The 144179-nt window shown below is 39.8% G+C and overlaps 8 protein-coding genes and 1 pseudogene across 9 annotated transcripts; 4 read left to right on the plus strand and 5 right to left on the minus strand.

The window, feature by feature from the left end:
• Window positions 1–857, plus strand: part of LOC121957668 — an 8190-nt pseudogene extending 7333 nt beyond the window's left edge.
• Window positions 858–3782: 2925 nt separating this feature from the next.
• Window positions 3783–12784, plus strand: LOC121957797 (sodium-dependent neutral amino acid transporter B(0)AT1-like). Its single transcript, XM_042506576.1, has 12 exons — window positions 3783–4523; window positions 5098–5238; window positions 6723–6860; window positions 6986–7167; window positions 7287–7397; window positions 8502–8614; window positions 8698–8826; window positions 9252–9408; window positions 9503–9707; window positions 9811–9970; window positions 12009–12171; window positions 12289–12784. The coding sequence occupies exons 1-12, from the start codon at window positions 4325–4327 to the stop codon at window positions 12493–12495; spliced, it is 1905 nt and encodes a 634-aa protein (XP_042362510.1). The 5' UTR covers window positions 3783–4324; the 3' UTR covers window positions 12496–12784.
• A 1810-nt stretch (window positions 12785–14594) lies between these two features.
• LOC121957624 (sodium-dependent neutral amino acid transporter B(0)AT1-like) lies at window positions 14595–22044 on the plus strand. Its single transcript, XM_042506309.1, has 12 exons — window positions 14595–14799; window positions 16383–16523; window positions 16629–16766; window positions 16854–17035; window positions 17762–17872; window positions 17953–18065; window positions 18212–18340; window positions 19779–19935; window positions 20024–20228; window positions 20360–20519; window positions 20922–21084; window positions 21327–22044. The coding sequence occupies exons 1-12, from the start codon at window positions 14601–14603 to the stop codon at window positions 21483–21485; spliced, it is 1857 nt and encodes a 618-aa protein (XP_042362243.1). The 5' UTR covers window positions 14595–14600; the 3' UTR covers window positions 21486–22044.
• On the minus strand, window positions 16467–30186 carry LOC121957622 (tissue alpha-L-fucosidase-like). Of its 2 annotated transcripts, XM_042506308.1 has the most exons (10): window positions 29928–30186; window positions 29704–29852; window positions 28167–28301; window positions 27128–27265; window positions 26857–26962; window positions 25890–26090; window positions 25424–25614; window positions 24218–24317; window positions 23488–23618; window positions 16467–16555 (listed from the first exon to the last, which is right to left on the minus strand). In XM_042506308.1, exons 1-10 carry the CDS (start codon window positions 30042–30044, stop codon window positions 16507–16509), a joined length of 1317 nt encoding a protein of 438 aa, XP_042362242.1. In that variant the 5' UTR covers window positions 30045–30186; the 3' UTR covers window positions 16467–16506. The 2 variants fall into 2 exon arrangements, with proteins under 2 accessions (XP_042362242.1, XP_042362241.1); XM_042506307.1 differs by having other exon boundaries at window positions 29704–30186.
• Window positions 30187–33265: 3079 nt separating this feature from the next.
• On the minus strand, window positions 33266–37729 carry LOC121958077 (tissue alpha-L-fucosidase-like). The gene is made up of 7 exons (XM_042506939.1): window positions 37312–37729; window positions 36897–37031; window positions 35339–35582; window positions 35008–35208; window positions 34723–34913; window positions 34515–34614; window positions 33266–33904 (listed from the first exon to the last, which is right to left on the minus strand). Exons 1-7 carry the CDS (start codon window positions 37668–37670, stop codon window positions 33767–33769), a joined length of 1368 nt encoding a protein of 455 aa, XP_042362873.1. The 5' UTR covers window positions 37671–37729; the 3' UTR covers window positions 33266–33766.
• A 1104-nt stretch (window positions 37730–38833) lies between these two features.
• Window positions 38834–44306, minus strand: zbtb8b (zinc finger and BTB domain containing 8B). Its single transcript, XM_042506512.1, has 5 exons — window positions 44222–44306; window positions 43276–43468; window positions 40949–41855; window positions 40459–40637; window positions 38834–40281 (listed from the first exon to the last, which is right to left on the minus strand). Exons 2-5 carry the CDS (start codon window positions 43447–43449, stop codon window positions 39967–39969), a joined length of 1575 nt encoding a protein of 524 aa, XP_042362446.1. The 5' UTR covers window positions 43450–43468; window positions 44222–44306; the 3' UTR covers window positions 38834–39966.
• A 12714-nt stretch (window positions 44307–57020) lies between these two features.
• Window positions 57021–61915, plus strand: heyl (hes related family bHLH transcription factor with YRPW motif like). The gene is made up of 5 exons (XM_042506721.1): window positions 57021–57519; window positions 59650–59716; window positions 59806–59889; window positions 59981–60062; window positions 60821–61915. The coding sequence occupies exons 1-5, from the start codon at window positions 57440–57442 to the stop codon at window positions 61504–61506; spliced, it is 999 nt and encodes a 332-aa protein (XP_042362655.1). The 5' UTR covers window positions 57021–57439; the 3' UTR covers window positions 61507–61915.
• A 6216-nt stretch (window positions 61916–68131) lies between these two features.
• On the minus strand, window positions 68132–75335 carry LOC121957681 (sodium-dependent neutral amino acid transporter B(0)AT1-like). The gene is made up of 12 exons (XM_042506416.1): window positions 75137–75335; window positions 71985–72125; window positions 71749–71886; window positions 71479–71660; window positions 70598–70708; window positions 70402–70514; window positions 70178–70306; window positions 69368–69524; window positions 69065–69269; window positions 68800–68959; window positions 68436–68598; window positions 68132–68272 (listed from the first exon to the last, which is right to left on the minus strand). The coding sequence occupies exons 1-12, from the start codon at window positions 75333–75335 to the stop codon at window positions 68132–68134; spliced, it is 1839 nt and encodes a 612-aa protein (XP_042362350.1).
• Window positions 75336–88863: 13528 nt separating this feature from the next.
• Window positions 88864–106421, minus strand: dlgap3 (discs, large (Drosophila) homolog-associated protein 3). The gene is made up of 11 exons (XM_042506686.1): window positions 105345–106421; window positions 98895–99109; window positions 97260–97362; window positions 96936–97152; window positions 93227–93765; window positions 92948–93042; window positions 91766–91985; window positions 90490–90784; window positions 90307–90398; window positions 89948–90094; window positions 88864–89312 (listed from the first exon to the last, which is right to left on the minus strand). The coding sequence occupies exons 1-11, from the start codon at window positions 106398–106400 to the stop codon at window positions 89007–89009; spliced, it is 3285 nt and encodes a 1094-aa protein (XP_042362620.1). The 5' UTR covers window positions 106401–106421; the 3' UTR covers window positions 88864–89006.
• Window positions 106422–144179: the final 37758 nt, after the last annotated feature.

A 144179-nucleotide genomic window follows, 5' to 3' on the forward strand; every position in this document is an offset into this window, starting at 1 on the left:
TATTTTTAAAACTTTTTGGGGCAAATTTTGAGGTAATTTCTTCTTAAGTTGCTCATTGCAGGGTTGCATATCTTGCAACCCTGCAATTTTGATTATTCCTCTGAGTACTAAGTCCAATTTGCTTTTTTTGACAGGTTTAACAAAGATATTGAGTTCATGATTGGACACAAACCCAACATCTTCTGGCAGGCCGCATGGAGAGTGGTCAGCCCTTTGATTGTGTTTGTCATCTTTGTATTTTACTTTGTCACCAAAGTCAGTGCCAAGCTCACATACATCACCTGGAATCCAAATTCGGTATGTTTCCTAACTGTTGTTGTGTTACTTCAACCCACTTTCACTACAAACTCATCAAATACACATGCTTGGTCAGTGGCCCTCTGCATCAGATATTGATGCACTTAGGCACCCTTTAGTAGCAGTATGAGATGCAGTAGATGGTGACATTATTTGAAAGACCAGAAAGTTTAGACCTGATCTTGAGTACTAGCGCACTAGTACAGACAGCATCATGGTTTGACGTGTAAGGCCATTGACCAAGTGTTGGTGTTTGACGAGTTGGAAGTGAGAGTATGTTGCATACTTAAAAAAGAAAAGGAAAAAAAAAGATTTAGATCTGTATCATTTCTGAAATCTTTTCCTTGTCATGTTAACAGGAAAACTTCCCGGTTTTGGAGACATTACCCTACCCCAGCTGGGTCTACGTCATAATCGTCATTCTGGCTGGAGTTCCCAGTCTTTTTATCCCAGGATTTGCTTTGTACAAATTATTTCAAAAATGCTGCTGCAAGAAAACCATCAACAAACAAAATTTCAACTCCACATCAGCCGTAATCAGCATGAATGACACTCACTAGATTGCAGAGTACATTACATTGTAGCTTGATAGATGTGAACACATGTTAAAGTAGACAAAAGCTAGATGGCTTTAGGGTATGAGGGATAGACGCTTCCAGATATGGTGTGTACTTCATTCAAAACAAGAGGCCAGTGCAATAAGGATTATTTATTTCATGGTTGAGTTTGTTGTACTTTGTTAAATTTAGTCTGTTGAACTAATTTCATTTTGCTGAGATATTGTATTGTGTTGAAGTGTTTGCAAAAGTATAGATATTTATAATTATATCTTTTGGGGGAACTGCAATGAATGGTTTCAGATATCTTGATCTCACTTTATTTCATTTTCCGCTGACTTAAAATTGGGATTGGCACAGGAACGTTGATAGCATCCTTTGCATAACAAAGAAATCTCTGGATTTTGTCCCAATGACATTGTTTAGCAATTATTTTTAACAACAAAAGGTTTTACTTTTCCATTGTTTTGAAGAGTTTAAGCTGAGTCACATACTGTATTTATATGTTGCATAATGATGTTTTTAAACTCTAACTATAATACTCATATTTAAATAAATAATTTGTGTGACAATTACATTTATGTGTATTTTATGCAAAAATGTCAATTCTTGGTTTTGTTTGTAGTCTGTTTCCTGTTCTGTGTCTTGCTTTATGTGCTACTTTTGTGTGTTTTCCCTCCTGTTTTCTACCACACCTGTTTTACATGATATAATCAGTTCCACCTGTGTCGAAGCTTTGTATTTCCCCCCTTCAGTTTGTGCGTGTTCTTTGTGAATATCTTTTGTGCTGGGAGTTTTTCCCTAGTGTTTTTGACTTCCTCATTTGGATACTAAGCCATTTCTTTAATAATGTACTATAATTTTGCATTTAGGTACAGTTCCTCTTTAAAGCATCACCAAATGTGACACAAAAGCATGCATTACAATGAAATGACATGGTGTGGTGGAAATCACTTGATACGGAAATAATAAATAGCACTGGTGGTCACACACACTTTCTCATCCCAACTCATCACATGTTGTCCCTTTGCAGTGAACGTCCGTGTCTACATATTACGATATAGGTATCCTTCGGAGTCTGCTGTTCACATTTCGGGATGCTGCTACTTGAGGTCAACAAATGCACATGGTGGCATGATGCGGCATGTGGTTATGTTTAGGCGACAACAGCCAACACATTCTCACTCCCAACTTGTCAAAGGCCAGCACTTGGTCAGTGGACCTAAATAGGTTTAGGTACGTCATAAACATCGGTTTCCAGGGCCCAAGGATGACATGTCAATATATACTCATTACATGCATTGTGTCTTTTCAAAATTTTAGTTTTCACAGGAAAATTACTGTTTCTGGTTGCAAAATACATGCAGACTCTTTTAAAAACAACCTTCAACTGTTTGTAAAACACGTTGTTTTTAGGTTTACCACCATAGTTTAGGCAACAAAAGCACATGGTTAGGTTTAAAAGAGAACATCATGGTTTCGCTTAAAAAAATCTACCTTTATTTTAACGTGATGTAACATCCCGTGACATACTTTACATGCTTTATGTGACATACAAAACTAGCATACTACACATACTAGAACATTCTTTTGTTGTTAAAATAACTTAATTAACTTTTAGTTTCAAATAAACAGCGACCTCACAGGTGAAAGTCTCGAGTTTATTTCATACAAGTCCTGTGCCTGTGTGGATTTTCTCCAGGTGCCTAAAGATTGCAGTTTAGGCAAATTACCACCTCTTAACCGCCCATAGTGTGAGTGTGAGTGCAAACATCAATGTGTCAACCTATGGTTGATTCGTGACCTATCTAAGGTGTACCCTGCTTTTCACCCAGTGTCAGCTGGGATGGACTCCAGTGCCCTGCAACCCTCTTGGATAAGCATTTATTTCTAATCCAATGGGACAATTACATTAAGAAAAGGAGAATAGGCAAATTCAACAATACTGTGTAATATGGGTGGAGGCAAAGGTAGATGTAATTTGGAGTGACGCACATAGTGCACATACAATTATATCTTTTTCGACAACCTTAAAATAACCCTTGATATGGCTGGTTTAGATGACCAGTCTAAAAACCACTCTGTAAATGCCGACACTGTTCTTTCTTTGGTTAATAATTGCATTAGGAAAGAACACTGATAAGATGTATATGAACTCAGAATTGCTTAACAGTTAGCAATACTGCAGAAAACAATATATAAACAAATGCCGTCTTCTAGTCTGTAACATTCAATAACTAATTGACATAAGCATGGTTAAGAGTATGACTTTAAAATCAGAGAGAAACTGTGCCTGTATGGACTAATAAGCTAATGCAATAAAACAATCGGATTTCTCAAGGACTGGAAAAGGCGTGGCCTTATAGCTAAGATAAGCTATAATGGATGTGTTGCGTTATAATGGATAATGCTGCCTCTTACTGTAAAGCATGGTGTGCTTTTTTCATGCTACTTTATACTCATACTACATTCAAGAGGGCAATATAGTACTTTTTACTTCACTACATTTATCTGACAGCATCAGTTATTATTTACTACACACATCTTAGCAAATTTTAGCATAAAAAATATTAAAAGTCTATAAAATATAATGTTTCATGAGAAATTAATTAAAACCCAGACACTTATAAAAGTACAGCTGAGGCAGTTAGTGAATTTATCAATAGACAGAAAATTAATTGGCAACTATTTTGATAAAAGATTAAGTCTTTTTATTTTTCTTTAAACAGTTTTGACTTTTTTTTAATTTTGTGTATTGTGTACTTTTACTTTCTGTACATTTCCTTACTTAATTACTTACCTTTACCTTAGTAACATTTTCAATGCAGGACTTCTACTTTTATCAGAGTATTTTCACAATATGGTAACTGTGCTTTTACTTAAGTAAAGGAACTGAATACCTCCTTCACCACTGCTGAAAAGGGTTTCTTTATTTCTGTCATAAAAAGTGACATTAAAAAATGTAGTTCATGCAACACACTGTTGGATATGCTTGTTGGCCATCAATAAAATCTTGTGGTCTTGAGAGTAATGATAAAATTAACGTTCTATTTTCCACACAAACTCATGAATACTAAACTCATCATTCTGGCAAAAGTGTTAGCGGCGGCACCACATGTGATGTATTAACCATTTTCAAGAAGGTTGCACTGTTTTCCCTTTAACCTTGCTGACATTACATAATACAACACAGACTTTAATGAGCCACTGTTGACTGAAGTGCAGGTGCCATAGGTCACAGTGAATACCTCAGTGCCCCTGCCCTGGACATACAGTAGGGGAAAAGGACTCAGAGAGAGACGGTCCACAGATAATCAGTAACAGTTTCCACAGAGGAGACAGTACGAGGAAGGACGCAGCCCCTCAAAGGCTCACAGGAAAGTAGCAAAACCAAAAACTGCTTGCCAAAGAAGACTTACAAGCTACATTTTTACATTTTCTGATTCTGGTGACGTTTACAAAAAGCCAGTATGAAGCTGAAGATTCCAAACCCCGGACTGGAAGACAGGATCCCGTCTCACGGGGACCTGGAGAAGATGGAGAAGGAGGAGGCTGGGGACAGGCCCAAATGGGACAACAAAGCCCAGTATCTGCTCACCTGTGTGGGCTTCTGTGTGGGACTTGGCAATGTCTGGAGGTTCCCGTACCTGTGTCAAAGCCATGGAGGAGGTAGGCTGTGATGAGACAGGGTGTGTGAATTGCATGAAAATTAGGTGTTTTCATGAATTCTAAAAAACAATTTAATGCATCTTTACATATGTGTAACTAATTTAAATTTTCTTTAAAGGTGCTGTAAGATGTTCACAGACTGCAGAGATAAAGAGTTTTACACACAGTCAGACTACCTGAATTTTGCTTCCTAACAAGCTAAAAAATAAAAATGCTCATTTTCTTTTATACTGACATCTTAAAATTAAAAATCACATAAGGAATTAAATGGCATTAAATGGTATAAGAACTTAAATTTGTTTGTTAATACCGACTGAAATTTTGGTTCATTTGGTTCAAACTACAGGAGTTACTTACTTTTTCTTGACTTTCTCACTGTGTGTGAATTAGTCTTAGTGGTTAATGGGTAATAAAATGTGTAAAATGCTTTTAACATTTCATGGGTGTCTTTATTGTAACAGTCATGTAAATGAAGCCAACAGCTTAAAAACTCAACTTCATTTAAGTGCAAGTTAAAGTAAATCACTCAACATATTGTTAATTCATTATAACATTGTGATTGCTATAATTTTAGGAGCCTTTATGATCCCATTCCTTATCCTGCTGGTTTTGGAGGGAATCCCACTGCTGCACCTGGAGTTCGCCATCGGCCAGCGCCTGAGGAAGGGCAGCGTGGGAGTGTGGAGATCAATCAATCCATACCTGACTGGAATTGGTGGGTAACAAAAAAAAAAAAAAGACAACTTAAATACTAGTGCTGGGCCGTTAACGGCGTTAACGTGCTGCGTTAACGCGGGATTCTTATCGCGCGATAAGGAAATTATCGCGCGATAAACTATTCACTAAGTTGGGTCTATACAGTGAGCAAGGCACCAATTTCACTTTGTTGTTTAAGCGCGGATGTATACCTACCTTCCGCCTTGTTCACGCGGAGGGGGCGTGAACAAGGCGGAAGCTGGTCTGCCTGAGTGACTGGTGGAAAAAGGAGAAGCAGAGACTGGAGTGATTGGCTCAAGCCGTGTCACAAAGCTGCTGACGGTTAATGGTCTTCTTCATGACCTCTAATGTAGGCCCACAGTTCAGTTAGGGTCATGTTATCAGAGGCTGCGCCCTCTGCTGTTCATTCCAGTTAGCAGGAAAAAGCTTTTTCCACATGGAGACAGAACCTGTTCCTAAATGTCTGTGTTTAACAAAATAAAAAAAAGTTAAACACCAAAGTAAATCTTATGGAACATTATTTTTCTTTACCAAATATTATAGTAGAACAGCTTTCTCAAGCATTTTGTGATGCATTTTCATCATTTAGATAGATAGATATTATTTTGAATGTCTTTGGCAAAATTCAAATCTATAATTTTAATCTAGATTAATCTAGATTAACTACAGGATTGCAGTGAGATTAATCTAGATTAAAAAAATTAATCTATGCCCAGCACTATTAAATACACACATTAGGTTATCAATTTTCTTTTTCTTGCCCATGCCAGTCACATGACTCCAAGAATGAAATATCTAAACAAATATTTACATCTAATTAAATACTTTAATATCCATTTGATGTCTAGGTGCATTAATCCAACTTTGAGAAATTTGATTTAGTACGATTTCAGTCAGACTGACATGTCTACATGCATTTTAAAAGTCCAGCTTTAGTCAGAATAACACAATAATTCATACTTTACTTACATAATTTCAACATACCGTTTGTCTCAGTCCACACTGATCCATAATCCTTTACACTTAAGGTCCATTTTTATTGTGTTTAGCATATTTTGAACAGTCAGCTGTTTAAATCACAGATATATCACTCTGTATATGTGTTTTTAACAAATTACCTGTATCTACATTGACTGATTACGTCTCCCAATCTGTCTGTGAGCTTGCCTGTTTCAATACCTGGTAATTACCCTCACTCACAAAGAAAATAAATACAATGAATCATTACATTAAAAAACTGTTGAGTTCTTCCAGTGGAACCGACATTTAAAACTACTTTGGTTCAGTAAATTTTATGCTGTTAGCGCTGTCTGCTCAGCTCCCCCAGAGCTGCTGCTGCTGACAGATGGCTGAGACATTTAAAGATGACAGTGCGACTGTGAATTAAATAGCACACCGCTCACTCGCTTCCATTGGAGATTCCCCGTAAATCTTGTTTTAAAAAATCCTCACCCCAAGGCTAATTGTTTTATTTTGTTACAGGTATTGCATCCTTCCTTACATCATTTTTGGTGGGCATGTACTACAACACCATCATGGCCTGGATCATGTGGTATCTCTTCAACTCCTTTCAAGATCCTCTGCCTTGGAGCCAATGTCCCCTCAATGCTAACAGGACAGGTAGTCCATCATACATAAAGACGACAGACAGAAAGAATTGAACAGACTCACATCTGCTGTTCAGTCTATGATCACATTTCTTTCTAAGGCTGCCAAAGTTGACCATTAGTGTCTGTCCTTTGCAGGTCTGGTGGAGGAATGTGCTCGGAGCAGCACTGTCGATTACTTCTGGTACAGAGAGACTCTAAACATTTCAACAGCTATTGATGAGTCTGGAGGTCTACAGTGGTGGATGGTTTTGGCCCTGGTGGCCGCCTGGACTCTGCTCTATGTCTGCTGCATCCGGGGCATCGAGACCACCGGAAAGGTCTGAAAGTCACATTACATCTGAATAATCTGTGAGAATGATGCCTGCTTCGTATATTTATGTTCGTTCAAAAAACAGGTGTATCTTTGGGTCATGCTGTCATTTTTTTCTTTTCTCAGGCTGTGTACATCACCTCTACTCTGCCATACTTGGTCCTCACCATCTTTCTCATCAGAGGACTGACTCTGAAAGGATCAGTAGAAGGGATCAAGTTCCTCTTCACACCAGATGTAAGCACCAACATTTCTCAGTATAATTAATATCATGCATTTTTAAACAATAGTCAAACATTTTGAAAAATCCACTAATTCCGTGTGTTACATACCACTCTCATAATCAGCAACAACAGACATTTTTCATACGAGTAGCTGGATGGGTGATAAATCTTTGGGTGGCACACCAAAACCAAATTCCAGACTTTCAAGTAGGAGTCTGTTGTTTGCTTCCCATCTGAATGTAATGTTTTTGTTTTTACACCTTACCATGTGCCTCCTTCCCCTTAATCCTGACCATCTGTGCCAGCATGTGCGTTTGTTAACATCGTGGCACTGGTTGCCATGTTTTGTTTGTTGTCTAAACATAACCATGTGCCACGTCATCCCACAATGTGCTTGTGTTGACGTCACGGTAGTGGCATCCTGGAATGTAAAGAGCAGATGCGGAAGGATAACTAAAACATAACATGGAGAGGCGGATATCCGCCAAATTTCACCTTATTTTGGAGCAGTATTTAGCCTTTTTCGGACTAACTAGTCTGACACGGTTAGCACCAATGGATGCCATAGGTTGTCTAGGTTGTCAATTTATCACTTCACTTCATTAGTTTAAAAAATAAGCATGGTATGGCATCCTAAAGACAAACTTAGCTAAACTATTTGATGAATATGGACTGTGTTCATTACTTACAACTTATTGTTTAATGTCCTGTGGGAAAAAGAAGCATTTGATGTGATTTTGGCCACTGCGCTATTGTAATTTTCATATAAGCATTGATGGGCTGGAAAGTCTTACTTTTTGACTCGTGTTGTGTCTTGGACTTGGTTCAAATTCAATTGATCAATCAAACACTTACTTACTTTTTATGATCTAACAAAACATTTAACTTTGGATTTCCTCATCTGATGGTTTTATTGCATGTCCTGGGAGACAAGACTTAAGATAAAACAAACTGGATCTTGGTGTACATTATCACATATTAATTATTAACACTGTCAAGGACAGGGGGAGTGTTTACCATCAGTTCAGAGGGGTAGATATCACAACAGGAAATAATTATCATAGGAATCTTAGCTCCGCTGTGCTGTTTTAAAGAGGTACTTTCTATTCTCCTTAAGGTAAATGAGTTAATGAATCCATCCACCTGGTTGGATGCTGGTGCTCAAGTTTTCTATTCCTTCTCTTTGGCTTTCGGAGGTCTCATCTCTTTCTCCAGTTACAACTCTATTCAGTGAGTAACTGCCTAAACTGCACAGTCATATAATGTAGCTTCTTTTGAACTCTTCTCCTCACTTGATCATAACTGTCTTTTAGCAACAACTGTGAGCAGGACGCTGTTCTCATCTCCATCATCAATGGCTGCACCTCAGTGTACTCTGCAACTGTCATTTACTCCATCATCGGCTTCAGGGCCATGCAAAACTTTGACGACTGCACATCAGAGTGAGTTCGGGATTTCGCAAAAGAACCTTTAATACCTGGATTGACATCAGTTTTCTTGTGCCACACAGAGACACCTTTCACAAGCATTGAAAACTCTGAAATTGAAGAAAATTGGCTCAATTTCTTTTAAAAACATGAAAAAACAAAATGAGCAATTTGACAAAAATATACCACAAACTACTATTTTTTTAGCACTTCACTGAGGTCCTTTTTTTGTTTTTCATTGTTTACCTTGTCTTTCTCTCCATTCTTTTTTGTGCTTATTTTTAGGTTATTTTCTTGTAACTTTTACTAATTTCTTGCTCATTTTCAGGCCATCTTTTCAAGTTGCTTGTCGCCCTCTTCCAATGTTTCTGAAAGGGTTCGAAGAGCTTAATGAGGATTCACTAATGTAGACTGAACTTGATGTCTTTTTTCTTATTTAGCAACATCTGGAAGCTGATGAATGCCTTCAACTATCCTGAAAGCAGCATCACAGAAAGCAACTATAAAGATGTTCTGACCCACCTCAACCAGACAAATCCAGCTATAATTGAAGGATTAGACTTAAAGATCTGTGACATGCAGGTGTTCCTCAGTCAGGTCAGTAGATATCATTATGAGGTATCAGTTTTGAATTTCACTGAAATGACTCAGTGAAAGGTCAATAGTTAAAATATTTGGCGCACTCCTTCAGGGCGTTGAGGGAACAGGTCTGGCATTCATCGTATTCACAGAGGCCATCACCAAAATGCCTTTCTCTCCCTTGTGGGCTGTCCTCTTCTTCGTCATGCTCTTCTGCCTCGGCCTGTCGACTATGTTCGGGAACATCGAGGGAGTGGTGGTTCCTTTGCAGGACCTAAACTTGCTGCCCCGAACTTGGCCCAAAGAAGTTTTTTGTGGTAATTTTCTAAATTACATGTAAAATACTTTTTAATGTTGGGACAAGCACATTTGATCCAAAGATATGAGCTTAACTTCTTCATTGTGTCTTTTTTTTTTCAGGTCTGACCTGCTTAGTCTCTTTTGCCATTGGGATTATCTTTGCTCAGCGCTCTGGAAACTATTGGCTAGCACTTTTTGACAACTTTGCTGGTTCTATCCCCCTGCTGGTTATCGGACTGTGTGAAATGATTGCCGTTATTTACATCTATGGCATAGACAGGTGAGTCCAACATGTTCTCAACCCAAATCATCACATATTGCTGCTTTGAAGTGGACTTCTGCATCTATATTATGCTTTAGGAATTCTGCTTCCTCTCTTTACATTCTGGGATGCCGCTACAATAATGTCAACACAAGCACATGGTGGGATGACATGTCATGTGGTTATGTTTAGTTAACAACAGCAACCAATGCTGGGACGTCAACAAACACACCTGCTGGCACAGGTGGTTAGGATTAGGGGAACCAACCTGACGCTGTCCTGCCGAGTTACATACGGACACAGCAGGTTACTTTTAAGAATTTTTTAAGAATTTTGACTGATTAACACTATCCGTGAAACTGTTGAAAAATTGTGAGACAGAGGAGTCTGCTGCTGCTCAGGCTGTCATCAGGGTAATGCCATGATATTGCTCCTGGGAGATGACTAACATTACAGTGCCCCTCAAAAAACGAATGACCCAGAGGCAGAGGTGGACTCCTCAGTTCCTCTTTTAACGCTGGTGCTGACTAATTTTGAGCGATGTTCAAGTGCTGCAGAATTTGTGTCAGAGTGTTATTGCATCTACCTGCAAAACGGATAAAAATTAGCGTGTCCACCTGGGTGTCACGTTTCCATTGCTGCTAATAAGGAGTCAGTTGGAGCTGGAGCCCATAGATACCTGTGACTACTAAGTAATTTGTCCTGGGGATGAATGGCATTGTAACCTTTTCCACCAAAGACAAAAATGGGAAGGGGGCTCGATTGGGATCTTCTCAGTGATGAGGTCTTTATGCAGTTGAAACAAAGAAGGAAAAAAAGGGCATTGTATTCTGACCTTGGGAGAGAGATAATGTGTCAGTCTCTGTAGGAGAGATAAAGAAGTACAGTCTGTCTTATGATATTACAAGACTGGTGAGGAATGTGGAAAATATGTTTTCTTCTCCGAGTTTCAATGATACTGTTGACGAAAGCAGCTATATAAGTTATAAAATGTTTCAACATCGATAACACAAGGTTACGAAAGTAACAGAGTGGAGTTTTATTTCACTGTGCAGCTTTAACGCTTTGAACACACACAGAGCCTTTATGTACTGGAGAGGACACCAGGAGCAAGTTTTCGTTTTGATGTCATCACTCAAAAACCTCTTGAACTATTTGGATACAATTTTTATATAGATAACTTTTAGCTGTATTCTACTTGTTGACAGTCATTAAATGTTTTTACAGACGATGTTAGAGTCATAAGAGGTCAAATGTTACATTTGCCTTCATGTGCTGGGGTGACTGTAACAACACCCTCAATACCTTCATATAAATACTAAAGACACACTTAACTTCCAAAAATATAGATATAGTTATATTTGTTCTATCAGTTTTCATATCTGTTAACTCTTTGAAATCTGAGCAATTCAGCTTGGTTTAATTCAAAAACATGGCAACAGCGTAGTGAGCAACTTGAGAAAAAATTACCTGAAAATTAGCAACAAAAAAGACCTAGAAATTAGCAAAAAAGGAAAAAATGGACTGCAAAAGGAAAAAGGAAATTATTTGGAAAAAAGCACTTGCAAAAGTAGTAATTCTGTAACATAATCTTCATGTATAATTATGGTAATTAGAAATATAGTGTTCTAGAGATTTTTTTTTTTTTTTACAGTTCTCTAAATCTATTAACTTCTTGCAAATTGTTGGGAATTCCTTTGTTAATTTGCTTATTGCCTTTCCCCCCCTATGTTTTTATAAAGAAATCAAACAATTTTGCTCAGGGTTCTAAGGGTTAACAATTAGTACCTTTTTTATCATATAATTAAACAACTATAAACACAAAACTTCGACAAGTGTGAGACATGTTAATGATACCTGTCTGTTCATTGGCAGGCAGAGAAGGATCACCATAAAAGCACGCGCAGGCTTTTCTGATTCTGTTTCCTCTCTGATAGGTGCAGTTTAAGATGTCATAATCCTCCCGTTTCCCCTAATAAACATGCAAGGTTGTCTTTTATGGATGCTTTCATACTGTTCAGCTGACACTATGTCTTCCTGTTATTGCTTTAAACAGGTTTAACAAGGACATTGAGTTTATGATCGGCCACAAGCCCAATTTCTTCTGGCAGTCGACCTGGAGGGTGATCAGTCCACTCATTATGGTCGTCATCTTGGTTTTCTATTTTGTCACCCAAGTTACCAAAAGTCTCACCTATCTGGTGTGGGACGAGGAGGCGGTAAGTGTGCCCATCACAGTAATTCAAACCTGAAGACCTTTTCAGATGTGCCTTTTTTAGACATCTTGTATGTCATATGTTGCTGTAAATTTAACATTTCCTCCACTCTGGCTCTAGGAGGGCTTCCCCACCCTTGAACCACGTCCGTATCCTACCTGGATCTACGTCATCATCTTCATCCTCGCTGGAATTCCCAGTTTATCCATCCCAGTGTTCGCCCTCTTCAAATTCATTCAGAGCAAATGCTGCAAGCAGACGGACAGAGAAGACACAGTTGATACTATCTCTGCCAAAATACAAATGAGTGACAAAATGACAATTTAGAGAGCTCTTACTTACATTTTGTAACAAAATATTTAAGAACAAAATGAATATGGACTTATTTTTTTGTCGTTTGTATATTATGCTTATGTCTTTTTTTCCCCCAAAGCCCCATACAATGACTGGAGAGCACACTGGTGCCTACTGACTTTATTTGTCAAAAGTGAAAGGAAATTTAAATTGTATGTTTTTGTAAAACAATGTACTTTTTGAGAAGAGTAATTGTTGTGTCATGTCTCACATGTAAGTGCATTTAGGTAAATTTGGAAAATTCTGCTATTTGCATTCTTGCCAAGAGTTAGATGAGAAGATTTATGACAGAGAATGATAATAAATATATGCTATGTTTTCATAAATGTATAACTTCTTTTAGTGTGGTACATTTACTAGCCTATTATTAGCCTATTGTAAATGGCTTTTATGAAGTTGATGTTTTTTTATGTTTTTGTATGTCACAGCATAGCACTTACACAGCTATAAACTCTTGTGTAAGAATCTAAACTTCTCACCAGCTGAGACATAAGAGCAGAATTAAATGGTTACTATTTGATGAAATACATGCTGTAAAAATAAAACATTTGCAACATAATGAGGGTCGGGATTTTACCTAGCAACTGTTGCAAAGAGGCACACATATGAATTTGTTTATAGCAAATACATTTTTTAAGCTGGTTAGCTTTGTCTTGTTTCCTTGACAAAAAGTCAGCAGTAGTTTTTATTCGGAATTAAGGTTATTGCAGAAAACAAGCTCTTTGGCGAAAAATAAAATAATGATACTTGCATGTTTTGTTCAACATTATAATCTCCACAAATAAATGCCACTTATGTTTTTTTGAAGTATACATGCAATCATTCGATCATTATCTGTGATCATGCATCCTGTTAAGGTTCTTGGACATAATTAAGCCTATGCCTGCTGACACTGGGGAGGAGGTGGGGTACACCCTGGACAGGTCGCCAGACTATCACTGGGCTCACACATCATACTATTCATGCTCACATTCACACCTATGGTCAATTTGGGGTCAAACATAAGAGCTGCCGTGCTCACACAAAAATCCTTTAGAGTATCCTGGGTGCTTACTCAGAAATCACAATTGTAAAAAGAAGTCATCAGCACTCACCGATAAGCATTTAATACTGTTTATTGATACAAAATGGACGTGTCTGCCTCTCTTCAGCTCCAAAGAAAGCTTAGGGCTGAAACAATTATCGGTGAGTGCTGACAACTTCTTTTCACAATTTGGAGTCGCCAATTAACCCAACATGCATGTCAAAAATCATACACTGACACAGAGAAAACATGCAAACTCCACACAAAGGGGCCCCAGTCGGCTGTCAGGTTCAGACCTGGAACCCCTTTGAGGCAATAGTGCTAACCAGTGCACCACCATGCCCATGTAAATGCAACTGCCTGAAGAAAAGAGCTAATATTAGGCTATTATCCAACAGCCACAACTTCACTGTCACAACCACAGTGTTTGTGTTAAGTATTATGTTGTTTAACGTCATAGACAACCTCTGTAGTCTCATTTAGCCACTTATAAGAAACAAATTTTTTTAAGACAGGTTACATCTTCAAAATTCAAAAGAGGGATATTAACTGGTGTATTTAATGTTGTACAACAAAACCTTAGAATTTAATAAGTATGTGTTAATCAAAGGCATCTAACCAAAAACCCATTAAAAAAACAATAGACGAGTCAATCAGAAATGCTAACTCATATCTGCGGTTTAGAGCTCACTCCTGCAGCACTTAATGATTTTAGGGTATGATCTCATCTCACTTGTGAAATAAAGGACGCCCAGTGGCCAAGCTTAATTATCTTTTTTTTTTTTTTTTTTCCAAGAGGGCCTTTTAAATCTTTCATAGCCAAAATGTTTGACATTGTCATGTTAAATTGAATGTCTGAATAACTATAAAAAGGACAAAAGTACAGAGTGCGCAGTCACTGGCTAATCTGTGGCCAGCAACAGATAAAGTAAAAGATCATAAACCTCTCTCAGCATTGCTGAGTGCTCCTGTTTGGATCACACGTCTACTCACTTTCACTAATGGTTCAACCATATAGTGGACACTTTTCATTTTGAGTGCACATGTGGTCACCATGAAACTGGTCCTCCCGAACCCAGGACTGGATCTCCGGATTCCTAACTATGAGGATCTGGACAGGATGGAGAAAGAGGAGGCCGATGACAGGCCCAAGTGGGACAACAAAGCTCAGTACATCCTAACCTGTGTGGGCTTCTGCATTGGACTTGGTAACGTGTGGCGCTTCCCTTACTTGTGTCAAAGTCATGGAGGAGGTAAGAAATATAGTAGTTAAATATGCGTTTGACAAATAAGAGTGTAAAGTAACCACACGTAATTTTACTATAATCTTAGTGTGAACTGATGGCATTTTACGGTGTATGTATATTTGCTCTCATACGTCTTAACTGTGAGCTCTGTCGTTTTCAGTAAAATCACCACTCCTGACTAAGGTTAGCGGGCTCACGCTATTTTAAATATATCACTCATTCATGGCTAGAAGAGAGTGTGATAACATCACCAGCAGGTTATGCAAACAATTCTCAAGCGCAAGATGACTTCTGGTGTGATGGCTAATCTTTAGGACGGCATATGAGCTGCAGACAGAGCTTTTTGACTTACAAAGAATGCTAGGAATATATCTTTTAACTGTGTGTGCGTATGTGGTTGTTGGTGTTCGGTTATTCTTTAAGAGTGAAACAAATTAATCCACAGGACAGGTTTCAAAGGCATGCATAGTCTAAAAGTAGAATCCGTAATTTTTCTGTGACTTGTTAACTAGAGGGCCCATCCCACACCGTCAAAACCTCTGTCCATAGTCCCTGTCAGGACTTACAGTAGTGTGACAACATCAGTGTTGCATTTTAGTCTGCTGTGTTTTGAAATTGCATTTTATTTTTTATAGATATAAACCTCACTAGATTTTAATATTTGTACTTAATTAAAGCCAAAACCTATCACAGCATTGTATAACAAATCTGTAACCTTTACTTTAGTTAACACCTAACTGATATCAAACACGTTATATACATGCCACATTTCAACCCTGTCCAAATGCCAATAGGCCATTTCATGTTGTCATCTGCAAACTTGATCATAGTCCAAAGTCTACTTACACCAGTATAAAACCTTGAAATGCAGAGAGCTGGACAATGATAAGGGTCACAACCCTATTTAAATGACTAAATAACCCTTCAAGAGAACTCAAACTCAATTTGGCCTAACGTTTATGCTGGTGTCTCCCTTGTATAATGTTTAAAAAATGTCCTGATGGACCAAAAGCCCATTTGTCCAACAGCCTTATACTGAAATAAACAATGGTAGCAAAAATGCACTTCACAATCTCCCAAACAGACTTACATTGCTAATTATTACACAGAATGATCTACATCATCTACATTGGGGACAGTATGACCTGCAGTACTCTACCTCTGAATTGCTTACCTTGATATTCTTACCCCAGCCTTAACCAGTCCACCAACAATGGCAATAATTCTTGCCAATCAGAGGCTTAGTAGGGCTGTTCATGCCTTCATGTGTCTGTGCAAATTGTTAAAAAAACAGTAATTCCAAAAATCTTTAATATAAAAAGGTGCAAGGTTACGGTCACGATCAGCAAAACAAATGGAAACACTGTCACTTCCAGCTGAAGAGCCTTCATTGGTTTGTCATGCTGATGGCGGCTCTTCAGCCGAAACACATTCGTGTCAGCTCATGATTGCCCACTACACACTACACAACCAAGAACTTGCAGTTTTCAGAGATATTTATGTTTCAGAGAAAAAGGAGTGTGCCACTTGAATACTAAAGATTTGGAAAATTCCCAACCTTCAGAACCACTTATCACTTCCATTTCCAGGTGCTTTTTTGATTCCCTACCTCATCCTGCTGATGCTGGAGGGAATGCCTCTTCTGCTGCTGGAGTTGGCCATCGGCCAGCGTCTCAGAAAAGGCAGCGTGGGGGTGTGGAGGGCCATCAGTCCTTATCTGACTGGTGTCGGTGAGTGAAAGGCAAAAGAAGACCCCTTGGCACTGCAACAACACAAGTTATCAATAAGTATCCGGCTTACTCTGATAACACAATTAATGATGCTGTCCCACTCAGGTGTAGCTTCCATGCTGGTGTCCTTATTGGTTGGACTATACTACAACACCTTAATAGCCTGGATCATGTGGTATCTCTTCAATTCCTTTCAAGACCCGCTGCCTTGGACCCAGTGTCCTCTCAATGAGAATGGCACAGGTATTTGAAAACACATTTTCAGCCCACAATTATGCACCTAAGCAACCACATTACATTATTGCTTATGTATATTTGTTGCTCCTCCAGAATTTGTACCAGAGTGTCAACAGAGCTCCACTGTGGATTACTTTTTTTACCAAGTGACTCTGAATACCACGGCCTCTATATCTGACTCTGGGGGAATCCACTGGCCCATGGTCCTCTGCCTGTTATGCGCCTGGACAATCATTGCTATCTGCTGCATTAGAGGCATCGGCACTTCAGGCAAGGTTTGTGGAACCTTCAGTTGATTAAATGTAAGCCCAGCCTCCCATAGTTACCATGGATGCATGAAAAAAACTGGATACAGAGTTCGAATTGGGGACCTGCTTATTTTTTATAAAACTTGCCCAGTAGATTCAAGATTCAAAGATTCAAAGTGTTTATTGTCATATGCACAGTATGGAAACATGTTTCCCTGTGCAATGAAATCCTTACTTTGCTGTCCACAGAATGCCTAACGTTTAGCAAATATAAAAGAAATATGAAATAGAAATTTAAAAATTTACAATAGAAGAAATTTAGAAATTTACAATAGAAGTAGAAAGAACAGTGCAAATAAAACAGTACCGTGCACATTCGAACAGTGCAATTGTGCATGTGCAAACGGAATAGTAAACTGTCTGGTACAGTTATGAGGTCGTGTATGTGAGGTAGTTGCTGTGTGAACTCCTGTCAGCAGTTTAGGAGTCTGATTGCAGTAGCACATGGAACCAAAATAGTGTAACTGCTGCTTATAATATTACTTGGATGATCAGCTTCCACTGTGGCCCGTGGAGCAGGCGCACTGGAGACTTTGAAGATCTTTGATTGAAACGTTGCAAAATTAAAATTTAGTGGGAGCTTTTGGTGCAGCATGCAAATCTTTTTTTTTGACTCTTGCCTTGGGGGAGGGGTATAGCAAATGGTCAGCTGTGAAACATTACTGATTTCATTTTTTCTTGTTGTGACCTTAGGCAGTCTACGTCACAGCCATTCTGCCTTACATCGTGCTGGCCATCTTCTTGATCCGGGGACTGACGCTTAAAGGTGCCCTGAGTGGACTAAAGTTTCTCTTCACACCAGATGTACGTTTCAAATCTTGATAAAGAAAAAGTAATGTCTTATAACTCAAAGCCACATCACAATCTGTGCCTCACTCTTGCAGGTGAACGAGTTGATTAAACCAACAACTTGGCTGGATGCAGGTGCCCAGGTTTTTTATGCTTTTGGTTTGGGATGGGGAGGCCTCATCTCCTTCTCAAGCTACAACCCTGTTCAGTAAGTGACATTTAGAAGACCGGTGGTTTATTCCAATTTACAGCTAGAGTTTCATTTTGCTCAGTTCAATTGAAAAAAAAGGTAGTAGCCTTTCTCAGACCCAAAGTCCATGTGTCTTTGTTCTTGTGCTTTACTTTTTCTCCAAGCAACAACTGCATGAGAGATGCTGTGATCCTGACGGTTGTAACTGGTCTCACCTCCATCTATGCTGCCTCAGTCACCTACACCATCATTGGCTTCAGGGCCACAGAGAAATATGACAGCTGTATCAGTGAGTGAGTAGTCACAGAATGTGGGTTTTCAATATTTTTGCAACAAAGTAGTCCTAAAAGTTGTACTTCATGTACAGTTAATTTCAAGGTTTTAAAAGGTTAGTACCTATGAATGAGAGACACAAAAATATTGTTTTTTTATTTGTATGTATACCTCACACTTCAATTTTATATCCTATGTTTTTACAGCCTGTCTTAGATTGTTTTTCCATGTCTATCCCAAATACAATACCCACATGCTCTTTTAGGCATAAAAGCAGAGCGCTCTAGCGCCTCTTAGGAAAGCTTTTTTGCCAAACGTCAACTTCCACGGCAGAAAAATAAAGCCAACACGGAAGTGCAAAAAAGCTGCAGTTCCTCTAATGGCCACTTGAGGCTGGCTCCAAAAGCGAGTAAATCCTTATTGAGTCGGAGCGCATTTAGGTCCCGCCTCCACTAAGGGGGAAAACAATCCATCACTCTCCACTGACTTTGTATTGCCTGAAGGTGCCTCCTTTTTTTCTGCCTTCAAACGACAGAAAAATGTCTAAAAGCTGCTGTGTGATGGGATGCACTTACCAACAGAGTATGGAACCCATAACTAAGTTTTTATAAGCAGCTGCACTGAAAAACAGAGCTGTTAAGGACAAAAGTGGATAGAGAAGTGAGGGATCAGTGGGGATTATGGGAGGAAACTGTGGGATCCTGAGCAGCAAGTATTTTGTTAATTTGACCAGACAAACTGAAGAGCTTCTCGTTAACCATTATTTTTACTCTCGGGGAGACATAAACTGCTAAAATAATCCTTTGACACACTGATATCTCATGTTTTTAGCTAGCTACAGGCATTTTGTTAGCGTTTCAGCCCTTGTTTGCATATTGTGGTGTGAATAGTTTTTAGATATGGTTTTAAGAGTATGACAAATTATGTTCTGTCTCTATAGATCCCCATGTTGAGAGGGCCTATTTAACAGCAGAAGTAAACATGTTAACAGCCGAGTACAAAAAAAGGGTTTTGGTCTGTATTGCTAATCTTTCCATTCATGACAACTGTACAGAGGGTGACTTTTTATATAAGTCATCTGTTTGCATTTCATTAAGGCCTAAAGACTTTCAACCTCTTGTAAAAATTTAGTCACTTCTGGTTTCAACAAACCAAGATGGTGGCGGCCAAAATGCAGAACTTGAGGCCACAAACCAATAGGTGATGTGACATCACACATGGCTATGTCCATTATTTTTGCACAGTCTATGGTTGTGCATGAAATAAGGTATGCGGATGCTGTTCCATATTTTACATTAAAATTCCACCAGGGGTTACTTTACATCAAGTATGTACTCTTCAATGTAGACATGGTCATGTGAGTATTGTTTTAAGATATACTTGAAAGATCTGAATTTATCGTTTCACGTATTTTCCAGTAATGCAGAGTTACTGTTTTGTGCCATATTTTCTCCCCAGTAACATCATCACATTATTAAATGCATTTGAACTACCTGAAGACAGCATCACTGCGAGCAACTATGAGGACGCCTTGATTCATTTCAACAGGTCCTCTCAAGACATTGTTCTTGGATTGGGCATCAAAACTTGTGATATGCATAAACTTCTCAGTGAGGTGATTTTTTTGATAACTATCTGTCAGATTTCCTAGTTATTTTTTTTTCCTCTTCTCTACATTGTGACTAATGTTTGTGTTTGTGCAGGGAGTGGAGGGAACAGGTCTGGCCTTTATTGTGTTCACAGAAGCCATCACCAAGATGCCTGGTTCTCCAGTCTGGTCTGTCCTCTTTTTCATCATGCTACTCTGCTTGGGACTCTCAACCCTGTTTGGCAACATTGAGGGGGTGGTGGTCCCACTGAAAGACCTGCATGTATTCCCTAAGAAATGGCCCCATGAAGCACTGACAGGTAACATGGTTTTAAAAATCCACTCACTCAGTTCCTCATCTTTTATATTCTACTGAAACATCCTCAGAGTTTGTTTTTGGTTGACGTTCATTTCACAAGTTGCCTTCGCTTTGCAAACATATATGTTTCAGGATTAACCTGTGCTATCGCCTTCATCATCACGCTCCTGTTTGCGCAGAAATCAGGGTTTTATTGGGTAACTCTCTTTGACAACTTTGCTGGATCTGTCCCACTTCTCACCATTGGATTGTTTGAGATGATAGCTGTTGTTTACATCTACGGCATAGACAGGTTAGTGCTTATTCAAACTATCTACACAGTTTGTACATATACATGCACAAAATATTGCGTTTTTTGCCCATATTCCAAAAAGGACAATACTCGACAATACTACCTACATGTCTAATGAAAATGAATATCCACTAGTATTCCTGTTTACATGCAGCGTGCATAACCCGATTAAGATGCCTTAACATGTCGTTTATTACTCAAAATATAAAGAAGAAGAAGAGCTGGAGCCACTTTTCATTTGCATCAAAATAGTACTTTTCAGTTTCCTACCAGTGACAGACTTGTCGGACTCTCTCTTTCCATATCATGTCTCCAACATATTGAAGTCTTGTCTAATAGGAATGACTTCATGACATATTTCAAAACTTTCTCAGGACTAATTAAAACCCTCTTGTGAGGCAGGTTCAATGAGGACTTGGAGTTCATGGTTGGACATAAGCCAGGCATCCTCTGGCAGATTTCCTGGAGGTTCATCAGTCCTCTCATCGTTCTGGTTATCTTAGTTTTCTACCTGGTTACACAAGTCCAAGAGGAGCTCACCTACTTAGTCTGGGATCCAAACTCTGTAAGTCAACACACTCTGTCATCAGCTAATATATCATCCTAAATATCCCGTCTTTATGTTTCCTTTTTCTCTAATGTTCTGTCATTGCAAACTACACAAATTATATGACATAGTCGGGTAGATGTTGATCCTGTGTATTTGTGGATATAATCAGCAACTTATCAGTACGCAAACATATTTCAGGAAAGTTTGGACAGTCATTGCATTTCAAATGCACTAATCATAGTGTTTTGCGGTTACAGGAGGGCTTCCCTGCTCTGGCATCAGTCCTGTACCCTGCATGGATCTACGTGATTATCTTTCTATTGGCGGGAGTCCCCAGTCTGGCAGTACCTGTGTATGCGTTATTTAGGCTGCTCTTTGTTTGCTGCAAGAAAAAAAGAGTATCCAGGGAAAAATGAGCAAGTTTTCTTAAAAAGTGAAATTTTGGAATTCTGTGTTACAGCTAGCTGAAGTTATGTCTAAATATGAATCTGATATGTTTGAGAAATGCTGGTCAAGTGGGGCAAGGAAAAAAGTCATTTGAGGTCTTGACTGAATATTTTGTTTTATATAGGATTTATGTAGTGTCACAGTCTGCTGTGTCTTTATGCATTCAGACTTTTGGAAAAAATGGACTAAGTGTCAGTATAAAACTTATCTAAATTGTCTTCATTTGTTGCTCTCAACCTTGTTCTCACGTAGTTGGTTTATTATTATAGTTTACTGTGTTCTTCTCCTCCTGTGTTCCTGTGCTGCCTTTTTGTCATTTGCCCAGCTACATACCTGTCCTCACCAGCTTTGTCAGTCCTTCCCTGCAACTCACTTTTTCTCAGTCATTCAACTCTCTGGTTGTTCTTCTGCCTTATCCCCTCATTCCCCTCACCTGAGCTTCTCTACCCTTTTTCTCCACCTGCACTTCATTCCCTCGTCATTCCAGTTTCTATTTAAGTCGTGGTTTTCAGTTCAGTCTTTCTTGTATCCTTGATTTGGTCATGTGATGTTCAGGTGCAGTTTCCTTGGAATAAAGCATTATCTTTTTGAGTTCCTGTTGCCTGCTGCTCCTGCTTTTGGGTTCACCTGCTCTGCATCACATGACAAGTGCTGCTTCCTGAAAAAATGTCCTTTTAAAAAACTATAAACCTAGTTATTTATTTTACTATACGGACTTTCATTGAAATCTATTCATATATATTAATTTAAACATCTACATGTATTTATATGTTTATTTCATCCTTTATCAGGATGAAAATGACATATAATAGCTTGTTGAGACGAGCCATAGTATACAAAGTGGAAATAAAGACTAAAAAAGGCCAAAAAACATCATTTTTAACATGGCCCAAAAATGGCCAAAAAACGCTGTAGTATAGTATGTCGAAAAATGTCCAATTCTGGGAGGAGATCAATTTGTAAAACTGCAACTTTATTCTCGTAATATTGAGTTTATTCTCATAACATTACTATTTTTTTCTCAAAATATTATAGCTTTCTTCTCATAAAGTTAAGACTTAATTCTTACTTTGACTTTATTCTCATAATATCACTTTATTCATGGAATCTAATTTAGTTTTTTCTTGAACATGGCACTAATCCTCCATCATAACTTTTATTTATTTATATTACGAATTTATTCTCGTAATATAATGACTTTATTCTCCCCCTAATATTACTATTTTTTGTCAACAAATACCAGCTTTTTTCTGAAATGTTACTATTTTTTTCTCAAAGTCTCATTTTTTTTTCTTCAGTGTGGCTGAAACTTTTTTTTAAAAAAAACTTTAAATTAAATTTTTTTTTTCTGGTGGGTACATTAATTACATTTGTCACATTTTATACTATGACTTTGGCTTTTTGTGACATTTTTCCACATACTATACTATGTGATTTTATGTTTTTTGTGACACACTACGTGAGTTTTTGTGACACTCATATTAATACGACACAACAGAACAATTCATCAAAAAAAATCAAATCTTTTATTCAGCCATGTCAAAAGCATTAGAGTATTTTTTTTAAAAAGTGCTTTGCATGTTAACAGCTCATTCTCCAATAATCCACTTAAAAGTGAGTCATTTCTAAAACAGCAATAAGACAGCTGTGACTCTGCCAGGAAAGCTTAACAAGCTGAATAAAAGACTAATATTCATTCATAATCATTCCATCAGCTATAAAAAAAAGAGAGCATAAGAGACAGTGACACATTATATCTGTAGTCCTCAGAGCTACAAAATAATCTTTGAAGAGGAGTGTTCAGTCTTTCATTTTGGCAAAAAAAATCTCATTTGTTACATAAGCACCATCTATTCAACCATAGTGCACAATATTCCCCTTAATCCTACCAATAAAATGCCAACCTGAGATAAAGTCATTCTCAACATTCTGTCTTAAAAAGATAGAGCTCTTCAGGGATTTATGGCTTACTGGATACTGTCCAGTTTGAGCGTCCAGGCCCGACTGGGGGAATAAGGCAGTTCAGGCAGAAGGACAGTGAGGCCAGCACTGGGGTGGACTGGGGCCCAGGGGAGTGGGTTTGGATTTCCCAACAAAGTCACCTGGATGAGGGACAAAAATCAATCATTTGTATTCTTACATTTCATGGATGAGAAATCATACCTACATCCCTTCTATAAATCAGTCGTCACTATACTGGCTGAGCTAAGCTGGATTTGAACTTTCATGGACATAGAGATACTTTAAATACATTTCCCACAACCAAATGTCTCCCCTTCTGTTCCTGAGATATGATGCTGAGAAGGAGCCAGAAAAGTATTTTTGCAGAACATTATAATGTCACAGTGAAGCTGACCTTTGACATTTTGGGCATGAAACGTCATCACTTCGTCACGATATCCTTTTAGACATTTGTGTGAAATGTTGTCATAATTAGCATTTGAATTCGTGAGTTATGACCAAAAACATCTTTTGTAAGGTGACAGTGACCTTGACATATTGCGTTAATGCGAATGTGACAGATGAACTGACAACCCAAAAACATAATGCCTCCGGCCACAGCTATTACTGAGGCATTAAAACCTAAGTGGATTTAAATATTGAGCAAGTTTACATTTTTATGTTTACATTTAAGGCTTATCTTTGGGGTTTTTTATGATCAGTAAAAACAACACAGACAACTATGTCTCAGTTTCCTTACCTTGGTGGTTGCTGATGTTTTGGGTCCCAGTAGTTGCAATGTGAGCTTGGGGGGTTTTGTTGTCATGATGGCATAAACAGTGGTTCCTTTAGATGTATACCTATAAAAATAGAAATAATCATTTCATCAATGATGTCAATTTTGGGGCATCCAGTAGCCTAGTGATTAGGAAACACATCACACGATTGCAACATCCTCTCTCTCCTGGCATTTTCATGCCCTTATCTCACCTATCAAAAGGAAAAAAATCCCACAGCTTTCAAATAATAAATCAGTGACTCATAGATGATTAGAGCAAATGTTATTCTGGTATTAAAATGTTCCATATTACAGTCATTTTTATACATGTATTTTGGCTTTCTACAACACCATATTTACATGCTTTAATGTTGAAAAAACACATTATTTTTCTCAATCAATCAAAGCTTTACATACCAACAGAAAAATAAAACAAAAAAGAATATATGACCCCAACCCCCACACCACCCCACAACCCCACACCACAAATTCCTAGGGAAACACTGGATGTAAGGTTAAAATGTTAAAATAAAATAAAATAATAAAAGACAACCCAGTAAAATATGCTAAAATAAGATAATAAAACACAAAAAAACAGCAAAATATGATAAAATTAGATAGTAACATGCTAAATGATAATTATAAAACTGATATAGAATAAGATAATATATAAATCAATAAAACACACAAGGAAAATAAAGTAAAATTCAGTTAAAAGCCTGGCTATAAAGGTAGGTCTTGAGTTTGCTTATTTGCTTCTATCGCCTGTCTCTTTAAGCTTCCCCGACTGAAACAGCCTAGTCTGGTCTGAATGGTCGGTGTTACAGGTATTTGACATCTGCGCTTCTGGTGTCTCTGCGCTGTCACTGCAGCCAGCGAAATGACTGTAATGGCACCGTAACATCACAACTTCACCAAAGTCCTGATGGCTTATTTAGAGGTAAAGCTTTGGAATACAGACTCAAGCATTGGCTATCGCCAGCACGGAGGTATAAAAAAGCATTTAAATTTGAGTTTTTTTCAAAATGCCATCTTTAAGTGGGATTTGGCTGAGCAAACCAAACTTAATGCTGACTACATTGATGCTATTTTCAGTGCACCTAAATCCTCTATACAACATGTGAATGCATCAACCTCAATTATAAGACAGACTGCTTCTGGTGATAAAGCTCTCATTCTGCTTCTTACCAGACTGGCACAGTGGTGTTCTCGGTCTGGACCCTCCAGGGTTTGGAAGCATAGATGGCCTCTCCGTTAACCTCCAGCCAGGCTCCAACACCCCTGAGTCTCTCCTCAAACATTGCGGGGATCATCCCATCAGGTGTAGGACCCACATTGAGGAGGTAATTACCTCCAAAAGCCACTGTGCGAACCAGATCCTGCATTAGAAGCATAGGGAGGAGGACGACCAGTCAGAGGAAACAGACTCCTCACCTCTCACAGTATCATTTTTATAAACATTTTTGAGCAGTGAAAAATTAGACTGATAAATCATGCGTCTCAGTTACAAAGATGTGTCCGTGGCAGCTGCACACAAGAGCAGAACTGACCTGTATTCTACATGCATAAAAGGCTCACACAGAAGTGGAACCAGCCGGCCTATCATTACAGATTTGGTGAACTTTTAAAACATGATACTATCACATATCCTAACCTCTATGATAGTGGGTAAGTCCATTAGTTCGCTCATCTTCATATTCCGACGGTAACCCCAGGAAAACGTGTCCACAGATGTGCACTTCTCCCATTTGTGCTTGGGTAGCTGGCCTGGAGTGTATTTGTCTTCACAATTATAGTAGCCACCATGTTTACAGGCACAGCCTGCTCCCCATCTGTCGTTAGTCACAATGGTATCCTAAAACAAGGAAGCTCTGGTGAGTACATGCAGCCATATTAAAACAATTCAAAGTTGAATAAACATAAATAAATAACACACTTAGGGATGGGCATGGGCATTTATTTAGATGGGAGAATTCATTCAATATATAGAGTAACCACTGTTTTTTTGCTTTGTAAAAAAATTCACATTCATTCAAACGCACACACGTATATGTGTGTTTTCTGCTTACTGCTATCTATTAGGAGAGGACAGAATGGCCACATCTGTTTAGCAAAAATGATAGATCTGCACATCTGCACATAACATTAAACATTTTCAGTCAGACACTCAAACCAGGGCTCCCACACATTTCATGGACAAAATTTCAAAACGTTTCCATGACTTTTCAAGGACCAAATATCTATCTATCTATCTATCTATCTATCTATCTATCTATCTATCTATCTATCTATATTTTTTTTATTTTTTGAGAAGACAATTAAATTAAAAAAATGTAAATATTAATGAGACTTGTTTTTCACATTTATCTTTGGTTAAATGAATTCTTGTATTAATCAAGTATGAAAAATAATCTCTAGATTAATCGATGAATCAGTTGTTAGATTAGTCGACTAATTGAAAAAATTGAGAAAAAAAGATGCAGCCCCCTACTCAAGTACTCTATAGTAATAAAATGTGAGTACTCAAATATGGAAATTATATCAAATGCAATTCCCTATTCTATATACAGCTTATTTACACAGTTAACACAGTTATACTTCCTTGTTATAAAATCACTTACTTTGACAGGGCTGTCGTTGTAAAGCCAGGCCAGGAATTGTGTGGAGTTCCAGTAGGTGTCAGGTGCTTCCCAGTCCCCATCAGACCAGATCACCTCAGGCCTGTACCTGCAGAACAACAGGAAGGCAAAGGTTGAAACATACTGCCGGGAGCTTTTATTAACTTTATTGCATCTCATACACATCATATCTGACTTTATTATTATTATCATCAGGTGCAATAAACATCTTTGTATTGCAATCAGCTGACGAGGTAACTGAAGTGCTGCATACCTTACAACCATGTTATAAAGCTCTGGTAGCAGTTTATGCATCACAAACTCCTGTGTTTTGAATCCATTCTTCTTGTCAGTCAGGTAGAGAGGGTGGAACCATTCATACAACGAGTTGTAGAGCCCATAGTGCAATGACCTGAACAAGGAAATAATAAACCCCAAAAATCTGTCTTTGTCGACAATCAGAATCAATGAGACTGTTAACCAAAATTCAGGCATTAAAGCTAAGGACAGCGAGTCATTTGAATTATATAAATGCAAAAAGTGCACATTCAGTAAAAAAAATATTTACATTGTTTCATCATATCTCTCAAGTGCTGTATATTTCACTGATATCTGGAGACACTGATACAACTTTTCCTCTTCACAGTACTTCAACCCACTCTTAACACCTGACAGCAAACCAACTGCATCATGTCTTCAGCAAATGTTAGGTTGGTTATAACACCACACTTTTTATTTTTATTACTTTTATTTAAACCATAGATCTTTAAATATAATATTTAAACCATTAATTATGATTAAAACATATTTTTTTTTACCATTTGCTGCAGATTATAGCTTAAATCTAGTTTGCATCTGTCGTCCCTCTTCAGGTCAGATTAAAAACAGCACAATAACATAATATAAAGTTGCACAAAAAAAGGACAGAGAAAATAAAAACACACAAGACAAATACACACAATAACACATAATATAATGTGATACAAAGAAGAAGACACGAGACAGACAATGCAACATAAAACTACACAAAAAAGCACATCACACACGAAAAAAAGATTAACAAAACAGTGCACCACAAATTAATGCTTGTCAAATTAAAAACAAGTCATAAAGTCCAGATTTCCAGGTCAGAGCAGCTTTTAACCAACAGACCATCTTCATTCATCAGTGTCTTAACTGCACAGAAGTTAAAATGTCACATGGCCAGAACAGGTTTTTAACAACCGTTAATTGCATTTTTGTAACGTTCACGTCAGCACTTAAGAACCAGCTATAAATGTTTTCCATGAACTTTATGACACTTGATGACCTACCTGTTGCGCACTGCCTCTCCCAGGTCTCCCACTAGGTCCCTGTGAGGACCAGTATCAACTGAATTCCAGTTCCAGGAGTTAGGAGAGCCCCAGTTTGTAAATCCTTCGTGGTGTTTGGCAGTGAGGACGACATATCTGCGGTAAAGATAATGTGGAAGTGTATAACATGCAGTATGGCCGGTGTTGTGTGTAAATGTGTTCCCCCATTGAATAGTGTTTACCAGCTGTTAATGCAAACGCATCTCTGTGGTTAGGGACTGTTCGCTGCTTACGAAGGAGGAGAGCGTGGTCCAAAAAAGGTAAGGCATTGAAAAAAATAAAAATAAAAAAAGCACTGCGGAGGGACTTGTGTTTCTTATTTTGTCTCAGGTAGGACTTTATTAATCCCACACTGGGGAAATTCACATTACATTAGCTCAGAAAAAAAATTAATAAAATAAACATTAGAAACATACCCATGTTTCAATGCAAGAAGGGAAAAAAATGGAGAAAAGTTCAAGCAGCGCATGGCCCATATTACATCCCATATTACGTCCTGTATCATGTCTGAGGAAGGGCTACGGCCCGAAACGTCACACGTGTGGAGGTAATCTAATAAAATATTCATGGGAAAACAAAGGTTTGAGCTGCCGTTACTGGCTGCCAGTCATGCGGTGCAGGAGGTAGTTAATGCATACAAGTTTAATGCAACTTAATGCAATTCCAAAAAAGAAAGAGTTAATCGTAAAGGGATGGTGACTGATTAGGAAAAACATTTATAGCTTCAGCGAGGGTCAAGATTTTTTTTTTTTTTTTTTTTTTTTTAAGTCATTTGCATTTTGCTTAAGAAATTAGATGTTAGTCTTGGAGATAACTATCGACCACATTATTTGCTTGTTGTATTGGCTCCATTTATGGCAAAAGGACTGTGACTGATTAGGATAAGCATTCAGCGAGGGTCAAGCTAAAATAAAAAAAAGTAAAGATTAAAAATATTTGTAAATTAGATGTTTGTCTTGGAGAAAACTAACACCTGAGTATACTACCTACATTTGGTGTGATTACAGAAAAAAATGTGATTGGTGGAGGGACAGTGATTGATTGGGAAAACATGTATAGCTTCCGCAAGGGTCAAGATAATAATAAAAATGTAAAATTCAGAATAATTTTTTAAAAACTAATTTGCATTTTGCTTAAGAAATTATATGTTTGTTATTGAGAAAACTAACGCCGGCTTTGTTGTTTGTTAGTTGCATTGGCTCCAATACTACCTACATTCGGTGTGATTACTACAAAAGTTTTTAATGGTGGAGGGACAGTGATTGATTAGTGAAAAAAACATTTGTACCTTCAGCAAGGGTCAGGATGTAAAAAAAAAACAAAAAAAAAAAAAAAACGTCACACTCCCCTCGCCTGATAAATTTGGTACAGTCCCTTGGAGGCTTTGGGTCAGGTTAAGGTCGAGGAAACACATTGATGGGGAAACAGTATTCACCACAACACCTGTAAACCAGTGAAACAGACGGTTACCAGTCCTTCTGTAAAGAAATACACTCACTTTGCACCAGAAGCCTTAAATATGTCCGCCCAGTCCTCCGGGTTGAAGAACTGCGCGTGAAACTGGGGCGCAAACTCCGGGTAGCTGAACCCGGGCGGGTAGTTCTTTGACATGTAGCTCACACACTTCGGGTCCGGGGGCTGCTGGCCCTGCCAGTGCCACCAAAACCACTCACTACCAAACCCGGGGACAGAAAACACACCCCAGTGAATAAAAATGCCCACCTTAGCCTCGTCATACCATGAGGGAAGCGGTCTGGCGTCCAAACTGGTCCAGTCCGGAGTGTACCGAGCCGCCGTTTGAGAAACCAAAGCAACGACGGTAACAACAAGGACCAGCATCACTGCACAGCTTAATGCTACCGTAACGAGGACGCTACGTCCTTCTGTAAATGTATTTAGAGACTAATAAACCAGCCTTTGCTCATGTAAAACTGTTTCACTGCAGACAGCCGCGAATTTCACTTTTTGTTGTGACCGGACACGGTTTCCTATCATATGACACGCGACACGGTTTCCTTTTTTCCTATCATATGAACAAAATAACGCAATTTACATTTAACAGACATTGCCGTACAACAGCTTAGTGCAAATCATCTCAAAATATAACGAATACATTCGGTGCTTCAATGTAAAAATATGAGGTAGAATTAAACCTAAACATATCTTAAAATTAAAATGTAAAGTAACACCATTGATATCACAGGGGGGGGTTCATGTTATTTTCAGCTGATCATTTCAGTGGGGAAATCTTTTAAGATATCATATAATTTCTGTGCTTTTTATCGCTTTAAGAAGGTTTAAGGACTTCCTTTTTTTCCATTGATAGGAAGATACTTAGATTGACAGATACATACATGTAATATGATAATATATTATATATAAATAGATACACACACGCACATATATATGTAGATTTATATAGATACATATAACTATATTATAGCTATATAGGCTTTTGGGCTGGGGAAAAGGGAGCTTACAACAAAAACAATAGTAAATGGGTGCAATGCAAGCTTCTACCAGCAGATACCACTGTAGAGCGAACAGGCTTTGAAACGTTTCAAAACAATGGTTTAAAAGTATTGCAGCGTTTCAAAGTGTCAAATTTGCCATCTCTTTTCCACTGCTCCCATGCATGTATTATAAGGAAGTCTGGATACAGCCGTGGGTGCAGGGCGTCATTCATTTCTATCAGTGACTGCTCCAGAGATAACTTTCTTCTTCTTCTTTTAGATTACCGGCAGGCTTGATGCCTCGCGGCAATTGCTGCCACTCATAGGTCAGTCTTGGTATCACTCTAAATCTCTTCACAGCAATCCTGTGGAAGAGAAAGATAACTTTCTTTCCTTTTTACATTATTACAACTTCATCTAACCCTTTGAAACCTGAGGAAAAAGGCAAAGTGTAGTTTGTTGTACAAAATAGCATAAAAAGGCCATAGCATAGTATGTCATCAATAATAGAATTTTTTTGAGAATATTTAGTAATAATAATTACAATAATAATAATAATCCCACCAAGCTACTAGACTATTCACGCCATTCCTTAGTCACCTTTTACTCTTTGTTTTTGCAGTTTGTGGCATTTCTTGCCAAGTTGCTCATTATGCTTTTTCCTGTGTTTTTGAAAGAAAAAATAATTCTTCATTTTTAGAGGTTTAAATGCTAATTGAAGGGGTCTGAATGCAGCACACTGTGAACTTTCTGATGCCCTACAAGCTATATGAGGAATTCCAGTATGTTATTTCCATGGCCTAGGAGAGTTCAAACAATATTTACTGGTGAACATGAGCTACTCTCGCTCAAAGCCAGAAACCAAAAACGTGTGATACTTGTGACATCATAGGGCAGGGGTCAGCAACATTTTTGATATGGAGTTACATTTTTAAATGTTCCTATTAATCAGCGTGCAATCCCAATATAATGTCAATTGACAAGCTGGGAACCACTGATTTAAACGGTTCATGTGTTGCTACACCTGTTGGCACAACTGCATTATTTTTAAGTATCTAAGTAATTTAAATAAATGAATAAATAAGGGTGCCCAACAGCTCAGTTGGTGGAGGGGGTGCCCCATGTGTAGAGACTGTGTCCCTGCTGCAGGAGCTGCATGTTTGAGCCCAGCCTTGGCCCTTTGCTGCATGCCATCCTCTCTATGCCTTTTTCTGATTATATTTGTCCTGTCAAATAAAGGCAAGAAGCCCATAAAATAATCTTAAAATAAATAAAAATTGGCATTGGTCAAGGCAGAGAAATATAGCCTATATCCCAGAATTTGATGCTTTGTCCCTGCATGTACTAGGTGACAGGAAGGTGACAAACTAATTTGTTAAATATATATATATTTCTTTGTCTCATTTGTTTACAAATTTTACATAAAGTTCTGTTCATGAAGAAATGCACCAAGTGAGCAATTTTGGATGGCTTATCCAGTTCTTTATGTCATGCCGGGTCATTCTCCTTGCTGCTCACAAAGTCCGACTTAGTAGAAATACTTGAGTCCGGGTCATTCTTATTGCTGCACTCTGTCAAATCCTTGGAGGTCTTAATCTGCTCTGTGCAAGATGTGTAATCCGCTACAGCATCCATCCCGGCCAGGACGAGTGTTTCCCGTCGCTGAGCCCTGCAGCTGTACCCCAGCCGCTTCAGGGTCCGCCGGGTCGTCCTGAGGGAGATGGGCTTCCCCTGCACGCTGCTGTTGTACAGCACCCGGATCTGCTCGATCGTGGCGTGGTTGTTCGCCTCCACCACTCTCTCCATCGTCCTCTCGTCGCTGTCATCGACGAGGCGTTTCCTCCCGCAGGACCCCCGCTGGCTGGAGGTTTTCTGCTTCTCACACCACTCACGGTAAACCCGGGACACTGCGGTCTTTGAGAAACCCAGCCGGTTCACCGTCTCTGAGATGCTGCAGCCCGCGCGCCGCGCTCCCACTATCATACCACGCTCAAACTCACTGAGGTCTCGCGACTTCCCCATGAGTCAACGTGATATCCCACGGAGACTTCAGAAGAGCCCAAAATATGCTCTCTGCAAAAAATAAATCATGCAGGCCCTGGATTGGGACACAGCTAACGTCGTAATTTAACTGTTCTTCTTTTCTGTTTTTTGGGCACAGTACACTGAACCAAGGCGTATTGGCGCCCTCCTCAGTTGACCAAACAGCCTAGCTGCAGATATTTTATTTGATATATTTTACATTTTATCTGTATCTAGCACGACCTCTTCCTCTCCTCTTTCATCTTTCTCTTTCTCCATCATCCACATACAGTGCAGCCATAGTCTAGCACTGATCTAATTAAAGCAGCATTTTTTTTTATAACAAGTCTATCAGCTTCACAGTCAAGCGTCTCCATAGATTCAGAACTTTCTTGTATTTATGTTCAACTTTGTCAATATGACTTTTCCATGTGACCAATACATAAAATCATAATCTAGAAATTTGAAATGTTCACTTTTCCTACAGTGTCACGCAAACATTGTCACTGATCTTTATCCTTGAAAAAAAAAAAAGAAAAAAGTTTGAATTTTTTCAACAGATAACTTAAAATCCCATCTCGGACTTATTTTCAACTTTATTTAAGCCTTAAATAGATTTTTAATTTGAACAAGAAATAAACTTACTATTACACATACACACACACACAAAGTGCGCTTTACACACAATTTAGCTTTGTTTAGGAAACTCTGTATAGGCTTGTAACTACATTTACACAAACTGCCCTTAGGCTTCAATACACTGTAAAAGGTAAGATACCCATTCACCAACAAATAGGCCGACATATGTTTTTCTCATTTTTAAGGACACATGAAGATTATATACAGTGTGTGTGTTTATATATCCTTACAATAAATGCCTGAGGGACTTAAATGGCTCACAGTGACTGACCATAAAATGTTGCTATGAGATTTGAAAGCCTTTAATTATTACCGTGGGCACGGTGAATCATATGTGATCCTGACTCTTTAATCCAATTTGTCTCTTAATGTTTATTATTAAGTGTAAGAGTTATGCCCCCTGGTCCAAAGACTATTTGGACTTGATTTTGGCACGACTCTCTAAAGTTAAACAACTCCCTCAAGTTTCAGACACCAGGCTTTTCCAGGAGATACTGGCATAGCAGGCATGAGAATCATCAGTCCAGCTGTTGGTGTCACTGGCACCCACTTCAGTGGTACGTCAGGATAGTCCATAAGTGTAACCTGGGGATGTGAAAGAGTAGTATGCAGAGTTTATGGCTATGATACACAATGGTGACTGGGATTCAACTTTATTAGGCATAATGGTGTAAGGCAATGATACTCAATTTACGTCCCATAGGCCAAATCTGGCCCCTGATTCCAGGTTTCCCCCCAGCCATTTTCTAATCCCAACTAGAAATAAAGTAATTTACACTAGGAATTGTTTTTGTACTTTTAGTGTACACAAAGTGCCAGAATGCATAAAACAGCATAAAAATAGAGCTTGTTTATAAAAAAAAATGTGCCAGTGGAGGATTCCCGGCATCCCTGACAGACGTCATGACATGCCCTCTGTCAGGGACACATGTCTGTAAATCCTGGAAATGCACAAAAACCTAGAAGTGTCCTGAAATCCTTAAAACAATCTGAAGTCCTAGAAATGTCCTAAATTTTCAGAAATGTCCTGGAATCCTAGAAACATCCTAAAATCACAGAAACATCCTAAAATCCTAGAAATGACCTGAAATCCTAGTAACATATGGAGCTGCTGAGACTGCCCCTGGCCTCCTGTCATTTTACAAAAGTGGCCCTCAGGCAAAGCAAGTTGAGTATCTCTGCTTGTAAGGCTTACTTTTGTGGCTCCAGTGGTCCTTGGGACTGTGAGCTGAAGCTGTTGTCTGGATGGCCAGCCAAGCATTATGGCATAAACAGTACTGTTTTTGGCAGTGTACCTAAAATAGGAGCAAAAAGTGTCTTAATTTACACCACAAAATCACAAGATGTTGCTAGGAAGACGACTGTCTGGGCCTTCACTAAATGTCACAAAAACGCAGTCTCACCAGACAGTGACAGTGCTGTTCTCTGTCTGGACCCTCCATGGTTTGGAAGCATAGATAGCCTCCCCATTTATCCCCAACCAGGCACCCAGTCCCCTCAGCCTCTCCTCAAACACCGGGGCAATCATGCCATCTGCCATCGGCCCAATGTTCAGCAGGTAGTTTCCACCCATTGCCACCACATACACCAAGTCCTGAGGAAAGAGAGTGTGAGATTAATGCTAATATCCTTAAATAATTGATCACAAAATACCTGGACATGCATCAGTTGCAGGTGATATCCTTTACCTTTATAATAGATGACAGGTTCATGAGTTCGCTTAGCTTCATGTCTCTTCGGTAGCCCCAGGAACGAGTGTCAATGGACTGACATTTCTCCCATTTGTGATCTGGAAGTTTACCAGGTGTGTACCTGTCTGCACAGTTGTAGTAGCCACCATGTTTGCAGTAGCAGCCCTTACCCCACCTGTCATTGGTAACCACCACATCCTGAAGAAACGTGCAAGTTATTATTTGCAATAAAAAAGACTGCTGCTATTTGCTAATCTGTTTTTTTCCCACACATAGTGCTGACAGAACATGGCTTTGATGAACCCTGTTGCTGTAAATGCTGTTTCACCTTGACTGGGCTGTCATTGTAGAGCCAGGCCAGGAACTGGGTGGAGTTCCAGTAGGTATCTGGTGCGTCCCAGTCCCCATCAGACCAGATCAGATCAGGTTTGTACGCCATCACAAGGTTTACTAGTTCTGGAAGAGTCTTACGGGCAACATAATCCTGAGTCTTGAATCCGAAGGCTTTGTCCAACAAGTAAAGGGGATTGTACCATTCATATAGAGAGTGGTAGAGACCCAAGCGCAGGGACCTGTTGGCAGAGAAGAATTAGTGAATAAACAAAGCAGGTTAGCGCTGTCATCAGGGGCACAGCAAAGGGGTGGCCTCTGGGGCTCTAGCCCTAAATATTTTCTCCCAATTCTATATCATTCCTTACAGAAATGACTTCTGTTGGAATAATAATCAGTGCTGAAGACCACATTTAGGGACTGTTTGTAAATTTTGAGGGGGGAGAGGGTGGTGCCAAACTCACTGGGGAGGGACTTGTGTTTTTTATTTTGGCTTAGGAGGGATGTAAATTTTAATGGTTGTATTTTGTATTTTTTTATACCGATTTTTTAAGAATACTTGCCTTCTTTCAAAACTGCCAAAATTACACAATGTATTATAGCGAGAAACTGTAAGAACAGAAATTGTCATTGGATTTCCAAATTTTTGATAGTCCTTGGACACATCATGTGAAATGAATACTTCCATCAGAAAGAGTATAACCATATTTAAACTTAAAATTGTTGTATTTCACTGTTTGTAATGATTAACCAGCATACACGACAAGAGTGAAGAACCCAGGCTTTTTTCAACTCCAGGATACGTCCTTAACTTTTAACTTTCAAAAATCAAAAGGTCATCTTTTTTTAATCTAATAAATAAATTGTGGTGGAGGGAGGGTCATGCACTTTCCTCCAGTCCCTCACGGAGGCTCAAGGAAAAACATTTTAAGCTTTGAGGATGGTTTAAAAAAAAAATCACACCCCAGATACTCCCTAGTTTGACAAGTAAAGAACAGTCCCTTATTTGGCACTGTTTGGGAACCACAATTTGCACTTACAGCAACCTACATTATTATGGCATAAAATTAAGTGCAGCAGATTTTTCAGCTCAACATTCAATCTGTGAACTTTACTCAGCATAGTATAACAAAAACAGTTTTTAGGATTAGTAATGCTAACATAGGATGAAGACTCTGCATGATGATTTTTCTTCTTGGCAACTATTGTGTTTTTCATAAATGATTTACATATTTATGGGCTATTGTTTATTATTTAGGCCTATTGTCAAAAATGGCTTAACAAATAAAATGTACCTGCCATAAATGGGTCAGAAAATCTTCCTGAGGGCCCCAGATCCCCCTAGGTTTGGGCTGAGCTCCAGATGTTTACAACATCTGGCTCCACCCCTGCCTGTCATTTTTAAATGAACTATTTTCAACCTGATTCATTCAGGATTAAAAAAAACTAATGCCAATATTAGATGTTTTCTGTTACATCCCACTATTGGGTGCTACCCTGCAGATGTGAATCAACTGAATCATTTCTCACATCATATCTCTTCCACATCTCCTCACCTTTTCCTGATAGCTGCAGCCAGGTCTCCCACCAGGTCCCGGTGAGGACCCACATCCACTGAGTTCCAGTTCCAAGAGCTTATTGAGGGCCAGTTTGTGAATCCCTCATGATGTTTGGACGTGAACACCACATACCTGTAAAAGCACGTGTTATTGGTTTCAAAATCAGTGACACAATATCATTATTTCAAATGTGATGATCAGTGTCTTTCAAAGGGCAGATCAGTATAGTTTCCACTGAAAACCCTCTCACTTCCTTTTTTTCAGACATGTGTAGGACATACATGACGCAGGTGTGGCTGTGGCTGAGCAAACACTGGAAACAAAGGATTTGCTGCAGTCACCAAAACTCAGTACAAATATGGCAGGTTTGTGCGCATTTGTGTGTCACCAGGAAGAGAGTTGATCTTAATACCTGGCTCCAGAGGCTTTAAATATCTCGGCCCAGCGATCCGGATCGAAGAATTCTGCGCGAAACTCAGATGCAAAATCTACGTACTTAAATCCCGGCGGGTAGTTTTTCTGCATGAATTCAACTTGTTCTGCGCGCTTTTCTGTCCGCCACCAGTACCAGAACCACTCACTGTATTGCCCAAACCCAGGGACAGAGAAGACCCCCCAGTGGACGAAAATCCCGATCTTCGCCTCGTCGAACCACTGGGGCAGAGGTCTGGCATCCAAACTGGTCCAGTTTGCTGCGTAACGCGCTGCGCATCCAGGTACCCACGTGAGAAGAGGTACAAAAAACAAAGATATTACACATTTGGGCTCCATTTGAGGTAATATTATCCCTCGTGGGAGGGTTTGTACTGTAGTCCTATGCAGATTGAAAAGGGCTTGTTACTTGTAGCCTATCAGCCGTGCCAGGTGACCTGTCTGCAACATTTGCATTAACTACACCTGAATGCTGTCGTGGGACGGGCAAACGGTGCACACTGTAAAATCAGACAAGTTGATTTGACTGGAAACAAGGATAGGAACCTAATTGCCTCGGAAAATGTAAATAAATATAGCTATCAGTTAATTTATGTTAACTCTATATTCAATTGTCAAGTTTACTTAAAACGCATCTGTATTTGTTTGATTTTGTGAAGTTGTTGCAACTTAAAAATGACAAGTTTGATTTAATCAATCTTTCTAAATTATAGCAACTTTAGTAAACCCAGTTAACTGAGCTATGCATCTGTATTCTTCTGGATGCAAACTACTCAGTCAGAACTGTATGTTCTGTTAATGCATGTTAATAAAACAGAACTTGCAGATCTCCTAACTTCACTTGCAAAACCCTCTTTGCCAAGTTAAGTCAGATTAAACTGGTTTACTGAAGCTGCTAAAACCTTTGACCTTTGCAACAACTTCACAAAATTAGTTAGTAACATTTTGAGTAAACTTGACAATTATATATCAAGTAAAGATATCTTAGAATAAATAGTTACATTTGCTCTCCTTTTTCGAGACAATCAATTTCAAGATTACTTTAAGATCAACTTGTGTGATTTTACAGTGTAACTGTGCTCAGGTCAACCCATTTAATTCCTGGGATGGTTGGGACAGCAGGTGAGGTCGATCTGGACACCTTGTTTTGAGCAATCAATCAATCAATACTTTACATTGAAAAAAAAAATCGGTCCAAATTTTAAAATCCTACATTTAAGATGCCACACGTTTATTTGGGGAGAAAAAAAAACATCTGCCAAAAAACCAAACCATAAACATATGCGATATTATTATTTGTTCATAATCTACTGTGATATGTAATTTGGCTGTCTTCCCAGTCTTCATTTCAGTGGCAGCAGTTCAGCTGGGAGCTATCAGCTGTGGGAACCATGAGCTTAACATAGCCTGTTACGTTTGTTTCATTTAAAACAAAAACAAAAAAACTTATATATAACTATATAACTAGTTAAATAGTTGAACATTTAAAATATGCCCAGGGGTTGAAATGTTGGCCTTTATTAGGTTCATGCAGTAAACATTCACTCAGTGATGTCACATTGGGTCTTATTCAAGTAGGAAAAGCCTTTGTCTTGTTTTTGTCCACTTTTTGTTAATTTGTAGGAATTATAAACAATACTGTCACAGTGAGAGAAGACACCCTTTTGACTCCTCTGCTGGCTACCAACAAAAATTCAGACAATCTAAAACTAGCACAAGTTGAAACTGACTGATGCTGCAGATTTCAAAACTGAATAAAATGTAAGGAATAGTCAAAAGGTCTCCACTTTGAGGTTGAAAGTGAAGAGTGTGTTGCTGTGTATGAACATAGTGAATGGCATGGGTATTGTTGCTTTCTAAATTGTTAAAAAGGCACTGTCCCAATTGTACATGTTGCATCCAACCCCGCTCTCCCCTATTGCGATGAAAAACAAACAGAATAAAAGCATTTAAAATTAGCTTTTTATACTTTATAACGAAGTCAGTTGCTTCCTCAATGCAAAAGCTTGTGACCTCAGTGACGACCGGATGCAATTGTAATTACTGACTTGTTGGTGTTAAACCACTAGAGTGTCAAATGGCACTTTTTGTATCAATACTGCAGGCTGATGCAAATCAATGACAAGCAGCAGATTAATGTACACAACATCAGAAAGTGTCTATATGTACAAAAGCACATAAACTTACAAATTGCGATAAATGTATGTCCACAATTACACAACACATTTATTGTAACAGTACTTATGGCCCCAGCATAACCAAGCTAATTTGATCTGCAAACGACAATCTTTTAGAATAAAACATAATATGTAAGGAGCTACTCTGTATATCTTATGTAAAGTTTAAAAGCCACGTCTTTATGTGCAGCACATACAGACAAAACTGGATTTGAATAATTGTGCAAATAAAGGAAGGAATATTAAAAACACATTTATGATGACAAATGAAGAGAAAAAACACTGAGTATTTGCTTCCACGCAAAACAGTTGGGACACATTTCCTGGTTAAAAATGAGTCAATAAATAAGGCCATTTTACAGTAATAATTTAACATCAATTAAAGTATGGCCACAATTAAATGGACAGTACAATGTTCAAGGAATGGTTTTCTTCTCTAAGTGCAGTGAGCCTCAGACTCACAGTGTGTGACCTACATCGGTGCAGACAGCCAGCTGCCTTTCAAGCATCTGTTTCTCTACCAAGTCCTCCACTCTACCCACCTCCACCTCATCTACGTCGTCCATAAAACTGGACCAATCTGTACCCCCGTCTGCACGTTCCATGGGCTCTGGTTGGCTGGCGGTGTGAACAGAGGCGGAATCATCATGGGTGGTGGTCACGCAGTTGCAGCTGTCGCAGATGCCAAAGCGTCTGAGTCCTGGTGAAACGCTGGATCCAGTGAAGGTTCGCCTGCAGCTTTTACATGACACTGGCCAGTAATGCCTATGGACCTATCAATAGTCACCACAGTTACAGTGTCAGCATCCTGTGAATCATTTTACACAGGCATAATTAACTTTTAGATTATAACAGGTGACGAATAACAATACAGGCTGAATATCAAAAAGCAGGTTAGTTAGCATGACATAATGTAAAACTAGGCTGATTATCATACAGTCAGTTCTTACACTGAGGGCATGGCTGCGAAGGTGCTCCTGTCTTGTAAACCTCTTGCCGCACATGGGACAGGGGAAGGGCCGTTCTCCTGTATGGCAGCGGATGTGTCTCTTCATAATTCCCTTCTGCTTGGCAGTGTATGGGCAGAATGGGCACTTGTGGAGTTTCACTGGTACTACCAAACCATCACCTGCAGGGGGAAAGAGGGAGAGACCTATAGTTTAGATTTACCTCAATAGGACAGCACTGCAGCTTATGTTTTCTTATGCTGGGTTCACACTGGATGCAAAACCCCTTTATGTCAACTGAAGCGCAGCCGCCCGTCAGCGTTCGCCTGGACACTCACACCAGGAGCACATTTTTCCACACGGGTCAGCAGCATTTGCGCCCAGTATGAACCCAGCATCATTACTCTCCTGCATGAAAATCAATCAAATATACAGGGAAACGTGTATCCCCCCTAAGTTATGTTCATAAGCTTAAATGAATCTTGCCAAATACCTGTGTCCTCTCCAAGCCAATCAGACTGGATCTCCATGATAGATGATCCCACAAACCCTAAACCTTCGTCCATTCGACCTCCTGTGCTGCCACCCAGTCCTTGGCTGAAACGCTGCCCCACTCTTTCCCCCAGAGGACTGGGACCTTCACCTCTGGCCAGCATCTCCATCAGCTGCCTGGCATTATAGGAAGGGCTGTATCCCAAGGGAGAGCGCTCATTGGAGGGGGAGGGAGGAAGAAGTCTGCTATGATGAGGGTTATGGAGAGAGGGCCCAGGATATGAGGCCAGGTCTTTGGTGTCAGGGGACTCCATGAGCTCCTCATCGGGGTCGTACTCTATCTTGGGGTGCACTAACTCTGGGGTCAAAGCAGATGATGAAGAGGATGAGAGGTTAGTCTGATCCATGTGTCCTTTCTGTCCTTCATTCCCCGATGCAAACTCCTCCCTGGAATGGTAGTCGCTGTCCATGTCCCGGCTGGCGCCCGGAGTTGTGGTGACAGGGATAGACAAGGGGGTTCTAGCCGAGGTCACAGACTCTGGGCCTAAACCAGACCCTCTTTCTGCCTCTGCAGCCTGAGAGTGAGGCTCTGCAGCCCCCGCAGCACTGGAGATTGTTGCAGCAGGAGTGCCGCTGTCTGCAGGACCCATGGCTCCATCCTGTGCCTGGTTCTCCTTCTCAGTGTTCCTCTCCTTCTCCTTGTTGCATATTTCCAAAGATGAGCGGATGTACCCCTTACAGAAGTTTACCAGATCAGTCATCTGCAGGTAGCTTCCTGCTGACATCACCTCAATGACATTGCTTCTGTTTAGTGCCAAGCGGCCAGAGTAAAGGAAGTCCAGGATAATGGAGAAGGCATCAGCTGTCACAATGTCCAACGATGCTGTGCTATAGCGCTGTCCATTATCCTGAAAAGACATATAGTACAAATCAAAGAAGGTTCACTGGATTATCTAGACATGGATGGATTATTTAAACATGTTAAAGCATTATAGTAATACTTGATAATACCATAATAAATACATTATCTTGGGCATATCACTACATTTGTTCCTCAAAAGCCACGCCCAGCATTTTCTTACCGCTCCAAGAAAAAAAACAACAACATTATGATCTGCATTTCAAATCACTTACTTTTGCTTTATGCTATCAGTATGTACTGCAGCTGCCATCACAAAGTATGATCTGTTTATGGAGTGTACACATACTTTACATACTACTTCACTGGTTCCCAACCTAGGGGTCCCAACCTCCACTAGGGGTCGCCAAAGCTTCATAAGTTTGGGAAGTCGTCTTAACTTTAAGGGGTGTAAGAACTACAGAGCAGCCTATATCTCAGCATGTCATTCATTTCTGGGAAAAAGAGAACTTATTTCCCAATAGAACTAAAGAGAACTAAGAAAAATAAAAAACTGTTTTTTTTTAAATTGATGATTGGTGATTATTCAAGATATAAAGTTCTCACAGGATATGGGCGTGATGAAGGCCACAACACAAGCTATTTTACCAGAGCCTTCACTCTGCTAAAAGGTCTTGTCCTATATTAACAATTGCACTGATACAACCAAACAGCTAAAAGATCAATGGCAAAGTGTCAGGGGAAGAAAACACAAAGTCTGTCAAAAAATAAATTTTTGAAGTTAGTATGGCTGTCTAAAAAAAAAATTAGTACAGGCAGAGAAACACATAAAAAAATCCTCAAAAATACCAGGAAACTCACCACAGGTGCAATATATTCACAAAAATATTCTGCTCAAAATTCATCCAAATCACTGGTTTTACACAAACTTCCTGCAGTTAAAACATTCACTATTTGCATTAATTGTACAGTTAATCAGTTATTATATACTGTTATTGTTATGCATTTGATATAATATGAAATATCCATAAAATATATCACTTGGTCAAGGCAGGGGTCATCTCAAAGTATGAGATTTACTTTTTCCATAGTTATCTTCTTTTGTTTATGATAATTTTGTTAATCTGAACTATTCTTATTCCTATTATTAAAATCTAATTGACTGGTCACTTGAATGTGCTGTCATGTCATTGCAGCTTCTGATAGCTGTCTGTGAGCTGTCAAGCTGTCAAGCTATCATCTGTTTGCAGAACAGTCGCTGTGACGTATCTTCAGCTGCACAGAGGATTGTGTGGGTCAGATTGACCAAAAAAACATGCTGACTTGCATTCAGCAAAGCATCACTTGATGCAGCAGGACATTGTGGGGTGTTTTTGGCACACTGCATTTGACATACTAAGCTTTCCAGCATCCTGAATAGTATGGTGGTATGGATGTTGGAACACAGCATTGATATGAGCTATTCTCACCTGCAGATAGTGAACCAGAAGAGCCCGGAAATAGCCGCTCCCAGCAAACAACACATTACGATGAGCCTTGAAGACACGGCCTTCGACGAGGATGCTGCAGTCACAGAAGAAGTCCCGCTTACGCTGCTCATTGAGCTCAAACAGTAGTTTGGGCATGTAGCAAGGCACTTCCATGTCTACACTTCAGTGAGCCCTGCCAGAGAGAGGGAAGAGAAAGACAATAAGTTCAGTGTGTGTCGATTTAAGAGAGGAAAAGTAAATAGATAATGATGGACTTTTTGTTTCTGTGGTGTCAAACACCTGATTTAAAATTTACTACACATTTAATGATCTTGTGTGTCTTGTAATGTCTTGTTTAGGCAAGGCAAGGCAGCTTTATTTATATAGCACATTTCATACACAGGGTAATTTAAAGTACTTTACAGAGTAGTAGAAAAAAAAAAATAAAATATAAGAGACAAGAGATGTGATATACAAGGTAAAATCAATTACTAAATGATTTTTTTTTTTTAAAAAAAGATACAGTTCTCCACTTCCTTACAGTGAACAAATGTAACTACTACAGTATTAAGTAAAAATGGGTAAAGGGAAAAGAGGAAAACCTTCACTACTGAGTTCACTTGATGAGCTAACAGACATTAGGTTTGTTTACATGTTAATTTACTGACATTAGAGAACGTATAATATCCCCAAAGACATCAAAGCTTAAACACACAAACGTTACGCTAGATACACTTTTGACTGAGTAAACAAAACGAGAAGGCGAGAGTCAGATAGCTCCAACGACACTTTGTATGTGCTCACAAGCTAACTTATGCTGCTAGCGCCGAGTAGCCAGTTTCTGATACTTTGTCAAACAAAACGGCAGCGTAACAACACCGACTACTCTATACGAAGCATTTTCACACACACACGTGAGATAAAATGAATTATAATACCGTCTCACCTAATTGCGCGACTGAAAGCGGGAAAATCTTTGTCATAACACAAAGACAGATTAGCACGGTTTATTATTCCGTGTCCACATAGCAACTTCCGCTTTCAGGCTTCAGTGACGTTTTTCAGTTGACCAATCAGTGAACGTCGGAGGCGTCACAGCTCCTGCGTGTGACGTGAGGATAGAGGGTAGAAATTAAATACTTCATAAACCCCGCAGAGAAAGAATTGGAAAAAAAAAAAAAAAGGGGTAACGGGAAATTACCTTAAAGTTAGCGTGGGGGAGATAATAAAATATTATTTAAAAAAAGGGTGGGGGCATACAACTATGTTTGTAATTCTTATATTTTTATTTATAAATATGTTAAAAATATTATTTACAGCACTCTAATGTCATACTTTTTTGTTTTGTTTTGTGCTTATCTTCAGGTCATTTTCTTGAAACTTTTTACTTAACTCTTGACAATGTTTTCAGCAATTTCTCCTTTAATTGCCAATTGCCTTTTCCCCATGTCTTTGAAAGAAATCATACCAGTTTGCTTAGGTTTAAAAGGTTTAACTAGAGGTAAGATCACAAAATATGGTTAAGTACTTGGTTTGACCCAAGTAAAAAAAAAATCCTGTCACAGTGCTCTTAAAAAAGAAAAAGAAAATGACACAAATATATATATTTTCCAGACGACAAAAAGGCTAGATGATAGATAGGACAAGAGATAAAACAACAGAAGAAAAAACAAAGTCCGAACACTAGATGATGCTTCCTTGAATATTTGATATAATTATCACTGAGATAACATTTCAAGCTACAGCTTGGTTTGATGAGGAGCATGTAGCTCAAAATGTCACCTCAGTGGTAATTATATTAAATATTCATGGGAGCAAAGTGTATGGATTGTTCTTCCAATTATTTGTTTTTGACAATAACAATATTGTCTTGTATTTAAACTTCTTTGAAGTTTGGGTTATGTCCGCCTTTATCCATCATCGATAATGATGATGATGATGATGATGATGATGACAATGATGATGATGATGACAGCGATGATGACAATGATGATGATGATGGTGATGATGTTGTGTGGAAGAACATCAAAGTGTCACCCTCCTTCTCATACCAGGCCCAGCATGCCGCTGCACAGCCGCAGGCAGCTCGCGCCTGCCCACATTGTCTGCCCAAGAATACTTGTTTATTTGCTTTCCATTTCGGAGAGAAAATAATTCCTTTTTTTTTTTATTTTCGGACACGGCGAGAGTAAACAAGTAGTTCCTTCAGCAGTGCGCCACACCCTCTCAGCACAATCCACAGCTCTTAGAAGTGTTTTTTTTACACTGATGGGTGCCGACCGAGCGACTTATTTGTTTCAGTTATTTTCCCATGGCAAACAGGACGAATACAAAGGCTTCGTGGTGGCCTGGAGAAACCACAGGGTAGGCGTACATGAGCCTCCATACTCACCCTCTTTTGAAAATGAAATTTATGGCACCTCATAAAAGTTCTATTCACGCTCATACGCACTAAATATAAACTAGTATAAAGCAGCAGGGTTTGACTCAGTCCTCGTAAACTTGACCTGATGGAGCGTTGTGTCCGGCTTAAGGCAGGCCAACCGTCATTTGACCCGGCCGCCCGGCCCTAACACGAGTCAATCCCAATACTGAATTGGGCTGAGCTCTGAGGTAGCACTGATGGCTGACCTTCTTCCAGTTCTGACTCAGGGAAACACAAGGCCTTTGTTTTGGTCCTTTGTTGACATATGGGCAGGAAACTCCCTCTGCACAGACCTTTCACAGCCAAGCAGTCACACTGGACTTTCTACAATACTGCGCTATCTGTGTGGCAGTTTAATGCTGGTTCACACCCATCAACCCCTTAGGAACAAATAATACTCATGATTTATGACTAGGTTTTGCCTGTGATTATGATGCCGCATGATTTACAGATCTAAGCTCAGTCTATAAAGTAAATAGATGTAGTTGTTATGTAAGGCTGCATCCAGATTTGGGACCTCACTCATTGTGTGTGTTAGCCACTGTGAGACCCATGGCTGGCACCGAGGGCTCCAGCAGCACCCCTCTGGGTCCCTGTGGTCTGCGCCTCAGCACATAACAGCCACTTAGGCCGGCATTTTCCCAGGCTGAGACAACACACCACGGTGGCAGCGCGAGCCACAGAGAGGGCCTGATTAAAGAGTAGGGACAATGGAGGGAGAGAGACCGTGGTGGCATTTTCCATCTCCGCCGCTGTCTCCTGGGGGGACCAAGTATGTGCCGTGAAACGTTTGAATTATCCCAGAATCTCTGGAATTCAGACAGAGGCACCGCGGAGAGGACCCTCGACCGGGGATCAAAGAGCTTTGAGAGGAGTGCGGTGGACTGGTGGTGAAGTCGAATACATAGGGGAGTGTGTGTATGTGTGTGCGCAGGCTTTGGAATACTGACTGAAAAGATAAAGACAATGTTTGAATTTGAATCATATTTTCTTTTATGGCTACATGTCTGAAGATGTTAAAAAAAAAGAACATGTTTGACTTCTGAGGAGGCAGTGATCATTGAGCAATGAAATACAGGCATGTGGTGTGTGTGTGTGTGTGTGTGTGTGTGTTGCTGTCCTTTTATCCCTCATGGGATCAGATAATGCAATCACAGCCAATCATTGGGAGTCTAATACAGCGGGCGCCCCTCTTTAGTTTGGAGACGCCACTCTCCTCTGTGGTGGCAGAGGAAGAGGAAGAGAAAAGCGAGAGGGGGAAACCTCGTCCCTCTCTTTCTGTCTATCTCTCTCTGTAATTATCACTTAATGTTTTTCGGTGATCTGGAGACATCTGTCTCTTGCTCAGTCCTTTCTTCCCTCGCTGGAGAGGAAAAGTATCGCAGTCTGAAATAAATCTGCCAGCCTTTTTATTATTGTAAATTTAGCACCAGAGCAGAGTAGTAAATGGAGCCGTCCCAGACCACGAGCTTCCGGCAGTGCAGAGCCTCAGTGCTGGCTGGCTGTCTCTGCCACAGCCAAGTCCAAACTTCAAAGCCTCCAGTACTATATACAGTTAGCTAGTCGTCCTCAAGCGTTGACCTCAAGCAAGTCTTCTTGTCTGAGAAAGACGGCGTGTGTTTGTGCATGAGCCACATGCAGAGCGTATAGAATTAGTTCACTACGCAAGTATGCCTTTCAGCAAGGCAGTTCTGCATGAACATCTGTTGTGTGTACTTATCTGAACGTGCGGAAGAGCTCTGACTGCATCCATCTATCTCCATGCTATAACTGCTTTGTCATGGCATTGTTTTGTATTTTTTTGATGTCAAAAATGACAACATTTGTGTTTATGCAAAAACAAAATGTACAAAGTGGTGGCCTGGGAAGTTGTTGGGAAGTTGGCAGTCAGCGAACACAGTTAACATCACATTTGATCTGATCTATCTGTGATTCCAAACCACAAGGGCATAGGGTTCATTTCAATACTCGGGGGTACACACTGGGGGTTTGGGGGTCCTCTGCCAAAAAATTTTGAATGTCAATTACTCATTTACTTAATTTCCTCCATTCTAGTGTTTATAATGTACCAATGTGTGCCTTTTCTTCATCAATATATAATAAAAATCAAGTATTGAAACCTTTGAACGCTGAGCAAACTTATTAGATTTCTTTCAAAAACATGGATGAAAAGGGCATTGAGCAACTTGGTAGAAAAGTCCTGCAAATTGCAATAAATAAGTAGAGCGCTATATTTCCAATTATCATATTGATGAATTTAAAGTTATATTATTACAGAATTATTTCATTTTTTTTTTTAGTTTTGTTTAGTTTTTTAGTTTTTTAGTTTTTCTCAGGTCCTTTTCCTTTTTGTTGTTCTTCTTTATTATTATTTTTCCGTTTGTTTTTTTTTGTCCATCCATCCATGGTTTTTTGTTTGTTTGCTAATTTTCAGGTAATTGTGTTGCACTTTTTATTGCTTATAAGAGGAAGAAGGAGAATTCTTTATTGTATTTATTATTGTTATTATTGTTTTTTTATTTAAAAAAACAATAAAAAACAACATGACATGTTTGTGCAAAGGTTAGAAATAGAAATCCACTTTACAAAGTGGTGTGATGCTGATCTTTATTAAATTTACAATAACCAATCAAAGTCAGTGGAACCACACTAACACCACATGTGCAGTTGAGTGTTGAAATGTGGTTAGCAAGCAACAGAGACGTTGAAATAGCTATCCAAAGTAATAAATAAACAATAGAAAGCTAAATGTGATGAAGAAACTAGAAAAATGGTTAGTGAAAGAGAGGTGCCAGTTTGCCTCCTGGGCACTGACGAGTTGTCCTTGAGCAGGGAACCCAACCAACAACGGCTCGTGGCCCCTGTACACAGGCAACCCCCCTGCTCTGACAGCTCTCCATTTAAAGTGTGTGTATAGGTCCTTTTTGTGCATGTGTGTATATTTTAGATATGTAACATGAAACAACAGAGTGAAAAAATCTAATTCAACTCAGGGATGAATAAAGTGTCTTCTTCAAGATGATACAAATATTAATCTTCACTAAAACATTATACCATGTGAATTTTACTTAGCCACTTTTGCCAAGTCTTGCTTGCCCCTTTTTGTTTATTTGTTTGTTTTGTTTTCACATTTTCTTGTACTTTTACTAATTTCTTGCTAAGTTTTGGGTCATTTCTTCTTTCATTGTTCATTGCCGTCTTCCCATGTTTTTGTAAGAAATCAAGCCAACTTGCTCTAATGTCAAAGGGTTAAAAAATTTGAGAAAACATGTAACAACAACTAGTTTTATATTATTCACATATTTGAATAACATACCGTTTATAATCCATTCAAAAGAATATATTTGGAACAATGGCAGGATAGGCTATTTGAAGCAGTGGGGATTGGCAGAAATAAAGTAGAACCACTGGGATCTTATCAAAATGTCAGTGGACTTTTTACTTTTTCCCCCAATACACTAAAACAGAATGCAAGTTTATAGATGAGCATTTGATCCAATCCATTAGTTTTACTGATTAACACAGACTTTGATCAATAAAAAAATAAAAGAATGAATGTTCAGTGCATCATTTTTTCATAGTTCTGGTCATTTTAATTATGAAAGCTTCGATGAAGACCAATAAAAGTGGTACCAGCCAGTAATGTTGTTAATCATTACCCTCGTCCTTCCTCCAGTCTTCCTCTCTTTCCCTGCAGACACACCATAAATCCTTTCTGAGAACGCTAAAAATTACCCGGCAGTGCAGTGGCGGCAAGTTTTTATGCTGGTTTTTAGGGGCTTATGCCTGCTCTTCCGAGCTGCTGTCGGGATGAGGTGTTGGCTGGATGCCTCCATGATAAGGCCGTAATCTGAGGTGTAAAGTTATAGGAGGGATTTGGGGAAGTGATAGGCTGTCAGAGAGCAGCGGCCAAGGATGGAGCACCATCTCCTGAGTTTACAGCTCTGTGAGCGCTCTTCTGAACCAACCTGGTTTAAATAGCATGAATACTGGTAAAGTGGGACAATGGGTAAAATAGGACGGTTAAGCTGTATCATTTATATAGATATATATATATATATACCTCCAATACTAAAAATTAACCCTTAGTTCATCATTAGCAAGTATTTGATTAAAATACATGAGTTCTTCACTTTGCTGTGAAATGTGGTGAAAAGTAAAATGACATGGTGAAACTGCTGTACCTGCACCCCTCCATAAAAAAAAGTTATGCATATTGTTGTTGTTTATTTTATTATTGTGTATTTAATTCATTAAGACCAGAATTAAATAACAACAAAATGTGTTTGAAGTGTCTGAGTTTGCCAATAAAATTGTCCCACTATAAGAATAGTGCCGGGTAAAATGTGGTTTTGCGTTAATGTGTGTATCAGGAAGAGTCATCTATCCGTTCTTCCATGTTTCTTTCTTTTTTCTTCTGTATAGCATAAAGGAGTTCATAAAAATGACGCAGAAGATAACTGTCAGAAAGTGTCCCACTTTATCAGCATTCACATTGCCTCTACACTGATAATCTTGATACAAAAATAGGAAGCTGATAAAGGAATTAAGCATCGCTAGACACATGCAATAAAAATTAGTCCCCCCTTCATAAACATGAATGATAGTCAGCTTCCAAGTCAAAACGCCTGAGCGAAAAGTAGTTTTACAGTGGCTAATATTAGCTGAGTCTTAAAACCCCCAGTCACCAAATGAAGCACAGTTGCATGCATGGCTGAGGGGACATGGTGGATTAGCCTTGAACGCTTTCATTTTTCACTTTCTCCTTTTTTTCTCCTCCTCTCTCTCTGCGGCTCATAAAAGATTGCATCCTGTGTGTGATGTGGCGGAGGAGTGCAGTCAGAATGAACTGATTACGGACGAGGGCCGGCGTGCCTTTGAGTCATGGCAGAGAACGACATTCTTCAACCACTTAAAAATAGTAACAGTTGGCTGTTTTTTTTTTTTGTTTTTTTTTTAAGGTTTGTTTTTTTCATTGGAGGACTTTGGGGCATCCTCTGCTGGCTTTTTTGGAGACTGGAATCATAACCAGATTCTTTGTAGACCCCCCCCCCCCCTTCCCCATGTCTTTCATTTTGTTATTGGGAGTTTGTTTAATCTTGTGAAGAAAATTGGCTTAGCGTGGGAAAGGCAGAATTCTTTTGGGGATAGGTTTTGTTGTTTTAGAGTTGTGCGCATTGTTGTTTTTTTGTTTCGTTTTTTTTTTCAGCGTAGGAAGAAAAAGTGCCAGTTTGTGCCAAAACCTCATGAAGTATAGATAAAAAGGAGCTGAGTGAGAGGGAGGCCGCAACACCACGACAAAGATATGGGCTGTCTAAGCAAGAGCTTTACAAATGACGATCTCCAGGGGGAAAAGGGGGGAAGAAAACATAAGGGAATAAGGGAGTGGAAGAGGAGGAGGGAGGAGAAGAGGAGAAACAAATGTGGATGGATTGGTGGGAGGGGGAGGAGGAAGATGGGTATTGGGGGTAAATAACGCAGAGCAGTGAGGAGGAGGAGGAGGGGACATTCCCCCTAGCCCACATTAAAGACATAAAAAAGAAAACAAACAGAAAAACATGTCTGACATAAAGAGGCTGGTTTCCGCGGCGACAGCACAATGGCTGCCTGTGGCTCTCGGGGCCCTCGCCATCCCGTCTGGGGCCCGGCACCAGCGAAAGTCACCGCAGTCACAGGGCCCATCAGTGTTTGAGTGAGGGTGTGCGTGTGTGTGTGTGTGTGTGTGTTTGTGAAACATGGTGAATGTCATCACAGGCCTAGTGCTGTGGGAACCGCCATGAAAGGGACCCCACTCGGAAGCCACAAAAGTTCCTTTCTGCTTCTTCTCTTCGGCTTTTAGCCTCTTTATTTATCTGTGTGTAGGGGAGCCGGATGAGGAGGGAGGACTCTCTCTCTCTCTCTGTTCTCTCTCTGTGTCTCTCGCTCTCTGACAGGCAGCATGACCCATCACCGCAGCCCTCCTGCCCTCTTGACACCTCAAATCACAGCAGCCACTATCTCAAACATATATACTGACTGTGTCTAACCCTGTTTATTGGGAGGTTTATTCACACCTCATATCAGCTCAATCAGATCATAAAAAACACAATGCGGCTCTTTGGAGACACCCCTTAGGAACAAATATGGCGTTCCCAGGAATGCCTCGTACATCCAGGTTATTCTGAGTGAATGGTGGAGACGGCCAGACAGGCCGTGCCACAGGTCCCAGGCATTCCTTATGTGTCTGAAGGGCAGATAATTCCCTCATGGGTCCAGCCTAGACAGTGCCAAGCTGCTCCGGTGCCAGTTCCCATGCCAATCCAATCTCAGCCCCAGTGACTGAACACACAGCCACAGGCGGACTACTCGGGAGGCCTCATACCAATAAGAAATCTACCGATTTTTTTTGTGAGTGTGTGTGTGTGTGGGGTATGTCAACAGCACTTGCATACAGCAAGGCACCATGCAGGGCTCCTTTGACCACAATTGGCCTTTCATATATACTCGGTCAGGGTTCTAGACAGTAAACAAACATTTCCTTTTGACTAATACTATTTGATCTGAGGAGTTATTTTGGGGTACCATGTTATTCAAGAGATATACTACAAAGTCATTCTTATTAATGTGTGTGTGTGTGTGTGTGTGTGTGTGTGTGGCCCCAGTGACTGAACACACAGCCACAGGCGGACTACTCGGGAGGCCTCATACCAATAAGAAATCTACCGATTTTTTTTGTGAGTGTGTGTGTGTGTGGGGTATGTCAACAGCACTTGCATACAGCAAGGCACCATGCAGGGCTCCTTTGACCACAATTGGCCTTTCATATATACTCGGTCAGGGTTCTAGACAGTAAACAAACATTCTCTTGTCATGAATTTAAATATCTTTGTAATTCCTCTTGCTCCATAATTAACACACTTGTGGTTTCAACAGAAATACAGGAGAATAATGTAGGAGATTTAAAAAAAAACCCATTAGTTTAAAAATGTTCCATAGACATAAAGGAGATGTGTCTAATATCAGCACTTTCAACTTTCAACCAGCTGGTAAGAATTAAAACCATGGTTATAAAGTACATTGCAATTACCAAATACAACAAAACTGTGATTAACATAATTTTAATGTCTTTTTATATAAAAGACAAGCAAGATTTGTTTTAAAAAAATAAGAAATAAAATCAGTGGCTCACTATCTTGGCTTTGTTCCTTCTGGAATTTTTGAATTTTTTGTATTTCTTCTTGCATCATAATTATTGCACCTGTGATTTCAACACAAAGGAGAATATAGGTATAAAATAGGAGACTATTTTTAAAAGGTTTATAAAATGTCTTTAAAAAAATGTTTTATCGTCTACAAACATAAATGAGAGACAATGCCAGAACCTTCAATTTGCAATTTGTATTTTTTAAAAAAAAGTTTTTCCTCCTGCATCATTATCTTGTGATTTCAACATAAATACAGGAGAATAATGTAAGAGATAAAAAAAGTTTTAAAAATGTATTTCAAAAGATGTTTTATGGCTACAGACATAAATGAGATACTGTGTGCCCAATGTCAGTGCTGTCAACAAGCTTGTCTCTACATGATGTACTGACACAGCTACTGTTTGTAATTGTGCATTAATGTGGGAAATAAAATGCACTAAAAAGCCTGTTTCATTGTATCTTTTTCATGTTTCATCATTTTACTTATTTTCCTCTTTTCACTGTTAAATACCGTCGAGTGTCCTTTATACTGGAGTAACTACATTTTAGGGAAAAAATGTTGCTAAAAGTTGGTTTTCTGTCTCTGAAAAACAGAGTACAAATAATCAAAGTCAACCACACAGTGAGACATATCTGACCAGTTATTCAGTTTGACATGAATGCAGGGAGAAAAGTCACAAACAAAATATCTTGCTGAGCTGGTTCCATCTCACAGACTCTCAAACAATAGCAATAGTCATGCATCAGAAGCAATAATTGCCGCTGAGTGTTTGTGCCTTATAAATTGTGGGTATGCACTGTCCACATTCGTGTGAAGCAGTTGCGTGTGTGCGTGCGTTTGTATGAATCACTTGTGCGTATGTCCCTGAGCGTTCACACGTTTGCATTCGAGTTGCGCATGTGTGCGTGTGTGTGCAAATTGTAAAAGTATGAGCTTGTTAATTTCAATAAGGGACGTCCCCTTGTTGTGGTTTGGAGGGATGGGAGGGAGAGGACTTGAAGTGGCCGACCAAGATCGCCAGAAATCTCCCAGAATTCCATCCCACCATTCAGTGCCAGCTCTCTGCCTCTTATGTTTCTCTCCGTCACAAACCTCACACACCCCCACCATGAAACTATTTTCATAATTAACTTATTTATTTATTTATTCATTCATCTTCTTAATTACTTTCCACTTCGTGCCTGTTGTTTTATGCATCTTGCCTCATCATCCTGGGCCAACGATGAGTGAAACCAGAGTGATTTTTAAAAAACAACAACAAAGAAACATGAAAAACTGGTGATTCAGAGAAGAAAGTTATTCTTTGAAGGGAAGGGTGGGTGGGTGATAAAAATAACAACAGAGAGGAGTCTGAAGCCTGACTTCATAGATGTCTCTTTTCTTTCAGACTCTTTCTTCCCTGATGCCGAAATGAGATCCAGATCTGAATTAAGGAATGATTGGTAATGAAAGGATATGTGGAGGAGGGGTGTTGTTTGGAGGGAGGGAGAGAGAGAGGATTTCTCTTTTCTGTGAGTCCTGACTCATACTCACCGCACTTTAAGCCCCCTGGTGATGGTCACACTGATTACTGACACTTGGATATTTCAAACACACGCACATACACATGTTTTAAGTTATTTTATTACTTTACACGTATATGTAATGATAAAATGCAGACGGGCAGGGCTCAGTTACATGTACTGCAAAAGAAATAAACAGAAAAACAAAGTTGTTGAAAAGCACATCAAGAAAAAGAAACATCTGGAATAAGATACATTAAAAAATAAATACCTGATATTTTAAGAGCTTCTCGCAACTAGCAGGACCACAGTAAGTACATAAAAAGACTGAACTTGTTCAAAAAACATGCACAAAGATCTTGCTGTCCCACATTGTAGTATGTTTAAACTAACACACCCTTCCAGTCTGCCAGGCAGGAAGAGACACACTCAGCTGGGCATTGTGTGGAAGGGGGCATGCCACTTGGCCTCTCTCCGTCTTTCATACACACATATGCACACACCGCTGGGTAAGTCAGGCATCACTCCTAACAACGGGCGCCCGGGCCTCGTGTTTCCATGGCAATCTGTACCAGCAATCTTCCCACGGTGGCAGCGGAACCAAGCGCTCAGGGTTACAAGCAACTGTGTCTGTAAGTGTGTCTGTGTGATATGTGTGTGTGAGTGCACAGGGAGCGCTATCTTGTCCAGTGAAGAGCCCAGATGTTCAGACACTCACTGGGCTGATTCCTCTCTTGACCCCTTTATCTGCCCTCATCTCTGCACACACTGACACACAAGTTTGGAAGAGGCTGGGTAAAAGGTTAATGTTAATTAGCAGAACTTTTTAATGTCATGGTTTTGTGGGGGAAAAAAAAACTCCCTGCTAAATCTGTGTCAAAAGTTGTTTTGTAAATCCAGCTCAGCATTTGCACAATTTTTTAATCATCATGGCAAAATTTTGTGACTTAGGCGTTCTTGTGCAGAGCTGAAATAGTTAGCCAGGTTACAGGAGTACTTCACCCACCAAATGATTGTTTGTATATCAGTCAGACCACTCGCCCTGTGTTATGCAGAATTTATGTAGAAAACAAGGATCTTGGAATTCAAAAACAGAAAATCCTCGATGAATCGAAATCATAGGGCTCCCGCTTAAAAACAGCAAAACTATATCAAAATAACCATTTACAAACTCTTACACATCTTTTGCAGTAGGTTATAATCTCGTTAAGTCTCATTAATCCAGTCAATACTTCATAAACATGTTTTCACTAAAATCTTACTATTGAAAACCAAAGGGTTAAACATATTCTCTCTTCAAAACCAGACTTGACAAACAGTAATTTTACCTCACTGAACACTGGAGCTGTGGGTCTATCGCTGGCTCGATCAGTTGGTTTGTTTGTGTTAATGTGTGACTTTGGTGTTTTAAAGGGTTTAAAACAAACTACTGATCAACAATGACTGCATATACAGAATAGTGAACATGTAAACGATGAAAAGCTGCAATACTTAGGCTAAAAGTGATGGCTAATGCTAAACATTTGTATACTTGGTTAAAAGTAACCACAAAAAGGTCAACAGTTACCATTAGCTTAAAGTAATAAAGTTACACTTTAAATGATGACCCAAAGAGTAATGAATAAACTGTTTAAATAGTTAGTAAACGTTAAAAGTCATGAATTATATGATTAAAATGTCTAGCTTCTGCCACTCTGTTATAACTAGTTAGTAGGCTGTGTATTTAAAAGCAAAGGCCAATACAAACTATACACTGACACTTCAATTGAGTGAAAAAATGTAACAATATTAATGTGATCACAAAGTGTTAAAACATCACTGATTTGGAATTTTCTGCAAATTACAAGAAATTAGGAGCAAAAAAGACCAAATTGTAGTTTTAAAAAATGAGAGAGAGAGAGAGAGAGAGAATGATTAGAAGATTTACTTTAGTTTAGTTTTTACATTTTTATTGTCTTTTCTGCTGAATTTTTGGTGATTTTCTTTTAACTTGTAACTTCTTCTAACTACTTGTAATTGGCTTGATTTATTTAAAAAAAACATTTAAATAAATCAAGCCAATTTGCTCACGTTTCAAATGGTTAAAGCAATATTATATACTGTATAGAGTATTTGGTTCTTTACTGATCACTGACAGCTGTGTAGAGGTCATGGGTTAACCATCTTTCTATCCATCACTGCTGTTTGTCTCTCACACTCGTTCCCAAAAAGTAGTTCAGTAACTCCATTCTCCCAAGTCACCTGTGCGATTGTGTGAGAGTCAAGCTTCATGCACTGTCACACACTCCCCTGTGGATGATGGAGCGCTTTCACAGTCCATCATTCCCACACTCCTCACCTCTCTCCTTCCCTCCCTCCCGCTGCCATTGTTCTGCAGAGCGGTGTAATTAAAGAAGCACAAATAGAAAGAAAGGAGGATAGAAAGAAGGAAGGAAGGAGAGCAGGAGATTGGAGGCTAATTGACTGAGGATGACTGAGCAAAGGGGTGGAAAGATGGGGCTCGGAGGGGTGGGGAGGCAGGGTGACAAGCTGAGGAAGGCCAGATTAAAGGGAGGGAGGAGGGACAGGGAGAAGAGGCGGGGGAGCCAAAACTGGCAACCCTGCCTTAACTGCCAAACTCCTATTTTGTCATTGGGTGACTGTGACAGGGAGAGGGAGCCAAGAGAGAAATAACAGAGAGAGAGGGAGAGAGAGAGACTGTGATTGGATGGCAGTGATAGAGTACAAGACTAAAGCAGCTTGTGAATTTTCTTAGTTGTCATGGGCCCTGGGGGGTCGATCAAGCGGCACCGCTGACTCACAGACAAGAGGACAGGAGACACATGAAGAAACAACAACAAAAAACACAAGTGACAAGAAGTAACTAAGGACAACAAGGCTTTTATAAGTAACAGCGCAAGAGAAACAGAGAGTGAGGGGCACACAGGGTGAGCGCTTCATCCACACGGGGACACGGTCTTCAGCGTGTTGTCTCCACGCAGCAGAGAGCCGACAGGATCGCCCAAATCCATCAGTCTGTCATCGATCCAGTCACTGAGGAAGGGACACAGACATGAAGAGACCTCACGACTACAGCTCCCCAGACTCGGACACAGATGAGTTTATTGACGTGGGACAAGAAGACAGCTATTGGTGAGCATCCGCAAAACCACACCTGAGGTTGTTGCACATGACCTCCAATCACACTTTAAAGGAAAGTACGTGTAACTGAAATTAGTAGCTCAAAAGAAATTTGTTCTAAACATACTTGGCAGTAAACTGTGGGTTTTACAAGCAGTGTGACTCTTAAAACTGCTGGCATGCATGAAATTGCTACCAAGTTGAAAGACTGCAGTAAAGGTTTTATTTTTCAAGTCTCAGACAATGATTTGTCTTGCAGAGAGATTACAAAGCAAGACAGAAAAAACAGTGATTCCTACTTTTAAAATTTTCTGCATTCAGCTTCAGTGTTTGGTTTTTTTTGGACAAATTTATTAAAGTAATTTGACAACCCTTCAACAAACCTGAGCTGACAGTTTAAAATTTAACTTTATTTGGCAGAAAATCTTATTCACCAACATTCATTGCATTTCTCCTCTAAATAAAACAGTTTCATGTTTGCTCCTTTTACATGTCCACGTGAGCAAATGCAGAGGTTGGTAATCGTCGTTGCACGCATGACATGATTGCAATAAGTATTGGTAAAAAAAACTGTTAGGCCTGTCATGTCTGAAATATGGAGACAGAGATCACGAACAGAATTTTCAAATGTGAATTGCATTAAATATAGAAGATATTCTCTGATCAAATACATTTTAAATAGTCTTATGAGTCTTGTTTCACAATTTATTCAGCACATATTTTTGCATTTGTAAATAATTGTAAATTTTGTGATGCAGCAATATTCCATTTTTTATCCAGTTCATAAACTCTTTTACATCACATCATAACATAATATAAATATATAATATAAATAAATCAACTGTTAACATGAAAGTAACAGAGAAGAACAGCTCCCCACCAAAAAGGCCACTGACAAGTTTTGTGGCGTTTGATGCACACAATGAAAACAATGAAATAATATTTTATTTTGGTGTATGACAAACAAACATTTTAGCTTCATTTGAGATTTAAATCACTGTCAAAAAAATACTGACATTTTGAAAAAATAAATGTTAATACTTATTACTTTCAGCTTGGTGGTGTCAAGGTTATATATGCAGAAAAATAATCTTTTTCTTTTATTTACATATTTTAATATATGGAGTTCTAAGAAATAAGATGGAAAATATGTTCTACAAACTGTAAAAGGCTACTTTTTATCTGACAGAAAGAAATCCTTTGAACCTTTAAATGCAAATGTGACCCATAATATCTAACTGTTTAACTTCAGGTTATTATGTAGAACTTTTTTCAATGTTGTGGGAAAATGTCTGATAAGTGTTTAAATTACTCCTAACACTATACACGCTATTTACAAATCATTATACTATTTCGCTTTTTAGGTGAATTTGTCAAATTCCTCTTGTAGAGTTATGATCAAGTGGATAAAAGGGAGTGTTCATATGAGTGTATCTGTAACAGTTCATTTAGAATACATAAAAACACATTCACAGTACTGCTGGTTACATCAGAAACACAAAGTGAGCCAATAGCACTAAAGAGGGTTTTGGATAAATTAAATTGCCATGTGACGTGCAAACAGAAGATAGTGCCGCCTTTTCAAGTCAGCCCCATCAAACATAAACCTAAACAAAAACACACAGCTAAATTGGCAGCCCTCATGTTAAAATCTAATAGAAACGCAGCAAGTCTTTGGTGGGGCAGTTTGAAGGGAACTCTAAGCTGTCAAGCCTCTTTCAGTTCCTTGTAAGATGAGAGTTCACAAACAAACACAATCCATATTGAGTGACTGTACTCAGGAGGAGCAGATCCCATGCTGCACGCTGGAGCCCCATGCGAGGGAGAGCATCGCCCTGAGGCTATATAATCATCTTTCTAAAAGTGCTTTCGCTCAGATGGAAAGGAGAACAGCATGTCATTTCACTGAGACTAATGTCCAGAAACGCATTAAACCAAAAACAATCTCATCTTCCCTCCTCTCCCGGGCACTTCTACGCTGTTCTGTGCCCAAAAAACAAATTAGATTGAAGGGAGCTGATGTGCCATCCCGCCTCTGTGTCATATTAAGGAGGGTAATAATAACAATATGCAGAAGAATCAAAGTTAACATGTTTCTCTCTGTGCCATCTCTCTCTTTCTCTCTCTCTCTCTATGATACAGCCCAGTCACCGGGTCCATGTCTCCTGGCAGCGCCTCGCAGATTCTGGCCCGAAAGAAGAGAAGAGGGGTGAGCCGATTATAGCCTTGGATCTTAATCTTTTCAGTCTTGTCGTTTTGGTTGGCCCTGACTGTCCCTCTGCTCTTCCTGCCGTCTAGATCATAGAGAAGAGGCGCAGAGACCGGATCAACCACAGCCTGTCAGAGCTCAGGAGGCTGGTGCCCAGTGCTTTTGAGAAACAGGTGACTGCTCATGAATCCACAATTTAACAACAGAAACCAGCTTTGTAAAATCTGATACAACTGAGTAAAATGTTGCTCATCGCTCCTGCAGGGTTCATCTAAGCTGGAGAAAGCAGAGATCCTGCAGATGACTGTGGACCACCTTAAACTTCTGCATGCCATGGGAGGAAAAGGTGAGCCTTTAGAGTTTGTTATTTGCAAAACACTTCACTTTCTGTTGGAATTGGGGCTGTTGAGCGATTAATTTTAAAAATTGTGATTAATCACAGAATTTCATTAGTTAATCACCATTAATAGCATTTTTAATTGCATGTTTACAATTCAGTTATTTTGCATTTTTAAACAGTTTTGAAGTCCATATTGACAAGGTAAAGCAATTTTTTTACCAGATTGTCTTGAGTAGGAATCAAATGACAACAAAAAACTGCATGGGACCAGCATAAAGTGGGCATGTCTATAAAGGAGAGACTCATGGGTACTCACAGAACCCATTTTTCATTTAGATATCTTGAGGTCAGAGGTCAAGGCACCCCTGTGAAATGGCCATGCCGGTTTTCCATTGCCAAAATTCAGCCTAAATTTTGAATGTTATTTAGCCCCCTTCCGAATAAACGTGCATGACATGGTACCACTGGATCCTTTATGTCTTCTAGTTTCATATGATATCAGTATCATTGCTGTAGGTTTAATATCCAGCCCGGTACAGCCTCTTAAAGAAAGGAGTGTTGGTCGGCGATTATCACAATTAGAAAAGAAACTTGTACGGACCTTAATCCTGTCTGAATCGACACATTAACGCTGATAGCCCTTGTTGGAATATGACTGGAAAGTATCATTTTTGGACAAGAGACAAAGCATACAGCGTGCACGCTAACTGCATTCCATTAGTTTTATTCACTGTATGACTCAACGCTCTTTTTCTCTCTCTAAGGTTACTTTGATGCGAGGGCTCTGGCAGTTGACTACAGAACCTTGGGCTTTAGGGAGTGTGTTGGAGAGGTGGTGCGGTACCTCAGCTCCCTTGATGGGGAGTCCCCGGACCCCATTGGAGCCCGCCTGGTCTCCCACCTTTCCCACTGTGCAAGTGAGCTAGACCCCTTGCTCCTGCAGTCGCCCCCTGCCTCAACCCTGCCCTTTCCTCCCTGGCCGTGGGCATCCTTTCCTCAGATCTCCCCCACCTCACCGGCCTCCTCCTCACCTCCATTCCCCAGTGGGCGAAGGGATCTGGCTCTGCTAGGGAGCTACCCACCACCCGCCTCCCTCCGCCTCGGCCCCCTGGCTGGCTGCCAACAGGGTGTACCTCCGCTGCTTGCACCCACAGCCCTGGCCACCGTCCACAGGTTGCCCTCCCTTGCAGCATCCCCGGCCCTAGCCCCTTCCAGACCAAACCAGCCGTCCCCTCACAGCGCCACCAGGGCCTCGCCTCTTCCCCTCCCCACCCCTTCCTCTTCCTCTCCTTCTACCTCCTCCTCCTCTTCTATTTCATCATCTTCCGCCCAGCTGCAAGTCTCTTTCAGGCCATTCGCACCTCTGGGGTCTCCCACAGCCCAGCGCAGGGGCTTGAGCGGACCGGCCAAGTCGGCCCAGGGATGGGGGACTGAAATCGGAGCTTTCTGAGCTCTGGTTTTCCAAATGAACTCAGTGGACATGGAGCTCCCATGTGCACCATGTAGCAGATATGAAACTGTTAAAGAAATATTGAATCTTTTATGATTGTCTCTGCCTTTGAGGGACTCTAAAAGCCATATCAGACTGTGGGTGAAGTTTCAGATAATCCCAAACAATCATATGTAATGCAACAATGAAGGAATGTGAAAATAAATTTCAGGATCTCGCATGACAAATACACACATACACAGTGCCCAACAGAGCCATACGTATATATGAAACACTCAACCGAGTGTGGTTGAGTCTTTACTGATCTTTTAACTGTGATATTTGTTTCCAAAACATTTATACATTTGATTACATTTTCCAAGTCTGAAGAATGTTTGACAAAAATCTTTATAAAGACTAAGTGCCTTTACCTTTGTCCATTTTTCTCAGTGTGTTTTTTCTGACTGTATTATGGCAACATGTGCACTGTTAAATCTGACAAGGTGATTTTACTTAAAATAATCTTGCCTCGAAAAAGGACAGTAACGATAACTATTAATCTTAATTTATGTTTATACCTAATTGTTAATTTTCCTTAAAATTTAGTTATATATACTTGATTTTGTAAAGTTGTTGCAACTTAAAAATGACAAGTGAAATTACCTTCTTCTTTCTAAGTGTTAGCAACTTCCTCTTTGTGATGATCAAGTGAAGTCAGATTGACTAAGTTAATCTGACTTCACTTGATCATCACAAAGAGGTTTTTGGCAATGATGAAGTTAGGAGATCTGCAAGTTCTGTTTTCTTTACTTCTTTAAGAATATACAAATATAACTGAGTAGTTTTCCTCTAGCAGAATACAGACATATAGGACAGTAAACTTGGTTTACTAAAGTTGCTAAAACTCAGAAATATTGATTTCATTAAACTTGTCATTAAATAAATTTAAATACATTTTAATTAAATTAACAATTGGATATTAACCACACATAAATCTAGATTAATTGTTATATTTACATGCTATTTTCAAGGCAGTCAGTTTCCTAGTTGTTGTTTTTTAGGTAAAATTAACTTGTCAGATTCTACAGTATACTTGCAGCTATCAGTGCAAACAGAACATGAATGGTTGAAAGCTACATGTTACCCACTTATCCACATTAGCCATGTCTGCAAACACTGCTTGCATGTTCTCCAGCCGTAACCCCCCCTTGTACCGAAGCTGTCTCCAGTGATGGCTGATGGGAGCTGTGGTCTTGTGGCTGCAGAGGATAAACATGGTGGGAGCTGGTGATGTTTTTGGGATGCCGCGGCGAGGCAAACAGACCCATCACTTTGCCCTCTAATTGGCAGTCCCCTGTAATTAACTTTACCCTCATATCAGTCTATGTATCTTCCTCTCCTCTGCTGTCTCTCTGCCATTCTTTCTCTCCAATCTTGCGGTACGCCAGCGGATATCTTCTCTCCCGGTTTGTCTGCGCCACTGTCTCCTCAACAATGGACAGACAGTAAAGACGAGGGCGAGAGGGAAGGATGGAGCGAGGGGAAAACAAAGAAAAAGATCTGAAGGGCTGTGGTTGGGTGACTGATTTGGCGTAGACGTTCAATAACAGGGTGGGAGGGACGCAGGAGACGAGAGATGAGAGGAAGGTTTAAAAGGACAGGAAGAGAAATGGTGTGAATCACCCAGAGTCGGCCAGCACGTACAGGGTGCGCGAGAAACCCCCCCCAAATGATGATGAATGACAGTCACAACAAGTTGTTTCTCAAGAAGATCAGCATAATTGTGCCGTGCCTCACCAAAAACGGCTCCGCGGGGATGAGAGAGCAGAGAAGAGCCTTGTGTGTGTTTACTGCTGGAAAACGCTTTGATCTACTTCAGGATGCAATGTCTGTGGTCTGCGGTCCAAAAATGTGTGTGTTCCGCAAAGTGCATATTGTTTATTTGAGCGAGTGTGCTAGTGTGTGCATAAGTCAGTCTCATATGCTCGCTGCCCCGTGTGTGAGTGTGTGTGTGTTTGTGCCTCGCCAAGTGTTTTGTTTATGTGGTGTTGTGTGCACCCATGTCTTTTCTGTGTGTGTGTGTGTGTGTGTAATGTGAGTCTTCATGGCTGGCGTCAGGACTGAACCGCGGTGGCGGCGTGGCTCTCGTGCGAGGCCGGCCGGCGGTCGGACGGACGGTACGGTGGTGGAATGTTTGTGGAGGGTGCATGCATGCATGCACACACACAGGCACACAGGCACAGAGACAACACACAAACATAGACACACACAGGCTGGCTGGCACTATTCTAGCCTCTGAGTGGAGGAGCCAGAGTCACCACCACAGCTTCCAGGAAGGACAACCACAGTCACACTGCACTGGGTTTCCCACGGGGGAGGGGAGGCTGGAGGGAGAAGAGAGGAAGGAGGGGAGGGAACGATGAGGAGAGAAGGAGGGAAGTGCACGCCGGTTTGTGAGTGTGCATGTGAGGCGAGGGTGCGCGGTGTAGACTGATGAAAGAGGAAAAGATCCAGGGAGGAGGCAGAAGTGAAAGAAAAAGTGTCCAAAATCAGGAAGTGAGAGATGTTTCTCCTTTGGCATGTAAGTAAACTAATTTGTGCAGTAGTGCTGGAAAGGGTTGGGCCAGTATGAACATTTTCAAACCGGTTTCATATTACGACAAACATTGGATGGGACCAGACAAGTTTACCAAGTGTCCAACATGACTCAGCAGTCAATGCTGAGTGGGACGTTATAACACTGGCTGCGGTCGAAAAGTTCAAATAATCTCGTTTCCTAACCACTTTTCCTTAACCTCCACAGAAAACGCCACGAGGTCAAGGAAAGATGTGAAGGAGAAATCACAAGGACTTAGGAAAAGACGTTTAGAGAATCCGAATGCACTTTTCCTCGGCTCTGTGATGATGCGATGGTGGATGTTATTGACGTGGGTCTGTTGTGATGAAACTACAATGTTCACATGAAAAAAGCACATAAAACACTACAAAAAGCACATCCTCACTGGATTGGTTTTTATGCAGCAAAATGTTTTATTTGGTAATTGTTTTATTTGTGTTTTCTTTTACAAACTTTATTTATTGTCTTCATCTGTCCCTTTGTAATGTGGATCTTAAAAGTGTGCTATAAACACTAAGTATTAATATTATGATCATGACTAGCCTATAATTATTATTATTATTAATATTATTATTGTTATCATTCTAATCTTAATAAGGCCTACTTTGCTCTGTGCGTACTCGCCACGTTGTTTAATGCTCCTTATAAAGGCTAAATGAGGACAACCCGGTGAAAAATAATAGGCTACATCATTACCAAGGTGAGGATTAAAAATAAAGAGGAATTTGGCTTCCAGTCACAGAAGTAAAACATAACTGTCACACGAGATACTTGCTCACGCTCACCCTCCTTTCCCTCATATTTATTGTCATGAACACATGAATACATGAATATGATTTCATGAAAATAGCCTAATAAATATGAAAATATGCACGAAGTGTTAGATCCACTACTGTACATATGATCACTTTTATGGTTTCGACACTCTGGTCAGGCCGTAAAAAGGTAAAGAAGAGGCAGGATGGGTGCTGGGTGCACAGCTGCTGACAATGTTTTTCATCAGGAGAATGTAAAGTTATTATGTCTTGTCAATTAAATGCATGTACTCCTGAAGAAACAAATATTTTCATGTTAAGATAAACAGCACGTGTGCTCTCACTTGGTAGCATGTATAAAAACACACAGCATGTGCTTGTATTGAGGATGTCTAAGAATAGAAGTGTTGCATGTTGTGCTGATAGTTAAACTGTGCCTTGATGATCATCTTTACTAATGGAGACCCTGCAGAGGCAAAGCAGACTCACTGAAATGAAATGTGTTCTCATCTTCTCATTTTGGAAACCAGTAAAGATTCTTAAAGCACAATCAAAAAGGTCTGCAAGTACAAGCTGGGCAAAGGGCTGTTTTTCAGTCCTCACTTTTGTATATCTGAACTGTCCGCATGGCTGGTTGTTAAATCATTTAGTGACTGGTTAAAAACAAAATCTGTGCAGCTCTGACCTGCTGTGAAAATACATGAAGTCACAACTCACAAAGAAGAATAAGTATGGACATTTTCAAGAGTCTACATCTGAAAACATTTCTCTTTCTGTTTTGGCCCTGTAACCACACTGAGCAATGTTTTTCCACGCACTAAACTGGAGCATCTCAGAAACAGTCTTTAACAAATACATGAAAATGCTGGTCTTGCATTTCATAGTGGATAAGAAAAACAGATCTTCCATAGTTATGTATGGCATGGCTGTGTGTGCTGTGAACTTTTGCTTTAAACTGTAAGATAACTGCTGGGTTGATAAAAAGTAACCTAAACCCTCCAAATGTGCCTTTTTGGGGCCTTAGCTTTGTAAATGTGCTCTTATTTTTTCATAGGCTCATTTGACCCAACTGCACATTTTTAGAGTGACCTTTTATAGTGAACAACCCAAAGCACACCTGTGAAGTAATGATGGCGTTTAATCAGCCTCTTGATGTGCCACACCTGTGAGGTGGATGGATTATCTTGAAAAGAGGAGGTGCTCACTAACATGGATTTTAACAATTTAACAACCAAGATTTGAGAGACACATACGTAACAGGGAAAAAATGTCTCAGATCTTTAACTTAAGCCTGTGAAAATGGGAGCAAAAAAGCAATAGTGTTGTAGTGAATGAACTGAGGACAGTTAGCAGTTAGTCAGCAGTAGTTGATACATGTACTTTAGTGACCTCTGCTGTCTACAGGAGTTCAGAAAGCAAAGTACAACTACAGGAATAAAGATGTTTTCCCCTCAACCAATATGCAGTGAGAATCAAAGTGCAATTTTTTTTTTTTATAAGAGACCAGTTGTGATGCAGTATTTTTGTGTATGAATCCACACAGAAGTGTCAATATGGGTCGTTATTTGAAATTGTGCCATTTTCCATTTTTAAAGTTTGATTTTGAAGTATAGATTTAAAAGTCTTTAAGCCCTTATTTGGATTAAGTAGAGCCTTACTTTTCAGAAAAATGTTCTGTGCCATCTCAGGCAATCTTTTTTTCCTACATAATCAACATCTATGTTTGTTTGTTTGTTTGTTTGTTTGTTTGTTTTTAATGCTGTTACTGACATATCTGTTACTGTTTGAGAAGGTTTTAAATCCGTATTTTGAACAAATACAAAGAGATTTATTAAGCATAGAAGATGATGGAGAAATATGATACTGTAGATTTAAATGTAAGCCAATTGTTTTATCACCTTTTAACAGATAGTTTTTCATTACTTCTGCCATTATGTCTTAGGGACTTGCTGGTGGGCAGGTGAAGGCGTTAAAGAAAGGGCAGATGTTGTGGTCCAAACTTAATGATTAATGATTGTGAAAGATGCTTTATAAATACAAAATAATTATAATAATTATAACTATCATCATCATAAGGTGCAGCTTTAAACCAAAGATACAGCTTTTGCTGATTTTTTTATGAAGAAATCTCTACATATTGAAGGGAGTGGAAACATTTTAAACCTCCCTGTTTGTTTAGAGTGAGTGTGCCTCAGACACAGATTAATGGTTAACGTGGTGATGATGTTTTAGTGTTATGCTGACCTAAAGTCAACCATTCAAATGGAGTCAATAAAGAGACACCATGACAGTTATATCACTAATTCAATGCTGATATTTTTTTAATTTTGCAGATGCATGCACATTTTAATCTGAAGGGTGAAAAAGCCTTGACCTTGTGCTGTTTTGACAGAATGAGGTTTAGTTATGTTTCTTATCTGCAGCTTAGAAAATCAGTAATAAACAATCATGTCTGTATTCCCTGCCTGTGACTATGAACTCAGGGTTTCTTGTTATCCCTTGAATTGTTAACCAGCCTGTGTTTTCCACAGGTTTAGGTGAATTCAACTAAAACACAAGAGACTTGTGCTCCAGAAAAGGATAAGCACTCAATGAAGATCCTAGGGTCACTGACCAGCAATTATGACTTAAATATAAAGGCCAGAGAGCAGTAATAGAAAAGAAAGAAAGAGTAGGCAGAGCCAGGGTGGCAGGTCTGAACGGACTAAAAACCAACCCCGCCGGATCGGGCTGAAAGCTCTGCCACCTCCCCCTCCTCTCCTCCGCACAGATGTAGTTGTTCATCTCTACATTAATACCAGTAATCACTCAAAGCGACAAATACAGACTTTGCATCATATCATCTCAGGTCTAAAAGTTAGAAGTCTATATACACCAGCTATAGGTACAATTTATATATAAAATTAAGTTTATAATGTTAAATTTTAATGAGACAAAAATAGTTTAACGGTAAAACTCACGAACAAGTTATTTTACACGTTTCTGTGACTTGCTTCAGGTACAGAACATGGAGAACAGTTTGCCTTTGTCTCTAACAAAAGATAGGCAGGCATGAAACTGCATAAAACTTCATAAACATCAATAGAAGTTTAGAATTGTGCCTTACAAACATATACACAGATATAGAAAGGCAAACAGCTGTTTGCAGTAGTAATTTAAATAACAGAAACTGTATTAATAGAGCAACACAACAGATTAAATACTCATTTTATTTTATTATACTGAAATGTATGATTTTTTAAATCAAGAAATTTAGCCAATTCTTTCACTGGTTTTATTTTTTCTTGCAGCTGACATAAACAAACCTAAATAATGCATACACTGGTACTGCCAGACTGGGGACTCCCGCCAACAGAAAGATAACTGCATTAATCCATGAGGGGTACGGTACTGATGCCAGAGCTGGAAAGTCCTCCTGTGGACCACATACCATTATGATTAGTGCATTGTATGCAATGCTTTTCAAAACTCTGTGGACATATGGTTCTGTACATCCAGGTTATATTGACACTGAAATCAGAACTCATACACCCAAATATAAATGTACACAGATGACCATCATGAACTTGTGTACTTACAGAGTTTGGATCCCAGACTAAGTAGGTGAGCTCCTCTTGGACTTGTGTAACGAGGTAGAAAACTAAGATAACCAGAACAATTACCGGACTGATGAACCTCCAGGAAATCTGCCAGAGGATGCCTGGCTTATGTCCAACCATGAACTCCAAGTCCTCATTGAACCTGCCTCACAAGAGGGTTTTAATTAGTCCTGAAAAAGTTTTAAAAATGTTACACAGGACTTAAAAAGTTCAGCCATCACCATGTAATTTAGCTCAGTAACTGGCACAGCATGATGCTGTCAATGCTGTGGGAATATTTTGCAGCAAATATCAAGATAAGTAACAAAGCAAAACGCTAAAAATAGTTTGAATAAGCACTAACCTGTCTATGCCGTAGATGTAAACAACAGCTATCATCTCAAAAAATCCAATGCAAAGAAGTGGGACAGATCCAGCAAAGTTGTCGAAGAGAGTTACCCAATAAAACCCTGAATTCTGCGCAAACAGGAGCGTGATGATGAAGGCGATAGCACAGGTTAATCCTGAAACACATACAAAAACAGGCAATATTTAAACAAGAATCAGAGTCAGTTTATCTGGGGTTGCAAAGACATTGTGTAAATAGTGGATTTTTAAAACCATGTTACCTGTCAGTGCTTCATGGGGCCATTTTTTAGGGAATACATGCAGGTCTTTCAGTGGGACCACCACCCCCTCAATGTTGCCAAACAGGGTTGAGAGTCCCAAGCAGAGTAGCATGATGAAAAAGAGGACAGACCAGACTGGAGAACCAGGCATCTTGGTGATGGCTTCTGTGAACACAATAAAGGCCAGACCTGTTCCCTCCACTCCCTGCACAAACACAAACATTAGTCACAATGCAGAGAAGAGAAAAAAACTGTAAGAACTAGGGAATCTGACAGATAGTTATAAAAAAAAAAAAAAATCACCTCACTGAGAAGTTTATGCATATCACAAGTTTTGATGTCCAATCCAAGTACAATGTCATGAGAGGACCTGTTGAAATGAATTAAGGCGTCCTCGTAGTTGCTTGAAGTTATGCTGTCTTCAGGAAGTTCAAATGCATTTGATAATATCCTGATGTTTCTAGGAGGAAAATATTTCACTGATTAATAATGTAGCATTATTGAAATTTACATGAAGCAATGAATTACAGTTTTTAAAGTCTCAATGCTCACATGCCCATAAGAACATTTTAAGAATTACTGGTTGCTGTAGTCATTCCTCCTGTCCATTGTAAAGGACTTACTAACCCCTTACTAATTTGACTCAATAACATGCACAAATGCATCCTTTAATGTATCTTACAAGGCTTTAGTTGTCGGACTCATGGACAACATGACAGCTACACCAAAGTGAAGCCAAAATATCTTGATCACCCCCTAGAAGTCGGCTGCAGTACAGGCCATAAAACCCCTCCATGTTAGTAAATGAGACATGGGCCAAACTAAAAACTCAGTGTACCCGCAACATACATTTTCCCCCTGAGGTTTGCTCAAGTGATTATTCATAAGTTTGTTTTTTAATAAGTTATTTAATTCTACAAAAAGGGGATTTCCCGCCATGATTGTCAACTGTGTATTCAAAACAGTTAGGACCCTCCCAGGAAGAATGATAGCCCGTTCATCTGACATATGAGCATATATGAGTGATGTCTTGAAGTCCATATTAAAGAGTTACGTACTTTTAGGACTACTCTGTTCCAAAAACATTGAAACCTGCATACTGCGACTACTCACTCACTGATACAATTGTCATATTTCTCTGTGGCCCTGAAGCCAATGATGGTGTAGGTGACTGTGGCAGCATAGATGGAGGTCAGGCCAGTTATGGCTGTTAGAATCATGGCATCTTGCTTGCAGTTGTTGCTTTGGAGAGAAAAAACACAAAAGATTGAGGACATACCACATCTGAGAATGGCTATTACCTTCATAGTGACAGGCCTTCTTTAAATGTCACTTACTGAACAGGGTTGTAGCTTGAAAAGGAGATGAGGCCTCCCCAAGCCAAGCTAAAAGCATAAAAGACCTGGGCGCCTGCATCCAGCCAAGTTGTTGGGTTTTTCAACTCATTAATCTGCAAGAATAAGGCATACAGTATGACTTGGATTAATTGTGTATATAATTTGCTTATTATAATGATAGCAATTTAAAACATACGTCTGGTGTGAAGAGGAACTCTACTCCAGTCAGGGCACCTTTAAGAGTCAGTCCTCGGATGAGGAAGATGGCCAGCACTATGTAAGGTAGAATGGCTGTGACGTACACTGCCTGAGGTCATGACAAGAAAAGAAAACATTAAATAACGTTGGCAGTGGTGATTCAGGAAAGCCAACACATTTTCATCCCAAGTAGTCACCTGCTGCTGCTGCTTTGTAGTGGACATTTCTATCTACATATTATGTTTAAGGTATCATTCTACATCTGCTGTTTATGTACCGGGATGCTGCTACCATGACAAATGCACGTAGTGGGATGACATGGTATGTGGTTATGTTTAGACAACACAAGTACATGGCAACCAACACTGGAACGTCAGCAAAGACACACGCTGACAAGGATGCTTAGAATAAAGGGAAGGAACATGGTAAGGTGTAGAGATAAAAACATCTAATTCACTGGACTCCCACATGAAAGTCCAGGGTTTGTTGTACCCATCCACCATTCTTCCTACCCACTCTATAGGCCCCCTGGCGCTCCTTACATGACATCACGAACAGCAGTGTTTCAATCTGATGCCGTCCTGACATTTTTATTGCAGATGCAATAGATTATGTCCAGTTTCTTTCTCAAGTGACGCTGCCCATGCGCTTAACATGCGGACGCAGCAGGTGCCAATCTGCCATCTGCCTGTGTATAGTAACACTGTGAATGGTTCCATGCACATTTTCATCTGACGCCATCCAGCAGCATTTCATTTGTACGCAAAAAGTGCTTTTTGGCATCACAACCTTGCGCTAAAAGCACTGTCAAAGCGGCGCTATTTTACAAATTGGAAATCAAAACGAGCTGGGAAAGCATACTGTTTGTGTTTGACAAACCTTGCCTGAAGTGCCAATCCCTCTTATGTAGCAGACACACATGACTGTCCAGGCAGCTAGCAGGCAGAGCACTACGGGCCAGTGAATTCCCCCAGAGTCAGCTATAGAGGCCGTGGTATTCAGAGTCACCCGGTAAAAATAATAATCCACAGTGGAGCTCTGTTGACACTCTGGTACATATCCTGAAGGGGAAAGAAATAGTCCTCTTCATTTTAATCATGAGTAAAGTTGGAGCGTTGGATGAGCATCTTTGTGTGTATAATCAAATACCTGTGCCATTCTCATTTAGAGGACACTGAGTCCAAGGCAGCGGGCCTTGAAAGGAATTGAAGAGATACCACATGATCCAGGCTATTAAGGTGTTGTAGTACAGTCCAATCAATAAGGACACCAGCATGGAGGCTATACCTGAGTGGGACAGAATCATTAAATGATTTTGTTGTTTGTTCATTTGTTTGTTTTACCTCTGCTTTTGGACAAATTGTTTCACAGCTTGTTTTACTTACCAATACCAGTCAGATAAGGGTTGATGGCACGCCATACTCCTACGCTGCCTTTCCTGAGACGCTGGCCAATAGCAAACTCCAGCAGCAGGAGAGGCAGTCCTTCCAGCACCAGCAGGATCAGGTAGGGAATCAAAAAAGCACCTGAAAAATGCATGATCAGTAGTACAATTATACATATTGTCGCATTCATGACAATTATAGGCATAAATATAGTACTATGGTAATATGGCATAAATAAGTACTTTTGTAGCCAAAGAAAGCTTAAATCAGCCACGTCCAAAGTTTTCATTTTGTTTTTTAAATGGCCCTTGGCTTGTCTCTCAAAATATACTATATGATAAACACAATATTGGTTCATCAGGCAAGATAACTTTGCATTTATTTTCTTTCAACTCATGATGCAGGACAATACAGTTTGAAGACATGCACCAAGCAGGAACTACGTGCTACTGTGTTTTAATAAGAAGAGGGTAAATAAGCTCACAAACACTCACCAGATATTACCTGCAACTTAGCAGACATGGCCATGGCAAAAAAGCATGTCGCCTGCAAGGGTTGCTGTTTTTTCACATTTTATTTATTTATTTAACCTTTATTTAACCAGTTAGGTCCCATTGAGAGTAAGAATCTCTTCTCCAAGGGAGACCTGGCCAAGATAGTCAGCGGTGAGAACAATAAGTTGCAGACAGAGACACAATGGGAGACAAAAGACAATTCACAAGCACTAAAATTAGCATTTAAATAGAACTTTCTATGAGTTGAACGAGAACTTTCCCGAAGTCATTTATACAACCAGATATGCTAAAAACATTTAACAGCACCAGCTCCTTGAGTTTTTATGTCATTGTGCAACAAATTCCAGGCTGAGGGTCCAGAATACCCAAAAGCCCTATTCCAAATTTCTGTCCAAGTGTTTGGGACAGAAACCATAAAGAAATCCTAAGAACGCAAAGAGTGCTGTCAGGCTTTTTTCTGCGTGATGAAAACACATAAGTGTGGGAGCAGACCAAAAATTGCCTTATAATAAAGGTGTACCAATGTAAGAGCCTACGGGTCGCAATGCATGGTAAGCTGTATCAACCATATGGAGACACTGAGTAGGGGCATGGATGTACAAAAGATCACCATAGTCCAATATAGGCAAAAACGTTGCAGCAACAAGATGCTTTTTTACATGAAAAGAAAAACACAACTTGTTTAACTTAAAGATGAAAGCGTTGCATTTGTGTCAATTGTATGTGGTTTCTTTTAATGTAACTCATATGATGTGATGGTGAGGGTCCCTAGGTATTTTTTAAAAAGGTTGGACACTAAATGTTGATTAATTAATATATTGTTCAGGCTGTAAAGCAGTCTCACGTGGTCCCTCATGTGAACTAACATTTATAACCCCAGTGATGACATCACCTTTCTGCCTGCCTGTCTTGCTCTGCTGTGGTTTCTGACTGCAGGTGGCAGGAGTCGAGTCGGGTGGATTGACTCAGACTGATAAACTGGCTGCTTATTAGTACAGCAATTGTGCATGCAGCCTTTGATCTAGATTTCTAAGCCATTGTTTTTCTCTGACATAAATCAGAGATATATCATATACCCTTTTAGAGAGCTCTGGAAATCCAGGCAACAGCACTATTTTAATGTTATATTTAAAAATATTGCCACAGTCGGTTTTGTTTTATATTACTAGGATAAGTGAATGAATCCATACCTGACGATTTTGTTTACTGTCCTTGTTGCTATGTTTCTGGATGTGTATTGGAGTTCAAGTTGTTGGTATCTATTGTTAACGAACACTCAGTAATATCAACCTCCATAATCTTTTAGATTTCCACCATCCATGATGTCAAAGTGGTATAAGGGCTGGAACAACAAGTTAAACAATCGCTGGAGCCAGCTGATCAGCCTTTGAAATCACAGTATGCAGCTATATTTCATATGCATGATTGCAACACCAAAAGCCACATTTTGTATCAGCATGAAACACTGCTCTACGGAAAAAGGGAGAAGGACAGAACGGGTCGTGGTGTTATTATGTGCCTGCAGACAGCGGCTGGATGGAACCTGTTGCATCAGCATGACACATGCCAGGATAGGGCAGACAGAAGGGGAAGTGGATGGGTCCAACAAACCCTGGACTTTCATGCAGGAGTCTGGTGTTTGCTTCCTTTATAAACGCCAGGTTTTTTTTTTTTATGCGCTTCCTTCCCCTAATCCTAACTTGTGTTGACATCATATGGTGCGATTCTGAAACGTAAAGAGCAATTGTAGAAGGGTACCTAAAGCGTAATATGTGGACGCAGAAGTCCACTGCAAAGTGGCAACATGTGACGACTTAGGATAAGAACATGTTCCTCCTTCAAGGAGTTCCAGAGGGCACCCCAAGAATAGATAATTACTTATTTTCACTTCTTAATTCACTAAAGAAGTGAGCTCAATGAAAATAACAGTCATAAAAGGTACTATTCTGATCATAATGTTCACTTCTTCCAAAATTAACCCCTCAACTGTAGTTGACTACTACAGAGTTCTGGCCTTAATCATATCTAACCACAAAATGGATGGATGGAGGTTGCTGAGGCAAATTTTAATCAAATGGGAGTCATCCAGCCAATGTGTATTAAATTAGGGGTTCTTGACACAGAAAAGTTTGAGAACCGCTGATCTAAGACAGTGCAACATATCGGTTAACAAGTACAACTCTCTCCCAAATCCAAAAGCTAGAGAAATGAAACTCAAATTTCTGATATCATAAGGTCTAGAGTCTGGAGCCATAGACAATCAATTTGATATTACAGATGACACTAAAAACACTCGGGAATATATAGAAGGAAATTAGTTCATTATCTGTTTCAGGACTGAGAACACTGCAGTAACATGCAGATCATTTTGGTATGAAAAAGAAAACAAACTGTGAAGCAGCTCCAGAGTTTATGCACACAAAGGACAAGTGACAGGTGAAAGTAAAAGGATTCAAAGTTCATATATCAGCAGTGGCCCTTTTATTATAGTTCTGCACCACTGCAATAAGTTCCTCCGGGGAACCAAAATGATAGAGTAGTCCTTAGTAACTCAACTACTCTATAATTTATCAATCATTCATGAATTGACAGACCATAACCATAAAATGTCTCTTTACTATTTTCATCTGAGCTTACCTCCTCCATGACTTTGACACAAGTAAGGGAATCGCCACACGTTGCCAATCCCAATACAGAAGCCCACACAGGTTAAAATGTACTGAGCTTTGTTGTCCCACTGGGGTCTGTCCTCGGCCTGCTCCTTCTCCATCTTTTCCAGATCGTCATAGGAAAGTATCCTGTCTTCCAGCCCTGGATTAGGAATTAAGAGTCTCATGGTGCACCTTCAGAGGCTGAGATGTTACACTGTTGTTCTTGGACTCAAAGTTAGGGCTCTACTGTACGCACTCTACAATGCTGAAGCAAGTTTATGGACGTTTTCTTTATCTGACGCAATCCACAGATTAGCCAGTGCATACTCTGCATTTCTGATTTTATACCACTATTCAAAACTACCAGTCATTCAGTTTCATCAAACATTAAACAAATAATACAATGGTACGGTAGTCACCACATGAATGATTAAATCCACTGCTCCAGGAAGTTTGACACCTTTCGCCTGATTTGAAACTCACCCTCCTATGGTCATATTGTTGCGTGGCCCTGAGGCTGATAATGAGGCAGATAACAAATTATTGGAGCACCCATCTCACAGTGGGTGCTCCAATAATATTAGGGCAGATTATGTGAGGCGAGCTGCTGAACAGAGGGTTTGCCAAACTCCCTCTAACATAAGGCAATTGTCCCAGGGCCCAAAAACTCCAGAGGTCCCCAAAAGTCCAGGCCTTACTGTGTTTCCACAGGTTGTGCTAATTTATTTGGGATTTAGCAATAAAAACACAATATCAGCTAAGCTGATAAGGCGGGTCATGCTTTGTTATCTAATCTTAAGGCCCCACCTTGAAGAGGGTCCTTAAGTCAAACTCTATCTTGAGAACGTCATTATTTCAGTGCTGTGCTTGCATTGCGCATGTTCCCAGATTAATACATTTAACACATTTAGCACATATCAAACACGATGGTAAAACTATGCACATTCTGCCCTTAGAAGGAAGCAAAGGCTCAGACACTGCTTTTATAGGCCATATGATGCTGTGGCTATGCGCTTGTCAGTAGGAACTGGTTCCCTCGGGCATTATGCAGCAGGCACTTCTCAGAAATCCCTCATACGTGGCCGCTTCCATGTAGAAGGGCTTGCCTTTCCATCATCGCTTGCTAGCATGCCTAGTATGTCACCTTCGATTGAAAATAATGACTGCTACTGCGGTGGCTACAATAGAAATAAACCTGCTGATGTTTTGAACATCATTGCCATGCTTCTTGGAATGTTATCACAAGAGGAGAAGAGGCATAACATTACTCAATGGAAAATCAGCCATCTTGCAATTGTTTTTATCAACATTTCAAAAATATTGCTTAAGTTTTGCACACATTTTTAATGGAAACCCATCTGTTGCATCGCCAGTGGCATTGGAACTTGAACGCAACGCAGATACTACATCCAATGGCCAAACAACCAAATGCTGAAAGAAAAAAAAGATATTTACCATGCACTAGTGAACCAGTCATACAACTAATTATGAACTGTTTCTTCTGAGGATGTCAATGGTTAGAAAAATAATAATTTTACCTCATAAAACAAGTTTGTTTTGACCTCATTCCCTCTTGAATCTTGACTGCTCTGTTCTACACAAATCTGAGTTTTTCAAAAAATGTTTTGATGTGAAAGGATCAAACAAACATAGGACTTTCACCCAGGATGATGCTAAAAACGACTAAGTGGGGAACCTAAAGCATCATAATTTGAAGCGTATGGCTACTAACCAATCTCCCATATTTGACAAGTTAAATGGGCTGCACTTGTATAGCGCTTTTTCTAGTCTTTTTGACCACTCAAAGCTCTTTCACACTACATTAAACATTCACCCAGTCTAGTCAGACCAAGACTTGAAATGATTTAACACCAGTAGTTTGGTTTTAGTGACACAATCAGCTGATATACTACCTGTAGACAAGTTGAGAGCATTTCTACCAAATACAATACATTTAGTGTTGTTGGTAATCAATACTTATTTATATATTCTTACCCATTTACTAACAGTATCTACCTCAACATGCAAATTTACTCTCTCAGCTCCACCAATGTCAGCGACATTGACTGATGGAGTCACTGATACATGTTTAGGTAACATAATTTCTGCAATCTTCTACAGTTAGTGTGTACCAGGCTTTAACAAATGACTTAATGATAATCTTTCTTTCATTATATAAGACATCAGCACTTGGAGAGGTAGAGTATATGTTTTGTAAATCATTTGAGGATTATAGGCAGTTGATCAAGTGCATTGACTGAGCAAAAGGGCAAAGTTCAGTTTGACTCAGAACATAAATTAATAAAGCCTATTTATTATTATTATTAGGTAATGAAGTTACTGATTGTCAGTTATTAAGTTATTTGGTGCATAATATATTAGCACTACAGACATTGATCTATTTTAGCTTTCATTTGTTTATTATAATGGCAAAATAGTATTTATCTGCACTCTTTAACTAGTTTAACTGAATGAACTTTAATACACTATATACCACAGTTGGATGAGTGCTTGTATTAGGGATTTATTATCCCATTAGTTGTGGTCAGTGAACATTTTACCAGTAAAATCTCCTTAAACATTGTTGTCATGGACTCTCTATCATGTGCAGGATACCTTGCCTGCTCCTTACAGTATGTTTTGCTTTGTTGCATCAGCTGACTGTCTTACCGCCATGTGTGCTGTTAGTGTGAAGTCTCCCTCTCTTGGCCAATTTGCTGTTCTACATCCCCTGCTTGTTTATTTATTTATTTCATGTAATTTCATCTATACTATATGGCTATTTAAAAAAAGACAAAAGAATAAACCTGACTAAAGTGACCTGATATAATTCTGTTTCAGACCAATTTTCTGTCTTTATTGCCCTTGAACATATCACAGAGAAAACTATTATGTTATACGACTTCAACTAAAACATGAGAAACTTGTGCTCCAGAAAAGGATAAGCACTCAGTGAAGACTCTAGGGTCACTGATCAGCAGTTAAGACTTAAATATAAAGGCCAGAGAGCAGTAATAGGAAAGAAAGAAAGAGGAGGCAGAGCCAGGGTGGCAGGTCTGAACGGACTAAAAACCACCCCCGTCGGATCGGGCCGAAAGCTCTGCAACCTCCCCCTCCCCGTCACACGGACTGGAATTTCAACTGAACACAAGAAACTTGCGCTCCAGAAAAGAATAAGCGCTCACTAAAGAAACTAGGGTCACCAATCAGCTATTATGGCTTAAATATAAAGGTCAGAGAGCAGTGAAGACTAACACATCTCTCGGGTCATCAGGTGGGAACCTCCTTTCATCAGTGTTTCACCTAGTTGGTCCCAGAGCATCTCCAGGAGGTTTGGCTGTGAACTCTGGCGTCCCAAAGCCGCTCCCCTGGTACCAGCTCTCACTGCTCCTACGCAGCCCAAACACTCCTAATCCAAATCCACTGACTGGATTTAACCGCCTCATCTGACATTTCCCTCACTGTCTTCCTCAAGCGCTGTCCCCTTACTCCCAGTTCCCCCAGGAGAGAGGTAGCTGATCCAGCTACAGATCCTCTACATCCCACTTCAACTGGGCGAACCCTAGCTTTCCATCCTTTCTGCTCAGCTTCTGCCTGTAAGTCTGTACTATATCTAAATGGAGATAAAAACTAAACAGGAAAACTGTAGGAAAATTGGAGGAAATTATTGTTTTTGAAGCTCAGATTTACAAAATTAAAACATTTTGCCCATTTGCATTAGAAACGTTAATATTTGCTATATTGTCAACCTTTATTTCAGGAGATATTGGTAGATATTTGCTTTAAAGTTTATCAGTCATGTGTTGTAGTTATATAAACAAAATAATATTAGAGACAAAAAATATTTCAGTGTCAAGGATAAACAGGGTGTAAAACCTGAATGGAACTAGTGCTGCAGGCTAATCAGTGCAATGAGTAAGTGCAGTAAATTAATACAGCAGTAATGCATTTGCACAAAGCATGAGCAGAAATACAAGTGCAAGAGGTGTATAGAGATGTCCATGTCCATATACTGATATACCGGGATACTGAGAGTGGCTGTGGTTTATACGGAGGTTGTGTTAAATCAGTGAATTGTTGTATTTTCGAACTCATACATTGGCAATACTATTGTTGTGCCATCAAAGCATTGAACTTGTTTAAATATTGCATATACTGAATTATGTAATATATTTTCACATCCTTGTACTGTACTTTTTAATCTCCCTCTTTTTTATATTTAACTAAATCTTGACTGTATGGAATCCACCCCCATGGAACGGCATTGAAGTCTATATTAAATAAATACATACATTCATACATACATATGAAATAAATAAAGATGTCAAAATTTGACATTTTTCAACATGCTATACTATGGCGCTTTTGGCCATTTTTTGGACATGATAAATAATGATGTTTTTGGCCTTTTTGACCTCTTTTTTCACAAAATAGCATGTGGAGACAAGCCATAGCATGGGATGTTGCAGAAATGGCCAAAACACAGTAAAATAGCAAGTCGTAAAAAACACAAAAAAATGCTATACTATATCATTGGGAAAAATGTCAAAATATGACGTCCAAAAAACAGCTGAAAACCATATAAAACTACATAAAATAGCATGTGGAGAGACACCATAGCAAAATGGCCAGAAACACCATAAAATAGCATGTTGTAAAAACCACCAGAAATGCTATTATATTATATTAGTGGGGAAAATGTCAAAATATGAAGTCCAAAACATCCACATAAAACCACATAAAATAGCATGCTGAGACACAGCATAGCATAAGTTGTTGCAAAAATGACCAAAAAAAAAAAAAAAAATTACATGTCCAAAAAAAAACAATGAAAATGCCATACTATAGTATTGGGAAAAATGTCAAAATATGATATGTCCAAAAAACAGTTGAAAACCACAAAAAAACACATAAGAGACCATGCCTAGACATGCCATAGCATGGGATGCTGCAAAAATAGCCCAAAACACCATAAAATAGAATTGGGAAAAATGTATAATTATGGCATGTCCAAAAAAGACCCACACAAAACCACATAAAATAGCATGCAGAGACACAGCATAGCATAAGATGTTGCAAAAATGGCACAAAACATCATAAAATAGCATGTTGAAAAAAAAAAAAACACCCAAAATGCCATACTAGAGTGTTGGGAAAAATGTCAAAATATGACATGTCCAAACAACAGCTGAAAACTGCATAAAATAGCATGCAGAGACAAGTCATAACATAGGACGTTGCAAAAACGGCTGTAAATGCCATAATATAGCATGTCGAAAAAAACGAAAATACTATAAAATACTATACTATAGTATGGCAAAATATTTTATTTTTGAGAGACATGATAAATTATGACATTTTTGATTACTTTCGAGCTACATACTATATACTATGACGTTTTTGATGATTTTTGAGCGACATACAGTATGTCGCTAAAATGTATGAAGATGTTATCTTCTTTAAATGTAAACAAGAAAAGGTATCTATGGTATTTCTACCATAATTTGATTCAGAGAAGGCACAAATAAAAAATCTGCAGAATTCAGGAATAAAGTATCTGATGCTCTTAATTTCTTTGAGGATAATTAATATGAAACAGTTGAGAAAAAGTCTTTTAAAACAAGGTAAAATATGGCAGGTCGTAGTAAATGAGATCAAGTTTACTCTACTTGCACAGTTTTTTAACCCTTTAAAACCTGAGCCAATTGAACTGATTTCTTACAAAAACATGGGAAAAAGGCAATAAGCAATGAAAGAACAAATTACCCAGAAATTTTCAAGAAATTAGTAAAAAGTATACGAAAATGACCACAAAAACAGTTTTCTGAATATAAAAGACAATTAAATAAACAAATACATAAATAAATAAAATAAAACAAGACAAAGACAGTAAAAATAACAACAAAACAACAGCAGGGACGTGACCTGGAGAAAGTATCTCAAAATTAATTCTGCAAAGTAATATTAAATAAAGCAATTATGATAATTACAAATATTGTTTTTCTCTAGATTATTTCCCCTTTGACATTTTCACTAACTTTTACAAAAATAATTTTCTTAATGTACTTTTTCTTTTTTTTTTCTTCTTTTTTTTTTGCAATTTTTACAACATTCTTACAAAGTTGCTCAATGCTTTATTATGTATTATGGTTATTATGTCTTTGAAAGAAATCGCAACAATAGTAGGGTCCTGCATAAATAGAATTGTCTCTTAAAGAAACATTTTAGGAATATTTGTAAATATGACAATGATCCATTTTACAGTGATTATGCGCAGGACTGCTTATTAGCCAGGCACATTTCCTGGAGTCTGAATTGGTTGCCTGGCAACAGCCCAGCTTCAGAATATTTGTCACATATCATTATTTCTCAAAATGTTAAAAGTTTGCTTTAAAAAGCTTAAAAGTCTTTGCTTTACCAACTAGTTTGAAGAGTGAGGTGAACGAATTTCCATGGACCAATCAGAGTTTAGCAACATTTGAATTTAAAAATGGTGACAGTGGTGGCCTTGTTAGCTTAGCTTAGAATTTTTCACGTAAAAGAGTGATATTTAATATGTGAAGGTTTTCTTTTTAGGATTTTAAAAAGAATTTGATTCAGAGTTAGGTGACTTAAGAATTCAGCAATTAAAACATTCAATGCAGTCAGAAAATTAACACATAAGAAAGACAAAGGAGACAGAGCACCCCTCATTTAACTCGCTAAAATAGCTTTATAATAATCATATTAATAGTAATAATATTAGCCATTAGAAAATGTTTTGACAACGTTGACAGTGTTACATTCTGTGTTGGGGTAAACCACGTCACAGTGTGCCATCTCTCTGGGCTTCAGCGCTATCAGACGTGCTCCTTTAACACATCTAGATCCATAAAACATACAAGATCAATAAATAAATTTGTATGTACAAAATGAGTAGCACACCACAACAAACAGAATCATGATTTACACTTCACTGTGCAACACCCTCTACTGCCGTCCAACATGTATTAGACTGCATCTCCCCCATCACCGTGGTGTTCTCATGCATCGTGTGTATCCACTGGTGGCTTTATGAAATAAAGTTCATGTCTTATGGCATCGCTATTGCTATATGCTCCAGTCAATTGTTTTTACAGGAGAAAAAAACCCAAAAGCATTTAATGTTATATGTACAATATGCTGTCTTGGCACTGAATCAAACGTGTATAAAACAAGAGAACCCAAGATAAAGCTGAGCTTGAAGACAGAAAAGCTCGCTGTATCAAACCCGTTTGATTGAAAATCATGGTGTTCAGTGAGCAATGCATGAACGAGGAGGAGAGAGTCGACGAGGGGCTATTTAGTTTTTGCTACATTATAGAGTAGAATACACAGAGAGTCTGAATCAGTTTGATGTCCATGTTGTTTTCCTCCTCTGGCAGAACTAAGAGTTCAGAGTGGAATAAATGCACACGGAGAAAGACGGTCTCATGTTTGGATCTTCCATTCAGTCCATCTATCTGTTCAACGCTTTCTTTCCTCCCGTGATCTCTCACTCCTCATTGGAGTGTCCATCATTGATCCCAGAGAAAAATGTCGTCCTAGAGTTATTGTCAGTTTGCTTTACTTCTACTCCATCTCCCTAGCAGCAGCGATTTAAGACTTGTCTTTTTTTTTTCTTTGTTATTGTACACAACACTCGCCCTTGAATACAGAACAATGTTTACCCATAGCTATAATCAACAACACCATTTATAATAATGAGAGTGATGGCAATAATTAATCCTTTTAATGACAATAATCATACTAATAATAATCATATTGTAATAACAATATATGTAATATTGAGAATAGCAATGTCCATTGGCAACAGGTATTTACATTTTTGTAAACGTGAGGGTGGCAGGGTATTATTATTTTTTGTTAATTACACAGTAATTGCTCAGTTGTCTCTGACCCACATGGTTACCTGTGTGTATACTGTAAAGCAACATTACAGTTTAAATACATGTGCACACGCACACGCACACGCTCACGCACGCACACACACACACAAACACAATAACACCTCAGAGCTAAAGGCACATTGGAGTTTCAGTTAAATATCTTCTGAGTGTGAGCTGCTCTGGAGGCAGAGGTGAGCAAGAGGAGAACCAATACATTAATTTTAAGGACTCTGGTCAAAGTATAAATAAGTAGCAAAGATATAATGCTTAACTTTTTAATGAAATCAAAACTTTTGATGCTGTAAATGGTTAGCATTGTTTATAGCAATATCTATCATCTGTAATTTCTTTGTGGTAGTTTTCAGTGTTTGTTGGGGGGTCTTCCACTACATGAAAATTTTACAGGAAACACCTGATGAATAATCCAATGTTATTTGATCAATATTGATATCAGCCTCATTGTATAGACTGTTTAATTTGAGTTACATTGCTGGGCAACAGCTTTGGTCCACGTTTACTTCCTGTCAGCTGATGTCATTCAAAAATAAGCTGCATCACAATGTTTATTTACAATAACTGCCTTGTCAGGTACAAGTAATCAAACAGTGCTGAGTAAACTCTGCCACAGTCGATTAGTTTAAAGCCACCGGAAAAGAAGGCCCACCTAAAAAAATCAATATCAGTTTACTCTTTATCCAGTATACTCTATATTTAGAATATTTTCGCCGCTTTTCTTTGCGGTAAGAAAGCCCTTACCGGGATTTAAAGCTGTTATATCAAAAACACTAAAATCATTGAGAAAAACAGTTCTTACACTCTACCTAATGGCTAAGTTGCCGGTCTAGTGCTGCCTCGATCAGATTTTGTTCATCAAAGATGTTAGAAAAGCAACATAGTTAATACAGTAAGCCCAACAGAAACGTCGGACCACAGTGTTTAACTCTATAACTTTACATGTTCCAGTTACGACTGAAAATGACAACAAAAATATCCAGGTTTGCCAAATTTACATATCAAAACGGTGGCCAGTTTTCTACCCAGAACTGACTTCTGTTATTGGAGCGACGTCACTGTGATTCGTCCTATAGACTGGGTTCATGTTCACTTCCTGTCAGCTGATGCCATTCCGATATACTGGAAAACATTCCAACAGGAAATACAAAAAGACTCATTTAAGGTGTCTTTGTTGTCAAGTTTGAAATGGTCCTTCTTAAGTCACTGCTAATATTAACCCAAAATTTCATATTTTTGCTTAACAGCATTCAACTGCTAAAACAGCGGGCGGATGTGATTGTTTTTCAAACAAATGCCTCTACAAAACAAGATATGGTAATTTTCTCTGTTCTTTCTTTCAGTGGATCAGTTATAAATATTGCAGGAAGTAAGTGAACAAGATGAAGGAGCCACAGCTCAAAACTCTTAGCCAGACAATGTAGGTCCTCGTCTTCTCCCTATGAGATTTAGCTCAACTAGTAACTTTGCTTTTTCCCCCAGAGCAGCTCTGCCTCTCAGAAATGTCTGCATAACTAAAACTCAAATCTGCTGCTACAGCATCCCTCCTGCTCCACTTTGTTGCAGAAGCACAGTATACAGCCCACACACACTGGCTACAATTGAGCTCGCCTCAGCCACCACTTCTTTCACTGCCAGTGATTCTGCTGCTCTCCAGTTTCAGAAAAATGGCTACTAGAGAATCTGGGCTCAGAGGATTTCCCCTTTCATTCAGAGAATATGGACAACATTCCTGCGGGACTGATCTGGACCTGTATTATCAGGGTCCATCGGTTGTGTGGTGTTAGAGAATCCCCTGAGGACAGAGGCCTGGGTCGGGGTTGGAGACACTGCCGCTAGAAACTGAGGTACTCGGAGTTGACTTGTCCGTCTGGCTGTCCACAAAGGGGTTTTTGCACTTCTAGAAAGAGGTGAAAGGGTTCGTATAGTAGTCTGTCTGGTGTGTTGGTGAGTGCTCAGATCATGTTTGTACAACTATACACCCAGGTGCTATTTCTAGCTGAGGCTCCAGTATTTATACTGTGAAGATATCGGACGGATGGACGGGTAAAATACTGCACACAAAGTATGGAAATCAAACCACCAAAAATGTGTTTGCAATGGACCTGTTTCAAGGCAAGGTGGCTGGCTAACACCTGTGATCAAAAGTATAGAGGAGAAAGTCAGTGAGAGTTGAAGAAGTAGTAGTTGCTACGGTGGATAAGCATCCAACAAAGCCTCTTTGATTCCTGGTGTCCCTCAAGGACGTCTCGTAATGGAAAGACCTTGCCATCCCTCTGCGTGTAGGTTTGAGGATTGTGAGGGTGGAGTCAAGAGGCCTTCACAGTGGAGTAACAGTATAAAAGCAGGTATTTGTGCTTTGTTTGATGAGGGCTGTGTCAAACACCACTGAGATGTTGTCAAGTTTGAGGGTAACAGAGGAGAAGGAAGAGCGGATAAAAAGGCTGCTCTGCAACCCACACCGCTGCAAAATGAATTAAACATGAAGTCTGATTCCCAGCCCTTTTTTCCATTGCCAGGGCAGCTTGTTTTACATGGAGGTTGTTAAATTGATCTGTTGAGATTCAAATCAAAAACATTGATTGCTGTTTCAAGGTTGCCAGTTTCATTGTCCTCCAAGGATATCATCTTGGTACAAAGGCATGACTCATCGAAATAATGGCGTTGTAAAATCCTGTCAATTGTTTTCAATCACAAAAAGGTTCATAAGCTACAAAATTTGCTTTGCTTTTGTCAGTCAAAAATGAGATCCTGCTAATTTTTTCCAAAGGAGGTCGACGTAAAACATGCAGTATTAACATCAACAAAATCTGCCAGTCTTATGTGGGTATTGCACGTGAAAGTGAGGGAGACAAAGGATGGCATGTCAGTACAATAAAAACAATTTCTTTAACAATAGTCTCTGCAGATTTTTATACTTTTTCTATTTACACATCTTTCTATATATATATATATATATATATATATATATATGTATATATATATATATATATATATATATATATATATATATATATATTATATATATGTATACTGTAAACTGTGTTCAAAGGAAACCTCAACATATAGCTGGTTAGGCACATGTAGTTGGTTCTAAAGGGGGAGTACAGGGATGGGATACAGCAGTATATGTTGTTAGAACCACAGACAGATATACAATAGGCCTAAAGAGGATCATACTTGGCAAATAACACTCTTGCCAATTATACCCTGTGAACCTGACCCAGCACTCACAAACTGAAGATAATAATCATTATAAATTCTTTTTCACATGTACTGAGTCTGGATATGCCACACAGCTGTAGTATCACACAATGCTATAATCTATTATAATAATACTGTAGTAATTCACATTTGATATATGCTGTTTTTGTACATATATTGTACTCAGTAGTCTACTAATCTAGAAATGTAGATTATATTATAAAATATACATCTCCTGTTAAAATATCCCATTTTGCCGACACATTCCATCCAAATGTTAGAAAAAGGAAAAAGAAAAAACAGATCATGCTAAAAGATTCTTCAATTTTGTTTCTTTAAAACGGCTGATTTGGACTTTTCATTGGGCTTTATCACATGACCCTTATTACACACAGCCCTTCATGTATACACTACACACACAAGCCTATACGCACCATCCATACAAAATACTTATATTATAAATATCTGTTCCGACATGAATGAATAAGACCCCTTCAAAGCTTTTAAAATCATGCTACACTTTGTTTGGTGGAAACACCAGATAGTATGATTTCAAGAAGTAAATAAAGAGGAAGGGAGAGGAACACTTAGTGCAACAAACATACAGTATAATTTCAATCATAACGAGTGTTACTTAAAGGTTCTGTATGTAACTTTAAGAAAATCCTTCCTTTCTCTCTGAGGTCGTTAAGTGAACTGCAGTCAGCATTTTCTCCATAGCCACAAGTGAGCACTGGCCACAATGACAGCCAGTATGTTATCATGATGCTAGAAAAAGTTGAATTGTTGTGTTAGTCCAACTAAAACATGACTACATGTACATATGTTAGTCTGACTGAAAGACTAAGTTGAATTTCTCAAAGTCAGGCTAACACACCTAGATAATTCATTTGGGAGTTGATTTACTCTTTCATGCATACGCCTCTATGGAACATGAACTGGCCTAGGCGTTGTGTGCATGCTCCACAGTCCCCACGCTAGGTTTTAAATCGGAAGTCAAACAGCATAAATTTGTAGAAGAAAGCCAGGAAAGAAAAACAAAAAACAAAAAGAAGAAGAAGGTGTAAAGAAAACAAAACAAGACAAAAGTACCAAGTAAAATGCACAATATGCATGGAACGACAGCGCCGAAAAGTTATCCATATTGTCATTTTCTGAATAATGTTATAATGAATTCATTCATTGCTAAAACAATTAATACAGGTAAAAAGTTACATACAGTACCTTAAATCTCATCATAATTACCAATTACTCTATCAAGTTGCTTCTTTTCTATCATTTCACAACAGATGGTTTCCTCTGTTTGATGACTCTTTGGACAGGCTTTGGAGGGAGCTACATTAAATATGACTCCTTTTGTTTTCTTTCCCTTTGAAAAAAAAAAAGTTTCTTCTTTCATCAGCGGTGTGTGAAATCGAGGGGATTGTACTTCAAGTTAGGTGAGTAGATTCTGCTAAAGACTTTGGCAGCTTTCTCCCCTTTTACTTTGTGATCCACTGCTTTATCTTTGTGATAATACAAATATATCGGGGCAAAGTCTACTCTTGGTATTCAAGAGAAGATCTGGGAAAGAAGTAATAAAGTAATAAACTGACCTCCTTCCATGGCTGTTTCATCAGGGTGTCTGTTAATTCCTGACTGAGGTGGAAAGAACTCCCGACAGACCACTGTTGTTGGTGTGGGTCTTCATTTGACCACTTGGTGGTGCTATAGTCTCACAGTGAAATGGGGGCCTTCTCAGTAAAGTCTTGAAAAGCCACCAAAATATATTCCCCTAAAAATTCCCAGCACCCCACCCCTGAACACTTGAAACTTCAGAGAGACTACATAAAAAGCAAATCGGCTCTGTGTTTTTTTGTTTGTGATGCTCTCTAGCTGTCAAGGCTGTGTTGCTACACCGCAAAAAAAGCTCCTTTTGGCAAACATGAGTGTGCACTCTATGTACAAATAGCACTTGCACATTCAAACAGCCTCACTGCTGAATGCTGAGGGTAGTCGATGGATACATGGGGAAGTGAAGAGTGTTCTTTGACTTGGTGTTTGGGTGGACAGATGGCACCTGGATGAAAGTGCCAGCTGTAGTTGACTGACTATGCTTGGAGGATGTTCTTTGGGGACTGCCAACCATCTGACTTTAAGGGCATTTAAACTGATGGTGAGAAATGAAGCTGTGTTTATCCATCCATACTGGTAGCATCGGTGAAGATATATCGGAGTTGATTCTGTTGCAAATGGCATTCAGGAGTTGGCAACAGGGGGTCCATAGGGAGATTCTGTTATCTCCTTGTCTCCACAGAGGTTTTGTGCCTGTTAAGCCCTTTATTTTCAGTGATGGAGAAGTGCTAAGTGAACACGCACAGGCATGCTACTACTGCGTGAACCTCCATTGACAACCATTACAAAAGTGGACTGTTTCTTGTTTGTCAGCCAAAAAGAAATTCAGAGAATTCTTAAAAAAGTCCACTAGCTACCACTTCAGGTCTAGGCCTCTGTGTCAGTAAAATGTCCAAATTTCAAGATACTAAAATGGCTGTCATTGCTTGTTTAATGAGCAAAAGAAGTGACTTTGCAGTAAGTGAAGTGATGGAAATGCTGAAGGGAAGGGTAGCGGACAAACGACGATGACCTGCAAAAGATCCAAAACTGGACTCAGAGAAAGACTGAGATTCAGGTCAGAATCGCAGGGGTGAGGGTGAGCAAGGAGGTGTCCTGGGACACACCTCAGTCTTGTGTTCAGAGTCGAGTCTGGGCTTCGGGGATGTAGATCTCAATGCTGTCTGCGCTCTCTGTGGCTGAGTTCTGTCTGAAGGAGGCGGTACGCTTGGTCTGCAGCAGCCTCCTCCTCGCTTCTGTCCTCTGACGGTCCCCGAGGTCCAGGGACTTCTCCCTGACGGGTAGGGTATGTCCACCAATGCGAGGCACCACCAGGCCCCCGGACCCACCTCCGGCACCCCCATCCCCCACACTATCGGCCCGAAGGCTACCACTAACCCCACCTGCTGGCTTCTTTGGTAAGGGAGGAGGAAGCTTCTTATCCTCCTGCCCCGGGAATAAGACGTAGATATACGATGGACATGGACAGTGGATTTATTATGTCAGTTGGTGAAAAAATGGTTTTGAATTGTTGAACCAAAGAGATCCCATGCGAAAAATGTGGGAGACAAAATGAGAATGACAAACCAAAGTACCAAACCACCGAAAAAAAGGGTAAAATTCAAATGGGAATCACAGGCCAAGACATGTGAGACAGTTAACCACAACCAAAAAAAAAAATTCATGCATTGGCATCATTTTGACACAAGGGGAAATGAAATGGGAGAAAATAAAGGAAAAAAGAAAAGGGAGGAAAGAGAAACAATTGTTAGTTTGTTATCAAGAACAATGTGGTTGAACAGCGAGTAGCCTAACCTTTATAGAACAGAAAAGTACGTCCTTTTGTCTATCCAGCCACAATAAATGCAAAAAAAAAGAAGCTGATATGCATTTAAATTTCTAGTAGTTTCAGACTCCATCATCTCGTCAGCAGCTCAGTCCCTCTTACTGTTTTGTATTTTCACAGCCTGCAAAGGCTTGGAGGGCACGACCATCTGCGCTACTCTTCTGCACACTGTCATCTTAGCTCTGGGGGAGTGCTCTAGGGAAACAAGGGCTGTGTGGACCCCAGGGCCTCTCACCTTCTTTTCAGGTGGGAGCCTCCAACCAGAGTCCTTGACCCTCTGGAGATCCTGAAACTTGACCCTGACGTCCTCTATGTTGAGCTGGAGCAGGTCCCAGAAACTTGCCAGGTCCTGAGAGGAGGGCTGGGGGTACGCTGATGGGTCCTGGGTGGGAAGGGAGACGGGACATGGTATGTTAAGGGTGATAAAGCAATACAATTGTGAAAGAAAGACAAAAAATAACAGGGCATTTTTTTGCAACAGTGTTTTTTGCAGCCAAGCTAATTTTGCCTTTAGCAAAAGTGAATCTTAGCAAAACCATGCACCATAATGTAATGTGTGTTGTCATGATTTTGCATGCAATCTCACATACTCACCACACTTTGTTGGCAGAGGCGGAAGAACTGCTGGACTTTCTGAGACATGAGCATCTGGGCACTGCCAACTGCATTTCGTATCAGCTCAAGAACTAGGGAGGAAACAGCACACAAGAAGTTTTAGACATCATTCATTTTTTTGTCCTTTTCTCTGATGCTTTTCTATCCTCTTCCCAAACTCACTCTCCTCTGGTAGTTCATTCTCCTCTGCCTCTCTCTCCATGCTCTGACACCAGCCCTCCATCCTCTCCACCTCTGTCTGCAGGAGGCGCAAGAAGAACTCTCCGTCTCTCATGCAGGGCGAGGCTCGGCCCGAGTCGGGCAGGCTGCGGGGGCCCTCCAGGGATGGCGTCCCTGCCCAAGCTCTCTCAGAGGTGATAGGCAGAGGGGAGTGGGAACGTGGAGGCAAGAGTGGGTGCTGGTGGGGCCGTGGGTCAGTCTGGCAGGCCTCAGTGGTATAGCCACTCTGGATAAAGTCCTGGGTTAACATAAGAGAGAACTGTTGGGCACACAGTATTCAGCAGTGGTGGGACCATTCTTATATAAGTGACAAGTTAGTCTCAAGTCTTTGCAGTCAAGTCCCAAAACAAGACACAAAAGCTCAGAGTCAAGTCCCAAGTCAAGACTGACAAGTCCCAAGTCAAGTCCCAAGTCAACACTGTCAAGTCTTGAATCAAGTCCCAAGACCCTAAACTAAACTTTTGAGTCCTAAACACGTCATGATACGTTCTTCACCAAATGTCATGCTATTTTAACAGCACAGAAACCTCACACACTGAGTCTGTTGCGTTCATTGTTCTATTCCTTGTGAAAAATGTTCAATTTCAGACACATTTGTTCCCTTGCTTCTCTCCACTGGAGGTATCTCCCTGGCATATGCCACTCTTTCCCCGTGTCTTGCATTTGACACCACAGCTACATGAAGGGACCGAACTGTCCTCCACTCTGTCTCCATCCTTTTGCTTTCTCTCTGAGTGTGGTCTTCATCCTCCTCCTTGTCATCATCATCCACCTGAATATCACTTGCTGACTTATTAAGAGTGAGCCATTTGAGTTATGAAAAGATACTCTGCGTTCTGCTCCTCTGTTGTCAGTGATGTGTCCTGCCGCCACATTTTTTCACTGTTTCTTGGTAAAGCAACTCTCTTAAAGCTGCAAGTTAAGTTAAAGTTGCAAGTCTTTTTTGAATTTTTCAAGTTCAATGTAAAAGTAATTAAATGTATGACTTGAGTCTGACTTGAGTCCAAGTCATGTGACTTGGGTCCATACATCCGGTATTTGAACAATTAATAATTGGTACACCTCATCCTCAATCTTCATGTCTAAGGCCAGAGGCAATTCATTTGACTATTAGGTATGAATGTACTCCTTCAAATACTAATCTACTTGAAGAAAATGTCACTGGCTACTGAATGATAACAAACAGTACAATAGTATTTGTGAATCACTGCAGACTTACCTCTCTGTAAGCCCACTGTCCCTGTGTGTGAACGGTGCGATGGCACTCTGTGTACTGACTAGCTGACTCTGGCTCTGACGAGTGCCTTTGGAAGGAACAGCCAAACTGAAGACTCTTGTCCTGCGTTGGCACGGCGATGCTGAGCCCTGGGAAACCCTCGGGGTCCAGGTCGGCCTGCACGCTCGCCGTCACGCTGTTGGAGCGCTTGAAACGAGCCCGCCTGCAACACAGGGAGTCACAGCAGGCCCAGAGGCATCGAGTCACGCAGAGTATCGCATGCAAAAGCAACGCTCAAATCATTTTTTTTTTCTTCTGATAATTGCACATTCCTATCGGAGCAGGAATAGTCACTGCAGTCACAACAACTCACTCAGTTGTGATAAGCCCTGCTAAATCCTCTGGCATATGACGCACCAGTATGTTCAAATGTCATGTCAATGGACTCAGTGATGAGTGTTTACTCTATTACAAGTTTATACCCCACCTCCCCTCATGTCTTTGCTGTCTGATGAGGTGTGAGTTGTGACTCACATTTTCATTTTTTGCACTTCTCTTTTCTCTCCCGACGTCACACTGTCATCCTCGATGATTGAAGGAGATGGGGGACATTGTTAACAGGTGCACAATCACATAACGCTCGAGGTTCGGGAGTATGCTATGTTGTGATTTCTTGCAAGCATACATGCGAATCTGACCCGTAAGCGATGCTGGATATAATTAGGAGGAGGGCTGTGTCACGCGTGAAAGTCATGTCGAGCGTATGACTTGCAGTAGTCATGGTTACAGTCGAAAAACAAGACATTCTTGGAACAAAGTGTTAGTGAGTTCAAGCTGTGATGTCTGATGAAATGTTTAATGAAATAATAGGATCTCGCCTAGAAATCAACCATACTGTAGGTGGCTGCACTGTAGGGCGCCCGGGAGACGAAGGCTTTTTCAAATTATGTATTAAAATTATTCACATAACTTCCTGGGCACAGACCAAAAGCTCTTGATGAAGCCACACATTTTGGGGCAAATTCAAATCAGCAAACAAACAAACACACATCTTAGTTTGAAATTTTGTGTCCATAATTAAGGCAAATTAAATGTCAGGGTGAATAAAAACACCTCAAGTTGGGACAAGATTTCAAAGAAAAAAAACTTTTCCCCTGATTTTATTTCAAGATGTTTTACTATTACCTTTTGTCATCTTCCACTTGGACTCCTATAGAGTGGACCTCTGTAAGAGCTTTACCCTCTGCGTCAGAATCTGACAGAGTCTCTGAGCTGTCCACCTGGAGCAGAAGAAGACATAAAACACCACAGTCAGAGCGCAGAGGTATTTGCAGAAACAATTAGACAGTTTCATTTATTCATTTTTCATTTGTGGTGTTCAGATGAGAATAAAGACTTTCATAGACTGACTGGAAGATAATTAGTTGCAGCCTTATTTGGATAGAGTAAAATGTCCTCACTCACCTGCACGGCTATGGATGGCCTCCACTTTCTCCCACCACGTCCCTCGTCCTGCCCCCCAGCTTTACTCAGCACGATACTGTTCTGAGGCAGAGAGACTGACTTCCCAAGGCTGCCCCCGACCCTGCTGTCCCTCTCTCTGGCCGGCCTCGGTGGCCCCTCCAGCAAACTGTCAGCAGAGCTGCTGTGTTTGGCCCTCACCCCAACTCCAGGACCCCCTCCGTAGGGCACCAGCTCTCGTGAACCCCTGACCCCATCTAGGCTCTCTGCCGAGTTACTGTGCTGTCGGGAACGTCCAGGGCCAGTGGCGGAGTAGTATCCTCCTCTTGAGGAGCGACCCAAGGGGCCGTCAGAGCTGCCCAGGTCCACGGAGTTGCTGTGCTGCTTGGGGCGCCCGGGGCCTGAGCTCGAGGCCAACTGTCCGCTGCTCTGGAAATAGGCATCCTGGGTGGACTCGGTACTGCTCTGGGCTCGCACAGAGAGTGAAGACTTGGACATGCGAGGTGGGAGTGGGGGAGGAGCACCTTTACGATAAGGAAAGACTGAAGTGTCAGAAGAGCGGGAGAAAGGAAGACAGAGGCATAGTGGACTGTTAAGAGCAAAATGGGTATATCAACAGGGAGCAGGGGAGGTGGATACTTACAAAAAGGACAGACTGGAAGAAGAAGGTAAAAGGAATGAAACAGTGAAAAGAGGGGATTTTTTTGCAGAAAAGAGGGTAAACCAATACAGAGAGAAAGACAAAAAACAACAAAATCATTAAATCATAATGGCAATGCAAGATGTAAGAGAAAGATTCATAAACACAACTAAAAAGCTCTTTTTCTTTTCACAAAAAAATCAGCTTCTGATGTGAATTTTTGTGAGAGGTAAGGAGCGACGAAGTCGCAAAGAAAGACATGACATTAGTGACGAAAGAAAACCTGGTAACACTTTCTTTGAAGGCCACATCTATAATGCATTATGAAGATATTCATAGTAAATTATAATGCATTCATAATGCGATATAAATACATTCATAAACACATATAATGCTTACTGATCCACTACAGCAAAAGTCCTAAACCATTATGGATGTGGCTTGATGATGATTTATAAGTAGCAAGGGTCTTATGGATACTCTTGACTTGTTATAAAATAGGGTTTGATTGCTGGGGCTTATAATGCATTATAAATATCTATACTCACTTACACACACACACACCAGTCAACTGTATTACAAGGTAGATTCATTGTCATTTTTCTTAAACGTGGGTTAGGAAGGAATGAAATGAAATTTGACCCTAAATCCTCTAAATCCAATCTTTATGGCATTGAAGGAGTTGAGGAGTCCTACAGCCTGGACAATGAAGCTGCTCCGTAGTCTGGTGGTTCTGCAGCTGATACCTCTGTATCTTTTTCCAGATGGCAGCCGGGTGAACAGACTGTGGCTGGGGTGGCTGCTGACTTTCAGTATCCTTTGGGCTCTGTGCAGACACCTCACTTTACCGAGGTCAGTAATGCTCTGTAGATGGGAACCAGTGATGTTCTGGGCAGTTTAATCACCCGCTGTCGAGCACTTCTGTTCTGGGCTGTGCATGAACCATGCCAGTTTGTGCTCCTCTGTAGACGTTAACCAGAATCTTGTTCTGGAATTTAGCCCTTCTAAGTTTCCGTAGGAAGTAGAGCCTTTCCTGTGCATTTTTAACCTGGGTGATGATGTGTGATGACCAAGATAGGTTCTCAGTGATAGTAATTCCAAGGAACCCATAGCTGTTCACCTGCTCCACCTCAGCTTCACTTATATAGACAGGGGTGTGTGTCTTTGCCTCCTTCTTTCTAAAATCAACAATCAGCTCCTTGGTTTTACTGACGTTGAGCAGTAGGTTGTTCTCTGTGCATCACTCTGCAAGATTATTGAATGTAGAGGAGGTGTGACTGCAAATTCAAACTCTCTGGGGTCTGCATGTGAGGAAGTCCAGTATCCAGTTGCAGAGTGTTGCATTAAAGCCCAGAGTGTTAAGTTTCCCAATCAGCTTCATAGGAGAGATAGTATTGAATGCTGAGCTGAAGTCAACAAACAGCATCCTGCTAGTCTAGCTGTTCTTATTCTCCAGGTGAGTGAAAATTGAGTGAAGAGCAGTAGATCCTCTGTGGATCTGTTGATTCTGAAAGCATACTGATGAGGGACCAGGCTGGCAGAGATGTTGTCTTTACTGAACACATATAATGGTAACTTGTGATACAGTATGGACTGTTTCATCACACTATTTGTCATTACTACAGTTAATTGTTGATGTGTGAATAAGTGAGTATAGATATTTATAATGCATTACAAACCCCAGATGTCAACCTCTAGTTTATAACAAGTCAAGAGCATCCATAAAACCCTTGCCACTTATAAATCATTATAAGTCACACCTATAATGGTTTATGACTATTGCTATAGTGCATCAGTAAACATCATTTGTGTTTATGAGTGTATTAATAAAGCATTATGAATAAAGTAAAATTCACGATTAATGCTGTCATTATGCACTGTAGATGTGGTCTTCATAGAAAGTGTTACTGAAAACCTCTTCCCTTGAACTAACTTAACTCTGCTTCTTAGGAAGATAAAGCAATTTCCTGAGAGAAATATTAAAATGGGAGGCGCAGATTCTGTCTCTTCCTGCTCCCACATTTTTCTTCAAACATACATGCACACGCGCACACACACACACACACACACACACACACACAAACAAAATGACTACAAAGAGACACAAAAACTAGAAAGAGGTGCAAGATATCTACAAAGACACACAAATGACTACAAATACATGCAAATAACCAAAATGACTACAATAACATGCTAAATGACAACAAAAACACACAAAACAAATTAGAAGAGAAACAAAATGACTACAAACAGATGCAAAATGACTACAAGCAAAAGAAAAAACAACCACACACACAAAAAAAAAAATCAAGAAACACAAAATTACCACAAAGTGACACAAAACATGCCTGTGCACAGGGACCTATTGTCTCATAATCCAGCAATGATTTTATACTAGGAATGAGAAAGAGCATGATTCTAAAGACAAAACTAAAAATTACTAGAAAAAAAACATAAAAACGCATAAAATACATGTTTCAAATAAAGAATGATACAGAACAAGACAGCAAAAGAACAAGACAAAACCAGGAAGACAAACAGACAGACGGACCAACAGAAGCAACTGGAGACACTGAGCTATCATCATAATCCTAAGCACTCCTGCACCCATTATTGAGCCTGAGAAACCTGCGATCACACTGGGGTGGGTGATGGGAGAAATGAGAAACAGAGATGAAAGAGAACAAAGAGCAAGCACAATAACATACACAAGTCGATGCTTATAGCACGCATACGTATACACAAACACAAGGAAAGTTCTGCAGAACGTCTGGGTGAAAAAGTGAGATCATACAGACTGAAGGAATAGAGAAGGAAAAAATAAATAAAAATGGATGCACGCATTGCGCGCAGCTGTGCAGTGAGTTAGGGTACAGATTTTGTGTGTGTGCTTAAACTTGCTTTTGTTGAGGTAAGCAGACAACAAGCTGTCACAAAATGATTTCTCACACTGGCTGTCCTACTGAGTCTCCCACCAGGTTGCCTCCACATAAAAGACAACCACGCACCCTTTGCAGACATCGCAGACTTGTATTTATTGTTATGCCGAACCACGCACATGCACACACTCACCAGCCCCTCCCTTGATGCTTCCCTGGGGTCCCGACATGGAAAAGACAGAGAGGCAGTCGTCGTCCTGGGAACAGCCTGCCTGGATAGCGCGGACGTAGCTGTGGCTGCGAGTGCGGAACACGCCTGGAAGGTCCAGGGCCTCGACGGCTTGAGACTCCACTTCCCCGAACATGGTCTCACACACCGCTTCGAACTGGCGGTTCAATGTGTCTCCCAGCTAAAGAAGAGGGAGACGACGTAGAAGAGGGAACATGAGAGAGTTATTCCACATCCTATCAATATATACAAATGCATAATTCACACAAACAAATCCCAGCTTCTTACCTGTGAGCTGGTCAGAGAGCGGGTGTAACTCCGGGCGCGGGTGTGGGTTTTAGGTGTAGTTCGGCTATTGGGGTATGAGTCTGTGCACTGCTTACATGAGTACCTGAAATACATAACACACAGCATCAGTAATGACTGAAACAACTACAGTGTTTGACGTCACAGCTGTTCCTTACTTGCTAAAATATTCTGGCTGTGATATCCTCAGTTGTGCTATTTTTGTCAAAAACTCACTGCAGCAGCGCACATTTAGTTATCAAATAAAATGTCACTGAGTCATGCTCTATGACTATGCCAGCTGGAGTCATTTTGAGTGTTATGATGCTGCACTGCCATGTCACATGGGAAAAACTGCACTGCGTCACATCTAGACTACCATTTGTATCTTATTTGAAATCATTCTGAGTGTTTGAGTGAATGTGTTTTTCATGTTGGTTATGCAGGAGTGCAGTTAAATGTGAGCAAAACTAAGTTTTGGTTTTTGCAAGTCAAAATAAAAGTGAAATGGTTACACAGAAAGAGTGTCTCAATTTAGATGTTTGAGTGTGATAATGGATGTTTAACTGTTAAGAAAATCTCATATAGCACATGTAAAGACCAAGGTATCGAAATATATTATTGTTTTCAACAAAGCAAAGTATATGTTAGATTACAAGGCAATGAGAATCGTGTACTGTTCACTTATTTTGCCATATGTGTGTTATTGTGTGGAAGTGTGGGACAACACATAAATGAGTAACACGTAGCAATGGTTCCTAACAGAGAAAAGAGCGGTAAGAATTATTAGGTGTACCCGCAGAATATACCAACAGACTGTTTATTACATCAGGATTAATGAAATTTACAGATTTGTTTGGATTTCTAAAACGATTAGTAAAGTATAGGGCAAAAATCAGAGTATTACCAGAAAATAGCCAAAAGTTTGAATTTCTGAGGATGAGGACCATAGAGGGAAATATTACTTTAAGCACCAGTTTGCACAGACTATATTAAGACAGATGTGTACTTCGGTGGTTGGCAACAAACTCTGGAATTCTCTACAGATTTTTTTTTTAGTTTTTAAATTTTTTTTTTTTTTTTTTTACTTTAAGAAAATGTATATATAAGGAAAAGTAATTTAACTACACAAAGCTGTCGGGTAGAATCTGTCCCCTTGTTGATAGTGACTTACCAGTATTTATTAATATATTTTTTCTATTTGAATTTACCTCAAGTATTGTTTGTTAAGTAACTGTAATTGATAGATCATCTATTTCTTTATAAACATTTTAAGAGAGGGGCAGGTAAAATAAGATTTTTTTCTTCTCCCTGTTCCTTTTTGGTCATGTAATGTTTATTAGTCGTTTAATTAATTAAAATGTGCATTAACATGAGCAGCACATACAAAAATGACATGAAATGAAATTAAATCTACCTAATTTTCCAAGGAACTTGCTTATATGAAGTTATTCATTACTGTATACTAAATGGTAGTTTTGTGTCTTTTTTTAAGACCTAATTAAACTGTGCTGATGTGATAAAAAGATTGGATTTGTAATGTTTGCACTCATGTTGCACACTAGAATGGGTATTTACATTGCATTGTGCAAAGAAGCATGTATAGCTGAGGGACATTTATATGGACACCCATTTGACCTTTGATCCATGCTGATCGATCGTCTAAAGGCATCCCTCTGGGCGATTAGGGTGGACTTCGGCGAGGCTTTTGGGCTGGTGTCAGAGTCAACACTGTCATCGTCGCCCATGGCCTTGATGTAGCTGCCGCTCCGCATTCGACGGCATGGAATCTCCCCTCCGCTGTCTGTTGCACCGCCACTGCCATATCCACCACCCCAGTCCTCTGAAGGGACCTGAGACACAATCATAGAGCATTTGCATAGTCACAGATAAGTATAAAAAGAACTAGTATTAATCAACTGCAATTTATAGTGAGTACAACCATGTAGAACATATACATGGTCGAACGGTTTTAGTAAGACTTTCTGTAAATGAGTTAAACACTGTTAAATGAATTAAGTAAGTGTGCACTCTTCTTCTACACCAACTGTTAAGGGAGAAGCAATAGATCACAGTGTGAATTAATTAGTGTTGAGATATTGAAGATGTTTTCACTGCTCTGTTGGCAGCTTCTTCCCAATATCTGCTTCTAAAGTCAAAGGACTTGTCAAAACGGAAATATATTTCATATCTGAAAAATATTTCACACCTCGAACAGAAGGAGAGCGATGATTCATACATACAGTCATGGCACACGTGCACCCGGTGTGACGCCAACACACCGGCACAGAGCACTCAAGCATGCTCATGCGCACAATGAGATCACACATACACACATGCAAGTACATGGGAGATGATGCTAAAGAAATGGAGAAAGGGACAAGGGGACTTACAGAAAGAGAGAAACTCTGACAGCTGGAGAAACACTGACACAGAGAAGGAGAAACAGCGTAAGCTGGAAGCCGACAGACATAGAGCAAATAAAGCAGTGAACAAAAAAGCAGGTAGACAGGACGAGTGGACAGACAGGAAGGAGACAGACAGATGTAAAGGGTGGCAAAATGAGAAGCAGAGAAGCTGGATAACAGACTTAAGCAAGCAGAGAGCAGGAAGACAGATGGGCAGATGAATGAGAGTCTGATGAGAAAACAAAATGAAAAACACACACACAGGAACACAGTCAAGACAAGAAATGAAGAAGGGAGACAACACACAGGGAATTGATGATTCAGTGATGATATGAAACAAAAAAAATTTACATTGACAGGTTCCCTCTGTGGCCGTCATGTAAAATGTATGACATTTCATACCTATGTCATAATCCTTTCATAACTCCTTTAAATGTTACCCCTTTCTGGTCTGTTGTAGTTTTTCAGAGGAAAATTGAAGCTTTGAAATATTTCCAAAATGTCTCTGCCTGAAATACGCCCCTAAAATTCAATGATATTCCAAAACATTCCATGACTTGTGGGGAACCCGAGCAATGAAAAATAAAGAGCCAGGAAGCTGTGAAGAGAAACAATGAAACACATTACAGCTTCTGTCTTTAAAGCTGCGATAGTTTTTTTTTTTTTAATTTCTGTGCCATTTGGTTGCAGCAGGACAACCAAAAACTAAATGACATATTTAAATAAAAAGGCTGCAAATGTGTTAAGAAGTAATTACCTTTTAGTTCCATTTTCATTTTAGCTAGGGGTGTTTTGGCCATCTGGCATACAATACTTTCCCGGTGGGCTGATCTTCCTTTTTGACAGACTCAACTGTCTATTATTATTATTAATGTTATTAAAGAGGTAGCTAGTGCGTCATATGTTGATATGTAGAGCCGCCGACCAAGGTTCTATACTTTATGAGTTGAGATGAGAAAGTGTTTGTGTAATCTGGTGCTGGTCAGGTAGTGTACGTTCGATTTATCTGAATTTAGAAATGAATTTGATGAGATCACATTTGTGGGCCAGAAAACCAAAACAATGAACTAAAATATGCTAAAATTTGGTAAAAATATTCTGTAGGTTAACTTGATGCCTTTCAGATTAAACATTAATTTCATGCATTCTTAACATAAAAATAACTGACAAGTGGAGCTTTAGTTGGCATCGTAGCAGATGAAAATCAACCCTGTATAGAGAACTCTATTATTGCGGAGGACCACTCGATTCAATTTGTTAAAATGTGAGGGTACCATGACCCCACTTCTCCTCCAGTATGATGAAGGCGTTGTACCATTAAACAGGAAGTACTGTGATAGCATCTGCTTGTGCAGAAAGCATTCGATTGCTCTGTTTTTTGCAAATTCTGTTAGGTGTGTAGTCTCACACAAGCAAGTGACCAAATAAAAACACCTACACACATTGACACACACAGTCACACACAGTCACACACAGTCACACACACACACAGACACACAGACACACAGACACACAGACACACAGACACACACACACACACACAGTCAAGGCCCCCGGGGTTTGGCATCCAGCTGAGTGTGTGTTTTTAAGGTCATCACTTAAAAGATGATTCAGCCTAATCTCCCGATCCCCATGGCCTTCTACTATCTCTCTCATTTTCTCCTCCTGCTCTTTCTCTGCTCTTCTCGCTCTGCCCCTTGGCTACCATCACCTCCTTTATCTCTTTTCTATCCCTCAGCTTGCTCTGCTATCTCTGTATCCCTCTACCTTGCTCTTTTGCCACTCTATCTTTGTCTCTCTCCCTCGCTGTTTCTGTCTTCATTTGACTCTGACTCCATATTCTGGTTTTTATCATTCCTTATCTATAAGACACAGGCCGAGGGAAAGAGAGGGGCTTATGGAATGGAAAGCGCCGGGTTCTGATGCCACATGTTGGGATTGGAGTTGACACCATGGGGAAGAAAAACCTTGCACATGTCCCTCCGACTCTGACCACAGTAATTCAGACTTGTGAAGATGCTTTTGTTGTTGTTGTTATTTTCACTTTGAGCTGCTTCACTTTTTCTCATGCTTTTGTGTGATAAATGTGAGTGATGACCCACTGCGGACTTGTATGCACATGTTAATGTTAAAAAATACCAATGGGTAGCTTGGTAATATGTTTTGTGTCTTTCTGACTTAAAGAGCCAGCGTGTAAGCTTTAGGGGGATTTAGAGGTATATAGCAGTGAGGACTGCAGATGGAAAACCAGCTGAAACTTCTCCCACTCGGGATTCCTTCAGTGTTCATTGTTCAGGTGCTTTTTACTGGAAGGCAAATTATCCCCAGAGGTCTCTTCCTCTCCAAAACAAACATACAAGGTGATTAAAACAGGTAAAAATACTGAATGAAGCACTCTCAAGTTACAAATCAGTGTTTATTTGATGCTTTTCGGCCCTTCAGAGAAGGGCTGCTAGCCCAGCACCTGCAATTGCGTGCTCACCTTTTTACTGATCCAGACATTCAGGAGGTTTTTACCAGAAGCCAAATTATCCACATCCAAAACAAACCAAGCAGTTTCCTGTTACAAATCAGTGTTTCTCTGACGCTGCTTGTCTCTGAAGAGCCACCAACCAAGGTGACTGACACGAAAATGCTAATGGCCCAATCTAGAGCCAGTGTTTAATTTGTCCATTCTGGGCTACGGTAGAGACAAGGCAGGGCAACATGGTGATCTTGTAGACGAGGGCCCATTCCCTATGAAGATATAAATGTCTCATTCTAAGGTCATGAAAACACAATCCATTTCTGCCAATATATCTAGCCTTAATTCTGCACAAAGGACCTTTGAAGGCAGTCGTGAATCTAGAGAACTATTAATGAGGTGGCAAGAGAGTGGCAAAGAGACGTTTTAAGGAGTGGCAGAAACATACATATGTTTATTTCATCTAAAAAAAAAATAACATATCATACATAAGTATCTAGATTTGCCTGGGAAAGCAGCCAAATTAAATTATTTTAACTCAGAAACTTTATATTACTGTGGCACATGAGTGGAACAGAAAAACCCAAAGTGGAAATTAAAAATCAATTGATTGTGTTTTTTCAGTTGGGGAACTTCAGCTCTTGCTACATTAACTTGCACTCCGACGTCATAGTTTCTAGCTTTTTCATTTTTGACAAGCCACAAGTTTTCATATATTTCTAATTAGACTGTCCAAAACTTGGATGCAGCTGGGCTGCAGAGGCATTTTTTAGGAGTGGCAAGGCATTTTTCATGTAACTGGTAGATATGCCCTTGCTCACAGGAGAAGTAATCGCATATCTGAAATGTTCTGTATTTACACTGAATGCTTTATGTTTCTGTTCTGAGGAATAACACTGTCTTCCTTGTTTAAGACTATTACATCCATAACTCATTTTTGCAATGCAAATACATGAGCACAAGTTAGCAAACTTGGCGATACTGTTGTTTATAAGGTTGTACCCAACTCACAGTTATGACAGTGGATTCAGATTTGGCTGTTCAATTCTAATATTTGATGGTGAGTTGGGTTTCCAATACAAAGTTTGAAGGTTTAAGGCATTTATATCTACATAAGGAATGGCTCCTTGTTTACGAAGAACAACATGTTGCTTCTCCATGTTTCTACAGTAGCCCAGAATGTCAAACCGCATGCTGGCTCCAGATACGGCCATTCATGTTATCACGTCGACCAATATAGTTAGAAGCCCATCTACACTGAACAGGGCCGGAGTTATGCTGTTTGTAATGTGAAAGTACTTTATTAAGTGTTTCTGGTGGTTTAAATCACCTGATCGGTTTGTTTTGGAGAGGAAGTAACTTTTGTGGATTATTTGGCTTCTGGTGAAAACCTCTTGAACGAATGTCTTAAGTCACTGGAGAAAACAATTGACCCTGTGTTGGACTAGCAGCCTGCAGCATCATGGCAAAGTGAGAGGGGAATACATGGATTCTTGATCTGAAACTGCTCTATTCAGTTTTTTAAACTTAAAATCACCAGGTCTTTGTTTTGGAAAGCAAGAGACCCCTACGGATGATTTAGCTCATGGTCAAAAACCTCCTGGACATCTAAATCAAAGGTGAACCAGGCTAACTCCTGAGAGAAAGGGAGTGAGTGTGTTATGGGCGAGCAGCTTGTCCCTGAGATGCCAAACTGTGTCATGGATTGACTGTTTCATTTGGTGCTTATAGCTGCTTTAATCAGCTGGTTTGTTTGTTTTAGTGAGGAAGGAACAATGAAAAGTGAAGGAATTCTAGCCGGGAGAAGTTTAAGCTGGTTTCAATCTGCAATCTTCACCACTGGATGCCACCAAATCCCCTAAATCCCGTAAATTTTACTTTTTTTCACATCACCTTTGGTCAGTTATTAAACGCCTATCCTTACAAACTCTGACTACACTTGTCTGGCAGCAAACATCCTCCAAAGAACAAGTCTTAAGTTTAGAGCTGTTGCTTTCGTTTAGGACCTGTGCTGCTGTTGGTCCTGAGGTCGAGTTCCACTGGAGTCGACCTAAACAGCTCCATATCTGCAGCTCCAGAAGGCTGTCTGCTCTGAAGCCGCAGAGCAACCTGGCTGACTTCATCAAATCGAAGTGCAGCACAAATTCACTCACTCCACACATTGTCCCCCTCCCTTTTCAGAAAACTGAAAGTGATGCCTGTAGATATGGGAGAAGCTGCAGTGGTTAAGTTCATTTTGTGTCCTAAGGTGTGTATGTGATGGTAGCCTGAAGCACAGAGGCAAATTGTTTGGGGTTTTGTCCTTTGAAACACTAGCACACACAACCGTGCTCCCTCGGTCTCTTCTATCAGGAGACCTCAGCTGTGTCTAAAGGATGAGAGTTGGAAAAACACCAGGGACCCCTGTGGCTACCTGCTGTTTCCGTAGAAACACAGCCTGCATGGCAGCTCTACCTTCGCACAGCTGGAGATTCGTGTGTGTGTGTGTGTGTGTGTGTGTTTGTGCTCTTTCAGCTGACTTCATAGGTGCACTGTAAGAGCCATTAGCGTTTCATTTTAGGGGAAATCATGTATACAAAATGAGACAAAGGGGAAGAGGGAACAGTGCTGGATTCGGAGATCAAGTGTGGTGACCGAAGACAGAGTGTTAGGAGAGACATTAAATATCTGCGTGGGGGACAATCACTGTTTAATGACAGTCCATGTGGTCTCCCAGGTGGACATTAAACCCTTTGAGTATGCACTGTGATGTGACGTCACATCACAGTGCATGCTCAAAGTCCCATTTTTGTTTGTATGCTTCTCAGATTTTTTGACATTTCTTGGCTTTTTGGACATGTCTCAAATTTGGGGAAGTTTTTAGCATTTGAGATGTTTCTAGGATTTTCTAGGATTTCAGGACCTTTCTAGGGTTTTAGGACATTAGGGGCTTAGCAAGGACCTCTGTTGAGGGTCTTGATAAACGAGGCCTATACCGTTTAATGTACTTTGCCACCTTATGTATTCTAAAAATACAAAAACACTTTCCAGTGTGAATCACTTTATTTTTTTTGTGACTTAGATGACTAAATGTTTGGAGGGCCACCGGGCACCCTATCAGAAGCCAGAGTATCAGTGTGTCGGGGACACACTGTTTAAATGTATGTCACCGATATCCTATATTTCCATTGCAAAAAAAATGCAAAATCATTGGTTGACATGCAAATGAACACAAACCTGTAGGTAGTGAAAGGTCCTCTCCTTCAGCTTACTCTCCATGGGCACAAGGGCTTTTTCATAGCCTCCTCCTCTGGTGGAGGGGTACACCTCCCTGGCCTGACTCACTGTCATGGCTGACCAGGTGCTCCTTTTCAGGGAGTGGCCATGATGCCCGTGGTGCCCCCCTCCTTCGCTCCCGGCCAGAGCCATTGTGGTACAGGCCATGCACTCCCCAGGTCCTGGCCCACCACCACGCTCCTTGGGCCTCTTCATGGTGAGCTCCTGGATGGCTGCATCCAGACTCTCGTGTCCACTGGGATACCCCCGCCTGCCCCCGCTGACCAGAAAGCTGCTGTCGCTGTCCAGGTTGTCATCAGAGCTCCACCAGCCGGCTGTCCTGCTCCTATGGCGCCTACCTGACTCGTGCCTCGAGTCTCCGCTCTTGCTACGTTCTCGAGACTTGTTTCTCCGGGTAGAGCGGGGCTGGTGACCTGAATAGTGGCCTCCGCTGTCCTCTCCTCCACTCCTGTGGCCTCCTCCTCTCTCACCACGGTAGTCCCCACCTCCTCTTGTGCCGTTATACTCTCGTTTGGTTGGTGCCTCCAGGGAATGGGACTTGGCAAAGAGGCGCTGCACAGAGTTGACCAGGTGACGGATACGTGAGGGGCTCTCGCTACGCGGCTCAGCACCCCCACTAGCTGTGCGCTGGTACTGCAGTGTATGGAAGCCATCTGGATGAAAGGGCACCTGCTTCTCAAACTGGTCCATCAGGTTTGGGGGAATGCGGTGCATCTTCCCTCCGTGGCCTGAGGACAGGCACTCTTCGCAAGAGTCAAACGACTGGAGAGGTGGGTGCTGGCTGGGGTGGGAGCGCGGGAAGGTTCCCCCTCCAGAATGGCTATGGGAGTGGGAGTGGGAATGGTGCCTCTCCAGCGCCAATGCCTCAGCTGCACCAGGAGGATAATAGTGGCCGTCGCTGTGACCCTGGTAGTAGTCTCTGCCTGGGCCATCACAGTCCTCAGGAGTGCAGTGGCAGGTGCCTCCTCCGCCACCACCGGAGGAATGCTGGGACATGCTACGGCTGACATGGTACCCTTTCACAGGCGCCGGGGCGTGGTGGGCCGTCCGGGCCGAAAGGGGGCGCTGTGGGCGTGACAGGGCTGCACCGGTCTCACCTGAGGGCACAAAAAAGAGAAAAAATTTAGATCTTGTATCTGCAGGAGACAGGAGTGAACATACCGTGTTTATGCATAACAATAGAATTCTTACCAAATAATTGAATCAAGAGTTCAGTCTTGCAATCAGTAATATTGAACTGTCTCATTACACAGAATAACTGTGAGAATATGAGTAAGTGTAGCTGATCACTGCACTAACTCTTCTATTACCTTAATATCTGCTGAGATTTGAAGCTTTTTAAACAGGAAAAATTAAATGAAAACCTTACTGCATACTTTTGTTGCCTTAAACCAGAGATGTCCAAATGTTTTTGAATGGGGTCAGATAGGTTAATGTGAAAAATACCTATCAAATAGATGAAATAAAAGAAAGAAAGAAAGCAACAAGACAAACGCAACTGTTTCATTGTTTAGTGTTAAAGTGTTCAAGTGCCACATGTAGTATAATTTGAAAGTCAAGCTGAGGCCATGTAAAAGTGGTTCAAGGGACACAGTTGGTTCCTGGGCTGGTCTTCAGACATGCCTGCCTTAAGGAATTAAACTGAAAAACAAAGATTTTACGTTTTTTTTAAAAAAGAGACTGCATGCAGATATAAAACATGTTATCAGTCTGGCATGAAAAAATACCCAGTTTTGCTGTCTATAGCAAATTCCCCATTCATGACAACTGTACACGGGGTGAATTCTTATATCACTGGTTTAAATTTGATTAAGACTTAAAATTACACATAATTAAGGGTGGTCCGCTTTAGCTGACAGGCCAATAGTGTCCTCGGCTTTTGATCAGATCCACCACTTGCTCCTCCAAAGCTCCAGCCTCTCGCCCAAATATGGTCATTACTGGCTCCAAAAAACCAAGATGGTGGCAGACAAAATGCCAAACTTGAGGCTTCAAAACATGACTCCACAAATCAATAGGTGACGTCACTGTAGCTACACCCATTATTTTTAGTCTATGCATTGAATGGGCGGGATCTGTACATTTCCCATGACAGTGTAAGTTTATTTTGAAAATACACAATACACACAACAAGTGTAAATTGACACTCCTTTCCTGAATGTCCAAAACAGACGCTGGAGGGGTTACTAGAGCGTCAAAGTTTGATGTGTAGGGCAGCTGACAAAACACTGGCTGTTGATGAGATGAAAGTGAGAATGTGTTGGGCTATAACATGACAAAACAGTGGTACATTCCTTTAAAAATATGATTCAGACTGCATACAGGTTTGAGTAACTTATTTGATGTCTGCACTGTATATGTCTGTGTGAGACAAAAAGGTGGGATGTGTAGTGAAGTGTAATTCATGTTATGACTTTCCATATGAATCTCAACAAAAAGAAATAAACTTTGTAGATTGATGTCCAGATTGTTTTCTGTCTTCTATCAAGTGGCCTGTTAAATTGAAAGAGAAAACAATGTTTTCTTTTCTCTTATTCTGATTAACATTTTTATTGATGCTGCACTTCATTCTTTTTTACCCAACCAAAGACAAACAGTGCAATAGTGAGCATTCATCCTGCGGGCTGCAATAAGGGGGCCACAGACAGCTTTCTTCTCCTCATTCATCTCAGAGGCTGCTGGGCTGATAAATCAAGAATATTAGCCTTTCTTTCTTTCTCACAATGTCTCTCCAGTTTCTGCCTCGCTCTCCCATTTAGCACCTCCCGCTACTCTCTCCTGTTTATCGTTATATTCATCAGCCCGGCGCTTCTTGTTGTCTGTCTCTTTTTCCTCCATCCATGTCCGCGGGGAGTCTCAGAGCATTCACATGATTTACAGCTGAGGAAAACAGTGCGTTTATCGATCACCTGCAACCTAATGCAGGGGAGATATAGAGCGTCGGCAGGCATCCAAAGCAAATTCACAAACCCCCATGCTATCAATTACAGAGCAAATTCACTGTTTGAGTATCTGAACATTAACATGATTCACAATATCCAGGTGACCCTGCAGACTCTAACCCTTTTGTGTTGCTTCCAAAGGATAAAAAGTGCAGAAGAGGATGGGATCATCTCCACAAAACAAATGCAGGAAATGAAATCAATACACCTTGCCAAGCTGCAGCAACAATGTTGCACAATGTAAACCTTATCTCCCACACACTCTGGTTGCTGTAAGTAAAAGTAAACAGAATGGAAACAGCCTGTCTTTGTATTGCCTTTCTTTTCAGCACATGGATAAACACTGAGATTACATTCCAAATGTGGTAATCATGTATTTTATTGGACTGGCATTAATTGCTGCTGCTGCTGTAATCTCATCCTCTATTAACCATGTTCTCCGCTAACTATATAATGAAGCAAGGGCGGGAAGCCTCTTTATAATGCACATGAGCATTTCCCGTCATTTCTAGATTTGATTAAATTGAGATGAAATTAGTCAATGAAAGCCGAGAATCGAGCCGCTCTGCTGGATGGGATTCACTGAGCTCCTGCGAGTCTATTTGTGCTCGTGTTTGCCCGCTCTCACACAGAGATGAGAGATAGGGCACAGATGCTGGGATAATCATTAAATAGAGCGTGGCCTGTTTGCCTTGATTGGCTGAATGAGAGCCGCCACCCAGGAAGCACATCCACATCCAGCCGTGTCATTGGTGTAGCCGTGACGACCGGGCCTAGCCAAGTCAGCGTCCCACCGTGGACAGATTTCTGACAGCCATGGCACCTGTGTGGATGTGGCTGTGTCTAGTTTGTAGGCTACATGTGAATAGGACCAGTGGTGCTCCAAAAGGGGGGTTAGGGGGGCTATTGCTTTGGCTTTAAAATAAAATATTGAAAGTGGCCAAAATGCTGTTTTCTGACAATATGAAAAAATAATTATTTTTTTAAATCGACAATATGTACAAAACATCTGTTAAATGACACAGCACAGGTAACAAGGTATGTACGAATATAACTGACAGAAATTAAACAGATAAACTAATGACAAAATAAATGAGTAAATATATGAATATAAATTTATAAATAAAGGTAAACTGGAGCTATAGCCATACAGAAAAAGAGGTATATTCAGTCAGAGGATTCGAGAAGGAAAGATGCATAATTTTCCAAAAAAAAGTGGATCTAGTAAAAGTGATATCTGTTTTCTGCCAAATTAGACTTTAACCCTCATATTTACATAGTTTTCAACTTGCCTTCACACCACAACAGCATATTCAAAATTCCTGAAATTCAGCTTTTGCCCTTGGTGTGTGACCCCAAGATTTGCAGTGCCCCCATCTAGTTGCTCCTTTGAAAAATTTCTGGTGGCACCACCGGCTAGGATGCTCTTAAACGCATCACAGTTGAAAAAGTGTATCTACTAGCAACGGCAGGCAAGCCAGCCAACTGCTGTCAACCCCTGTTATGAAGTTTAGAAATAGTTTCTTTGAGTATTTAAAAAAAACAAAACAATTTTATTATTTTAGAAAACTAGAGAAATATGCAGAATAACTGCAGTATGATTATGGATTCTATTTCCTTGCAAGACAGTGAGGAAAAAAATCTAATTTCAGTGAAGCTTCAAAATTCTTAGAAATACAGACAAAAAAATAAAGATGAATATGTCAACTGATTAGTTGTGGTTGATATTTTTTGCAGTGTGTCATGCCTGCATGTGTGTGTCCCCATCTATGAATAGACAGCAAAGTGAGCAGCGCCGCTCTGCCTGGAGCCGTAAATTAAAGCATGTTCTGTTTATTATGAAGTCTTTGGCTTTGGAGCAGTCTGCCGGCTAGGAGCTGTCAGTCACAGTGACACGCACGCACATACCCAAATGTGTGGTTGCCCTCGCAACACATTAAAAAAAAAGACAAGACCAATCTGCAGACAGACAACTGAAAAGATAGAGGTAGAAAAGAAGCAGCCGAATGTTGGCTGTCTCTTTCCTTTTATTTCCTTCAGTCTATCCATCTCTCCACATGTCTCCCTCTCCTCTCAGTCTCTCCTCCTGACCTATTTCTATCCATCCCCCAGTCATGTCTCTTCCTCCCTATGCTCTCCTCCTTTCTTTGTATTTTTTTAACCTGTCAGTCCGTCTGGCTATCTGCCTGTTAGCACTTCACTGTGTTGAGTTAATTACAAAGTTTATTTCCATTCTTCATCTCTTGGCCCCCACTGATCTCTCTGTCATCTATCAGTGTTCTCTCTTCTTCATTTCTTGTTAGATAATTGGGATATTACATAATTTTGTACACACATTTTATTCACCAAACAATAGGTGCTTCTTTTGTTCTGTGTGTTTTCAGTGAGCTTTCAAATCTGTACGTACTGCAGACTTTGATTTGACCCTACCTGCTTCTTTCTCTTTTGCGCTCCACATCTTTTTGTTTTCTGTCTATATTTTCATTCCTGTTTGGTAACCCCCCACCCCACCCCCTCCTGTCTGTGTAGGCAGAACTATTCTGTAGCTGCTCAGTAGGGAGTTGGAGCTGTACAACACGCTGTCATTGTTTAACACCACTTGGCATCAACTTGATTGTTACAGAGGCTTCAGTCTGGAGCTGCTTCATTTTAAATATTCATGCGATCATGCCAGTTGCTCTGACCCACTTTGCTAACATCTGAGCGCCCGCTCTCTGCCATCTCTGTGAGTTGTGGGTCAAAGTGGGTTTCACGTCAGCAAGATAATGTAAATTCAACAGCTGAAATACCAGAAATGGTACATGCATTATGAAATATCATCTCTCTCATGAAGCAAATGTTTGTTGTCCATCTTGAGGCAGGATAGCTCAGAAATGCCCTACAGATTTTCATGAAGTTACTACTGTGTCCATGAACAGATTTATGCTTCCTGCAGTGACTCAGTTGGTGGGTGTCACTCAGTAGAGAGAAAGTAGTTCCTGCACAAAATTGCTGACCACAAAGTCTGTGGATATCTTGAGTAACCGGATCATGATTTCTGGAAAGAGAAATTGCTGCTGAGTTTTTCACATGTATTTATTTTGGTACTTTGAGCACCACAAGCCAAGTGCCATGTAAAACCTCTGTATGTGGGGTGCCACTCTATCCACTGAGCCACCAGGTGCCCCTGCTATGTACTTTTGATTTGGGGTGAACTGTCCCTTTAAAGGAATAGTTCAACATTTTGGGAATGCTTATTTCCTCTCTTGTTAACAGTTAGATGAGAAAATTGACAACATTGTCATAGTTGTACGGTAAACAAAAAGAATACAGCCAGCAGCTCAGCACTTATCATCCAAACAAATACCAAAGTCATCGGTCACTTCTCAAAACTCTCAGGAAGACAGTGATTGACAGTAACAGTATTTATACCAAACGGTTAAACTATTCGCATATACTGAACATACATAAAATGTCATGAATTACTTGTGCTACTTTAAATGGGGTTTTACTTTTCTACCATATGTGAGACAATAACAGACAATCATTTGGATAAGGCAGCCACAGTCTTGGCTTCTATTGAAATGGGATAACGCTGCAAGGCATCGAGTATTGTGTGCCTAAAAACTGGCTTTGTTTGACTGCAGATACAATGAATGAAGCCACAGTGTGGTCAGGGCCAGATATGTCAACTCATTTGAGAACACGAGAAGTGGAACTGCACCGAGCCCTTATAGAATTGTCGTCAGACAATGGGAAAGTTTTCATTAGTCTGGTATCTGTCTACATGTGGCAGTACAGTAGACTTCAAAGATGCTATTAACCACTGGAGCTGTAGACACCCATAATAGAGAGTGGGACAGACAATAGTGAAACATATAAAAATGGGAATGGAAATAATAGGGGATTGGCTCAGCTGTGTTGGCCTGCACTTCCTTCTCCGCCAGCCAGAGAGACATGCATGCTGGGAAACTGGCAGAAGGACTGATTTGCTCTTCTCAGCTTTCAGCCATGAATGATCTATTTTCATTTTTCCACTGCCTCCTCTCTTACTCACACACACACAGACACACACCATGCCACACGCACTTCTCTGGCAGCCGGGCCACTGCCGTGGCTAACCCATTGTGATCCAGAAAGAATCAAGGATGATAGGAAAGATGGAACATTTCAAGGATGACCCGCGGAGGAAGACCCGTAAAATATGACTGCAGCGCCAGGCCGGGCGGCTGCAGCATGTCAGCTCTGTGCATACAGAGAGGGAGTCCAATGTGGAATAAGTGGAAAGAAATATAAAGACTAGATATAACGCCACACAGTTGTATGCCTCTGCGCACCAGTTAAGTTGCAGTTACAGTTTACCTCAATGTCGATAATAAATTTAAAAAAAAACATGGATGCTGCACACACATCTTCTCCCTGGAAACACAGAAGATCTATACAATCAGCAAAGTTTCAAGGTGGATTCCCAAGGTTCTTGATTTATGGCCAAAAACATGTTTCATGGCGTCACTTTGACCTTGACCTTTGACCTTCGACCACCAGATTTTAATCAGTTTATTCTTGAGTCCAAGTGAATGCTTCTGCCAAACTTAAAGAAATTGCCTCAAGGTGTTCTTGAAATATCACTTTCACAAGAATGAGACAAATGCAAGGTTACCATGACCTTCACCAACAAAATCTAATCAGTTCATCATCGACACCACTCAATTGTTTTTGCAAAATTTGAATACTCTCAAGGTGTTCTTAAGGTATCGGGTTCACATAATTGGTACAAATGCCAGGTGAGCATGACCTTGACCTTTGACCACCAGAATCTTATCAGCTAATCCTTGAGTCTGTCCGGACGTTTGTGCCAAATTTGAAGAAATTCCTTTCAGGTGTTCTTGAGATACAAGAATGAAACTGACAAGGGCACAGTAACCTTAACCTTTGACCACCAAAATCTAATCAGCAGATCATTGAGTCCATGTGAATGTTTGGGTCAAATTTACAAAAATTCCCTCATGGTTTTCTTGAGATATTGCATTTACAAGAATGTGCCAGATGGATGGACAACCCAGAAACATAATGCCTCTGGCCTCTGCTATCGCTGGTGTAGAGGCATAAAAACATAATAGCTTAGGTTTTTAAAAGTACCAGACACCCTATCGGCCTGGAACACACATTTATATCTCTTTTGTATGGTATTGTAGCCGCACCCTTTCAGGTGGGAACTGACAAGAGTTAATATACAAATGGTGGTGCAGATGGGTACCCTGCACCTCTAATCTCACATGCATGTGAACTCACGCACACGCTGGATATAAAAATAGGTGTTGGTGAAGATGGCTGAAAACTGACTGCGTGAGATGCCTATGAGGAGTGGAAAAGAGTAAGAGGGGACAAAATATGTAGCAGAAATGCAGAAAAAAAAAGATGGAGAGGAAATGCTGAAGAGAGAGGCAGAGAGAGTGTTAGAGTGAATGTGTGTGAGAGAGCGAGATGATGGCCACAACACAGGGGAAATATGCTCCCATCATAAGGGCAAAATTGAAGAGTGCCTAGGGGGCAATTCCTCTATCTTTCTCTCCTAGTCTCCTCCTCCTCTTGCCCTGTTTTTCCATCTCTCATCCTTCCCACATTCTATTGTACATCCTGCTTGTTCCATCATAATCTTACTCAAGTCCTTCACTTTTACTCCTCTTGCAACACATGTTAACAAAAACAACCATTGAGGATTTTTTAATTAAGTGATGTGCGGTAGTTAAACGATTCTGAACCCATTCAGTTTACAGGACTTGTAAGGTCGGCACAACAATCTTTTTTAAAAATTAAGTTCAAATAAAAGACTTTATTTTTCATAAGGAATTTTAGTTTTGGTGGCTGCACATAATCCAGACTAAAACACACAATCAAGTAAATTTGAAACATATCCATTCATCATTCAGTCCAACTGAACACTGTGCCAAATTTAAAGAAATTCCATTATGAAATTTTGAGATATTGTGTTCAAAAGAACGAGAAGGATGTAAGGTCACAGTGACCACAGTAACCAAAATGTAATCAGTTAATTCTTGACAAGCCAAAAACATACTGCCTCCAATCATGGCTATTGCTGGCATGGAGGCCAATGACTTCAATTTCCTTTATATCCATACAGGACAATAATAATCCCTTTGAGATAACACCAATATATACAGTATACTGCTCTGCAAACTGTTGCAAGTAGCAGCTTTGAAAAATTCAGGTCTTCAAACCTAAATGGCAAAATACGACATTTTTCATGGCTTTCAATATGATGTCTGATTAAGCACCGCTGTCATGCCATCTTTATTAATACCACATAAAAATCAATTTAATACATGTTTTACAATCATACCGTCCAAAGAAGGAAAGTATGATGAAAAAACAACAGAGATGATTTGGCCCAGAAATGGTGCTTCCCAGAAGGCTGAAGGCTGAATTGCAAGGTGCCATCCGGCGGCGTATAATAACAACATGACCAGTGCTGTCCAGCTGTATTGTCAACTAATGAGTATTATGCGCACACGAAAGGTACCTTTTTACGAGCTCTTTTGCCAAAAGCACTGACAAAGCTGCAGTATTTAACAAATTTGAAATGAATATTGGCACTCTAGTTTAAAAAAAAAAACACCTTATCAGAAAACTGCAGAGCATGAAAACCATGTTTGACCAAGAATATCAAGAAGAAGTGAATGGGATGTGATTAAATTTCCTCAAGTGAAACAGAACTTGAATTTTCTTCTTTTCTATTCTTGCATACGATGGAATCAAACTAATATCAAAATGGATTTCCTTGTCTTCAGTGTGCATGATGAAGAATCACATTAAGCATTAAGCTGTATGTTTACGTCTCTGAAAACAACCCGAGAAGGCTTCTGACTGTGACTTAATGAGAGGGAAAATACCAACACCACTTAGCAGAGTCGCTTGTAATTGGCCAACATTTCCCCTCTCTTCCTCGGATAACGTGGGAAGACACTAGATAGAAGACGGGGTTTAACTGAGATAAATGAGAGACTAGCAGGACAGGCTCATTCAGGGCCAGTCATTAGACATTAGGCCTTGACTTTCTGTAGGGGTTCAGCATATACACAGTCACACACACTGTAGTGTTCATGCTCTTATGTGGCATCACCTTACGTGTCTGTAACACACTGAGGTGGAGTGTATATATCCTCCTCTCCTTCTTATTTGCCATTTCCTTCTCTCTCTTCCTACATCCACATCATCATCTCCTCAGCTCTTTACTTGTCACTTCACAACCTTCTTTCCTTCGCTGTGTCTATCCCTCGCTCCCTCTCTCTCTCCACATCTCTCTCGTCGCTCGTGTTGTGTTGTATTACAAACTCTCCTGACAGAAAATCAAAGGTAGATGCAGAAACCACAGCTCAGAGGAGAATCAAGACACAGATACTGGCACACACACACACATAGAACAGCAGCTCGAAGTGTTTTCCCACTGTCATAAAGTTTGGTCGCCTTAAAGTGTCAACGAATGTGCAATGGTCTTTAAACCCCTCTGTTTTTTTTACCTGACTGTGCTGTTTAACTTGGAATTCATCAGTTCTAGATTTTTAGAGGGACTGAGGGACTGAGCAAATTGGCTTGAATTTTTTTAAAAACATTGGAAGAGGGTGGCAAGCAACAAGAACTTAGCAAGAAATGGTCCAAAAAAGCAAGTAAGAAATTAGTAAAAAGTTTTTTTTTTTTAATTACATGAAAATAAGCAAAAAAGGCAAACCAAAATACAAGAAAACAGAAAAAAACAGACAAAAACAAGAAATTGGCCTCAAGCAATCAAGCAAACTGATGTCGATCCAGGTGTTAAAGGATTAAATGACTGTTTATGCTTACTGTAAAGTGCCAGCCTCTCTTGGCTGTATAATTATGACAGGAGCAAAAGAGACAGTCAGCTGTAGTATGGAGAGAAAGTCCTCTTTGGGTGGGTGGAAACCAAATGCAGTGTTAACTTATTTTAACCAAAGATGGCTGTTCTAATTGAGGTTTTCCTAAACCAATCCAATTGTTTTTTTGTGCCTAACCCTGCCAAAAGTGAGAGTGAAATCTGACAAAACTGTTACTGTTTCACAATGTCATTCAATTGGCTAAAAAATGGCCTTTGAACCTAATAGTAGGTATGGTAGGCCCCTTCTAACCTTCTGTTAGGCTAAAAACAAATAACGTCCATTTAAGATGATAACATTCAAACTGTGTGACCGAGCATGAATGATCTATTTTCAGTTTTTCTGCTAACATTTTCTCTTATGCTCTCTCTTTATCTCTCTGTCACACACACACACACACACACACACACACACACACACACACACACACACACACACACACACACACACACACACACACACTTGTCTTGCTGCCAAATGAAAATCTTTGCCTCAACTTTGCCAACATGGACAAGAGGTCCTTAAAGAGTTCAGAAAAATGTGAAGCAATATGAAAGTCCACCCATGACAACTGGGCTTAATCGATCCGTTGAAGAGGATCACGTGATATGATCAAAGGCTCAAGAAAAAGCTTCAACTGCAACTACTGTTTCCAAGATAAAGAATTTTGAGCTTCACTCTCAAAACTCAAATGCTGATGAGGTTCTGGACCCCACATTTTACTGACAGGTGATCACAGAGAAAGAAAAATCACAGCAAGATGTATTTAAGAGCAAAGAAGATATCAGAAAATGAAATAACCCACAAACTGACATCGGGCAGTCTGACAGAGCTGTAATTCATAACTTTACCAGTTTGTAGACGGATTCCCAGCACGCAGTCACTTCTAACTCCTCCAAATGCTGCACATACATGGATACTGGCTGCAGCTGTGTCCACCGATGCAAATCACAGACAAGCAGAGGGATGGACACACATACACACACGCGCACACACACACACACACACACACACACACACACACACACACACACACACACACACACACTTCTAACCAGCTGACTAGTGTTGCTAGGTTACTTGGTGAACTAGATTACTACATGTAGAGCATATTTGCATAAATCTCACATGGGTGTTCATACACCATAGGAGAGCGAGCGAGAGAGAGAGAGTACAGTTGTCTGAGGTCTGTAATGCTCATCAGCCTCAGCTCATTCTCCAAAGGTGCAACCGTGTCAGCATGCACCAAGATTAAGGTTTATTTGCGTGTATTTAGCTGAATATGTTTTTAATACAAACATAAGCCTGTTTGCAATGCAAATAAAGCACACATGCAAAATGTATATGTGCATTTGCATAATATATGTGTGTATGTGAGAGGTTGCCTATGCTGTTGCTTTGATGTGGGATTGCCTCACATGTTGGCTTTGAGGGCTAAAGCCAATGCAGAGGTGGGCCAAATGCTGTCATTCAATTTCCTTTCCTTCCCTTTCCCTTTATTTCTTTTCCAGGGTTCTACAGTGCGAGCAATTCACTCGCCATTGTCCCATAAAATCAATATGTGATACGATAGTTGACATCGTGGATAAAAAAGAAGTCCATTAGTTTTTATTTTCGGTAAAGAGAGGAGGAGAAAGTGGAATTGGGTGAGGGATATTCGCAAGCAGGGTCCAGTGCAGGGGAAACCTGATCATCTCGGGTACTTCTACTTCTGTGGCACCATTCACCATATAGGACATCAGCTGATCTGCTAAACACACTTGCCGCCGGTAACAATAAAAGCCTGAGACAAACAGCATCATAGTTTACCTGAGTAAACTTCACATACTGAACTGTTTTGATGAGCTGTTCAATATATTTAATGATTTACTAAAGAATTTGCTATGGGCTCTTGTTTAAGTTTGCTTCCAAACATAATTTATTATTATCTCAATGAAATGTTCTAAATCAAATGTATATGTGAAGCAATACAAAAAAGGCAAATCATAAATTAGGCTGGTAATAAAAATATGCTTGGTCGGTGGATTTTTTCATCAAAAAGTCACTCGAATAAAGAAAATCTTTATCGCAGGACTAATGCAATACACAAGGAGAAGGAGCACACATGCATGTATAGTATGTGCATGTATTCAATTAATGGTTTAATAAACTCCGTGTTGGAACACTATGAACTGTGCTCCTTAATTTTTTTTTAAATTTGAGAGTACATGTACTGCTTGAGGAAAAAAAGTTAGTGTTAAGCCCTGCTTTCCCTTCCCTTCCTCTCTTTCCTTCCTTTCTTTCCTTTGCTCTCATTTTCTATTTGCTTTTATTTCCTTTAATTCCCTTTCCTCTCCTTTTCTTACTTTCCCCATCCTTTTTTCCTTTTCTTTCCTTTCCTTTCCTTTCCCCCTCTCCTCTCCTCTCCTCTCCTCTCCTCTCCTCTCTGCAACTTGTCATTAAAGCAAACTAATATAAAAACTAAAAGTACAGCGTACAGTTGGGAGAACTCTAATATGAAACAGATGGAGAAAGGCTTAATAACACTTAATCTCATTAAAGTGCAAAGGAAATATTTTAGCAGTCATCTCTGCTAAACGAGAAGTGTTTACATCATTTAGTTAAAAGGTGGGCTCACTGTCCACTGCACCACATGCAGCATGAATCAATAGCTGTTTGGATTTTACACAGTCGCTACACATACAGGTAGAAAAACACATACGCAAGAGCGTATGGATAGACACCAAAAGATGAAAACGATGTCGTGCTGAGAGGTGTTGTGTCTCTCCTGGTAAAGAGGGACACAGCTGTGCAATAGGTGAGAAGTGGCAGGAAGAGGAAACACTGTTTTTTTGTGTGTTAGAGTTTGCATGTGTGCTACCTTCTCCTGCAGGCTGTGCTTGTACTACTAGCTTACCCCCCCCATCCATCTACCACCACGAGTACTGATCAAACACAGACACACATGTGCACTATCCACAGAGAGGCTCAGAAGTCAGCACAGAGCTCTGCAGGAAGGACACAGCAGCTTAGCCAGGTATTTTTTTTTATGATTGAAGTGGTATTTTCCTGGATACTTACACCAAATCAGTGCTGAGTTGCACATTTCTGCCTCGATTTCACATTTTGATGCAGTAAATGCTTGATGTGAGACGAGAGCGGAGCTATAACACTTAAGACTTGGACTTTAACTTGGCTTTAGATCTTGACTGCTGGGAAGTTTGACTCTATAACATTCTGACTTGATTTGACACTTGAAAACAAAACTATCTAACATTTATAATTTAAATTCTACATTTTGACATGGCAAAATCTGTAAACGAGAGATATCAAAAAAAAACTGCACAGATGTTTGTAATATACTCGCAAGACAGAAACATAATCAAGGCAGCTTTTTGGACATTTCTAGGATTTTAGCACATTTCTACTTTAGGATGTTTCTAAGATTTTATGACATTTCCAGGATTTTAGGACATTTCTAGGATTTTGAATTTTGGAAATTATGACACCTCTATCCTTTTTCATTAATTTGGACTTTTGGTCTTACCTTGCCCTTGAGTTACTGGAAATGTTTAGCATCTTGTGGCATCCCCCATCAGCTGTGCCGGTGACACAAAGCTACTAGCATAAAAATACAAGTAAAGTTTGCGGATGTAGTAGCTAAGTCTGTAAATGGAAAAATCTTATTTTCAGCAGATATCTTAGTCAGAACAGGGCTGAGCAAGCTAAGTATTTCTGCATTTATATCTAGTGTATTTATTTAGTTTGGGATACCCTGCAAACTCTCGAAAGCGTAAGCACAAGTTTGGCCAGCGGACTCAACAGGGCCTAGAAAATGTGTCCATCGCTAGGTTGTTACTAAGGTTGGATCTACTTGCTGGAGTAGTAAACTAAGTTGCATTAGTTGTAGGACGCTACTGACTAGACTGATTGTTTTCCAGTTATTAGTCAGAATCTGTGTCTTTCCTTGGAAACGGGGATTACACTCCCCAAAAAAAGTTTTATTTTGTTGGCAATAGTTGTATAATTGCAATATTACACTCGAGGACTCTGGACTGTTGTACTCAAATGGTGTTAAAGCACACCCTCTTGTGTAAAATTGCCTAATTAGAAAATGGTTGGGTGGCCACCTGGTGGCCGATTCACAGCCGAGATGATATACAGAACAACAGCACTCCCTGTTGTGTGATATTGCTTAATTTTAAAATGACTTTAATATTTATCAAAAATAGTTGCTAATTAATTTTTTGGCAACTGCCTAATTTATTAATAGACTAATTATTTCAACTGTACTTGTATGAACAGTTGGATATAATTTATAATAAAACATCCCCTTATACATATATATATATATATATATATATATAAAATACATATTTTATGGATAAATCTTAATTAGTGAAGTAACTAGTAATTAAATCTGTCAGATAAATGTTTTTGAGTAAAAAGTACTACAATGCCCTCTGAAATGTAGTAAAATTATAAAGTGGGATGAAATGAACAGACTCAATTAAGGTACAAGTACCTAAAATTTGTACTTAAGTACAGCACTTGACTAAATGTTCTTAGCTACATTTCACCATTGGATGATTATGTATCATTTTGTCTAAGGTGTTAGGAAAAAACATGCGATCATTTTGTCACAGAAATAATAACTCCTCCAGAACATTGTATATGTCTGTCACCGAAAATGTTTCTCATTTGCAAGCCTCCCAAGCAGCCAAGCATGACCTAGACTTTTTTTCTTTTTTTTGCTTTCGGTGGGGATGAGCGATGTATGTAATTCCATTATTGCTCACTTACATGCTGCACTGCCAGACAAAAGTCATCTATTTCACTTAGTGTTAAATTCGTCTGCGCTGCACCGTGGCTGGCTTTTGTTATTACTGTACTCTTTTTGTGTCAAGATAATGTCCGAGAAAAAAAAAGGAGGGAGAGAGAGAGCAAATGAAGGAGGAATTGCAAAGGACGAAAAAAAAAAAAAGCCTTGAAATCCAGCCTATGAAACTGTATGCTACATGACTGTAAAATCCTGTTCACTCAATTCATATTCAGCATGGAACTGCACACTTCTATTAGCCTAATATTATCCAAATCAAATTAACTGAGGGTAATTTCATTTCTGTAATAGATACTATCAAATAGGATATGCACACTGCCATGTAGCATTACAACAGCAGTTCCTTCAAAAACACAGATAGTTGCCTAACATTGTCAACATCTGACATTTAGTCATGTCATTCAAAATCACACACACACACACACACACACACACATTTGAATTTTATAAATTGGTGTTTTGGTTTAAAGCCGCCCACAAACCACAGTGAAAAGTCAGCAGTGTAATAAATGGAAAGGTCTTCTCATTCATTCCTGTCACCATTCATAGTTAAGAATCAATGAGAATTGCTCACAGAAAACGAGGGAGAGAGAGATAAAAAAAAAAAAGAGAGAGTGACATTCAGGAGTCATTCATTGAGGATGCAGACAAAAGAAGCAAGTATCGCGAAGGAGAAGAAGTGAAAAAGTACTTTGCCATTGTTCCCCGTCTCATTATTGAGTACAAAATCAGCGCAATCTAACCAGGCAAAACAATGAGACCACACCAGAGTGGGAATGAAAAGAAGCGGGAAAACAGGAGATAATGAAGACTTCATTAATCAGCGCTGATACCAGCCCTCATTTATCATGCCATTGTTGAAACCAATACAAATTCCACTGCTGCGATGTCCTTAAAAATGCCTGATTGTGGAAACTTTACCACTTTCTGTCATAATCCGTAAAGCTACACACTGAAAGAAGACATTTGCCAGAGCGAGACTGAAAAAAATCTTTACACACTTCACGCAGCGGCCTCGGGCAAAATTTACAGGCGGTGTGTGTACGCTAGATTTCCAATCAATTCAATGGAGTAGAACAGGAGGATCTGAATGCAACTGCAAAGGGAACGCCACTGTCTCCCTGCTGTTAGTGGCTCACTGTGTCTTTGATTTTTATCACAATGAAAACTGCCATTTCAATAAAATGTTAATGAGATAAAATTGTCAGATGCAATGAAAATGAGTTTGCAGATCTAATAAAATTGTCAAAGAAAAGATCAGGGAAAGCTGCAGGTTTCACTACAGGCTACTCGGGATGAATAATGCAGGAAAGCTCATTTTGTTTATGGCTGTGGAGACTAAGGACAATCTAATGAGCCAGAGATGATCTTTTGCAGTGATGTAGTGATAGAAAAAAAGAAATATGAACATGAATGTATTAAACTTTAAGAAGCATCAATTTATGCTTTGTTAAAAAATTTCCCAAGGACTACAGTTCGTAATTTTGCACCCTTAATAGAATGACAAATGCAATGTGCTTCAACAGAAGATAAAGTCTTCTTTTGAAAGTTGCCGAAATCACTGAACAGTATTTCACAAATAAATGTCATTTAAAAAAAGGACAGTGTCACCTCCACCTGCTCCGTTTCAATTACTCTTTGTACCGGTGGCTTGTATCATGTCTCACAGTGGGAGTTACATCGCCAGGATTGTTATCTTGAGAATGTCTGCCTGTGATCACGGGAGTAAGTATTGCTGAGAGGTAAAAACAATAAGCTCCTGTTTGTTTCCTTTTCAAGGGGAAACATGCTGAGTTATATGACCTCAGAGAGCTTTATTTTTAAGATTTAGCAGGTTTGACATTTGTATTCTGAATAAAAGGATATCTGATCATATCTGCCTGTAAATGTGCAGTACTAAAGGTTCACATTTTTTCATGTCTGTCAAAAAAACACACATGCCAATATATATTATACCTCTATATATATATATAATATATATGTATAATATATTTTTGTGGTGTACCTCTCTATACCTCTCTCTCTCTCTCTCTCTCTCTCTCTCTATATATATATATATATATTATATATATATATATATAGTTAATGCAATGTTAATAACATGTTTGCTGTAATTGTTCCTACTGGCTATAAAGAGGTCACAATCTAATGCAATTCCAATTTAAGGGCTGGGAGACTAAGTCCATGTCCCTTGCTCTGTAAAAAAAAAAAAGCATTTTCAGAAGTTTGGTTGAAGCTAACATGTCTTACTTTTTAGAATAATAGTCCCACCTCTGTAGCACCCTTTAATGTACCGTATTGGCTAAATTCCTCGCTATGTCATACACAAAAAGGTACAGTTCACTCCCAAATCAAAAATACATACTGTTTTATTAGCTGTAATGCTGTCTACATTGTTTTGGTGTGAGTTGCTGTGTGTTGGTGATATCAGCTGTAGAAGTGTCTCCAAAATAAGGAAACTAGATGGCACTCGGCTTGTGGTGCGCAAAACAACAAAACAATAGATGCACGACAAGCCGCTAGTGCCATCTAGTTCCATTTATATTTGAGAAGATGCAGACATCTTAATGGTTGATACATCGAACTCACTGCAACTCACACCAGAACAATCTAGATCAATGAATAACACTACAGGTAGGAAGAAAAAAAAAAATCGATTCTGGGGTGAACTATCCCTTTATAGTACAAAGTATATACAATATATAGTTTAAAGAAGTGTTCTGGTAATTTAAGATTGTGCCTTAATATAATCAGGACATTAACAACAGACTTCATCCCTTTTACCGGTCAAGCTCCAGAAAAATAGATCCTATACACCTTCTATAATGCAGATCAAAAGCCAACTTCCTCACTGTTAAATGTGCATGTCATCCAAAGTCCACACCCCTAGGTTTTGATGCTAGCTAAAAATGCTGAAAAATGGTATCTCCCAAGCAACAGAAGACATTGTATAACTGTTTCCCCAGGCTGAACTGGATGCCCCTGATGTGTAAAATCAGTGGATCTCCATTTTAAATGTGTGACCGTGTGAGTCTTTCCTGCCTTGAAGGAAATCAGCTTACTAAGTTTAAAAGGTCACAGATTTAAATGCAGCCGATACCTCATTTAGAATCAAAAAATCTATTTGATAAATACTAATTACCTCAGACAAAGGCTGAGTGTAATAACGAAATCTGGCTGCATGCTCACAGGGCAAATGAGGTCTGTTGCCGCTTGTCTAAGAGTTTTTGTAGAGCCAACTTGAGATCCAGTGATGGTTAGAATCATGGAAGTAGTGGAGTGGAGGGAAAAACGCTAATGAGTGCTAATTGAGGAGAGAACTCATGGAAATAGCCACTTGATTACTTGCAGTAATGGAAGACAATGTACCCATGATTAGTGTGTTTCCAACAGTAAATTACAGCGTGTATGTAAGCTTAAGTTAAATGTATGCCTCTGCACTCTGTTGACTAACTGTCTTTTTAATCTGTCTGTGTTCTTGCTGGGGGACTTATCATTTTTTTCAATGCCACACAGCTTCACAGGCCTGCAAAAACTTGTGTCACTGAGCTAGCGAGGATGGTCTGTCCATCACCCATTAATAGAGACAATCAAGGACAGCCATGAAGCGTCAGAGAAAGATCCATAATCCAGAAGAGAAACACAGAGAGTTGGGATGACTCAGAGGGACACGCTCAGCGAAACTTTCTGAGGAATTTTGGATCCCTGGTGAGTTGGAGACAGAATGAATGACAAGCCATCTGTGGGAAACAGACGAGCAAGACAGCCTCAGCTGAGAAAGTCTTCCTACACAGATGGTGAAGCTATATTCAGGAAAATCCACCTTAACCCAAATTTACAAATTTGTAGAGAAGCCTACCCATTTGCTGCGGATATCTTTATGACGGAATCAAGCTTTTTTTTTTTTTTTTTTTTTAGTAAACCTTTAAACATATTTTTTTTCTTAAAAGGACAACTGATCTTTCCAGGTAAAGGAAAACTAGATTTATGTTGTTGGATATAAAATGTCATCACTTCATTGTAATATCCTATTACACATTTCTGTATAATTTTGTCATAATTAGCATCTGAATTCTTTCAGTTATGGCAAAAAACATATTTTGCTATGTCACAGTGACCTTGACTTTTGATCATCAAATCAGTATTTCAGTTTATGCTTTAATCCAGGTGGACATTTGTTCAAAATTTAAAGAACTTCCGTCAAAGGGTTCATGAAAATGGGACGTAGGGGTGGGTGATATGGCATTAAAATAATATCACAATGTTACAGGGTATTTTTGTAATAACAATATTCTTGATGATCTGACAAAATACTGAAAAAATATAAAGGATATTTTATTACTACTAAATATAAAATATATTTTTATTCCTAAAAACAGGAAAATAAAATTGCATCAAGTATTAGAATTAAATATGTCAGTGTAAACATAAAAGTTTGACATTTTCAGTAAAAAAAAAAAAAAATCTGTCTTTTCTTTAGTTTGTAAAGAATGACAGTCACCGGTAGCATAAGCCATGCTTATTGTTGTCATCATTGCGAGCAAGTTGGAATATTGCCATTATCAGGATATGTTGATTATGTTTTTTTAATCTTTATTAAAAATTATAGCGGTATTATTGTGAATTATATGTTATGGCACACCCCTGTTGGGACATGGACAGGTAGACGGACAACTTGAAAACATAATAGTTTTGGCCAGAGCCATCACTGGCACTGAGGCATAAAAATCTATTGTGTGTTGGTGCATTGAGCACTGAGCACCAAAGGTGTGTCCAAATTCAAATGGTAAAAACTTTGCAGGAACAAAGGACAAAGTAATGCTTCCTCTGAATGTCCAATATGAATTGTTGTCCAAATGTAATGCAATTGATTTTTCAGGCTTAGCCTTTTCTAATTTTCTTCACATTCCTGGAAAACAACCTGGACACCTGCCATTTGGTCAAATGAAGTGCACAGGGAGAGGAGGATTATACAAGCTTTATAGGGACGGATGCAGATCCATGCAGGGAAGAATTCGCAAATTCTCTTCTTTATTAGGAAACACTTAACTCCCCAAAGTTGTGTACAGCCATTGTACAAGCATGTAGCTCTTTATTTGTTCCGAAAAGCTTTTAAAAAATGACTCATTAATAATTCTGTCAATATTAAATCCACTTGTAATTCATGTAATCCCACTGCTGAACCCCAGAACCACAGAGCAATTTAGTTTTAATATGGTGGTGCACAGAACAACTCATAAGTGTTTGAACAGCGGTGATTCATTTAGAGGTCCAAGTGGTCCAACTTTTTAATAGAAAGGATTCTGCCAAGCAGTCGACGGAGTCATATTCTAAGATAATGCTAAGAGATGTCAGAGCTTTTCGAGGGCGGATGTAACATTTTTTCTCACTTGTAATTGTAAGATGAACCTCTTGTATTGCTAAAGACCTTCTCTTTTAACCAATAAACCTCTCTGTCTTGTACTTTACAGAGATTTCAGAACAGCTAAGAGGTTCTGTTTGGTATAAAGTGATGCACTGCAGTGTAAAAACACTGCCTCGTGAGCTTTTTTTAGTCCGCGGTAGCACACTACAATGTTTAATCAAACTAAATTATCTTCTGTTGCTTTAAAGCTGTACTGTCGATGCTTTTTCTTTCATTAAATGTGCGTGTGAAACCTGATAGTGACATGCCTTCACAAAATTACCACCTAACTGTGGTTTGTCCACAAGTCTGTTGGGCAATTTAATAAGCTCAACCGTCAGAATTTTCTGAAATTCTTGCCAGGGTTGGGAGTTTTCTAAAAGCTCCACCCACTTCCTTTTTAGCCTTGCTAATTTTGAGTGCAAATGCACATTTACATACAATTTTTAAAAAATATTGCTTTCATGTTTGTTCATTTTGTTTTGTTTTTTCCAGTGTAGCCGTTGAACTTTGCTGACTATGTTTATTTAATTATTGCAAAGCTAAGCTATTTAGCACCAGAGGAGGAGCAGGGAGGTCTCTTCAGGGGCGTCCGTCCCGAATGTTTTCTAAAAAGCCCATGCTATTCTCTAAAGAAATCTAATATAACCAGGTAAATGTTGTTCTGTTGGCCAAGGATTCAATTTAGATTAGATTGTGGGACGGATTTAAATGTAGTAGATTTGTCAACTGAGAGAGTGACAGAAAACTCAAGCTGAGGGAAGAAAGTGTGAGTGCAGACAAGGTGCAGATGTGTTAAGAAAGTTTGGTGTCGAGGTTCACGAGCCTCATTAGTTCTGCCTTTCACAGGAAGTTGATCTCTCTAATCAGAATAAGCGGCTTGTCAGTGCACACTTCTCATCATCTAATTAATCACAATCAGAGCGGAATCTACAACACATAAGCGCTACCTAGACTTCTCACAAATACACACACACACACAGACACACACACCACACCACACACCCCCCACACACACACACACACACACACACAGACACACAAATATAAAGAGTAGCTTTGACTCCAAGTAGAGTGTTTTTTTTCCCCTCAATATACTGTTCGATGTGTAGATGCATCTGTGATGCGACCTCACTAAGTTTGAAGGGCACCATGGAAGCGAAACTATTTGGACTCATCACATCGATATTAACCCCTAACAGCCTTAACTTCTCAGCCAACTGTGACGAGGAGGGAAAAAAAATCTGGAGTCAATCAAACGAAAGATAAAATCACAAAAGCTGAGAATGAGAGTGAGAGGGGGGAGTCAGAGTGGGTGAGAAGAGGCGGGAGAGTCGCTCGGGTGGGGAGACGGAGCGATTTAAGGAGCACTGTCAACCACTCGTTCCCATTCTTGACTGCTTGAGGATCAGAGGGAAGCTTGGTGTCGTTCGCCTGTCTGCTCTTTGATGTGTGCTGTGTGAGAGAGGAGGCTCCCGGTCTTTCATGTCGTACTTTGTATTCAAGCATCCCAACCCTGGCGAGAATTACAGTAAGATAGTCATTTAGTTCAAGCTCAACACGCAGCCGATTTGCTTCTATAGAGGCATTCGACTGTGCTTATGTTAAGGCTGCGCCCACTTCAACAAAGGACATCTATTTCACAGCACCAAAAAAAATACAAATGGAAAATATCAAGTATAATATATTTTTGTGGTGTATTAATTCCTCTGCTGCTGTGCCCTGAACATACTACTCTTACCAGTATTCAGATATTTCTTTTGCCCTTTCCCCACTATTTCACATGAATGCAGAGAACTAGATAGTGGTAAAAGGGTATGCAGTAATTTCTTGATCCAGAGGTCCATTTTCCTTTAGCTAATAGATTTAATAAAAAGCAAAACGTAGAATCTAAAGGTCAGTGCTTTATTCAGTTGACAGTCTTCCACTCATGGTCAAGTGCTCTAGACTGAAACTGCTTGCTCTGAGAGAGAGGCTTGCTTCTGATCGGCTTGTCCTGATCTACAGGCGGAACATGAGGCTGAAAATGGAGTGGTATTCCACCTTAAAACACTGAAGTGTGGATTAATGGAGGGAGTATATAAGTATATTTGTTTTACATGATTTATTTTGGTTTGATTTCGGTTTCAGATTCTTAGAGTCAAAAAGCAAGAACTTCATCTTGGGTAGAGCTGGGTCGATATCCAGTTTTGCCGGTCTGGTCTGGTGTACAATCTTAAACCAGTTTGATTCATGCAAATTGGCTGAAATGGCATTTGTCATTCCGTCACTTTCGGGCAACTTTAAAAGTAGCCTAAGTCACAGTGCTAACTCCAACTAAAATTGCCTTCATAATAAAGAATATGACACAGTAATTAATATAATATCATGTTTGTGGTGTCATACAGTTTATGTGCACTTTACTGCTGAGTTAAGGTGGTCTTGTTGGCAAGATGGATGGGGGCAACGCACCTAGTTTGTTCACTGTATGGGTTGATGACATTTGAAGTTGAAGACATGCCAGAGTTTTTCGATTAAAAAGACTAAAACTGCACCAATATGACAACTTTTTGGATTTGAAGCATATGAAAGAACTGTCCTTACTGGCTGCAAGCGCTGTTGTGAGATGAACTTGTGTCAGATGCTGTGTTTCTATTCATATCTAATGCTCGCTTTAAAAGCACAGCAGTGGAAGAGGACTGGCTGATTCATGAAGTTGAAATGAGGAATTATTTATACGAAACCTACTTTTTTCACTTCAAAACCTAAACACAGTGTCAGCTGGCAGCAGCAGCTGAGATCATCAGGAAGCTGATATTCTCTGCTTTGGTAAATGACCATCGCTAAAACAAGCTAAGCTTATGTTACTTGCTGCTAGCTATATTAGTAATCTTCAGTAAATATCACATTAGTAAGCATTATAAACATAGGAAGATAGCAAACAGGCTTCTCATTCATCTTTTAAATGGTTGTATCTCCAGTTTGTTCTCGAGCGCACAACTGATAGCTATGTGGTTTATTTACATTAAGTGACAGAATGAATATTTCACGGATTCAGTGCGGCCAGAGAGCTCCAGTGTTGTAGCAAGGCTATGTGACAGTCACTTTCTGTTGGCACACAGTAGCATTATTGACTACTGAATCATATGGGACACCTGGTAAAATTCAGTAAATGTGATCCAGTCCAGCGTTTTTACTTAATCAGGATCAAACTGGTTTGAAAACTTTCACACCGGCCAAACACTAATCTTGGGCTCATCATTTGGCCAGCTCCACCAAGAAATCCATTGTGGAAAAGACACTTCTTCACCACAGTAGCTTGACATATATCACCTCTTGTACTATGCTACTGATACACTTGTGCCAAGTATTGATAATGCTCTAAATTATCCCACCATCATTTTGGCTTAGAGTCACTTCCTCATGACTCCTTGCCATTATTTTCGAAAGAGAGCAAGTTAGTATGAAGAATAAAAAAAATAGCACAATAGACTGCTGGGTAAAGTGTTGAAGACAGACAGAGAGGCATATTTTTAATCAAAAGTTGGACCCACTTTAGATTATGTAACACTAATGCGACAAACAAACTTGATGACGACAATATAATCTGCAACACCTGTCTCATGGAAATGAAGCAGAACTTCACAAAGAACATGATTAGTCACCATGTTTGTCATCATGATGACTTCGTGGAGTGAATAGGTAAGACCACAACACCTCTATCAGCTTATATAAGATATGATGGCACTGTATAGAGGAAAGCTGATGGTGTGCACCAGCAGAGGTAGGAATAGGAGGAGAATAACACTTGCTGTGTTGATGTTCTGCGGGCTCAAATCTCAAATCAAAGCCATGCATTCACAGCAGCCATCACTCTGCCATATTCTTCCACCATGTACTGTTCTGTACTGTACCATTAAGGCAATATTCTCTTTGAATAGACTAAGATACACATGTTTCTTTTCAAAGCAACAGAACACACAGCATGAGTTTTTCCCCATTGCTTTGTCAAAATGGTCAGTGATTCACAGCTTACACAAAGACTTTGCACAACACCTTTATGGAGTCTTGGAATCATAGCGATCAAAGACAGCAAAAGAGCTCTGAACACAATGGATCCCTGAATTAATTTCATAAAAATGAAAAACTTTTTTAAAATTTTCCTAAAAGGTTAAGAGCATCAATACCCCTCAAATGTCTGTACACTAGATAAGAAAAGGGAAGCAGGTCATCTTAGTTTAGCTTATGTGGTGGCAGTTTAGAGATTAATTTACAAAAAACAAGCTTGTCTTTTAGAGTTTAGAGTATTTTGTACAATATTCTCGTTAAGATTTGCAAATGGAACCCAATGCTGATCAGCCAAGAAATGGAAAAATGAAGTTCAGTTACCAGCAGGCTGCTTGTCCAGTTGGGGTGGATGATATGGCCATTAAATAATATCACCATATTTCAGGGTATAAGAGTGATAATGACATTCTTGATAATATCAATCATTAATCATGCATAACAACATCTCAGTTATCAGCCTTTATTCTCACCATTAGCAGGTGTCTTTTCATAAACACAAAATATTTTGTTTATTCCTCCAGACCTTTGTCTGGACTGTCTATATACTTTCCATATTTACTAGGAGTCAAAAGCAGAAGGCTAAATCCCACAGTTCTGTCTCAATAATGCTTTTTGTGACATTTTTTTTTGTGACTTATTTTTTCACGCAGAAACAGATGGCGAGTTTTCATCAGCAGGTCAGATCAGTTCAGTTCGGTATGCATTTTTTTGTGTTTCTATTGTAAAATGTTGCCGATGGTACCTTTAGTACCATTGGAACCATGCCCATTTTTTGTCAGCCATCTGCTTGGTGTACCTAGCACGCTGATATGGAACTAAGAGGTGGTGCTAGAAACGCTGTAGTGCTTTCACTGGACAGTAGTGAATCAACACTCTGTGCTCTGGGCTGAGCTGTGACTGGTTAAGTCACAGTATAATATAATAGTACAATGGCATTAACTTTTTTTTCGTTTCTGAGGGGGGCCATGATAGAAAAAGTTTACCACTGCAATTACAAATGTCATTCCTCATGCCTAAACCTAACCAACCAAACCATCAACAGCAACGAGTACCAGCCAGTCAGAAGGAGAGTAGGGCAGGGAGGTCTGTGACAAAATTCTGCATAATAATTAGCCTGAAGCTTCTGTTTGGGACAGCGTGAATCAGTTTTCAGAAAAAAATGGCCTTTGGTCAAATGGGACATTTTTCAGACTACTGAGGCTGCGGAATTATGAGCGGCCCGAGCAACGGGCTGCTATCTCATATTTACTGTACAGATATGAGAGTGGTGTTAATCTTCTCATCTATCCCTCAGCAAAGCAAATAAGCAGATTTCCCAAAGGTCCTCGTATGGTTAGCTAGCCTGGCTCTGTACTAAAGCTCTCTTAGTAAAGCTCTCTAATTTAGATGCTCTATCTTGGCTGTTTCAATCTGTATAAAAACTAAAATGTAAAAATGACAGGTTGAGATTTTACAGGGTGTTGCATGCTTTTCCTGGGCCCCATTCAGGGACTTAATGAATTCTGTCTGGCAGCCTCACAGAGACGACAGGCTAGCAGTTTCTCCATTCTTCCAGCATTTAGTCATTATTCTGTGTAATTGTTAAGACAACCACCTGCTGGATTTTGATTCATATTTTGCATACAGATATGAAAGTGGTATCGGTCTTCTCATGTAACTCTCTGCAAGGCGCAAATACTCATATTTCCTAAAAGTTACATAGACTTCATATTACCTATTTACATGATGTATTTAGTGTCAGTAATATCCCGCATTGTTGCAGAAATGTTTGACCTTTCATTTGAGCGACAACAAAATAAAGATAGAAAAAGTTCTCGTGTGTGTCTGACCTGCACTTTGTAATCCAGCGGAAAGGTTAGCGAGCAGCAGGCTGACTCATGCTCAAACCACACAGAAATACAAACACACACATGCCTGCACACTAACACATTGCACACAGCAGAGTGGGTGGAAAACACCCCGAGTATCTGAAAAGGTCAAGGGTTGTGGATCAATTCTGACAGGACCACTGGGATATGGACACAGATGGTGCATAATCTCCCATCCACTCTGTATTATGCAGGGTGACTCTCCCTCTCTCGCCAAAATCATAGCCAAAACATTCATTCAGACCTAGTTAGTTTCTACTAAAAGTCCTTGTTGATTCACACGGCAGTGACACACAGAGGAGAGCCCATGTCCAGATCACTCAAAAAACTGTTTTAAAAAGGACATCAAATGTGCAATTACCTTTCATTTCTGATGTTATTTCAATGCTTTTGGTGGCTGAAATAAATGTGCAAAATCAGAAGCAAGCTTGTTATTTAATGGGTTATAATATATAAACTGAATTTGTGTCACTGAGAGTGACTTTAAGGACAAACTCATCTCATCTTTTATCGCATAATTACATACTCTCAGCGGTTCACAACGTCATCCTGAATACTGCATAAATAAAGTTTATTTTTGATTTAATCGCTGATTGAACAACTCAGTTTTAGCACCCCTGTTTTAAACTTTAATAAAAGATGTGTTCCCAAATGTAAATGAAAGAGTGAAGGATCACTAGTATAACAATGTACTCTTCCATGCAAATTTAAATTCTTTCATGTGGCTACAATGATTATTTCTGCTGTAGCACAGGTAACTCAATTATTGATTAAAGAAAGAGGCTTTGATTCAAAGCAAGGTAGAGATCAAAACACATTTTTTGGGACAAATCTGGAACAGCTTTCTGCCGCCTACAAAAGCAGGGACAAAGGCAGGGAGAGCACCATGTCAGCTGTGTTCATAATAAATTATTAAGTGGATGGAGCATCCAAAAATGACCATTGCTGCTGCAATAATGACACAATGACATTAAAAGGGGGCAACACAAATGCCCCCTCATATTTAAGAGAGATGTAGACAAAAGAAATAAAAGTAAAAGAGGACACAGGATGAGCTCCACTGCCTTTCAATTACTGTCCCTTCTCTCCTTATGTTCCTCCACCTCTCAACTGAGACAGAGCTGTGAAATTGAATTGCCGAGCACATCTCGACAAACAACGCAACTCTCCAGCTCTCTGCCAACAGGGGGAAGGACCAACACCGTGACAGCGACAACACACCCATGTCAGAGCCAGATAAGTTCAGTATCTATTGGGAAGAAAACAAATCTGGGGGCGTAAATCAAAAGTGCAGTGGAGTAGCTGAATGGACCAGTGAGGTGGGAGGTATTGGTGCACTGTATGATTGGTCACGGTCCTGTGATCTGGCTCTTCTAGTGGTGCTTTTGCAAAAATGTGCCCATTTACATTCCTGAACGTTTACTTTCAGGACCGGGCTGTCTGAAAAATTGTCTTTCGGTTCATTCCAGTGGTGCTTGCAGAAATTTTTCCTAGGGGGGTCTGGATGGTGCCCCTGAAAATCTTGAATAACTGAATTTCAGGAATTCCATTATGCTTTCAAAGCATATAGACTAGTTGAAAACAACATCAATATAAGAGATAAGGAACCACATACCAATATATACATGTATTACTTATGCTTTAGTTCTCTGTCCTTATCCTTAACAAGACAAATATAAAGTTTTATTTTAAGGATACATTGATTGTAAGAAACAAAGCATTCATTAAAATTGTCATGCCGTTTTGGGTTGTTCCCTCTCCAAAATTTCACCTAAAATAGATTAATAAAATACCACATTTTCTCTAGCTTAAAAAGATGAGCATGCCACACTCTCTCAAAACCAGTAACGTCAGTCTCCAATTATTTTCACCAAGTGTGTGTGTGTGGGTGCCACTAACATACAAGAACCAAAATGTAAAAATGACCTTTGGACAGAGTCTAGCTAGCTTTTTCATCATTTCCAGTGTTTATGCTAAGCTACTTGGCTGCTGGCTCTAGTTTTATAATTTAACACACAAATATGAGAGTGGTCTCAACCGTCTCATCTAATTCTCTGCAAGAAAGCGAATAAGTGCATTCATTAAAATGTTGAACTATTTGTTTAAAAAGCCCAGAAAACTGCCCTTGCTTTATTGTTGGACTTTTTGTTGATGCAGTTTTGAAAAAGAACCCTTTTTATATTTATTTGTCAGCTCACAATTAAATGTGTTTTTCCAACTAAAAAACCTTTCCATTCGATCCATTTTATGTTCTAAAGTAGTTAAAAAACATTTTTCAGAAATAAGCGTACTGTTTGACCTTACTAGTACAAAAAAATAGAGCAAAAACTTAATTGTATTCTCAATATGCTGAATTTTAAATTTGACCAATATGTGCAGACAAAGTAGTATTAAGTATTCAGAGTGAAGAGGGCACGTTTATTTAAAAACAGAGTGACAGTACCAGTCACTTTCTGAGTATATCGGAAAATCATTTGGACAGAGTGACATCGAACTTTCACTGGAAGACAGCCTGTCTGACATCTGCAGGTTGAAATGTAATGACTGAATTACAGAAATAGCCAAAGTAGCACAAATTGGTCCCTGTGGACTTTAGTTCTTTAGAATATTCAACCATGGTGAAAGAAATAATATGTAGAGCAGACTCCATCTGGTATCCAAAGTGTTCTGAGATTACAATGGTTGACAAGGATAACTTTCTTTGGGTAGAAAGCTACCGTAACTCAGCAGTATCCGTGTTATTGCCATGTACTGACACACTTTGGGTGTTTGGGCCAGTGCTGTGAATACAACAATGACATATTATTAATATTTAAGGTAATTATATTAAATTTTTTTTATCTTGCAGCTAATTATTATGAATCTATGAAACATTAGAATTCAAATCTAGTCGTGTTTTTGCTAACAGATGGATTTAAATAAAAAATGAAAATAAAATAAAACGTAAGGCCTACAACTTCACTTAAAACAGTGAAGTTGTTGGCCCATAAACCAAATAGCTGTATAAAAAATATTGAAAAATATTAACTTTCTTTACAAATTGAGTTAAATTCCAGAGAGAAATGGTTGTGCATTAGTCTTAATCAGTAAAACTAAATTGATTTTCAATACTGCCACTAAAAAGACACTTCTCTCTTCATTAAACTCATTGTCTGTAGTCACATGACACAACAGTTCAGTCCCTGCTGGTAGAACAGGTAGCTGAGCTGACAGACATGACAGCTGCAAGTGGTGGGAATAAAGTTACAGGACTGTTAACAATCACAACTGCAGAAAGAGTCTGTCAGGGAAACAATATATTTTCACATCTAACTCAGTGAATTAATAGTTTATTTTGACCAAACCAGAAATGATGATTGTTGGATTAGTGGACTAACTAACAAGATAAGTGTTTAATGATGAGTTACCATGGCGATTCAGTAAACGTAAGTCTTATTTCGGTGAAAGCGAGAAACTTGAATTGAGAAGGTGTACAGTCGTATTTATTTGTTTAATAGGGGAAATAGTTGTAACAATAATACCTTTCTTAATAATTTTTGAGTTTCTATTGTTAATTTATTTAACTGAAAAAGCTAACAGAGCTCCCGCAATGTAGCAAACTACGTACATTGGGGTGGTATGTAGCGCTGCACACTTATATTGTCATATACCTTATACCCCTGTGATATATCGGAAAGTTATGAAGGTATGAAAAAATAGATAATGCCCAAGCCTAGCATGTATGCAACGCGTCATACACACAAAGGACACCAGGCTGTTCTCTTAAACTGTTTGAGTGCATTACTTTTAATAGGAAAATGTACAAATTTGAACACATCCCACATAATCATGAGCCAGTAACTTGTACATAACCCACATTGAGTAAATTTTGATTTGTTTCTTTTGCCTACACCTAACCACAGTAAACCTAAAGAAGCGCAACCATGTGTCTTTTTCTAAACCTAACCTCTATAACTTTAATTGCCTGAACCTGACCTCTGAAACTTTACGGTCATAACGTAACTTTACGGTAAGGACTAACATAATTTTTCGGAAGGCAATTCATAGAATATCGTAAGAACTTTTGTGTGAAGTTTTGTAGGATATCATGCAAATGGATCTATGAGGTCATGCTGAATCACAGTCAGTTTATTTCAAAACATATATTTACCATATTTGCATTCACAAATATTTAACAATGCAGTTGTTTTGCATGTTTTATCAGTGACCAACCTACGATGTTAAAAATGAAAGATTGATTTTTTTTAAAGATTTATTTTTGTTTATGTATATATATTTTGTTGTATCATTTTCATTTATTTTACTTTGAGTCACATACTTGTTCCCTTATTTGTTTATTTACCATAGGGGGTAGGTGGGTGGGGGGCAAAAAAATGTTTAAAAAATGTGTCTTTAAAGTTCGTCACATTTCATTGTACTTGCTAAAATTAATAAATATATTCTTTAAAAAAAGGAAAAACAAGAAAAGGACACATAGACAGTAATAAAACCTCAATCCAGTCACACTCTACCCTAGTCATGATGAGTAAAAGGGCAGTGGTTTGCAATGCTACTGGCCTGCTTAAGCGGTTGCTCAAGTCCCCCTGTGTGTTTGTCACTCTGAGATGAGGCACCGCACGGTGGACAGTCTGCCTGGTCCTGCTTAGCCTCAACTGAAACTCCCCAACCAATGCCCCCCATCCCCACCCCAGAGGCCCTAGGGCACCCCTGGGCCTACCAAGCTTCCTCAGGCCCACAGTTGGTGATCTAGTTTTACAAGCTGACACATATGGGATCCCTCTATTATTCATACTCCAGGGAGGTGGAGTATTGGAGTCTTGCACCATGGTGCCACAGTGGGAGGGGGGTGAAGGGGGTGTTTCTGCATCATCAGAGTGCGAATTTATGTGTGTGCGCTCATTATTTCTGGATGGAAGGGGCATTTAACTTTGACATGGTGTTACGTAACATATTAGATGATCCCAATACAGCATCAGATTGTGTATTCGAAACTCACACACACACACACACACACACACACACACACACACACACACACACACACAAAAGGAGGTAGGTTGAAAGGCTCTTATTTAGCACAGAAATAATGCAAACACACACACATGCATGTATTCGAATGAATGCAATCAGAAAGAAAGACACACAATCTGCCTGTGCACACAGTCACAGGCAGTATTGCTAAAAAAGTGATCCAAAATCTACAGGACCCTCTCTTTACACAGACACACACACACATAGACACAGACACACAGACACACAGACACACACACACACACACACACACACAGACACACAGACACACACACACACACACACACACACACACACACACACACACACACAGACACACTGATTACCTCTCTCTGCTTGTACATGAGTGGGCCTCCTGACCAGCAGAGAGGAGCTGGGAGTGAATTACGAACCATTACCCCTTGCGTTAAAGCAGTTACAGCCGAAACCTGAGAGCCCTCACCAGAGGGTAGAGATGGAGAGAGTACTAACGGAGAGAGGGGGATAAGCCAGAGCAGCGGAGAGAGTGTCTTTAGGACAAATGGAAATGAGGAGAAAACAGATGGGGGAGAAGGTGACAGAGGGATCGAATGACAGGGAAAAACACGGCAATGGAGAGCGGCGAGAAGGAGTGGAACGTCAACTCTTGACATTTCTCTGCCACTCCACATGAGGTGAACTTGGCTGACGGTGTACCTTTTGGATTTGTTTTTTATTTTCACCTCTCACTCCTCACCCATTCTGTTCTTATCTCACCCCCCAACCCCTCCCCATATTTGCCCTCTCTCTGTTCCATTTTCCTCTCATCACTTTGTCACAGGTTCATGGTTTCCTTGGAAAGATGACATCACATTAGTCACAGTGTTTAATCAAATGTCATGATCATTTCACAGAACTCTCTTTCTGGGCATGCGTGTGTTTGTGTGTGTGTGTGTGTGTGTGTGTGTGTCAGTAATGTCACTTCCACTCTTGGCAGGAACAGAAGATTTATCCCTATGGGGACTCATCTCACGGATCTCTGAGAAAATATGAGCAAAGAAGAGAGAAGGGGGGAGCCAAAAAAGAGAGCCGATAACAAAGTGTGTGTGTGCATGTTGTAAAGTTCAAGAGAGTAAAAAAAAAAAAAAAAAGTTTGAAAGGGGTTAAGAAGTGATAAGGGTGAAAGAGAGGAGACCGACTAGCAGTTATGAAACAAAGGACAAGAAGAAGAAAGGACAAGCGGAGCTGGCGTCTGCAGGAGAGGCGAGGACAGAAAGTGAAGGGGAGGATGCACAGCAGTGATGTTCTCAAGGAGTGGGTATAGGGTAGTGGCAGTGGTGGTGGGTGTGAGCCGGGGATAATCCTTGTATCCCATTGTCTCCTGTTTTCAAACCAATTATTGTCATCTGCAGCCCCATGAAAGAGAGTTAATGAGGGGAGCAGAGCTTTGGAGTGTCAGGGCACAGTCAGGGGAACGGAGATAAAAAAACGGAGGATGGAGAGAACGAGGGGATATGGGGGGAGAAATGTGGCGGTGATGCCAAGGGATAGAATGTAAAATAAGTGTGAGAGAAGAGAAAAAGTCAAGTGTCAGGGAGGCAGGCGGATCACTGATGCATTTTGTATGCCCTACACTTTTCTTTCCCTCTTCACTGTCACATACAAATCCTCCTTTTTACCTTCTTTTTCTTTTTGTGTCTTCCTAAAAGAAACTAAAAACTAAGTTTAACAGTTTTTTTATATTTTTATATCCACTAAATTCAACCAACTACTGTATGTCAAATACAATTTAGAGGGACAATGGGGAATAGGGGATTAGAGGTTTCTCGCCTATAAGCTGGCAGCAGAGGTTGACGTTTTTGTAAGAAAGACAGCGGACAGAATGGGACTATTGACGGGAGGGGCCTGACGTTCTGAAGGCATGTTATCTGTGCAACCCAATGCGGGAGATTAAAAAAAAAGAAAGCTAGCAGTGTTTGCCTAACTCATACAAGAAAAACAGCAACCAAAAATGTCCACAAAATTAGATTTGGGAGCTCCTTACCCTCCGAGCAGAGGACGAAATCAGCCGGGACAGGCTGGTTTTCCAACATTTGCCTAGTTTACTACACCAGATGGTGCACTGCTGTACTTTTGTATTCTATACATTGTTTATTAGAAAAATGTTGCATAATATATCTTTCATCAATAAATTTGTACTTCTTACATGTACATCTTATTTAAGTATTCCCACCTGTACAAATGCACCATGCTCAAGGCTATGACCTAGGTCTTCTCTCCGCATTCACCCAACAGGTTGTCTATTATAGGCTGCTTTCACCATGGTAACCACATAACATATTTAACCTCAGTACATCCATTTACAGTGTCTACATGGCTACATTCACCATGTCTCTCCCACCAATCTTGCTAGTAATGCCTGTCTCTTATTAATGTATACATTTCCAGAGCTAAAATGTGACTCATACATGATTTACAGGGCCAGTGCAACACATATGATTGTATTTTTCAGTGTAAGAGCCAGACTGTGAGCAAAAACATCAACAATTATGATGTGTCATACAGGGTTCTATGTATAATGCCAACATTGCTTCCAGGGTTGTTAAATGTCCCAAGTTTATACAGTGTTTTGGCCATTAACTAAAGCCTTAATATACTAAGTTCAGGGCCTTTATCACAGTGAAATGCATATAAAGAAAGGGTAAGTGTGTTTTGAGCATTGTTGAGCCAACAGTAAAAGATGACGGGAAATAAGGGAGACAGGTGAAGAATGGCACGTGATACATGTCAACAAGAAGGTTAGTTAATAGTTTTATTCTTCATTTTTATTTTCACTTGTAAGATTTGAGTTGGGACTTCCTTTTGTAATGAGGTTGCAATGGTTGGAACATTTACTTCTACACACAAGTGAATAAGCAGTGATGCAAGTACACATTAATGCATAATTCAAAGACATAAGGTGGGCCATATTACGATTCTTCTTAGATCAGTGAATAAACACTTAATGCTCACATTACTCAGTGTGCACGTGTCCTGTGTGTGCGTATCGTGTGTGTGTTTTGTTGCTTGAAGCACATGTTGTTTCAGCTGTGACTGGCAAGGCAGGTCACTGCGGGAGCATGAATGCTGCGAGTGACTAGAATTTGCAACCGCCTCCCCCGAGACACAATACACACATAGTCACTCATGTGTGAAAAATACACACTGTGTGCACAGCCTGAATCTGTTGAGTTTTACAGCTTCAGAACTGCACCTTCTTCACTTTACCAGCTGCTTTGTGTGACAAATCTGATCTGTTTTAGGCTCAAACCTTCTTATTACCTGCACCGACAACTCCGTCAAAACTGAAAATGAAATGCAGTGAGAAAGACTGCAGCTGATGAGGTGATAAAGACAAATGAGGATGTGAATTTCTTTTCTTTTTTTAAGGGGGGGGGGGTGTTTATTGGAGTGTGGGAGATGGGGAGAGGGTGGCAGAGAAAGAGAAGACAGGAGAGATGCTGTAACAGTGATGAGGTAGAAAGAGGAAAAAAGGGGGAAAAAAATGCTGGGAAGTTTTCACCTTCCCTTGAAAATCTCGACGCTGCATTCTTGTCACTTGTTCGCATGATCAATGGGAGAATGTGTGAGGAATAGAGAAGAGGGAAAAAAAGACGAGATGGGCTCACTGTTCTTAGTCAGCAGAGATAGAGAAAGATTGCCATTACTGCCCAAGACCAACCCTTAGAGTATAAGCACTTGCATTCATTACAATGTGCACACTTTCATTAGTCTATATTGTTTTAAATCCTATCAGAGCCCATGGATCCACCAAACTCCCCCTCATCAAATCAACATAAACACAAACTCACCATTAAAACAGGATCACTCCAAGCATAAGAGCAGCATTGTTAGTTGATTACGAGCTAACACAATAAAAAAATTACATCTTGGCAGGATTACTGCTAATCTGTAGTTGCAATTCATATCCTCTGATGTGCATGTAATTGGCAGAGTCATTATTGAGTGTCTTTTACATATTAAGCATTCACACAGGAGGATCAAAGCAAATTTGCTTCGCATGGAAGGTTTGGAACGGCTTTTTGTAAAAAACAAAGAATTTTGCTATACAACTACAGTCGGAAAATTCTCACGGCAATCAACTGAGACACATCAAAATTATAAATTAACGTTAACACTTAGCACCAAGACGTGTACTCATTTTTGGAATATTAGGACATGACAGAGATTGATAAAGGAAGCCTTGGCAAAGACTTGAATCTGTGATGCAGATGTGTCAGGCCATATATCAGCGAGGAAGGGCCTGACCATGATAACATATCAGGACCAGCATCTTACCTTAGTTTGCCTGGCGCACATTCAAGCAGTGCTGGAAAAAATTGTTAAACAGTTTCATCTTATCTACAGATGCCAAGCCAAATATCAGTCAAATGGCACTTTATCAATTCAAATATAATCTTTTGCCATTACAGTAATGAAAGATTATATTGTAACAACTGATATAAATACAAGAGATTTTTGGTTTCGCTGGTTGCTCATGTCAGATTTAGTAAATGGCACCTTTCTCCAACTGCTCAAAGCGCTTTAACACTACATGTCACATTCATAAACTGGTGGCCAGGGTTACAGTACAAGGTGCCACACCATGACAGCACAGTATCCTTCTCAATGATACTTTGACCTGCCGACTAAGGGAGCCGGGAATCAAACCTACATTCAGATTATTGGACGACCTGCTCTACTTCCAGAGCTATGGCAGATTTCAAAGCCTCTTTTGCATTACTTAAAACATGACACAACAAGAGCGACACAAGTGCTGAGCATATATGCTGCTACTAGCAGCGCAATTGCAAGGAAAACATCAAGAACAACAGTCTGTGGACAAATGGCAACAGAGGAGTCCTGCACCATGACTTGATAGCGCAATTGTTTGAAGGGCAAAAACGATTTCTCATGCCTCTGCATTAGAAAGCTGCATCACCAGCATAGCTTTGTAATCACTGATGCCTACACTGTTACCACAGTAACCCATCCAGATGAGATAATGATGTCTGGACAGCCTTGGGTAAAAAAACACAACAACAATTTTCTCAGTTATTTAATGAGGTCAGTCTTGCCATACAACAACGGTGGCAAAACGAAGTGCTCTGGCAATCCCCCAAAACTCAAGGTCACCATTAGGGGTGGCCGATACGGCCGTAAAATAATATCACAATATTTCAGGATATTTTTTGGATCGTTATATTCTTGACAATATGATGAAAATACTGAGAATATTTTATTATTAGTTTCAAGAGGCATACAATTGCAGAAATATAAGTGGTAAAGTTCACCTCCAAATGTTCAGTAAAAACTAAACAAAAATGATCTCTCAGTTCTTTAGAGGGAAAAAAAAATTACACATCTTGATGCCAAATAAAAAGAAGCATTGCCTTCAATTTATAAATAGTATATATGCTGTACATATATATGACTGAGTTGTTTTCTCCACCTGGACATGGATGGGATGTGGCACACACAGACCTGCATTTGTTTGACTATCGCACATTCATATGTATATAGTTTTTTTGCTCATGCTGCAAGTGTTGTGTAGGTTGACATTAGCACAGCTTTATGACAAAATGACCTGATGACAGAGATTCAAGTCTGCACATGGTGACAAAGAAGAGGGAGGCACTGTGCTGCTCGAAGCTGCTGACAGTTTTGCTGAGCAGTAAGTCACGAAGAGACTCCGGGGCTGTACATAAAACATGAAGGATGCCCAAACCACTGATTCCACAGTGTTGAAGTTGCTCTTGGCTGGTAGCAATTTTGCTTTCAGCCATGCTTGTTGTTGCCGTATGTAACAGTATGATACCATTGTGTCAACAAGACAAAATATTGCCATTATCACAAAATGATACTTTCTTATTATATTAAAAATTAAACCAGTATTATCGAGGAAAATATGATACGGCACACTCCTTGTCTCCATGGCAATTGAGCCAATAGTTTCTAAGACATTTCACTGAAAGCTAAAAATATGAACTTCATGGTATTAGATGAAAAGTCAGGGGATCACCAAAGTCATTAGGATACATCCTCTGGGAACCAGAAATGTCTTTTCCAAATTTTGCGCCAATTTATCTTGTAGATGTTGAGATATTTATTCAATATATATCTGGGCAATATGTACCAAATTTCATCCATTCAAATGCCTTTTGAGATATTTAACCAAAGTGGTACACAAGCCAACTGAAAACCAACTGACAGCCAAAAAAGAGGAATGTTATTCCATCCTTTTTTTCACTTATTTTATGACTAATTTTAAGACATCACTTAAACCTGAATGCCTTTTTGTTGACATTTTCTGCAGAGAGCCTCTGGTTTCTGGTCATTATCTGGCTTTAAACAGAGCTGTTCAACTGCCAGCACTAATTTTACACATTTAATTGGCTATCAAGCACTGACAACCCCAAACTTTAACTGACTGGCAAAAACTGCCCCCAACACTATCGCTGGCTGATTATGCCTGAAATTTGTGCCAACGTGTCTTAGCTGGGATCGTCCTGAGTGCATAGAGTGAGACAGTTTTGGACCTCAGTCTGTGTTGGGACCCTCCTTTGCCGCTTTCTGGCGCTGGCTTATTTGTGGAGAAAGAGAGATCTGGATGGGTGTGAATGAATATATGTGTGTGTGTGTGTGTTCTAACCGATGGGCACTGGTCATGCGATCCACGCTGCTGTCTAATTATCCAGCTGTGATGGATGGCTTTGATTAAATCATATGAAGGCTAAAGCAGTCACTGCCTCCCTCTACCTCCCATTCCCCCCTCACC

The sequence above is a fragment of the Plectropomus leopardus genome, chromosome 18 (assembly GCF_008729295.1).
Source record: "Plectropomus leopardus isolate mb chromosome 18, YSFRI_Pleo_2.0, whole genome shotgun sequence".
In the NCBI taxonomy this organism is placed as follows: domain Eukaryota; kingdom Metazoa; phylum Chordata; class Actinopteri; order Perciformes; family Serranidae; genus Plectropomus; species Plectropomus leopardus.

Excerpts from the sequence above, each read along its gene's own strand:
- LOC121957797 (XM_042506576.1), top strand. The coding sequence starts at position 4,325 with ATGAAGCTGAAGATTCCAAACCCCGGACTGGAAGACAGGATCCCGTCT. Across the intron at positions 7,398-8,501 it reads AGTTCCTCTTCACACCAGAT|GTAAATGAGTTAATGAATCC; the intron begins GTAAGCACCAAC and ends ATTCTCCTTAAG. Across the intron at positions 9,409-9,502 it reads TGCAGGTGTTCCTCAGTCAG|GGCGTTGAGGGAACAGGTCT; the intron begins GTCAGTAGATAT and ends GCACTCCTTCAG.
- LOC121957681 (XM_042506416.1), bottom strand. The coding sequence starts at position 75,335 with ATGAGACTCTTAATTCCTAATCCAGGGCTGGAAGACAGGATACTTTCC. Across the intron at positions 72,126-75,136 it reads GTGTCAAAGTCATGGAGGAG|GTGCTTTTTTGATTCCCTAC; the intron begins GTAAGCTCAGAT and ends TGCATTTTTCAG. Across the intron at positions 68,960-69,064 it reads GCCCCATGAAGCACTGACAG|GATTAACCTGTGCTATCGCC; the intron begins GTAACATGGTTT and ends TATGTGTTTCAG.
- heyl (XM_042506721.1), top strand. The coding sequence starts at position 57,440 with ATGAAGAGACCTCACGACTACAGCTCCCCAGACTCGGACACAGATGAG. Across the intron at positions 59,717-59,805 it reads CCCGAAAGAAGAGAAGAGGG|ATCATAGAGAAGAGGCGCAG; the intron begins GTGAGCCGATTA and ends CCTGCCGTCTAG. Across the intron at positions 59,890-59,980 it reads CCAGTGCTTTTGAGAAACAG|GGTTCATCTAAGCTGGAGAA; the intron begins GTGACTGCTCAT and ends TCGCTCCTGCAG.
- dlgap3 (XM_042506686.1), bottom strand. The coding sequence starts at position 106,400 with ATGTCCCAGCATTCCTCCGGTGGTGGCGGAGGAGGCACCTGCCACTGC. Across the intron at positions 91,986-92,947 it reads CAAGTGGAAGATGACAAAAG|GCGGGCTCGTTTCAAGCGCT; the intron begins GTAATAGTAAAA and ends CCTGTGTTGCAG. Across the intron at positions 90,785-91,765 it reads GACAGTGGGCTTACAGAGAG|GACTTTATCCAGAGTGGCTA; the intron begins GTAAGTCTGCAG and ends ATGTTAACCCAG.
- zbtb8b (XM_042506512.1), bottom strand. The coding sequence starts at position 43,449 with ATGGAAGTGCCTTGCTACATGCCCAAACTACTGTTTGAGCTCAATGAG. Across the intron at positions 41,856-43,275 it reads TTCTGGTTCACTATCTGCAG|GATAATGGACAGCGCTATAG; the intron begins GTGAGAATAGCT and ends ATGTCTTTTCAG. Across the intron at positions 40,638-40,948 it reads TTGGCTTGGAGAGGACACAG|GTGATGGTTTGGTAGTACCA; the intron begins GTATTTGGCAAG and ends TTCCCCCTGCAG.
- LOC121957624 (XM_042506309.1), top strand. The coding sequence starts at position 14,601 with ATGAAACTGGTCCTCCCGAACCCAGGACTGGATCTCCGGATTCCTAAC. Across the intron at positions 17,036-17,761 it reads GCATCGGCACTTCAGGCAAG|GCAGTCTACGTCACAGCCAT; the intron begins GTTTGTGGAACC and ends TTGTGACCTTAG. Across the intron at positions 20,520-20,921 it reads TACATCTACGGCATAGACAG|GTTCAATGAGGACTTGGAGT; the intron begins GTTAGTGCTTAT and ends CTTGTGAGGCAG.
- LOC121957622 (XM_042506307.1), bottom strand. The coding sequence starts at position 30,044 with ATGCTGGTCCTTGTTGTTACCGTCGTTGCTTTGGTTTCTCAAACGGCG. Across the intron at positions 26,091-26,856 it reads ACAACGACAGCCCTGTCAAA|GATACCATTGTGACTAACGA; the intron begins GTAAGTGATTTT and ends TCCTTGTTTTAG. Across the intron at positions 25,615-25,889 it reads ACTTACCCACTATCATAGAG|GATCTGGTTCGCACAGTGGC; the intron begins GTTAGGATATGT and ends CTTCTAATGCAG.
- LOC121958077 (XM_042506939.1), bottom strand. The coding sequence starts at position 37,670 with ATGGAGCCCAAATGTGTAATATCTTTGTTTTTTGTACCTCTTCTCACG. Across the intron at positions 35,209-35,338 it reads ACAATGACAGCCCAGTCAAG|GATGTGGTGGTTACCAATGA; the intron begins GTGAAACAGCAT and ends ACGTTTCTTCAG. Across the intron at positions 34,615-34,722 it reads AACAGCACTGTCACTGTCTG|GTACACTGCCAAAAACAGTA; the intron begins GTGAGACTGCGT and ends CTCCTATTTTAG.